General features: G+C 52.2%; 47 protein-coding genes across 47 annotated transcripts; 26 read left to right on the top strand and 21 right to left on the bottom strand.

The window, feature by feature from the left end:
- Positions 1–856: 856 nt before the first annotated feature.
- CC1G_07203 (hypothetical protein) lies at positions 857–2,447 on the top strand (the record flags this gene model as incomplete). The annotated part of the gene is made up of 9 exons (XM_001840421.2): positions 857–970; positions 1,349–1,560; positions 1,619–1,680; positions 1,734–1,842; positions 1,903–1,945; positions 1,998–2,055; positions 2,111–2,167; positions 2,221–2,366; positions 2,418–2,447. The coding sequence occupies 9 exons, from the start codon at positions 857–859 to the stop codon at positions 2,445–2,447; spliced, it is 831 nt and encodes a 276-aa protein (XP_001840473.2).
- Positions 2,448–3,069: 622 nt separating this feature from the next.
- CC1G_07204 (hypothetical protein) lies at positions 3,070–4,421 on the top strand (the record flags this gene model as incomplete). The annotated part of the gene is made up of 8 exons (XM_001840422.2): positions 3,070–3,146; positions 3,212–3,273; positions 3,329–3,430; positions 3,503–3,534; positions 3,588–3,649; positions 3,706–3,761; positions 3,824–3,969; positions 4,020–4,421. 8 exons carry the CDS (start codon positions 3,070–3,072, stop codon positions 4,419–4,421), a joined length of 939 nt encoding a protein of 312 aa, XP_001840474.2.
- Positions 4,422–5,096: 675 nt separating this feature from the next.
- On the top strand, positions 5,097–6,040 carry CC1G_07205 (hypothetical protein; the record flags this gene model as incomplete). The annotated part of the gene is made up of 7 exons (XM_001840423.1): positions 5,097–5,170; positions 5,237–5,298; positions 5,360–5,468; positions 5,528–5,570; positions 5,636–5,753; positions 5,813–5,952; positions 6,011–6,040. The coding sequence occupies 7 exons, from the start codon at positions 5,097–5,099 to the stop codon at positions 6,038–6,040; spliced, it is 576 nt and encodes a 191-aa protein (XP_001840475.1).
- A 385-nt stretch (positions 6,041–6,425) lies between these two features.
- On the top strand, positions 6,426–7,195 carry CC1G_15635 (hypothetical protein; the record flags this gene model as incomplete). The annotated part of the gene is made up of 3 exons (XM_002911047.1): positions 6,426–6,578; positions 6,670–6,769; positions 7,014–7,195. The coding sequence occupies 3 exons, from the start codon at positions 6,426–6,428 to the stop codon at positions 7,193–7,195; spliced, it is 435 nt and encodes a 144-aa protein (XP_002911093.1).
- An 879-nt stretch (positions 7,196–8,074) lies between these two features.
- On the top strand, positions 8,075–9,437 carry CC1G_15634 (hypothetical protein; the record flags this gene model as incomplete). The annotated part of the gene is made up of 6 exons (XM_002911046.1): positions 8,075–8,684; positions 8,742–8,842; positions 8,887–8,897; positions 8,924–9,099; positions 9,148–9,315; positions 9,376–9,437. The coding sequence occupies 6 exons, from the start codon at positions 8,075–8,077 to the stop codon at positions 9,435–9,437; spliced, it is 1,128 nt and encodes a 375-aa protein (XP_002911092.1).
- Positions 9,438–9,739: 302 nt separating this feature from the next.
- CC1G_15633 (hypothetical protein) lies at positions 9,740–11,045 on the top strand (the record flags this gene model as incomplete). The annotated part of the gene is made up of 3 exons (XM_002911045.1): positions 9,740–9,760; positions 9,810–10,209; positions 10,264–11,045. 3 exons carry the CDS (start codon positions 9,740–9,742, stop codon positions 11,043–11,045), a joined length of 1,203 nt encoding a protein of 400 aa, XP_002911091.1.
- Positions 11,046–11,816: 771 nt separating this feature from the next.
- CC1G_07207 (other/FunK1 protein kinase) lies at positions 11,817–14,973 on the bottom strand (the record flags this gene model as incomplete). Its single annotated transcript, XM_001840425.2, has 7 exons — positions 11,817–12,844; positions 12,902–13,083; positions 13,138–13,870; positions 13,929–14,012; positions 14,072–14,143; positions 14,195–14,849; positions 14,897–14,973. The coding sequence occupies 7 exons, from the start codon at positions 14,971–14,973 to the stop codon at positions 11,990–11,992; spliced, it is 2,658 nt and encodes an 885-aa protein (XP_001840477.2). The 3' UTR covers positions 11,817–11,989.
- Positions 14,974–15,895: 922 nt separating this feature from the next.
- On the top strand, positions 15,896–16,616 carry CC1G_07208 (hypothetical protein; the record flags this gene model as incomplete). Its single annotated transcript, XM_001840426.2, has 3 exons — positions 15,896–15,925; positions 16,265–16,349; positions 16,402–16,616. The coding sequence occupies 3 exons, from the start codon at positions 15,896–15,898 to the stop codon at positions 16,614–16,616; spliced, it is 330 nt and encodes a 109-aa protein (XP_001840478.2).
- Positions 16,617–17,308: 692 nt separating this feature from the next.
- On the bottom strand, positions 17,309–18,742 carry CC1G_07209 (hypothetical protein; the record flags this gene model as incomplete). Its single annotated transcript, XM_001840427.2, has 6 exons — positions 17,309–17,419; positions 17,487–17,931; positions 17,979–18,034; positions 18,094–18,179; positions 18,249–18,328; positions 18,723–18,742. 6 exons carry the CDS (start codon positions 18,740–18,742, stop codon positions 17,309–17,311), a joined length of 798 nt encoding a protein of 265 aa, XP_001840479.2.
- A 1,135-nt stretch (positions 18,743–19,877) lies between these two features.
- Positions 19,878–26,688, top strand: CC1G_07210 (hypothetical protein; the record flags this gene model as incomplete). The annotated part of the gene is made up of 6 exons (XM_001840428.2): positions 19,878–19,974; positions 20,029–21,329; positions 21,408–22,608; positions 22,665–23,167; positions 23,220–24,213; positions 24,284–26,688. The coding sequence occupies 6 exons, from the start codon at positions 19,878–19,880 to the stop codon at positions 26,686–26,688; spliced, it is 6,501 nt and encodes a 2,166-aa protein (XP_001840480.2).
- Positions 26,689–28,547: 1,859 nt separating this feature from the next.
- On the top strand, positions 28,548–29,539 carry CC1G_07211 (hypothetical protein; the record flags this gene model as incomplete). Its single annotated transcript, XM_001840429.2, has 3 exons — positions 28,548–28,979; positions 29,041–29,119; positions 29,169–29,539. The coding sequence occupies 3 exons, from the start codon at positions 28,548–28,550 to the stop codon at positions 29,537–29,539; spliced, it is 882 nt and encodes a 293-aa protein (XP_001840481.2).
- Positions 29,540–29,612: 73 nt separating this feature from the next.
- Positions 29,613–31,030, bottom strand: CC1G_15632 (hypothetical protein; the record flags this gene model as incomplete). Its single annotated transcript, XM_002911044.1, has 3 exons — positions 29,613–29,652; positions 29,763–30,697; positions 30,764–31,030. 3 exons carry the CDS (start codon positions 31,028–31,030, stop codon positions 29,613–29,615), a joined length of 1,242 nt encoding a protein of 413 aa, XP_002911090.1.
- A 219-nt stretch (positions 31,031–31,249) lies between these two features.
- Positions 31,250–33,039, bottom strand: CC1G_07212 (hypothetical protein; the record flags this gene model as incomplete). Its single annotated transcript, XM_001840430.2, has 2 exons — positions 31,250–32,713; positions 32,782–33,039. The coding sequence occupies 2 exons, from the start codon at positions 33,037–33,039 to the stop codon at positions 31,316–31,318; spliced, it is 1,656 nt and encodes a 551-aa protein (XP_001840482.1). The 3' UTR covers positions 31,250–31,315.
- A 1,586-nt stretch (positions 33,040–34,625) lies between these two features.
- CC1G_07213 (phosphoinositide-specific phospholipase C) lies at positions 34,626–38,186 on the top strand (the record flags this gene model as incomplete). The annotated part of the gene is made up of 9 exons (XM_001840431.1): positions 34,626–35,229; positions 35,291–35,676; positions 35,730–35,900; positions 35,953–36,232; positions 36,290–36,582; positions 36,641–36,806; positions 36,860–37,330; positions 37,394–38,032; positions 38,086–38,186. 9 exons carry the CDS (start codon positions 34,626–34,628, stop codon positions 38,184–38,186), a joined length of 3,111 nt encoding a protein of 1,036 aa, XP_001840483.1.
- Positions 38,187–38,624: 438 nt separating this feature from the next.
- CC1G_07214 (hypothetical protein) lies at positions 38,625–42,175 on the top strand (the record flags this gene model as incomplete). The annotated part of the gene is made up of 11 exons (XM_001840432.2): positions 38,625–38,683; positions 38,743–38,764; positions 38,824–39,000; positions 39,051–39,338; positions 39,391–39,526; positions 39,588–39,846; positions 39,898–40,384; positions 40,444–40,781; positions 40,835–40,969; positions 41,023–41,870; positions 41,934–42,175. The coding sequence occupies 11 exons, from the start codon at positions 38,625–38,627 to the stop codon at positions 42,062–42,064; spliced, it is 2,880 nt and encodes a 959-aa protein (XP_001840484.1). The 3' UTR covers positions 42,065–42,175.
- Positions 42,176–47,809: 5,634 nt separating this feature from the next.
- CC1G_15631 (hypothetical protein) lies at positions 47,810–49,213 on the bottom strand (the record flags this gene model as incomplete). The annotated part of the gene is made up of 1 exon (XM_002911043.1): positions 47,810–49,213. One exon carries the CDS (start codon positions 49,211–49,213, stop codon positions 47,810–47,812), a length of 1,404 nt encoding a protein of 467 aa, XP_002911089.1.
- A 527-nt stretch (positions 49,214–49,740) lies between these two features.
- CC1G_07216 (hypothetical protein) lies at positions 49,741–50,458 on the bottom strand (the record flags this gene model as incomplete). The annotated part of the gene is made up of 3 exons (XM_001840434.2): positions 49,741–49,797; positions 49,855–50,232; positions 50,282–50,458. The coding sequence occupies 3 exons, from the start codon at positions 50,456–50,458 to the stop codon at positions 49,741–49,743; spliced, it is 612 nt and encodes a 203-aa protein (XP_001840486.2).
- Positions 50,459–51,684: 1,226 nt separating this feature from the next.
- Positions 51,685–52,181, bottom strand: CC1G_07217 (hypothetical protein; the record flags this gene model as incomplete). The annotated part of the gene is made up of 2 exons (XM_001840435.2): positions 51,685–52,111; positions 52,165–52,181. The coding sequence occupies 2 exons, from the start codon at positions 52,179–52,181 to the stop codon at positions 51,685–51,687; spliced, it is 444 nt and encodes a 147-aa protein (XP_001840487.2).
- Positions 52,182–52,571: 390 nt separating this feature from the next.
- Positions 52,572–54,286, bottom strand: CC1G_07218 (hypothetical protein; the record flags this gene model as incomplete). Its single annotated transcript, XM_001840436.1, has 7 exons — positions 52,572–52,980; positions 53,040–53,263; positions 53,321–53,470; positions 53,521–53,628; positions 53,702–53,782; positions 53,835–54,013; positions 54,106–54,286. 7 exons carry the CDS (start codon positions 54,284–54,286, stop codon positions 52,572–52,574), a joined length of 1,332 nt encoding a protein of 443 aa, XP_001840488.1.
- A 433-nt stretch (positions 54,287–54,719) lies between these two features.
- Positions 54,720–59,267, bottom strand: CC1G_07219 (hypothetical protein; the record flags this gene model as incomplete). The annotated part of the gene is made up of 12 exons (XM_001840437.2): positions 54,720–55,205; positions 55,273–55,600; positions 55,709–56,157; positions 56,208–56,572; positions 56,629–56,890; positions 56,946–57,291; positions 57,342–57,660; positions 57,715–58,081; positions 58,178–58,411; positions 58,467–58,612; positions 58,644–59,165; positions 59,228–59,267. The coding sequence occupies 12 exons, from the start codon at positions 59,265–59,267 to the stop codon at positions 54,720–54,722; spliced, it is 3,864 nt and encodes a 1,287-aa protein (XP_001840489.2).
- Positions 59,268–59,678: 411 nt separating this feature from the next.
- Positions 59,679–61,035, bottom strand: CC1G_15630 (hypothetical protein; the record flags this gene model as incomplete). The annotated part of the gene is made up of 6 exons (XM_002911042.1): positions 59,679–59,769; positions 59,858–59,982; positions 60,060–60,094; positions 60,339–60,365; positions 60,465–60,498; positions 60,913–61,035. 6 exons carry the CDS (start codon positions 61,033–61,035, stop codon positions 59,679–59,681), a joined length of 435 nt encoding a protein of 144 aa, XP_002911088.1.
- Positions 61,036–61,396: 361 nt separating this feature from the next.
- On the bottom strand, positions 61,397–65,215 carry CC1G_07220 (hypothetical protein; the record flags this gene model as incomplete). Its single annotated transcript, XM_001840438.2, has 6 exons — positions 61,397–62,739; positions 62,795–63,040; positions 63,094–63,530; positions 63,595–63,650; positions 63,715–63,977; positions 64,030–65,215. The coding sequence occupies 6 exons, from the start codon at positions 65,213–65,215 to the stop codon at positions 61,397–61,399; spliced, it is 3,531 nt and encodes a 1,176-aa protein (XP_001840490.2).
- A 524-nt stretch (positions 65,216–65,739) lies between these two features.
- CC1G_07221 (hypothetical protein) lies at positions 65,740–66,517 on the top strand (the record flags this gene model as incomplete). Its single annotated transcript, XM_001840439.1, has 3 exons — positions 65,740–66,135; positions 66,208–66,330; positions 66,380–66,517. The coding sequence occupies 3 exons, from the start codon at positions 65,740–65,742 to the stop codon at positions 66,515–66,517; spliced, it is 657 nt and encodes a 218-aa protein (XP_001840491.1).
- Positions 66,518–66,658: 141 nt separating this feature from the next.
- CC1G_07222 (hypothetical protein) lies at positions 66,659–67,379 on the bottom strand (the record flags this gene model as incomplete). Its single annotated transcript, XM_001840440.1, has 3 exons — positions 66,659–66,916; positions 66,980–67,093; positions 67,152–67,379. 3 exons carry the CDS (start codon positions 67,377–67,379, stop codon positions 66,659–66,661), a joined length of 600 nt encoding a protein of 199 aa, XP_001840492.1.
- A 483-nt stretch (positions 67,380–67,862) lies between these two features.
- CC1G_07223 (hypothetical protein) lies at positions 67,863–68,619 on the top strand (the record flags this gene model as incomplete). The annotated part of the gene is made up of 3 exons (XM_001840441.1): positions 67,863–67,927; positions 67,985–68,152; positions 68,202–68,619. The coding sequence occupies 3 exons, from the start codon at positions 67,863–67,865 to the stop codon at positions 68,617–68,619; spliced, it is 651 nt and encodes a 216-aa protein (XP_001840493.1).
- Positions 68,620–69,031: 412 nt separating this feature from the next.
- CC1G_07224 (hypothetical protein) lies at positions 69,032–73,426 on the bottom strand (the record flags this gene model as incomplete). The annotated part of the gene is made up of 12 exons (XM_001840442.2): positions 69,032–69,104; positions 69,163–69,467; positions 69,520–69,854; positions 69,934–70,180; positions 70,237–70,325; positions 70,380–70,748; positions 70,799–71,012; positions 71,077–71,274; positions 71,335–71,791; positions 71,842–72,461; positions 72,511–72,740; positions 72,790–73,426. The coding sequence occupies 12 exons, from the start codon at positions 73,424–73,426 to the stop codon at positions 69,032–69,034; spliced, it is 3,774 nt and encodes a 1,257-aa protein (XP_001840494.2).
- A 689-nt stretch (positions 73,427–74,115) lies between these two features.
- CC1G_07225 (hypothetical protein) lies at positions 74,116–80,061 on the top strand (the record flags this gene model as incomplete). Its single annotated transcript, XM_001840443.2, has 11 exons — positions 74,116–74,128; positions 74,169–74,804; positions 74,861–75,849; positions 75,905–76,472; positions 76,531–77,018; positions 77,070–77,690; positions 77,737–77,858; positions 77,914–78,129; positions 78,182–78,484; positions 78,548–78,779; positions 78,832–80,061. The coding sequence occupies 11 exons, from the start codon at positions 74,116–74,118 to the stop codon at positions 80,059–80,061; spliced, it is 5,418 nt and encodes a 1,805-aa protein (XP_001840495.2).
- Positions 80,062–80,893: 832 nt separating this feature from the next.
- CC1G_07226 (hypothetical protein) lies at positions 80,894–82,205 on the top strand (the record flags this gene model as incomplete). The annotated part of the gene is made up of 5 exons (XM_001840444.2): positions 80,894–81,351; positions 81,423–81,504; positions 81,556–81,687; positions 81,743–81,797; positions 81,853–82,205. 5 exons carry the CDS (start codon positions 80,894–80,896, stop codon positions 82,203–82,205), a joined length of 1,080 nt encoding a protein of 359 aa, XP_001840496.2.
- A 606-nt stretch (positions 82,206–82,811) lies between these two features.
- Positions 82,812–84,213, top strand: CC1G_07227 (hypothetical protein; the record flags this gene model as incomplete). Its single annotated transcript, XM_001840445.2, has 5 exons — positions 82,812–83,161; positions 83,264–83,345; positions 83,427–83,558; positions 83,612–83,666; positions 83,723–84,213. The coding sequence occupies 5 exons, from the start codon at positions 82,812–82,814 to the stop codon at positions 84,211–84,213; spliced, it is 1,110 nt and encodes a 369-aa protein (XP_001840497.2).
- A 159-nt stretch (positions 84,214–84,372) lies between these two features.
- CC1G_07228 (nitrite reductase) lies at positions 84,373–89,412 on the bottom strand (the record flags this gene model as incomplete). Its single annotated transcript, XM_001840446.2, has 21 exons — positions 84,373–84,708; positions 84,786–84,839; positions 84,936–85,225; positions 85,291–85,402; positions 85,460–85,603; positions 85,675–85,706; positions 85,771–85,944; positions 86,012–86,159; positions 86,270–86,453; positions 86,531–86,748; positions 86,808–86,921; positions 86,978–87,079; positions 87,158–87,557; positions 87,603–87,696; positions 87,765–88,171; positions 88,260–88,621; positions 88,797–88,846; positions 88,976–89,053; positions 89,108–89,236; positions 89,291–89,332; positions 89,397–89,412. 21 exons carry the CDS (start codon positions 89,410–89,412, stop codon positions 84,373–84,375), a joined length of 3,486 nt encoding a protein of 1,161 aa, XP_001840498.2.
- A 1,543-nt stretch (positions 89,413–90,955) lies between these two features.
- Positions 90,956–92,958, top strand: CC1G_07229 (nitrate transporter; the record flags this gene model as incomplete). Its single annotated transcript, XM_001840447.2, has 8 exons — positions 90,956–91,100; positions 91,153–91,530; positions 91,596–91,605; positions 91,668–91,769; positions 91,823–92,290; positions 92,349–92,527; positions 92,579–92,703; positions 92,794–92,958. The coding sequence occupies 8 exons, from the start codon at positions 90,956–90,958 to the stop codon at positions 92,956–92,958; spliced, it is 1,572 nt and encodes a 523-aa protein (XP_001840499.2).
- Positions 92,959–94,002: 1,044 nt separating this feature from the next.
- Positions 94,003–97,426, top strand: CC1G_07230 (nitrate reductase; the record flags this gene model as incomplete). Its single annotated transcript, XM_001840448.2, has 11 exons — positions 94,003–94,410; positions 94,470–94,673; positions 94,736–95,017; positions 95,085–95,153; positions 95,207–95,407; positions 95,460–95,870; positions 95,922–95,983; positions 96,031–96,260; positions 96,308–96,765; positions 96,816–97,321; positions 97,374–97,426. The coding sequence occupies exons 1-11, from the start codon at positions 94,073–94,075 to the stop codon at positions 97,424–97,426; spliced, it is 2,814 nt and encodes a 937-aa protein (XP_001840500.2). The 5' UTR covers positions 94,003–94,072.
- A 338-nt stretch (positions 97,427–97,764) lies between these two features.
- Positions 97,765–98,438, bottom strand: CC1G_07231 (hypothetical protein; the record flags this gene model as incomplete). The annotated part of the gene is made up of 3 exons (XM_001840449.1): positions 97,765–98,044; positions 98,109–98,345; positions 98,401–98,438. The coding sequence occupies 3 exons, from the start codon at positions 98,436–98,438 to the stop codon at positions 97,765–97,767; spliced, it is 555 nt and encodes a 184-aa protein (XP_001840501.1).
- Positions 98,439–99,228: 790 nt separating this feature from the next.
- CC1G_07232 (hypothetical protein) lies at positions 99,229–100,579 on the top strand (the record flags this gene model as incomplete). Its single annotated transcript, XM_001840450.2, has 6 exons — positions 99,229–99,354; positions 99,414–99,518; positions 99,579–99,818; positions 99,880–100,052; positions 100,103–100,290; positions 100,362–100,579. The coding sequence occupies 6 exons, from the start codon at positions 99,229–99,231 to the stop codon at positions 100,577–100,579; spliced, it is 1,050 nt and encodes a 349-aa protein (XP_001840502.2).
- A 786-nt stretch (positions 100,580–101,365) lies between these two features.
- On the top strand, positions 101,366–105,256 carry CC1G_07233 (hypothetical protein; the record flags this gene model as incomplete). Its single annotated transcript, XM_001840451.2, has 6 exons — positions 101,366–101,845; positions 101,929–101,991; positions 102,044–103,510; positions 103,568–104,123; positions 105,096–105,141; positions 105,199–105,256. The coding sequence occupies 6 exons, from the start codon at positions 101,366–101,368 to the stop codon at positions 105,254–105,256; spliced, it is 2,670 nt and encodes an 889-aa protein (XP_001840503.2).
- Positions 105,257–106,244: 988 nt separating this feature from the next.
- Positions 106,245–107,707, top strand: CC1G_07235 (microtubule-associated protein YTM1; the record flags this gene model as incomplete). The annotated part of the gene is made up of 3 exons (XM_001840453.1): positions 106,245–106,472; positions 106,537–106,643; positions 106,696–107,707. 3 exons carry the CDS (start codon positions 106,245–106,247, stop codon positions 107,705–107,707), a joined length of 1,347 nt encoding a protein of 448 aa, XP_001840505.1.
- Positions 107,708–107,938: 231 nt separating this feature from the next.
- Positions 107,939–108,634, top strand: CC1G_07236 (hypothetical protein; the record flags this gene model as incomplete). Its single annotated transcript, XM_001840454.1, has 3 exons — positions 107,939–107,982; positions 108,041–108,268; positions 108,349–108,634. The coding sequence occupies 3 exons, from the start codon at positions 107,939–107,941 to the stop codon at positions 108,632–108,634; spliced, it is 558 nt and encodes a 185-aa protein (XP_001840506.1).
- A 251-nt stretch (positions 108,635–108,885) lies between these two features.
- CC1G_07237 (hypothetical protein) lies at positions 108,886–109,656 on the bottom strand (the record flags this gene model as incomplete). The annotated part of the gene is made up of 1 exon (XM_001840455.1): positions 108,886–109,656. One exon carries the CDS (start codon positions 109,654–109,656, stop codon positions 108,886–108,888), a length of 771 nt encoding a protein of 256 aa, XP_001840507.1.
- Positions 109,657–111,826: 2,170 nt separating this feature from the next.
- On the top strand, positions 111,827–112,413 carry CC1G_07238 (hypothetical protein; the record flags this gene model as incomplete). The annotated part of the gene is made up of 2 exons (XM_001840456.1): positions 111,827–112,014; positions 112,083–112,413. 2 exons carry the CDS (start codon positions 111,827–111,829, stop codon positions 112,411–112,413), a joined length of 519 nt encoding a protein of 172 aa, XP_001840508.1.
- A 457-nt stretch (positions 112,414–112,870) lies between these two features.
- Positions 112,871–114,850, bottom strand: CC1G_07239 (hypothetical protein; the record flags this gene model as incomplete). The annotated part of the gene is made up of 3 exons (XM_001840457.2): positions 112,871–113,476; positions 113,546–113,959; positions 114,065–114,850. 3 exons carry the CDS (start codon positions 114,848–114,850, stop codon positions 112,871–112,873), a joined length of 1,806 nt encoding a protein of 601 aa, XP_001840509.2.
- A 659-nt stretch (positions 114,851–115,509) lies between these two features.
- On the top strand, positions 115,510–116,001 carry CC1G_07240 (hypothetical protein; the record flags this gene model as incomplete). The annotated part of the gene is made up of 1 exon (XM_001840458.1): positions 115,510–116,001. The coding sequence occupies one exon, from the start codon at positions 115,510–115,512 to the stop codon at positions 115,999–116,001; it is 492 nt and encodes a 163-aa protein (XP_001840510.1).
- A 359-nt stretch (positions 116,002–116,360) lies between these two features.
- Positions 116,361–117,535, bottom strand: CC1G_07241 (hypothetical protein; the record flags this gene model as incomplete). Its single annotated transcript, XM_001840459.2, has 5 exons — positions 116,361–116,513; positions 116,565–116,905; positions 116,969–117,047; positions 117,112–117,395; positions 117,466–117,535. The coding sequence occupies 5 exons, from the start codon at positions 117,533–117,535 to the stop codon at positions 116,361–116,363; spliced, it is 927 nt and encodes a 308-aa protein (XP_001840511.2).
- A 731-nt stretch (positions 117,536–118,266) lies between these two features.
- CC1G_07243 (hypothetical protein) lies at positions 118,267–118,753 on the bottom strand (the record flags this gene model as incomplete). The annotated part of the gene is made up of 2 exons (XM_001840461.1): positions 118,267–118,585; positions 118,641–118,753. The coding sequence occupies 2 exons, from the start codon at positions 118,751–118,753 to the stop codon at positions 118,267–118,269; spliced, it is 432 nt and encodes a 143-aa protein (XP_001840513.1).
- A 275-nt stretch (positions 118,754–119,028) lies between these two features.
- On the bottom strand, positions 119,029–120,069 carry CC1G_07244 (hypothetical protein; the record flags this gene model as incomplete). Its single annotated transcript, XM_001840462.1, has 4 exons — positions 119,029–119,420; positions 119,483–119,561; positions 119,619–119,905; positions 119,973–120,069. The coding sequence occupies 4 exons, from the start codon at positions 120,067–120,069 to the stop codon at positions 119,029–119,031; spliced, it is 855 nt and encodes a 284-aa protein (XP_001840514.1).
- A 990-nt stretch (positions 120,070–121,059) lies between these two features.
- Positions 121,060–122,452, bottom strand: CC1G_07245 (hypothetical protein; the record flags this gene model as incomplete). The annotated part of the gene is made up of 5 exons (XM_001840463.2): positions 121,060–121,305; positions 121,393–121,787; positions 121,858–121,936; positions 121,999–122,300; positions 122,362–122,452. The coding sequence occupies 5 exons, from the start codon at positions 122,450–122,452 to the stop codon at positions 121,060–121,062; spliced, it is 1,113 nt and encodes a 370-aa protein (XP_001840515.2).
- Positions 122,453–125,974: 3,522 nt separating this feature from the next.
- CC1G_07246 (hypothetical protein) lies at positions 125,975–126,324 on the top strand (the record flags this gene model as incomplete). Its single annotated transcript, XM_001840464.1, has 2 exons — positions 125,975–126,029; positions 126,077–126,324. The coding sequence occupies 2 exons, from the start codon at positions 125,975–125,977 to the stop codon at positions 126,322–126,324; spliced, it is 303 nt and encodes a 100-aa protein (XP_001840516.1).
- A 112-nt stretch (positions 126,325–126,436) lies between these two features.
- Positions 126,437–127,240, top strand: CC1G_07247 (hypothetical protein; the record flags this gene model as incomplete). The annotated part of the gene is made up of 3 exons (XM_001840465.1): positions 126,437–126,553; positions 126,604–126,967; positions 127,020–127,240. 3 exons carry the CDS (start codon positions 126,437–126,439, stop codon positions 127,238–127,240), a joined length of 702 nt encoding a protein of 233 aa, XP_001840517.1.
- Positions 127,241–132,578: the final 5,338 nt, after the last annotated feature.

The raw sequence follows: 132,578 nt of genomic DNA, 5'->3' as shown, positions 1-132,578 counted from the left end.
GATGGTCAAGCGACGTTAGAGACGCGAACGCAACAAGACAGCTGGATTCTGAGAGAACAAGTACATACCTCCTCCAGTTTCCGAGATCAGGGTGCGACCAAGTCTTGGAGAAAGAAGCCTCGAAATGTCCGAGAACCCGCGACGAAGAACCAATGAGAGAAGTCGATGTACCGAACCAATGCCTGTCTGCGCTGATCGTCCAATAAGAGTGCTCGAGTTTCATCCGAGATTATAGGTATATCGCAGACGGACAAAGGTTCCATGTCCACAGGCCAACCATTGCGCGACGATGAGAATCGGATTTTAGGTAGCGGTGCCGAGGTTCGACCCAAAGACTCTCGAGGCAGGCCCTGTTGTAAACGCACGAGGGGAGGGAGATTATAGGGCTAAGGCGTGTCAGTCTCTGTCGAGAGTTATCGCAAGCTTTTGGCGGCTACTACTAGTAGTGCATCGTGGCTCAAGGAGAGAAGAAAAACGCAGCCAGTCTCTGTGTGACTGATGCTGTTGCACCGCCACTTCGGTGGAAGTCCGCGACTTGGCGCCTCCAAGTCGTATGTTCTTGTTTGTCTGTACCTTCACATTGAGTGCCTATGCCCTTAGATAATGCGTCACATTCGGAGCCGATGTCTATGAATTCCCAGGCGACCAGGGTAGTCCACGATCGCAAAAGGCGGTTGTGGTACGGAGAAAGCTTGAAGATATCTTAGCTATTGCGTTCGTATGTGCAAACGAATTTTCATCGAAAATGTAGTGACGGGTAAAGCGAAATATTGACTGGAACTCGAGACTCAGTCATAGCCTTCAGATCTTCGCGCTTGATGGGTGTCTGACGCGGCTCTCTATCCAATACAGCTAGATGGACGATGGTGACGGCGTCCAGTCTCTGGGTCATCAGAGGCCAGGCGATTCCCCATACAACGCCAGGCTGAGGACCAACTCCCCCTTATCGTCACAGCTCGACGCGATGAATGTACGGCGACCTCAAGCTATGGTAACGCGGAGTTACTTCATGCAGCATGTTCCAGTCGTTCCTACACACATGACCTACCAATGACCTACTCAATCTGCGACGATTTACGGAACTTCGCACGGAGGCGTGTATCCACCGCCTCAATTGCTTCGATATCCCTGCTCCGAGTTCCCCTTAGTTAATGGGAAGCTCAAAAACACAAATGACGATAATAGGAACGAGGAATTAGAATGGATTTGAGTTGGACTTTGAGCGGAGCAGGAAATCCCGTGGGCTGATATATTCCCTACATTTTTCCGCCACGCCGCACTGTCTACACCGTTCACGAGCAAGTCGGTGTATTCCTCCACTTCTTTTCCCTTCACTACCCTCAGTCAGGTCAGGAGAGACCAACACACCGAATCATCCAGACCGATCAGTTTCGAATATAACAGCAGGAAGGACGAAGAACTTCGACCATCGCTTCTTGGCAACTTCAAACCTCCTCACGAGCTACAGCTCTGTTTGATACCGAGAATGACGTCGTTCCTCAAGCTGTACCTTGCGTTTTCGCTGCTGTTTCTTCATGTTGCGGCCCAAACACTCACTGTGTACGTTGAGCTTCAGTGTCTTGTAGTTCAGAGCAATTAATATTCGATAATGAACCAGAAAGAGCGCGAGGGCAAACGGCTCTGGGTGTCCTCCAGGAACGGCCGTCGTTGACGTCGACAGTAAGTCGCACCTTTATCAGCACCTCTCGAACCTATATTGACTTCGTGGATAGATAAGAACCAGAAGATCAAGGTCCGCGTCCAGAGATTCAAGGCTGAAGCTGGCCCTGGGCTGCGGATCTCGTCCAGTCGACGAAACTGCAGGGTGACTCTAGCTGTTGAGTACGTCGAACTGCATTTGGAGTTGACAGTCGGGCGGGGAAGTTGACCACACACCTTCAGCGTCCCTGAAGGCTACTCCTTTGCTGCTGAGAAAACGGTCGCGGTAGGTAGATCCATCGACATTCGATACCGAAGCTCATTTGGCTCGTTCATAGAAAGCCTCCTATTCAGCTCAGTCTGGCGTCACTTTGACGAGCTCCAGCCTCGCCTACTGTGCGTACTGTACTTATGGGCGTTCACGAAGCGAGCGCTGACCAGATATACTCAGTCCAAGGTGAACTGGAGCAGGGCAAAGGATCTACGACGGTCTCAGGGCCAACTAAGGGTATGTTATTTTAATGACATCCTATTGTGAACCGAACTAATCAGCTACTGAAGGCGAATCTACGCTTACCAACGAGGTCTCGCCTCGCGTTTGGAGTCCGTGTGGAAAGGATGCGATCCTCAATCTAGGAACGGATCTGCGGGTCAATAATGCGGGGAATCGACAACGTTCAGGCTCTATCTCGGTTGACGATGTCTGGGTGCGTTTGGAATCGCTTTGTGAACTCCAGTAGAAACTGACCTCTTTTCAGGAGGGAACGTTCGTCTGGCGCAAGTGCTAGCAAACATAGGAATCTCTTCAGTAGTCTGTTACTTTCCGTAGGGTTGTATGGCTCGATGTTTTCATGATGTGATCTTTAAGGACGGTCCCTGAATAAGCCAAAGAAGCTCGATATCTGGCCTGAGAGAAGGCCTGAGAATGGCCGCACTATTTAGACTTTCCCAACGGCGCTTCGAACCAGGGACAAATGGCATAGACAATGCATTCGCGTTGGAAAGCGTCGTTTTTTATCGCCTTAACAGGAAATCGGTTTCACTCAAAGTTACGCGCTGCGTCACCTGAGGCAGAGGATCGTCGTCCGTCCATGCTTTTGAAGGGATTTAAGCTGGATTTTGAGCGGAACAGAAGCCCTCGTGGCTTTCAAACACCCCGGGAGCCTTATTTCTTTCCCAAGCGCCCTTGTCTATTTCTCCGAGACGCCGCACTTTCTACACGGTTCGCGACTCTGGTGTGGGGAATTTCGAGCTATTTTCCCTCGTTCCTCTCCGTTAGGTGAGGAGGAACCAGCAGAGCGAATCATTCCAGGCCACCAGGGCGCGAATAAATTCGGCAATAAATTGAGAAATAGACTCTGCGCTTCTCTGCCGAACCAAACGCCCAGTCTTCCCGCTCCACAGTCCTCAATGACGTCTACCCTCCTCAAAGTCTACCTCACTCTCTCACTCGTCGCGCTACGCGTCGCAGCCATCCCCCTCAACGTGTAAGTACTATCGATAAGTTACACCGTACTCAATAAGGTCTGACTGGACTCTTTGAACGCGTCAGTACGAGTGTTGGTGTGATTGGAACAGGATGCCCACCTGGTACTTCGTCCGTCGACGTCGATAGTGAGTGCTAAGGACTTGGAGGGCACACAGGCATCGACGCTGACGTTTTCCAAAGGGGTTGACGGGAAGGTCAGAGTCCGCATCCAAGGATACAAGGCTGAAGCCGGCCCTGGCGTTCCTATTTCCTACGGTCGACGAAACTGTCGTATCACTCTCGGTGTCGAGCGAGTGGTCCTCTTCTCCTCAGATATGGAATAGCAAAGCTCATCGAACTCTAGCGTTCCACAAGGATACGCTATCGCCGCTGAGAAGACGCTCGTCGTGAGTTTCTTGCCTATAACTCCCTTGACACCACCTCACTTTATCGACTGCAGAAAGCACGAATCTCTGCCGATGCCGACGTGCGATTGTCCGCCAACAACGCGTACTACTGTGAGTATCAATGCTCTCTTCTTAATCTTCCTTCGAAGAACGATTCTGACGTGTTCGCAGTCCAAGTCAGGTAGAACAAGGACAAGGTGGTACCACGATCGTTGGTCCTACCAGAGGTATGTTCTTCGACTTTCTCTTCCATCAATCACCATATCTAACGCGCTCCGACACTTTTCAGGCGAGGCTATCCTCACCAACATAATCTCTCCTCTTGTATGGAGCCCCTGCGGAGAGCCTACGATTGTCAACCTGTCCAACGACCTCCGCGTGGTCAATACCGATAACAGGGCCGGCACAGGCTCCATCGTTCTTGACGATCTTTACGTGAGTTTCGACCTACCCGCCACCCTTTCTTCGCTAACCTCAGATTATAGGAGGCTACGTTCGTCTGGCGTCAGTGTGGCGAGATCCCACCGCCCGTACCTGAGCAGCCTGAAGAGCCTGAGCCTGAAGATCCCGAGGATCCTACTCCAGAAGAGCCTACTCCGGAGGAGCCTACCCCCGAAGAGCCTACTCCTGAGGATCCCACCCCGGAAGAACCTGAAGAACCCACTCCCGAGCCTGAGAATCCTACTCCCGAGCCTGAAGATCCTACTCCCGAGCCTGAAGATCCTGAGCCCGAGCAACCTGAAGAACCCACCCCTGAACGCCCTGAGGAGCCTGAACAACCAGCTCCCGAGCGACCCGAAGAACCTGAAGAGCCTGCACCCGAGCGCCCAGAAGAACCTGAGCAACCTGTCCCCGAGCGTCCAGACGAGCCTGAGGTGGAGGCGTAACTTCGCGTTCGAACGTAGGCTTGTTAATCCTTCTACGCTGTACCTAATTACACGTTATACCCCTTTTCCCATTTCCCCCACGTCTTTATTCTCGCGTCCTTCCGCTACGAGATTAAGAAATTAAGGCTGACCTTTCACATTGTCACATTAAAGTACTTCGACGTTAATCAAAAGCCTTATTTTGTACGAGGCACACTCCCATGCTTGAGATGCGTATCGAAGTCGGCCGACGGCACCAACGATTCCAAAGTTGCTATGACGAGAGTGTTTCGAATTCTCGGAGTATCATGGTCAACTACACGAAGACCGAGTGAGAATAGACTCGACTTCTTAGCATACAATACCATACAAAATGCGCTTCTTTCTAATCATTCTGTGGAGAATATGGTATGCAGGTACCGATATTAGGGAATGGAGAAGCGCTCAGTCTGGGTAAAATATGTTCGTTACTACACTGGAGCTCTCCAAGAGCAAGGAGCCACCCCCTTCGTTTATCCGACATTTGTACCTAGCCGCGCCTTTGGACCACTTTGTCCATATCCTACTCCTCGATTCACGAGGTGCTTAAAATGTATTATGCAGTCTGGATCGACCGAAAAGCTATAAAATGCCCAGATTTAACGATGTCGTCCAACCAGGATCCCTCCTAAACAACTTCAGTTCACTCCTATCGATATGTCTGCATTCTTCCGACTCTACCTTGCCCTCTCTCTCCTCCTCCTACGCGTCGCTGCGCAGTCCCTCTCTGTGTACGGCGTTCTCCTACCACTTTTGTCGATCTTCTGAGATTTCTCACACCTTATGCACGTCTACAGGTCCAGCGTTGGCGTTATTGGTACTGGCTGCGAGCCAGGCACCGCCGCCGTCGATGTCGACAGTAAGCCCGATTCATCCAGCTTCGAAGGTGGTCTCGTTTATTCACCCTGCTCCAACTACAGATGCTGCCAACAAGATCCGTGTCCGCGTCAACGACTTCTCAGCCAAAGGTGGACCCGGGGTAGCCATCTCGGAGAATCGCCGAAATTGTCAAGTCACCCTCGGAGTCAAGTAGGTTGACCTTCCATTCAAGGTTTGCCTTTTTCGCCAACAACATATCACCACTCTAGGGTACCAGCCGGCTACTCATTCTCCGTCGATAACGCGGTCGTGGTGCGTATTCTACCGCTTTTCATTCTGAGGTCTCTTGAATCCAAATCTGTTTTGCCATCGTGTAGCGAGCGGCGTATTCTGCTTCATCTGGAACCAGACTAGTCAGCTCCAGTACTGCCTACTTCCAAGGTGAACTCCAAGAATGCTCAGGCACGAGCGTGGTCAATGGACCAGTCAGCCGAGGTGGGTTTATTACACTCATGGAAAGTAGCGTACAAGTACTAATTCCTTCCTCCCTGCAGGCGAATCCACACTTGTGAACAACCTCTCCCCAGCAAGGTGGAGTCCTTGTGGATCATCCACCGTCGTCAACATCAACACCGACGTGCGAGTCGATACCACTGGGCAGTCCTCAGGATCGATCTCAGTCAACGGTGTTTGGGTAAGTGCATAGGCTCCTACTGATAGATTATCGTGCTCACCGTAGAATACTCAAACAGGAGAGCAACATTGTGTGGAGGAAATGCTGATCTCGTCCTTGTTAATATCCCTGTATTACAAAATTATTATACCCCGTTTTCACCTCTCATCCTTCCTGAGGAAGTAACCAAAGACCAGGGGAACAATGTTCCAGAGCAGTAAATTCTTTGCTTCAAGTTCTATCGATGAGGGCAGACACGAGCGCAGTGCTTCGAAGAACTTGGTACTGGCCGCAAAGCCGAAATCCCACCAACTCCGAACGTCTGCCGGTGTGATCCGTTCCACGGAACCTGGTTTCGAAGGACAACGTTGACCCTGCCAGCCAACGTACAGGTGCAGCCGTGCGGGGAGGCCTCTACCGGTTTTCAAACGACACACAAACGAGACACCACAGTCTTTCTCTGTCTTTCTGCATTCAACTCCATCATACATACCATGGAACAGGGACGACAAGACAGAGAGACCATGTGTTTCTCTTCGAAGGGCCGCTCAGGGCCAACCCACTTGGGCGTACTTAATCCAATTGGGGAAACAACGAAACAAGCGCGGAATAGATGCCGTGTGAGGTTAGAGCGCATCGTTTTTGAGGTACGTAGGGGTCGACCTGAATTGAACGTTCCGCGCTGATTAATTTATCGATAAACCTTGTAGCCCTTCATGTTCCAATGAGACATCTCAGGCCAGGAAAAGCGAGAACCTGCACCAACCTTCGATTGCGGAGTGTGAGCTCAGACGCTCATACACACACGATGAATTCTTTTGCTCCCGCGTACACGCGGGTGCGTATGTATGTCCAACCCGACTCGCTCTTTGCGCTTCCTACTTGGGCAGAGCGTTCAGATCATCAGATGGTGAGTTCCTCAGAACTCTCTTGAATGATTGATTGAAACCGTCAAGCCCAACTTTCCCAGACGCCCTGCAGCACCATGGATCAGCGGTAGCCGAAGGTTTTCGCACCCGACGTTCGACTTGAGGCCAAAGCTATCGCTCATCTTCATGGACTCGTATCGTCTCCATACACAGCGTGCCTGTCATGGGCCAGTCCACAAACCGAGAAATTCGGAAGGTCGCAGCAACGACTTCTCGTTGAGAGGCCCAGGCCTTCATCAGAAGCTTGGAAGTCCCGGACCCGCTCAGTAGCCAGTCGTGAAGTCAGCCTTCGGGTGTCGGCTCGAATTCAATACACACAAGGATGGGAAGAGTAAGCACGTTTATCGCCTACTGTGTACAAAGTTGACTTATTGAGAATCCCTTCGCCACCTATTCGGGTTGCTGCGCAGGTCCTACCGCCACAGCGATGTGATGGCTGTTGTCGACGTCGAGTCGCTTAGCCTGTCTCCCTCTCGTGGCGGAGGTGATAGGCTCTCTGTGTCTTAAGCGAGCCACGTTTTGGCACATCCAGCCTTGAATGGGACTCTCCCTCGCCGCCTCCGAAGTGCTCCACTTCGATCTGTCTGTTCAGGAACGAACGACGATGGATTCAGGGTTTCACTTGGTTTTCAACAAACGACTTTATCCTATTTCAACGTACCAAGGCAAGGCGAGACTTGAGTACTTTCCAATACAAACGGAAAAGGAAATCGATTCCTCTTCAACTTCGATTGCCACGACCATCGGTTGATTCGGCGAGTGGTACGACGGCCACGGCACCCTCAATGTTCTTCTGGAACGCCTTCCTCACAAAATATGCCGTAATGGTGTTCTCCGTGATCAAACTTGCTGCATGTTCATCACCCTAATCACTGGGGAACGTCAGGGAACGTCGGAGTGTTGGTATGGATGGAGGTAAGCGACTGCAACCAAGGATTTACTGCAGCCAAGTCTCATCTCAGCATCCAGGAACGATTGTGGGCGCTTCCTGATTTGATGCATACCTTACCGACCTTTGGTTCCGTCGGGTTCTCATCTCTTATCACATCCGGTAATCGTGACATTTTTTCCCTTCCTTTAAAAGACCACGAAGTGAGGTCGCAAAGGTTCTCCAGGTCCTTCCTTCCTTTCTCCTTTTCCTCCCATTCTCTATCTATTTTCTAAGTTATCCCTTCCACTCTCTTAACCGAGACCTCCTTTAACCTTTGGCACAAATGGCCCGAATCCGGATTTCGACACTCCTTGTAGCCTTCCTGGCTTTCCCTCTCTCGACTTTCGCCGTCCCCACCGCCCCTCATGTCGCTCGTCAAGACGAAGGTGCCGTCGAATCCGCCCCCGCTGAGCTCCCCTTCCCCTCCGTCGTTCCCGCCGAGATCCTCGCAGTCGAGCCTATCCCAACCTCCGAGCCTCTCCCTGAGCCCACCACCGAAGCTCTCTCGACCGATACTCCCGAAGTTATCCCAGAGCCATCGCTAGAGGAGGCCGCTGCCGAGCTCGAAGCTGCTCAACCCCAGCCTCTTACTGCCGACGCCATCGGAGAGGACGGTGAAATCGAGGCCCACTCGCACAGTGTCGAGTCGCTCGTCGAAGATCCTGTTCTTCTCGCCTCTGTCAGCCGACAGTGTGTCAAAGGTGCCCAATACCGAGGTATCGCGAAGGGATGGAATGTTACGATCGCTGGTATTCCGACGTACTACTCCAAGCCACCCTTCAACTGGTTCAAGCCCTGGGGTACCCCCGACAAGGTTATCCTCTTCTACTCCGACGTCTACAGCGTTTTCTCCCCCAACAACTTCATGTTGATGGACTGGTATGCTTCCAAGGGTACGTTTTTTCCTCGTTTCATCTCGTTTCGCATTTTTGATGTTTCATTCTGTGTAGGTTACCACGTCATTGGTCTCGACTACTTCTTCGGACAACCAGCTCAAAACTTCAACCTCACCGACCCCGTCGAGATCGAAAACTGGGTGACTGCTCAAAAGGTTCGTGCTGACCCCTACGTTCCTCGATGGAACGCAGCTGTCAGGTCCATGTTCCGTACGTCTCCCTCCTTTTCGTTCTAGGGTAAATGCCGAACTCAGACCGACACTTCATCCAGCTCGCAACACCAAGTTTGTCTCTGTCGGATACTGCTTCGGCGCTCCATACTCCATCGAAGCCGCTGCTACCAACAGCGTCTTGGCCGGTGCCCTCGCCCAACCCGCTTTCTTGACCGAGTCTCACTTCTACAACGTCCAGAGTACGTCTCGTCTTAGCACCCGTGAATCCAACTAATGATTCTTCACAGAGCCCTTCATGCTCTCGCTCGCCGAAATCGACATGACTTTCCCCACCGAGGCTCGCAATCGTGCTATGGACATCCTCGCTGCTGAGAAGAAGGTTCACTTTGCCCAAATCTTTGGTGGTACCGAGCACGGATTTGCTACTCGTGCTGATCTCACTGACCCTGGTGCTGGTGCGTCATCTCCATCGAATTTCACTCGAAAAACGATTAACTTACGACTCTTTTCTTTAGCCTGGGCCAAGGAGACTTCCGCCAACTCCATCCTCGACTGGTTCAACCGATTCACCAAGTAAATCTGAGTTTTCTTGGTCGCGAGCTTCAATCCACTCCCACCTCTCATCGACTCTTTCACGTCGACGTCGCACCGATCCTAGACTCAATCTAGATCTGACTATCCTCAATCTTTCCTGTACCAACTACATCCTCTCACTCACTCACTTGGAACGCCGGCTCTTTCGTCTTCTATACACTCTTTGCTATACTCGTTTTGTTGTATAATTCTTTGTACTATGGAATCAGCATTAATAATTCAGTTTCCCAAGTCAATCATCTTCTAACTTCATCACTCGAGCAAAATCGCCAACTCGAAATCGAGATGGTTCGATTGGATCCCAAGGTAAGTTGGGTGTATTACACGTCTGTTTCTCGTCCACCATGTCAAGCAGCTTCACAGGTCAATAACAGCCAAGAACTACGTCCTCTCCGCGTTGGAAGCTTCCCTCGTACACCTAGATACGCCCCTCCCGCTTTCCCTGGTCCAGCCTACAACCCAAGAATTCGTTGAACGATTCCCCTTGACTGGGTACGCTATTGACGTCTTCCATGCATGCGTCAGCCACTGCACTCGAACACCAGGAATCCTGGAATCTACTGTCTCGATCATCCTCTCCAAATTCGAAGAGATAATCGACTCACTGGCTGCGTTTGCGGAATGGGCCTTGAGACCGCCAGCGGATAACCCCGATGAACCGTTACCCAGTCATCCGTTCGAAGTCGACAGGATGGACTCTAGGGAAGGGGAACTCATGAGCTTGTTCGACGATCCGAAAAAGATTGTAAAGAATGGTACGTTATTCTGACATGGTGTGTGACGAGGTGAAACTGATTTCCTGGCTTCAGCTTTGGTCAAGGAGCCCCTACTACTAGTGGTCACCGGCGTCCTCGTGTCAAAGGTCCTACACGCGATGTGCGCGAGGTCCGCCAGCCTCGAGGATGCGGTGTTCGCGTCTCCCAAGGCGATTCGACTCGCGCTTCGGCTGTGGGCAACGCCGGTAGCTAAGTCCGGGGTGGAGACGATGTCTGGGGTGGAATCCTATTGTGACGATGCTGCGCATCTGATGCAGAACCTGCTCAACAAGGAACACGGATCCAGACGCGACGAGCTCTTCAACCAGATTCTTGCGTCGCGCGCTCGGTTGGACGCGTTCGTTAAAGCCTTAGTCGGACGATTCGATCAGCTGGTTAGAAACAGCGCAAAATCGACATCCAATGTGCGCCCTCCGCCTGAGACAGAACTGGTCTGGCACTGTATGCGATACCTGTCCGCATCCATCTGCAGTCACCGCAGTATCTGGAGGGCGCTCGTCAACGCTGGAGTACTAAAAGTGTGGACCAGGGCCATTGTTATGACAATTGGAGATTCAACCTGCCCCAAACTACTCGAACTATGTATCGGCGTCATCTCAGCTGCTGTAGTGGGGGAATCTAATCAATGGGTCGCCCTTCGAGATATATTCAAAGAAGGCTTACTACCAACCATTCTTCGGATTCTTGTCGCCTTCGATGCTGTCCACGACCAAGAAAAGCTGGCTGCAGCGCGGGAGATGCCCAGACAGATCACAAGGTTTGTGTTCAATGCCAAAGTGATCGCTGTCCTTTTCCCGAATCCCGGGTGCCAGTAAATGCTGCCATAGCACCACTTGGGGGTGAAGTCGAGAGTCCCGTTCAGCTAGAGATTGGGTTTATGTTACTGTCGATGGAAAGAATGAAGTCCGTATGCCGAACGATGGTCCCATTTTCACTATTCCAATTTGTGATAACGCCTTTGTAAGTTCGCGACTTGGTGCTGGTGCTCGTCTATTTCTAACTCCCAGTCTGAAAGCATCTACAAACATCGACATGTCCCCGCATGACCGAGCTCGAGTTTAAAACGTGCTCCGGTTTCCGTTGGGTAGTGTACTGCAGCAAAGACTGTCAGAAGGAAGATTGGGCATATAGGCACCGGAACGAGTGTCGCCAGCTGTTTGCCCGCCGTGTCACGTTCTGTCAGAGTCTTGGTTTTGGCCTGGATATTGGTCCTCCAAACGCGAACTCAGCTAATAGCTATAGCCAGGACTATTTCTTCCTTCGACTTCTCTTCTACCAGCTTGAATGTCAGGTGTGAGATAGAATAGCTCAGGCAAGTAGACCAAAGAGATCTTATATGCGACGATACCCTGACGTGATACAGTACGTCAGTCCGGAAGGAAGTCTGATTCGCAGAGTCGCATTCACGATTCGAGATCGACAACAATACCTGATCTTACCATAGTTTAGCCCACTAATTAATGTACGAGGCGATCGAGAGGAGTCCAAGCACGATGGTTCGTCTCGAAGCCATCTGGTCCTTTCTCAACCTCCGTCCAGCGTCCGCTGCGTTTCACACTTCTTGCGACCCCTTCACACATTTCATGATAATCCGAGCTTTCGTATTCATGCAGTATGTACCAAGTATGTACAGGATACACAACGTGAGCATTAAACGACGAATAAATAAACAAAAACTCAAGCGCCAGCCAGGGGACAACATTCACAACGCAATACTCGACTACATATCGGTGTCGGTATGGTATCTATCTGCTTTCGACTAGGATCTCGACTTCGACGACTTCGACCTCGACCCGCTGGATCGTTTGCCCGAGGTTTGACCACTGGATCGCTTGCCCGAGTTTCGACCGCTGGATTGCTTGCCCGGGTTTTGACCGCTAGTCTTCGATCGTTTCCCCCGAGATTGGGACCCGGCATTGGATGATTCAGGTAGATAGGCGTCGTTATCGGTGTGTCGATGCTTTCTCTTGCGCTCCGGCTGAGCGATAGCCCCAATGTCGTCTGTCCGCGGAGTCGCGTTGTCTGCGGAGGGAGCCGTTCTGTCTGACCGGGTAGTCAGGTCAAATGCAGGCACATTTGGACCCGGAAGCTGACTGAAGATGTTGAACATGGTTGCAAAGCCATTGCTGTGGATAGTATCGACAACGACGGAGCCCCTATCCTCTCCACGGTGCAAAGCACGACCATATTTGGAGAGATAGCCAAACAAGCCTCGTCCTACAGCCTCCAGCGCGTGGGCAACGTCCTGGAGTTCGTCTTGAACGTTAGGATGGATATTCCCCACCACCTTCATGAAAAATTGGATCCTGTCGGAGTCGTTATATGCCCTGATGTTGTTGACGAATATGGCACGGCTTAAGGGGTTGGATAGAGGGTGGGGAATGCGGGTAAGTAGCGTCCATATTGCGATCCACCAGATGGACTCCAAGTCGTGAAGGAAGTGGTGGATGACTGATATTCGGGGTGCCAGACCCATCGGGGCCACGGGTGTATTGCGCTGTCCGAGTTTAAAAGTTAATGGGGCGTCCCTGGTGGGCTCGGATGGTTCCGAATCCAAAGGGACGCCAAAAAAGGCGCCGAGCAGGATTTCGCATGGCATGAAGAATGGTGTTCCCTTCAAGTAGGTAACGGTCATGACAAGTCTATCGCGCAAGAGAGAAAAACGACGCACCGTCTTCGGGTCAATTCCGGCAACATAGTCATCAGCAGGAGGGTATCTCCTCGCATACTCCAAATCACCCAGTTTGGCCTGGTACCGAAGCTCCCCATCGGGGGAAGTTTCAAGGAGCCCAAGTACATTGCCAGAACTTATATCCCGATGAACCCAGCGGCCGCCGAACAACAACAAAAGCGCTATCCATATTAAAAGGTTAGCGAAAGTCGATGCAAAATAAAAAGCGCACTTACCATGAATGATTCCATAAAGAACTTGGAAGACTTGGTCCGATCGCTTGAGGTCTCCGACAGGAGTGCACACCTCCTCGACGATGGTACGATATTGCTTCTTTGCGACGAACTGTCGGGGAAGATCGCGCAAATGGGTCTGCCCTGGTGGGCGGGTAGTGCCAGAATGGGCCACAGGTGGCGGGATGTCCTCCTTCTTGAGCAACAGGCCTCTGCGCCGCTGAGCCTTGTCCGGCGCGGGCCTCGTCGTCCCGCCAACACAATCCCACCGAATGGGAAGGAACCATTTCTGGAAGGTCTCGTTCAAAACTTCTTCCTTCAGCTTTGCCGCTTCGACCTGCACGCTCCGGAGACGAGGTTCTGTTTCTACATCGACGGCTGTCCAATACCCCCTGATGTCCTTGAACATTTCCTCCTGAACCTCGCGTTCCGTTGACGCCCCCTCCTCGATCCATACGTCTTTCAAAACGAAGGGCTTCTCCCTGAGCTTCGCAGCGGCCGCGGAATTCGATCTGACCTCAACCACCTTCCAGACTCGAGTCATCCGACCTGTGATGTTGCTGGAGCGGTACTCGGAGAGAGGAGCACCTTGTGTGCGGAAGAAGCGAGTACCGTCCGTGCCGTTCAGCTCGAAAATGTAACCATCGCGCACGCGAGTGACCTTCGGGTCGTAGCCTAGTTCTTCCTCCGTTGCGAAGAGGAACGATAGGAGAACTTTGATGAATTTCCGGGGCTCCTGTAATTCAATATCAGCGTTGTGTTCGTTTGCAGGTAGTGTAAGTCGCAGTCCATACCTTGACAAAACTGAACGGCTTGGAGACAGCCGAATGGGATCGACAATGGAACCACAGCCTGACCTGGTCGTTTTCGATGGTCATCTGCCAAAGGGTCAGCATGAATGCGGTGGAATTTTGTCATAATCAGGAAGCTCGCGTACCCCGTAGCAATGAGTGCGTCGTACATCGTCGTTCATGATTTGAACGTTGGCGGAGACTGCCTGCTTCGCATTCTGTGAAAGATGGCTTGAGATCGGTGCGTTGAAAAACATCTCTATACTCACCTTGATCTTATCGTCGCAGTGTAGCTTGTATTCGCACACGAGAGCAATCCTCGAAGTGTCGAGAGCCCCCGACGTCGCAGCTCCTGACGCCATCGCGCTATCGATAAGGTTGTTCGACCCAGGGTGGCGCCCTTCGATCTTCCTTCGAGGGCAATCCACATAGGCGAAAGAGTTACGTTCTCTCCCGGCCGGTGCTGGTCCCTCTGCAATGGCGGTCGCTATTTCTGCGATATGAGCGAATGCTTTGTCCTCCTGGAGACCTGAAGCGAGGGGCGTTTGAGGAAAATGACCAAAGCGGAGCCCATCAGGAACCTCCTCCAAAATGCTCATCGGTTCCTCAGGCTCAATCGCTGGATTGCCAGGTTGGCGGCTCGAACGGCGAAGGGGTTTTTGGGCGGTACTTCCAGGGACGGGTGTGGCAGTGACAGGTGTGGCAGTGGCAGGAGTAGCAGTGATATTGGGAGATTCATTCGAAAGCAAACTAGTGACCGTGGCGTCTACTTCATTTTCCTGAGGCTCGAAAGGAAGATAGCGATGGCTGAATTCATCGAACGTGACCTCGACAAACTCGCCATCCATTTCCTGTGCAATCTCGTCACGAAGCTCTACTAACTTTTTCTCTTCCCCGTGGGTACGAACAGTTCGAGGGGAGGTCCTGTCGCAAATGTCAGCCTGAGCTCAAAGCCAGATGGAGCCACTTACCCTTGCGCAGATGGTGCAGGCGCTTCTATGTTATATGCGCGCGGGAAGCAAGTTCCCTGGTGTCCTCCGGTGAACATCGGTGGACGCTGGGGTTCGGTGTTTGTCACTATTTGCCAGCGACCTCCGTTGGACCGGTGTGGGAACGCGCTGGCTGTCGCTGAGCGCCTCTCACCTCGAGGGACCAGCGCCCGCCGGCCCCCACTGACCTCCAGCGTACTCCTCGGTGGTCGCTGGAGCCCGCTGACCTCCACCGGAACACGTGGGGTTAAGCTCACTGAACCCCGCCGGAAGGGGACTTTGGCTAAATTACATGTTTTCTCTAGTTCTAGCCACGAACGTTTGTCAATATCTTAATCTTTAAAGCTTTGCAGGATACCAATTAAGTCTACCTCTATATCGTTGATTGGAATAGTGCTGTTCAGAAGATATGGGCTCTTGCATACCCCGTGGGGTAGAAATTCATTTGTTTCTCTCTAATTTCTATTTAACTAACCGCAGACTTTTGATGAAGATCGATACGTTGGAGCTTTGTAATATGGCATTTGAGATCATATTGAAATAACGAGTTGGAACGACACCATCCAGAAGATATGGCTCATGCAACCTACCTTAGTCTCATGGTCCGGGCACCAACATGCCTCCTCCTGTACCACCATTTTCTCGAGTTACAGCCACAAACTTTGCTTGTAACTTGAAGATCAACTAATTATAATGGAGATCCTTAGATACAACCCAGTTATGTGAATTGAAAATCGGCTGTTCAGGAGAAGGGGCGTGCACAACTAATAGGCGCCCGGGGCTGTGCCTACTCAAAGGTGGCATTCGGAACCCATATAACTTGTGCCTTCATTATTGCCATTACAAATAAACTGGTATTTACGCTGCTGGGATGGTCTATTAAAAGGTCGAAGTGAACCACCCGTGGTGATTGGTGGGGGCCACTGGAGTCCACTGGGGGTGGTATCATTAAGCGATGACTCGGGACAAAATCCATCGATCATGGCCCTTCGGCCGCTGTCGTTCACCGGGGTTCGCTGGAAATTGCTAATGCCATCGACGATCACTGGACCCCGATGAACGCGATGCTAGTTCCAACGGGGTTCACTGACTGTCGCTGGAAGTGGTGGTGAGTTTTGGTGGAGTTCGGCAGGGGATGCCGGCCCTGGGTGGGCTTGCCCACGCCGCGCTTATTACAGCTATGTTCTTGTTGGTGGGTGTTTGAGGGCGAGACGCCGTGCCAGACGTCGTAGGTGACCCAGGGACAGTTGTTTGCGAGGGAGACGCCGGAGGCGACTCAGGAGAAGATTCCATGGTTCGTAGTGGTTCACCGTTAACCAACATGCGTCAAAGCGACCGTGGCTTTACAAGGTTGAATTCAAACTCCGTTCAAAATGGCAACTGCATTACCTAAGTCAAACAAAGCAGCCACCGTTGGTATGGACCACCTCGCCTGGTAAGTGGATTTTTGTAGAGAGATATACTGATTGTGTCACGTAAATCTGTAGATAAGGAGAGGAACAGCAAAGGCGTTATATGCGCTCGCGGAACTCCTCTTGGCAGAGTCAATGGCGCGCCTAAATTGGATTCAAGCTCCGACACGCGTATTCGACGGCCGCGTCGGGAATGTCGCGGTCACGTTCTGCCTTGGTTCTGGTCTCCAAACGCGAACCAAGTTATACCCAGGGCTACTCGCTCCTTCAACCTTATTCTACCAGCTTGAATATTAAGTTGAGTGGTATGGGACAGGTAGATAGACAAAGAGAATCTTATTGGCTCCGATTTTACAGCAATCCATTGTCCTAAAGAAGTCCGGTTCACGGAGTCACGACAAAACACCCTGAGATTCGACGCACCCCCTGCACAGACAACAAAGACTATAATGGACATGGTGGCACAGAAACCGATGGTGGTTACGCAAAGGTCCAGGTCCAGGTTCACTACTTGCGGGTATGGGAAACAGCTCCTCCGAGCAAAAATCCTACCACTGCAGACGGGACCATCGACTACTAAGCCTACTAAAGGCGGAGACGATGCATCCTCTTTCAGAAGGGCTGGAGCTGGACCATCTCGAGCAATTGAAACAGGGGGCTCAGGTGGTACCGTCGACAATGGGTAAGGCCTTTGACCGCCCTAAAAGCACGTGTCGCGTTCATCCTGCTACAGATAGCATTAGCGCTTCAATAAAAAAAAGATGCCGTGTTCGTTTAGTCCCCCGCCAGCTGTATTCATTTATTAAGCGCCCAACCACGGCTGAACGTTGAACTTCTCATGACCCGTCCTGGACTCGCCTCGATCATATCGCGGCTGTCGTTGAGAAGATATGCAAATTAGAGTAATGTGCCTACATCGAAGGTGTACACTATGCGCTGAATGAATGTCTAAAGATTAATCATGTAAACTAAACAACCGCACTCACACCCTGCCCTCCAACTTCCTCAGGCGAGACTCATTCTCCTCCTTGACACTATCAAACGCCCGCTCCCACCACTTATCTTTGGGGTCCTCCACCTCCTTCCACCCGCCCTTCAAGAACCGATTGATCGCACGCGGGTCAAACGTCCCATACCCTCCAACCCCCATACCCTCCAACCTTGGCCTTCCCCTTGCCTTTTGCGCTCACGTTCGAAGGCGAGCAAGTAGCCCGAACCGCAGACCAGTGGGGCGGGAGGCTGCCGCGCTTGAAGTCCTTGGAAGAGACGACCGATGTGGAGGATAAAGTCGCGCCTTCCGAGCTCATACCGCACAATGAAAACACCAACGCGGGCGGCACGGTGATTCGTCCGACCTTGAAGCAGCATCGGGAGATGGCGATTGTGTGGACCTGGGCACCATCAGGTTCTTCGATATCCAAGTCGTCGTGCTCGACTCGTTTGGAGGAGGGGGTAGCAGATCCATTTGCGGACTCGGCCTTGGCCTTCAGAAGTTGTGCAGCGAGGCCTTTAGCACCGACAGGGTTGGAAGTGGCGGATGATCCAGAAGCGGGGGTGGAGGTACCAGAAGAGACATCGTCTTCGCAGGAGGGTGTCCGGAGGAGGCTAGGGCGTCAGGGTTTGCGTTTCTGCTCGTGACGGCAGGTCTCGACTTTCGTTTCTTCTTCGACTTGTTAGCGGGCACGACAAATTTCGATACGAGGTAGAACTGATGGAATAGAGTATAGGATCAGATGGAGAGCGAGGCCCGACAGGAATATGACTTACCCATTTGCCGTCCCAAGCCCCGAGGCTCGTTCGCACTTCGTATGAAGCCAAGATGGGAATTTCGCAAATGAAATGATATTGAGTACCTATTGTCGAAAGGCCATTAGCATATCAAAGGACAAAGCCATTGCGGGGCGAGCAGTGGGCAAACGCACCAGCCAAAGGAATCCATCCTCCACCTCTGAAGAAAGGAGTGAACGTCTCTACCGCTAGCTTGAATCGAGCGGAGTTCACTCTGTCTTTCAGCGGCGTCAATTTCAAGTTGGAGGATGTATACCAGTAGAGCAATGTACTTGATTTAATTATTTAGCGAATTCAAGCTCAATTCGCTGGTTATACTGGCTCTTGCGCACTAGCCTGAGAGTTATACCTGACCTTCGCGTCAGTTATCACGTTTCTTCCAGCCACATCCTGCCCAATCGGGCGACCCTCTTCCCTCTTTTGCGCCTCATAGAAGCGTCAGTCCGATACTTCTCATCAAATTCATGACACTTCTCTGCCTAACTTTGTCAGTTGATAGTCGTACCTGACTCATTTTGAAAGCTTCTTTTCATTTTGGGACAGGCGTCGATCGGTTGGACCGTGCGTCGTTGTAAAAATGCATAAAATCTCGAGTTTCGAGTGCGTACTCCTTGTTTCCATTCCCCATCTTTCTATCTCGTCTCACTGTAACACCTGAGCAGCCACTTGTATGGCCTCCGCGAAAGACTGGCGTTCCTGACATCTGTATGGGCGACGTTCTATCTTGTGAGACACAGCCGCGTCTGGCTGACCGGTACAGTGTTTTAAATTTCTTTTTGAGGAATATTACAGGTCCTTGGATTGACACTAAAGGACAACTTTTCACTTCCAATTCGACCTAGCAACCTAGGAAGTCGATAACCTAACAGCCACTTTGGTTACTTTGTGAAGGTGAGCCCGACAATCCTGAACGAGGTCCAAAGTGAACCAGAATCATCCGAGTCTACATGTCGTAACTGCTGTGGAGCAATGAGAAACGCGCATATAGGTATGTCCTTGGAGAAATCGAAGTCGAGAATGCGGGGATCATGGATGTACGCATCGGGGCTCGGGGATGGGCTTGTGGGCGTCAAGGTGGGGTAGTTTTCTCCAAGCGGAAACAGGTTATCTTCCGCTCTATCTTTCATTAAATCCCAACGCAGGTACCGTGTTACAAGCTGCCATAATCGAACGTCAGACACTGCCTTGCGACTCAGGCTTCCAATGCGCCTGCCAGTGCCAAACTCAAACTCAGGGGTCGAAACGTCCAAATTGTTGGTGTTTCTACCCCGCAATCTCCGAACGTGATGGCATCAATCCTGTCTCGGCAGTCCCGCGGCAAAGGCTCATGTCGGTGACATTGCATCGTCGCGCTTGCGCATACCGCTCTGGGTTCTTCCCTTCCTCCACGACCAGATACCCCTTTTCTTGACTCTGAAAGGTGTGCATCCAGCTACTCTGCTCAACAATATTCTGATTCTCTACAACAGGAGAAGAAACCTCACTAATCCATGATCGCGCCAAACTAAACCATAAAGGCTAAATATCGGGTGTAAGCTAAAGGATTAGCTGTCGATTTCTATCAGTGCGTCTTGTCCAACCCTTGACGATTTGCGAATGCTGACTGACGGCGATGGAAGGTCTCAGGGAGAGGAAGTGTTGGAAGGAAGGAAAAGGACGAATTTGACACGTCGGTTAACTTGCGGTGCGGAATCTTTCACGTTGGGTACCACGAGGAGAAGATGGCTTATCCCGCGTTGAACAGGAAAGGCTGGATTGACTAGATGGCAGAATCTATACCCAAACCATCCACATCCTTACTTTCAAAACTCGGCACTTCAAAACCACATCCACTACACAAACCCGTCGTAATTCGATTCGGTGCGTCCAGATCTCACTACAAAGCCCAAAATCCATGCTAAATCCGATTTCTAGTCCCACACGACCAATGGATCCAAACGCACATCGCGCCGTACTGGAAGATCAAGGCTGTGAAGCACCACGCGCTCGCTCGTTGTCTAGGACTGAGCTTTACGCCCCCTGACCCGCCGCTACCGTTCACAGAGCAAGGCACCTCCCAACGACCTCCATCACCCATCACATTCGCTCCTGATCCCAGCCACCGTCCCAGCAGCCCTATTCTGTTTCGCACCCCCGGCTTCGCCATCAGCGACGACGATGACAGCGAGATTGGGGATGACGATGATTTCGATGGGATGGGTATGGGGAAAGGAAAGGGGAGAGATGGGGACGAGATGGCTAGTGTCAACGAGGTAGTCTTGGAGGGTGGACGCGTCGTCCCTTCTTCATCGAAGTCAGGTCATGGAGGACGCCTCAAACCCTACGAACCGTCAACCAATCGTGTGCAGCACAAAGGGAGCACCTCGAGCACGTTGGCCGTACCGCCCGACCACAAATCCGTACCCGACATTGCCCACCTCTCGTTCGCACTCGTTCGCTTCTCCACAACCCAGATCCTGGAAGACGAGTACACAGTATCAGAGTACGATCTCGCAGCCTACGAAATTCTCGAACTACACTACGCCATCTCGCCCGACCACTACACCGCACCCGGGTTCACACCCATCACAGCGACGTTTCCCTTTGCCCTTCTCAAACCCCCTGCCCAACTTCTCAAGGGGAAGAGCAAGAAGAAGAGAAGAGAACTGGAGGCACTCATGGCCCCCCACTCAGCTCGAATCGTGCATCTCCCGCGGTCGATGCCCGAAGCGTATTCGGAGCCATACTGGGAAGGGTGGATACGCATCCTGCGATTTTCCCACCGCGAAGACGACGACTACCTCTATGGCGGGTTCATGTCTCCCCCGCCGCACCACCACCTCCATGCCAGCTCCAGCAAACCAGGATCCGCATACGGATCCTCGAGTAAATCAACGTCGAGTAAACCGTGGTTCGGGCCATCTTATGCGCAGTTTGGCGCGAGTGTGGGAGAAGCGTCTTGGGGACACACGGAGATGTTCAAGTCTGATAGGGACAGGGATTTGGATGCCGAGTTGGCGTTAAATTTTGGGTTTGCGGGGTTGGGGCGGTGGGAGAAGGGGGCGAGTGCTAGTTCGTCTGGAGGCGATGCTGTTGGAGGGTCAGGAAGTGGAAGTGGTTATAGGGGAGGCGACGGCTATGGATATCCATATGGCTATACGAGGAGTGGGTTCGAGTGGGGCGAGAGGTGGTTGATCATTCGAGAAGGCTGGATATTCTTTTTACGTGAACGCGGGGTGCGTCTCTTCTAATTCATCTTTTATTTCCTTCCTCCCAACTACGGTAATCTAACCCTTTCCATCTACATCCTACAGGACTCTGAACCGACACACTCTTTCCCACTCGCCAACCTCCTTACTCTTCGAGACGCAGATCAACTCACTGAATCCCTCGATAACAACAAACGAACAAGGCAGCGAAGGGCACGAGAGGCGCACCACCACCATCACCACCACCATGTCCACCGACACCGGTCTCCTCCACCTCCGACTTCGCGATCAAGCCATCGATCTCCCCCGCCTCCATCCTCGACGTCAAGTCACAGATCAAGGCCATCCGCTGTGTTGACGAAATCGTCGAATGCAGCGGGTGGTGAACAACCACCTTCCTCGCCTACGTCTACCATCCGTGGTCCTTCATCCAGCAATCCCACCCAGGGCCAGTTGAAGCACGGTCAGCCCTCCCGAACGAAGGTGACGAGCGACGCGGATGACGATGCGTACGAGGAGGATGACGAGGGTGAGAGACCCTTGGGTCGATCTGTGTCTGTCAGGGCTAGGGGTGCTCAGCAGTCGCAGGCTCGAGCGCCGGGTTCGACCTCGTCCCATGCACCATCCTCAGCGTCAGGTCACCCATCCCACCCACCGCCTTCCTCGAGTTCGACGTCCGCCGCTGCCTCAGCAGCCGCCCGCGCAAAGAGCCGCGAACGGAGACGACGAGAGCGGGAGTTCGGGGATCCCCGAGCACGCTACGAGGCGAACCCGCGTACGTTCGTACCACGTACGAAAGAAGAGGCGGAGGCAGTCGGTATGCGGATTGTATGTGCCAAGTTCAAGAGCGTCGTGCGGGATAGTTCGCGGTCGCGCGGACCCGGTGGGAGTGGGTGCGGCGGGGATAGTAGACCGAACCCGTTCTCTGGGTACCCGGATGACTGCCCTGAGCGGTCTGCCAATGGGAAGGATAGAGAGGGGAGGACGTACACGTCTACTGCGCCGTCGCTGGGCGACGTTGTTGGGCCCAGTATCACCGCTGGCCTGATCAGTGGTGGCTTTTTGGACCCGGAGTGGGATCGGGCGGAGAGGGAGAGGAAGGATAGGGAGCGGGGGGATCGAGAGCGGGAGCGAGAGAGGAGGGACGGGGAGCGAGATAGGGAACGAGAACGAGAACGCGAAAGACAGAGGGAGTTGAAGGAGAGGGAGAGGCAGTTGTGGGAGGACGTTACCTGGAGTGGTTCGTCCAAGCGTGATAGAGAGAAGGAGAAGAAGACTAAAGGGGGGAGTAGTTCCTTGCACCTAGGTTCGTCTCTCTTTTCTCTTTTCTTTCGTCCTGTATTCCAAGCTTGCGTCGTCTAGGTTCATTCGGCGATGTCAATTTTGGGGCTAAATTGGGGAGTGTCATTAGCGACCGTCGACCTTCTCTACCGGCATTAGGAAGTTCGCATTCCCTCCTCTCAGCGGCGTCGCATCCGCCTACACCTAATCCACTGGTTACACTCGGTCTAGGAACAGGCGGCGCTAGTCTCGGCAACAGCGGCGGCGGCGGCAGCGAGACGACTCTCAGTTTCGGCTCGCTTTTCGGCGGGCACAAAGAGACCAAGGAGGAGAAAGAAGAGCGGAAGAAGAGGGAGAAGGAAGAAAAGAAACTCGAGGATGAACGGAAAAAGAAAGAGAAGGAGGAAAAAGAGGAGAGGAAGAGGAGGGAGAAGGAGGAGAAGAAGAGGGAGAAAGCGGAGGATGAGGTTGGGATGACGAGTTCGAGTTCGTGGATTTTGGGGAGGGGGAGGAAGGGGACTGCGTCGAGTAAGGGGAAGGAGAGGGAGAGGGAGAAGGAGAAGGATGGGGAGGATGCTGTTCCGGTACGTCTTCTGCCGCTTTCGATATCAGAGTGCTAACGATCACTCCTCGCAGCCCACACCTAGCTCATACCAAGTCGACTCTGTGCCAGATATGAGCCCCACCGATAAGAAGGATCTCGCGTCGAACCTCAGGGCGTTGAGGAGCAAGAGGAGTCGTGGTGGTCTCAGCTTAGGCGGAAGCCAGAGTTTTGCTGGGTACAGTCTCGGTGGAGATCGTAGTACCGGAGGAGGACGAGGAGTGGACTCGGACGCGAGCTCCTTGATGTCAACCAACGATGCGTCGTCTCGACGTGCAGCTGCGTCGCCTCCACCCAAGGCGATGAGTGACGACAGCCACGATCACCACCACCCTACCACCCCCGTAACTGCCACTGCGCTTTCGTCTTCGCTGAGGTCGGGGACGTCTCCACTCGCTGCCGACTCGTCGTTTAGGAGTGTAGATACGGAAGTTGCCGCTGCTGAGGAGTTTACCGCGCATGAAGACTTCCGAGGTGGCCCTCGAAGGGCAGACGACCGATCTCTAGCCCCGCACGAGCGCGATGGAGATGACCACGACGACAACCACCCAGTCGACCCCGCAGGCTACGCGAGCGACGGCTCTGAATCACTCGCGCTTTCGTCGCCCGTATTCGCTGCCAAAGATAGTGGGAGTGATGATGATATCTATGATGACGAGGATTGGGAGGTGTTTAGGGGGTATAGACGGAGGAAGGGCCATAAAGCTGGGACTGGGATTGGCGGGACAGGTACAGGTGGTGATGCGTCAAATGCTGCGGCGAATGGTGGTGTGGGTAGCGCTTCGAACGCGAGTGTCAGTGGGGGAGTAGGGACGAAGGAGGTTGACACAGTGAAGGATGGCGTGGCCAAGTCAAGTTTACCTCCGCCTCCTACTACGACATCTACCGCTGCGTCTTCGGCTACTGAGCGACCAACGCATAAAGCGCGTTCAGCTTCGATTGCTACTGCGTCTACTGTGAAGCCGAGGAGGAAGCGTGAGGGTGGACAGAAGGCTCAGTGGATTATTATGGATTTGGGGAGTGATGCTGGTGCGTGAACATTTTTTATTTAATGTTGTTTTGGAGGCGCTGACGGTGGATATCATACTTTCGATTGTAGCCTACAACAGCCTCCTTCGTGTCCTCCACCGATCCTTCGGTGAACCACTCACGTCGTCCTTCCTTCAAGGATTACCAGGCCTGGGGTCTATGATCACCCAATGCACTACCAACGCCTCTAACGGGGGCGCCGTTTCCCCGCCTTACGGACCTCCAAAGCGAAGTAACAGTCTCATGGGTCTCAATCGCCAGCACGCCCTAGCCTCGCAACACCATCTCTCGTCACCTTCAAGCCCATCACGCGGTCGTTCGCACTCGGACGCTGGCGCATTCTTCCCTCCTCAAGGTCTTCAACCTATCGCGGATGATCCATCTGTTTCGCCGTTACGTGAGCACCCTGCGAGTCTCGAGACGCTAGTGCAAGACCACCTCAGCCGCGGGCCTGAAACTATCGTCCGTGCTCTGGGTGCGTTGCCGTACCCCGAGTGGAGGATGGAGGTGGTGCTGCGAGCAAGAAGGGCTGGGATGGGTTTGGTGGGCAGGCCGGTGGAGTTGATGCTGCTCACGATGGGGGAGAGGATGGAGGAAGGATATGAGATTGATGATCCTTGTTTGATTTCGAATTGGCCTTTTGGGTCAGTTGGGGAACATGACTTGGAGGATGACTCGATGGAGGGAGGGGGCGTGGAGGATAGCGGGGATGGTGAAGGGGAGATTGGACGTGTGGAAGGAGAGGGTGGCGTTAGTGAGGCGGAGGGTCAGGAGGGCGAGGTCAAGGTGGAGGCGAGTGATGAAGAGAACAGCGACGACGATGAAGACGAACCACTCATCTTCGACGCGAGTGATGAAGAAGAGGAGGAGGAGAGCGAACTCGAGTGGCAAGCCTGGACCGCCGACCTCCCGCGCCAAATCCGAGTCAAGAAAGAAAAAGAAGAGCTGGCGCGTCTCGAAGCTGAAGCTGCTGCACATGCCCAATCTCAGGCTCCCCTTATCCCCACCGTCGAGATTGTCGGCGAAGGCGCTGTCGACACCCGTGGCATCAACGATGACGAATCCGACTACGAAGCCGCTCCTCTGCCACCAAGTTCAGTCATCGAGGAACGGGAGATGATGGTTCGCAAGAAGAGGTCGTACGAACCCGTCGGTGTTATAACATCGATGACAACAAGTACAGCGCTACCGACATTTGTGGTCCCTGAGACTGGGAATCATGACCACCACGGGCACGAGGAGCATCGGAGGCTGCACCGGGTTCAGCGTAATGGACATCTCCATCCCTCTGCCAGTGTAGCTCCGAGTAGTCACAGCCTGACGTCGCCGTCTTCGATGGAGTCGTTGGCTGTTCCTGCGAATCGTGGTGTGGCGAGGGGACAGTCGAGCCCCTTGGCTGGTGGGGCCCCTCTTTCCAACGCTCAAGGTGTCCATCAGCAACAGCAGAGGGTACCACGACATGGCCGTACACATTCGCTTTCCCAGCCTTCACCCGTCAGTTCTTACGCTCGCCACGGACAAAGTGGCCATGGATCGCTGTACCATTCGGCTTCAATGCAGACTAACCTACGGGTTTCGTCTGATCTGGGGTCGGGACCTGCGTCGCCTGCCCCTGCCAGTCCTGTGGCGGGTAGGCGGCCTAGTATGCCGGCGTTACCGACTGCGGCTCTGACCGGCCCTACCACGACTCTTCAAGCACCTCAGTCGCTGACGATGACTCAAGTTACCACCCCGACGTCCATAACAACCACTTTGTCAACGGAACAAAACTTCGCGTTGACAGGGCCCACGGAGATCAGGGAGCTGAGTGGTCAGGAATTGGCGATGGGGAGGGAAGAACTGCAAGATTGGTCAATCGAGTCGTCTGTTCCTGCCAGTCCAACTTCGCCGTATAGGTCTCCGTTGAATGCGTCGCTTGCTTCTGGGTCTCCACCTTCGTCTTCAGTACTGAGATCGCCTTCGTCATCAGCACTCGGGTCGCCACCTCCAGGTTCACCGCCCTCCTCCGTTCTTCGACACCAAGGCTCGTCAGCAAGCTTTACTTCCAGTTTAGGAAGGTCGGGAAGTATCCTTCGGTCTCGTGTCCCATCTACAACAACCAACGAGAGCACCAACATGGACTCGTATTCGTATTATCGCGGGCGAAGTCCGTCTGGTTCGGATCGACCCAAGCTCACTGTTTCCACCTCGGCATCTTCGTCCAACTCTCATTCCGTCTCTCATTCCAACAACCACTCGAACGGGCACCCACCAAACGTACCAACGCCAAGCTCTAGCAGTGCGAATCCGAGCTCGCCGCGTATCAAGAGTCCGACGAGGTCGTCCAGGTCGCTTTTGCAGCGTGTGACGTCGCCTGGGGATCATTCGAGGGGTGATTTGGGTGATCAAGGGACTAGTGCGGGTGCAAACTCTGCACCTACCTCTCCTAGGAAGAAGAAATCGGGGACGTTTGAGCGATTTGTGCGTGGGTTCTGATGCTGGATGGATTCGAATAGTGGTCTCCGCCCTTGCGAATGTTAGTGGGGTGCTGGCGAAGATGCGATTGCACCGCACGGCGGTCTACGTCCACTGAATTCACGAACGTCGGTGGTGCTGCTTCTTCTTTCTGATCCCTTTCGTATTTGTGTTAATTATCTAGGGCTTCGGGCCTTCGTTGTTTAGTATTTATTTTACCCATTTTGACGGGTTGCTTTTTTCGGTGATTCGTTGAGGGTGAACGGTTTCTCTCCTCTGTCCTTCCTCATTTCTAATGTTTCGATCGTCTTTGTCCCATCTCAATCCATCTTCGTATTTCTTTCACATAACCTGTATTCTCTTTCCTTTGTACGTACGGCTCGGAAGGGTTATAACTTCGGTGTTCAATTTTCGGCGGGTCTCGTCATCCACACACTATATCTCACCCCCATAGGCACATATTTCAATCTTATCGCTCAACTGCATCGTTTTGTCTGTCCTGCCTGTGTGTCTGTAACATAATCGCCAACCTTCCAGTGGAATACACGCTTCATATGGTGTGACCGTCCATGTTCCAGTTATTCTAATCCAACCAAACCCCTTTTTTCAATTAGGCTAAGCGACAATTTTCCAAGGTGCTCATGACGAGATTGGGTGTCTGAAGGCTCGAGAGGCATGAGCACTGAGCTTTAGGCGATAAACTTGAATCCGTCATGACTGCTAGGTAAATGCTGGGGAGCCACTGGGCCTGACTTTTTGTCAACCCGTTAACCCCAACTATCTACGCAGCATGGACGAGTAGTACCGTTGACCGGGCGCTTATTTGCATCAAAAACGATTGGTTCAGGTTCGCCCCGACAAAGTGGGCTGTGACGATCCATCCGCTTCTGTACAGTAGGTGTATTGCCTACCAAACATAACAAGCACCCTGAGACCAAACGCTAATTAGAGGGTATCAAAAGAAGTCACCAGGCGTGTTCGTCCGTGGATAGCGGCACATGGGGTTATCCACTGATGACGTCTCGGCGTGTTCCTTCTGCTCGTTAGTTCCAATGGCGCTGAGCCTTTCAGTGCCTTGGTGGACCATCCCCTATTTGAAAGGAGACGCCGTCAAACATCTCAGTTGAGTGACATTGTCTGAAGGACAGAATGAGAGATTTTCAAAGGGACTTGGACTTGCTGGGGCGCCGGGCGCCCTTACCGTAATGTTTCCCGAATTAGGACGGAGGGCTGATGCTGGCACCAGGCTATCCCCTTGAAACAACCCTGCTGCACCGCCCCGTCGTACCCGAAGCCATGCTTCGGCATGACCTTCCCGACGATTCGCGACTCAAATGGCGGAAGAGCAGGTGCTCGAGATTCCTGCGGGGTCGTACACTAACTCCTTCAATCCCAAAGCAATCTCTGCATATCGAGAATGTACAGACAAGCTGGCACAAGCGTAGCAGAAAGACACTCATTTTCCTTGTGCCAGTCCTGCGTTACATGTCAATGTTATCAACTGAGCAAGAGGTACAAGGACATCCAGAGAGTCTGTACCCTTCGACCTTCCATTCCGCGTCATCTATCTTCGAAAGATTCTCCAAAGCTCGTGGAGACTTGGAAAATCAAGGAGCCTAGTGGCCTATAAATAAAGTAAGGAGAGAACGACTTCCATTGGGCATGTGGACCACTAAGAAGCTGCTAACTGACAGTTTCTATCCACTTCTGCTTTTCGGGACTTTCGCGCGATCAGTGCTCTATCAAACTCGATTAATATCACTGGCACGACATGAAAAAGAAGCTCTACTGAGCAAGTACATAGAGCCGCGGCGAGTCGAGAAGGAGTCCCTTGTACGCCTCTTCACTCTCCCATTATCTATCCCAATCCTCGCCAGGTCATGTCGGAATCCGCTCGGAACATCGATAGGTGGTACACAGCCGTGGGCCTCCAGGCCAACAGCTCTATGGCCATACCGGTTGCAGGTGAAGTGTCTCAGCTCATTATCAGCAAAAGGAAAGTGATTAAGACGAATGGCGAACACCTAGCCCTCGAGGTTTTCATGTGCATCTACGGCCTCAACCTCTTCATGAATATGTCGTCCATTCGAAGGAAAGGCCTGACGCTCTACATGGTCGTCGCCTCGGTGTTGACGGTGATATCCTGCATCAACGCCGTAACGAGTGGAATATTCTCCTTCAGGATTTTCTTGGACACTTCTCAGTCCCTTGATAACGTCAATGAAGCATTGCACAGCCACGATAACTCGGTCGTCGATCATATTGTGTCCTTCACACTCATTGGGCAAAGGTGGATCGGCGATGCACTACTTGTAAGACTGTAGTTCCGTCTCGTATGTTGGGACATGATACTCAACCAAGAGTCCTTTATAGGTTTACAGATGCTTCGTCATCTGGCACGACCATCTCTGGGTTGCCATCGCTCCAGTATTTGTGTTCCTGATCTCCCTTGGTAAGGTCAGGCTGGCACCATACGATGCCTTGTTACTTACTAAAGCTAGGAGTGAGCATCAGAGCGTTTATTCCCATTCACAATTGGGAATACAACAACTACATCGCCATCTCGGTCGACATCTTTATCTCCCTCGCGCTCCACATCGTCGTGACGTTCCTCATCGTGTACCGCCTGATGAGTTTCCGTAGTCGTCTCCTTAAGATCTTCCCGCTTGCTTCGGGAGGAGACTCAGATGGTGTTATTGTCTATACCAGAATTACCACTATGCTAGTCGAGTCGGCTGTCTTCATTACCATCATGGCTGCAGGATACGCCATCACCAACGTCGTCGACACTTGGCCGTCATACCAAGCCTATCTGGTCTTCAAAATCGGTTACAACACCGCTGTGGTCAGTTTTCCCATTCATCTCCATTGACGGGCGCATGTCGCTGATCTCCAGATGCCGGAGGGTGCTTGGTATTGGAGTGCTTCTCCACGTCGGTATGCATTCAATGCTCGAGTTTATCCCGATGGACAATTTCTTCAATCCTGGGGCATTGCGTGCAATGTATTCGAGTGAGGAGATCATTTGATCTGCCGTCACAGGGAGAACAAGAGCCCGAAGGGTGGTCTTCCGCTTGGTGTTAGATGCACCGTACGCGGCGTCCACCAGGATTTGAGCCAATGTCTCCTCCTCGCGCTCATCAGAGAAGTCGATATAATTGGTGTCGATTACAAGTTCCTCCAGAGTCGGTATCTCGAGGAGCGAAAGAACATCTTCGAGATGAGGATCGTGCTCGACGTCGTCTTTGGCCTGCGTCAATGTAAGGCGCTGGAAGTTCGGAGCACGAAGGAGGACCCGCTTCAGATCAGTCACGGAACCCGTTGGCTGGGACATGAATATTGTCATCGAGGTTAGTCTGGATAGAAGCAGCGGGTCGAAAGTGGAGCAGATGGTGATCGACGAAGAGTGGAAATGGCACGTCGATCCATCCCTCAGAGTTAGGTGGAGTGACTCGAGAGATGGGAACATCTCAGGTCCGTACTGGGACCCAGAGGGGCAAACGGAATCGGAGTGAGGAAGGGTGATGTCGAGCGAAAGGTGGCGCAGACGTGGTAACTTTCGGCCCAGAGATTCGAGGAACTCGGGCTGGACAATAGTTCCAGGAATATGAATCTCCAGGCTTTGAAGTCCCGTCAGTTTTAACAACAACGGGAGGATGTCGTCGTGGTGTTCGAACGATGAAGAGCTGTCTTCGAGGGAAAGGCTCTCCAGGAACGGAAAGTCGACGTCAAGAGATGGGAAGAGGGATTGATGGAGGTGAGATCGGGCAAGCGATTCGCCGCGAAACTCGAGGGCAGACACGGAGGGTGAGGAAAGGAGTGGAATCAGATTCGACGCCATGTTATCCACGTCTTCGATCCGGATTCGAACTAACCCAGGAAGCAGCGGCTTTCCGTTCAGTTGCTTCGCTAGCCTTGCGAACACCTGACCCGAGAAGGCGATTTCCTCCTCGATAGTAGGGATAGTAAGTTCTCTAACCCTCTTCGCATATTCAAGGAATGGTGATAGCACGATACTGCCATGAAAATACTGAAAAGTGATGGGAAACCCCGAGGTCAGAGGAGATGGGCGCGATCCAGAAGGTGCGTGACTCACGTACGAGGACTCGTATTCCCTAAGCCCCGGGAGGAGCTTCAGAATGGGAATAAAGGAGTCAATTCTCTCCCAGAGAGCGTCCAAAGCTGGTCCTGTGAAAGATTTGCAGACGAGCGCCGCTTTGAAGAGAGTCGCTCGTCCTTCAGCGGTACTAAGTGTGCAATCGAAGGAAGACATGACCGCAGAAACCAGCTCGTAGTTGGTGAGGACCTGTTGTCTCGCCATATGCGACGGAGGAGAAGCGTTCACAGCGTCTTCGTTGTTCATGGTAGAGGACCTTTAATGAACGAATAACGTTGTGGATGTCGTGGATAAGGAAAGAGCCTCGAGGCAGACGGTGAGAGCAACTCCAATGCCGATCACGCAATCAATTCTGCTCGAAACGGTAATCTGGTGCCGCCCCCTGGCAAAGCATGTCACACCGGTGCGGTGATTCGGGTCGATAAATAGCTGATTCCAAGGGAATTTCAACATAGCGAGGCCACCGAAGGGAGCAAGAAATGTATAAAGGCCTGTCGTTACAAACAGTACTGAGGGGTTGACGGCTTCCAACTAGTAACTAAAGAAGCATCGCGAAGCCTTTTCCTTCTTCCTCAAATGTTCAATGAAAAACCAATTCTCTACATAGTTCGCACATTTGCCTCGCGAATCGGTATACGGCGTCAGACTCTCCAAGTTCGGAAACACCCTATCCAACCATTGGGCCATATAGCTGTTCTCCATCAACGTAAACTCCTTATTCGAGCGCCAATCCCCGATTTCCAAATGACGAACGGTGCTCGTCTTGATGTAGTCCAAAGTCGGCGGTTTGCTCAACACGGAAGTCCACTGAAAGCCCCCTGTGTCCACCGAGATTGAAAAGTGTTCCAGTCCCACAGCGTGGCGCGAAATGTACTCCAGGTCGCTCGGGGAAGCGCAGCATTCTTCGTGGTTTGGCAAAACGAGTTTCCGAATAGTCGCTTTCCCGTCGCGCTTCCACGATTTGTAGGCTGCATCAACCAAAGTTTGGACCATGGTCCCATCGCCGGTCCTAGATACTCCCATACGGTCTGTGTCCACAATAATCTCCTCCAACGAGGGTAGATCCAGGAACCTGATTATTCCGGCGGTTAACAGGTGGATGGCGGAATCTTCTTTGCCCTGTGTGAACTTGATCCGCCGAAGGTTGGGCGCGGAGCAGAGTGTTCGTACGAAATCCTCGAAGGAGACTGATACTCTCGTGACAAGCAGCGTTACAGCCGTGATGCGTTGTATAGGGCCCAGATGACGGATAGAGGGACAAAAGACGAGACCTTTGGTGGTGAAATGACATGTTGATCCATGACGAAGGGTGAAGTGAAAGGTTTCTAGGTCTGGAAGCCACTGGTCTTTGATCGGCAGTGATTGGGGACACCTATTAGATGGGTGTATGAGGGACAAGTCCAAGGAAAGGTTCCGCAACTGAGGGAGCTGTTGGTGCAGGGAAATTAGGAACTCAGAATTGATGGGTGTACCAGGTAGCTGAAGGACAAGTGTACGGAGGCTACTGAGCCCCAGTACTGTCGTAAGCACGTCGTCATGTAATCGCTCGCTCTGGTCGAGGACAAGCCTCGTCACAGAAGGAAGGTCGGTGGTGAAAGATGGGAAAATCGGGAGGTATGGATACGACTCGCAGGGATCGCGAGAATAGGGGTTGGAACGAGATCGCGCCAGCGACTTTCCGCGAAACTCGACTGATTGAATGGAGGGGGAAGGAAGGAGCTCCAACACGTCCGAGGTGAATCCTCCAAGGGAATCTATCCGGATGTGTCTTAACCCGGGGAGGAGAGGCTGCCCTTGCAGTTGTTTGGCTAACCGCGCGAACAGCTGGCCGGAGACCTTGACCGGCTCTTCAACGTCCCGGAGAGTCAGATCTCTAACCCTTCTCGCATATTCAGCGAAGGAAGACGACGCAATATCTCCGTAAAAGTACTAGTAAACGACGCGGACGAACCAAGCTCAGCATCGATCCACGACCCCATCGATAACAGAGAACGTACGTAAGTCGATTCGCTTTCCTTAAGATTTGGGAGTAGCTTCAGGAGGGGAACGCAAGAGTCCAATTTCTCCCAAAGAGCATCCAAAGCTGGCTCCCTGAAGGATTTGCAGACGAGCGCCGCTTTGGAGAGAACCGCTCGTCCCTCGGTGGTATCTTTCAGCGACGATATCACCACCGAAAGCAAGTCATAGTTGGCAAAAACATCTTCTTTCGCAGTAGGGTCTGCTTTTGTCGCTTTAATAGAGCCTCCTAAGTGCATTTGAAGTAGGGTTTGGGGCGGAGAGGTGGAGAGAATATGCAAGTACAGGTTCAGCAGGACGTGCGAAGATGGGATGAAAGCGAGTTGCCGTTAGCGCCGCCATCAGCGCATCACGCCCGTTTGATACAATCACGGCAAAGTTGCCGGGCTCCCGGCCGATCTGCAGGGATCCAGTCATGAACCCCAAATGAACCAGCCCACGAATACCGTGTGCGCAGCATGCACAGAGCTATGTATACATCTGGCGGGAACGCACAGTACGAGGTATGTATTGACGGGCTGTTTCCCCCGCTTGCTTCTTCAAGCTCGTTAGCCGGTGGTTACACTGCCTTGCCACATCTCGTCACCAGCGACTGCAGAAGCGAACAAGTCAGCTGTCTGTCTCGCCTCCACATTCAGAGAGATCTCCCACCTGTGTCCCTTGAAGACCCGTTTGTTTCATTTCAGCAGAACCCTCCCTGCTAATGGGCGCCTATCTGGACGACTTCAATTCAGTGCTTCCTGAAACTTCACCATTCACATTTCATAGTGGGCGATCGATTCAATACTGTAAGGTCATAAGATCATCTTTATGAGTGTCTAAAGCTTACCTTGAAACCCAAATGACCTACCTCGTGATGATAGATGAATACTGGGCTCAAATAGATCGACTTCCATAACCTCTCAGGCTATAGTCATAACGTCTCGGCCCACTGCCCAGTGGACTTCAATGGCTTCTGAGGACGTATAGCATCCTGTTCTTCTTATACTTGGTGGCGGTGGTGCTGTCAGTGCTCTGCCGCATCAGGCAAGTGGGAGATCTTGTGTTCGCGCCGGTGCAAGCGAATATTCCTTTAGTGTACATACGCGTCTACTTCCCGTGATGAAGGTGCCTACCGCCGGTGCTTGGGGCGCGCTCCGTGCCCCAGGCTGACTGATTCAGAGGGTAAGCACCCCAGAGTTGCACTTCTCCATGGCTATCTCCTCCATGGCTACTGGTTCATGGTATTTGAAGGTGATGTCAGTGCTACCTCGTTCCGCGCTTCATTGGTCTTGGCGGCGCTTGTGTATCTTGTGCCCAGGCGCCTAGGAAATCATGATTCACAGAATGGGAAACCAGATGTCGGACCATATGACGGCATTGTTTTCATTTGTCGAAAAGGGGAGCAATCCAAATGGAGTCCTTCCTCGGGACGACTGGACGATGGGTCGTGTGCCAGGCTGGCAGCTCGCACTTTGGGGCTAGGCCAGGGTGCTCGTCGATGTTACCGAGCAGGCAGTCAGAGTGAAGGCGTTCAGTCACTTATTACATTGAATGTTGAGCATTCCCAGCTTTCCTGTGTTCACGGCCACTGTATACACGCTGTCGAAGTTCAGAAACGGGGTAATGACAGCTGAAATAGGGGCCAGCACACCATATACAGCATGTTCTACGACAAAAGCCTCCGCATCCGAGCACAGCTTTACCCTCTTTGGGCAGCTGCGTTTCCAGCGCCGCGCCCTGGGATCACCCTGCCTCCTTTCGAACGCCATGTGCCTATCACGGCAATCGAACCAGTATAAAGAGGTAAAGGAACGGTCTTTATTATCCTGGCGACACTCATCCCATGGCAAATGTAGAAGACCCACTCTCCTCAGGGCGCATCCTGCGCAGGGCACCAAATTTACACGATGGAACCCTCGTGAAAGAACTCGAATCCACGCACCGCCCATCCCACCGCCGCCAGACCAGCATCCGCGCCTCCATCCGTCGACGTTTCGAAGAAGTGCGCGACGGCGTCCTTTCGCGCTCGCGTTCGCTTAACGGCCGTTCGATTCGACCCGCTGGCCAACATGACTCGACCCCCGCCAACGCGGAAGAAACCCCCCGCAAGGTCCATTCGCGATCGCTGTCGGAGCTCAATTGCGCACCACCACAACCGGTCTCGATCGTTTCCGTTTCACCTCGAGCCACCGACGACTTCACCGCCCATCAGCGGACATTGTCGACCGTTTCCGAACGATCCTTCATGACGTCGACGGCAGCACCAGCACCCCCTCGTCCCAACACCCACCCGGACTCGAAAGAGTCGGGTGACATGGTCGTGCCCCACCTCCTACAGCTCGGCACGCCGATGACCAAGGTGTCAGCCAAGAAGCACAAGAAGTTCGTATTCAGGCTGGATCCTGACCTGGGCCAGATTGTTTGGGAATCGAAGAAACACAAAATCAGTGCGTCGTCGTCGTCGTCGTCGTCGTCCTGCCGTTTTCATCGACTAACCCCTGATTCCAGTCCCAATAGAGAACATCAAGGAGATTCGGTCGGGTAGAGATGCTCGGTACTATCGCGAACAGTTTCAATTGGCACAAGAATACGAGGACCGCTGGCTCACCATTGTGTACATCCTAGACGGCAACTACAAGACTATACATTTGATTGTCGCTACCAGAGACGTCTTTCGCATGTGGGACAGCACGCTACGGCAACTTCACGCCATCCGTCAAGAGCTCATGAGCGGACTGGGCAACTTGGAGGTTCGGCAGGCCCTATGGGAAAAGCAGTACTGGAAGGGTGCGGACGAGGAGCAGGACCAGAGGCTTACGTTCGAGGAGGTGGAGAAGTTGTGTAAGAGGCTCAACATCAACTCGAGCCAGGAGGATCTGCGGCGTCTCTTCCAGGTGAGTTTCCTTACGCACACGATCGTTTCGTTTGGCTAATGCGGCGGTACCAGCAAGCGGACGTGCGGGGACGAGGCTTTCTCGAATTCGACGACTTCCGAAAGTTTGTCAAGCTTCTCAAGACTCGACCTGAGATTCGCCGGTTATACAACAAACTCAAGGGTCGGACATTGGACGTGTTCGACTTTTCGACTTTCGAAATCTTCATGCGGGAGAAGCAACAGGTCCGCCCATTTCTTCACCTCCGAGCAAGTCGCGGTACTGACGTCCTCCCAGTCAGAGCTTACCACAGATGAACTCAAGGGGCTGTTTTCCAAGTACACGGGATCACAACCCGCGATGTCCCTCGACTCGTTTACGACATTCCTATTATCGCCCGATAACAGCGCCTTCTTGGACCAGCATCTCAAGATTTATCATGACATGACGCGTCCTCTCCCCGAATACTTCATCTCGTCTTCACACAACACCTACCTCGTTGGTCACCAGCTCGTGGGCGATAGCACCATCGAAGGGTACATCCGCGCCCTTCTCCATAGTTGTCGGAGCGTCGAAGGTAAGCTCCTCTTCATCTCTTCTACTCGGCTATGGTTTACGTTTACCTCTTCTTCAGTTGATATCTACGACGGCGACGTGGAGCCAATGATATTCCATGGAAAGACCCTGACCTCCAAAGTCCCACTCCGCACGGTCTGTGAAGCGATCAAGAAATACGGTTTCGTGGCATCGCCCTACCCAATCATCATCTCCGCCGAAGTGCATTGCAGCGTCCCCATGCAAGACATGATTGCGGAGATCATGATTGAGGTATTTGGGGATAGCCTCATCCGTGAACCCCTGGAAGGCCGAACCAAAATCGACGTGCTGCCCAGCCCCGAGGAGCTGAAAGGGAAGATCCTGATGAAGGTAAGCTTATTGTATTAGCCTCTTTGTTCTATTCCTGGTTAATGACGTCGTGCTTTAGACGAAGAACCTCATGCTCACGTTCAACGATACTAGCGATGGCGATAGCTCCTCGACAGACCCTTCAGCGTCGTCCGCCTCAGCCTCCGAAACGGAGTTCTTTGATCACATCTACAGCGTCCCAGCAGAGAAGAAGGTCGGGGTGCACGATAAGCACGAGTCTAAAGGTGCGCTCTGGTCACCTCCATAGTCTAGTCTCTGTTATTCATTCTGTCTCTAGGACCGCTGGCGAAAGTTGGGAGCAACGTCCTTCAACGGGTGAAGAGCATCGCCAAGCCGTCGACATCCGGCCCTAAACCACTACGAATGCATTCTGCTCCGGAAGTTCCGCTCAACAGCCCCGTTGTCTCCCCTACAGCAAGCAACCAAACTCATCGACGTCACTCAGAATACGATCGACCAAAACCGAAGATGTCCTTCGCGTTGGTGGCCCTCCTCGTGTACACAGTCGGCGTCAAGTGGCGAGGTCTCAACAAGAAGGAAGAATACGCTCCTGAACATATGTTCTCCCTATCCGAGAACACGGCCAACAAACTGTTGAAGATGGGTATGATGGACCTCATCAAGCACACCCGCACGCATCTCGTCAGGATCTACCCCAAAGGGACCCGAGTGACCTCCACCAACTTCCTACCGCACCGCTTCTGGGCGTCGGGCGCACAGTTGGTTGCGATCAACTGGCAAACATTCGGTGAGCACTCTCTCACCAAGCCCGAGTCTCGACGCCCAAACTGACGATGGCAATGTGTTGTAGACCTTGGCTATATGATTAATCACGCCATGTTCCAGCGGAACGGTCGATCAGGATACGTCCTCAAGCCTGCGGCGCTGCGCTCGCCCAACAAGGACGAGCTCACCAAGAAGACGCACCATGTGTTCCAAGTCTCTATCATTTCCGCGCAGCAGCTTCCACGGCCCAAGAACGCGCTGGGCCACGAGATGCCTCGATCGCATCTCAACCCCTACGTCGAAGTCTCGTTGTACGTCCCCGACTGGCCCACGCTCAGCACTCCCGGTTCTACCAATGGAGGAGTGAGCCGCGGAAACTCGACGAGGCTCGCAGCGGCGATCACCTCGCCTCGGAAGAAGAGAAGTGGGACGTTCAGTCCCGTAGCAGCAGCGTTCCCCAACCCTGCCGATGCGATAGCCCCGCTATCGCCCATACCCCCCGTGCCCAGCTCCATCCCCGGCAAGACGATCTCGCGCAAGACGGGCGTCGTGAAGAACAACGGGTTCAACCCGATTTGGGAGGAGAAGCTTCAGCTTCCGTTTGAGTGCGTTGGGGACATGATGGATCTGGTGTTTGTACGGTTTGTTGTAAAGTGCCAGGATGCCAAGGAGGGTGATGAACCGCTGGCGGTTTACTGTGCTTCTTTGGGAAGCTTGGGTCGAGGTGAGTTGATTTGGTAGTCCATTCCTGACTGGCTTGCTGACTGTTGATTCCAGGTTATCGACATCTACCACTGCACGATTCACAACTATCGCAATTCTTATTCTCCACGCTCTTTGTTCGCATTAACGTTCTCGACATCAGTCCCTCTCCTTAATTTCTATCTCATCGCACATACCAACATACCATACCCACCACAAGCCTAATATGATACCACAACAAAACTATCGGACATCGTTTTGTGCTCGCGCTTCGCATGCTTTCCTAGCTATTACATACCGCCTCGTAATTTCAGACAGTCTAGAAACTAGCCCTCATCCACAAATTTGAAAAGTAATTGGTTCGCCTCGCGACAGGCTATACGCAACGAGTTCTTCAGCAATGATTCTTGAGGGTCGAAAATGGAATCCTCGCCCGCTCCCGGGAAGTCTATTTGTTTGATCGCCGTTTGAATAGAATTTGAAAATGCTCCTAACCCAATCAAGATCAAGAATTTGGATCGTGACATTCACGGTTAAAACTACTACAGCGCTATGGGGTCAGGGGCCAGCTTACTTCCTTTCTTTTTCTCTTCAACCTTTGGCTCTAGTCAATCATGGCGGACATAGCCCATCAAGAGGGCAACGCGTTCTACAAGAAAGGGAACTTGGAACAGTGAGACCGGTCCTTGATAACAGTTTCGAAAAGGTCTGACGGATTGCTTCGACCTCCAGAGCTGAAAAGTGTTATGCTTTGGTGCGTTTTCTCCTTTCTCCATATCTTTACTCGTGGATTCTAACCATCTTCGCCTCCAGGCATTCCAACTAGACGGTTCAGATCCTAAATTCGCCTCCAATCTCTCCGCCGTCTACTTCGAACAAGGCCGCTACCTCCAATGTATCGACGCCATCTTCAACTCCTGGCGCGCCCTCCGTGTTAAACACAGCGTCAACGAAGAACCAAACTCTCCTCCCACCACCGACCCGCTCGCCGTAAAGCTCGCCCAACGCTTCGTCAAAGCCAAACTCAACGCTATCGCCAGCGGGTCTCTCTCCACGACAAGCGCTCGAAGAAGAAGGGCAAGTCCGCGGAGAGTAACGTTGGTATCGAGAAGGATATCGATGACTTTTTGGAGCGGGTGATTGGAGATGTGAATGCTGGGAAGTACCCTGAGCTGCAGCAGGTCTGGGAGGCTTGGACGAGGATCAGGGACGAGTGCAGTCGACATTCGCAGGAGGAGTGCAAGACTAATATCGCGGATGCGGAGAAACGGCTGAGGGCCCTCCCCATCTTTAGGTCTGCGCTGTATCCTGTCCTCGAATACTACAGGGTGAGTTCGTCTCCTTGCCTGGAGCATGGACGAGCCTAACATCGTTTCTCAGTTCGGCCATGATCCCACTCGTTCCCTGTTCTACGGCATCGACAACAGAAACCAAGGCGAGTTCAACATCGACGAGAAGACGTTTGTTCGAGAGAAGTGGAAGTCTGTAGCCTTTCTGTTTGGCGGGTCTGGCGATGGTGCGTTCTTCGTTTAGCCTCGATAGAAACCATTTAACCTTCCCCTTCGTTCAAATCATAGCACGACACGCTTTTGGGACCTTGATCCACTTCTTCGACATTTGGAAGAAGCTGTACAAGCTCGGAAAACGGGGCTCTGATCTCCCAAAGATACATCTCACCCTCGTCGACATCCATCCAGCCGCGCTCGCTCGGGTCATGCTCGTCTTCGCTCTGATTTGGAGGAGCATGGACACCTCCGCCGAGGTCCTCATGGAGATCGAGACTACCGCTTTCTACGTCTGGAGCACGATCATCATGCCGGACTACTGCGCCAAACTGTAAGCTCAACTACCATACTCTCCACGAACTGACCACTGAACTTATTGCAGCGTCACCACCATCGCCCAAGAGATTATTGCCGAGCTGGCAGAGAAGGCACCGAAGAAGCTAACGACGATCTGGGCCGTTGACGACCGCACCCGAGCTCGCGTCCTGCCCGTGTTCGAGTACTGGTCCAAACCCCTCCAAAAGAGCATGAAGAAGTTTTACGAGTACAATGGCCCCAGTAACGCGTTCAGCAACCTCATGGCCCCCAAGGGTATCTCCCTCGCACGGAACGACAGGTTCCAGGCGATGATTGCGGAGTTCGAGAGGATGAAGCTGATCAACGCACAACCGGATTCGGAACTGCCTTTGTACAACAACTGTCGGGGAGAAGAGAAGCTGTATGACGATGCGGCTATCCTCCTCCCTCCCAAGAAGATTCTCAGCCGCCATCCGAACCTCATGAAGTACGTCAAGTCAAGAGGGAAGACTGGAAAGGCGGCGCTTCAGGAAGAGGTGGTCCGGGATTGGAGACCTAACGCGACTCTATTCGTGCGTTTTCCTTCTTTCCATTCCTCAGGTATCGTCCCACATTAACGTCCTTCTCACAGGATAACAACACGACCGAACATCGATGTTTCGCAGCTCCAGGTGGCTACCCCGTCATCTCCTCAGCCGATCCTTTCCATACGTTCAACGACTGTCTCAACTTCGTCCTCCCATTCCGTGAGAAGGGCGAGGTATCACTCGACCAGACCGGCTTCCGAATCATCCAACAGCTCTTCGACTCCGTTCGCCAGACCATGGACCTCTTGGAGGGGTCAATAACGTTGGAGTTCTTGTGTTCGGAACTGTATTCGGGCCTCCCGCGCTTGATCGCTGGGGACCTTGGACCCAGGCCAGCGTCTTATCCAAAAAAATACCTGAGGATGTGGTTGAGTAATACTCCGTACGTTCTTCTCCTTCGCTCTATCGTTGAGTTTGACTGAAGGATCTGACCAGCGACTATACGGGTTCCGTTTTGAGCAACCTTGTATACCTGGTGCCTCTACTTGAAGACTCGCAGCAGGCGATGATTCTCTGGAACTGTCTATTGAATCCAGCATCGTTCAGCACTCTCCGGGACATCTGCTTCAAGTACGTATCTCCACTCCATTGACTCGAACGCTGTTCTAACCTTCCCATAATAGTTACACATACCTAACACCTGCCGAGATTCGACGTTACTTCAACTGCGTCGTTCGCGACGAACACCGAAAGTCTCTCGACGAGTTCAGCATGTCTATGCTTCCTCGCACCAAATCTTACTCGAGCACGGTCTCGAAGAAAGACTTGCATCATTACCTCGCCACGATGCTCCTGCGCGCCATCTGCTGCCCCAAAGCCGGAACAACCCCCTTCCGCGTCGACGAACCCACCAACCTCGTGTCGTTCTTCCGCCTCCTCGTCACCCTCTGCCAGACAATTGGCTGCCCATCCCACTGGATCGGCGACTTTTTCCAGAGCATCGTGAATGATACCCTCACCACGAGCGCCGGTATCTTCACCGGAACCCTCCCCGTCACCTTCTCCCAAAGCCCAAAGCCGACTCCTGTTGCAAGGAAGGTGAATCTGGAGCCTTGGCAGGTCGAGGTGGAGACGGTTCTTGTTTCGGCTAAGGGCGCTCTCCCCTTCCCAGTCGTGTACCCCGCTCGATATGCCTCCAGTGCGGACCTCATCAAGACATACACCACGGCAGTCGTCTCCACCGCCGGAAACACCCTCGAAACGAACCACCTCACCAAAACCGCGTCCTTGCTATTCTATAAACCCGGCGATACAGATTCATTCATCAAGACTTTTCCATCCCGTATCCCAGACTTGATCGAGAAGAAAGACCCGGTGTTCAAAGGGTTGCAGGTACAGATCCTCTCGTCTCTGGAGGCGATGGATTTCGAAACTGGGAAGGTGTCGTGGAAGATGAGCCAGGCTTGGTATGAGAGGATGAGGAAGGAGGGATGGAACATGATCGTATTCGTAACCAATCAGTGGAAGACTGGTGAGTCGAACTTTTAATGATCCTGATTTCGAGGTTGGATGATGTAATCTGACTACTTTTCAGTGTCGAAACCTGCCCCAGCTTCGGAATGGAAAGACGCCAGGGACGAGGTGAGGGATGGGAAGCGGCATGCGTCAACCGTGAATCCGTCGAGGAATGCTGAGATTGATGCCATGTTGCTCGATTTGGATTAGTCCGTGGTACGAGGAAGGATGTAACGATAGCCTGAGTGTAGTCTATTCTTTGCCTTCAACGGTGCCTCGAGATCGACGAGATCAATATGGAAAGGCTTAAGCGCCGGTATAAATGAATAAGCGCCCGTCGAACCCCCCGCTTCCAAGCTCACGCCAATGACATCCGATAGGCCAATTGTGGTCCAATAACAAAGCTAATCGAATCTCGATATTCTACTGGCCTTTGCCCGCGACTCATTATTTTTAGAGTTGCCCCAGGAAGATCGTGAGCCCGCCAAACCAGAAGGTCGGGTTCCCCTGGGGTAAGGCTCCAACCAAATACTATCTGATACCCTATATATAGGGTATATACCCTTTCCGCATCCCTATCTCTATGCAGGTGTGCTGAGAAATGTGTGTATTGAGTATTTATCCTGTATACTATTGTGTAAAGGGTTTTCCGTGCCACTGGCCACCCATGTCCGCTCGCAAGGTGGCCTGTTCTAGAACCTTCTCGGAGATTTTGAGCACGGAGACCATATGGTCTGTTCGTCTCGGCAGCGACATTCGGAACTTATTACTGTACCATTTTAAGGCATCCTCGACCCAAATAAGGGTAGGAAAACCGTGTCCAACAGCTAGCTACTATGTGTATTATGGTGTCAACTCGTTCTGGGAAGCCATGTACATGATATACTTACGTTGAAAAGAGGAATGGAAACACTGAGTGATATTCCAGGCCACCGGCAATGAGATCATATTGAAAAGCGGAAGCAAAATCGTGATGTTGCTTGCCATCTGTGGACAAATAGCGGACGGTCTCATACCACTCCGAACTCTCAGAGTAAAATTTTACATTCTATCTTTACAACACGATCCAACTCCCCTCCTCCCTACATTATCTTCTGCCATGGCGCCAGACTTCCCGGCAATCTTTGGACGTCATGTTGGTACCCTGAAGACCCTTCTCAAAACCCTTCCCAAAAATATTCCAGTTTCCAAAAAGAATGGGCCGATCGCCACGGTTTTTGCGAAGAATCCGACGCCTGTCGACCCTTCGGAGCACTGGGAGGTTTTCAACAAGCGAACCGATGCATTATATGGCGAGGATTTGCGCAAAAACGGACGCCTTCCAAACATCGAGCGAGGGGTCTTTGGCTTGGACATGGTAATCAGCTACTTCGATGAGATAGCAACCATACGGCCCGAGGCGTTTCAGTGGACTGCTGCAATGCCCAAGGTTATGCGCCTGGTTGAAGAGCTAAAGGAAATCTGTAAAAGGAATCCAGAGTGAGTATTATACAACCCATCGTGTAATACAACACTAAACAGCTTCATTCTTCGGTGCAGGACATCAGGGGGGACCCAGAAGCGAAAGCGCGCACCTGAAACGGTCCCCGAAGGTTCAGATAGCGATCCAGATGACAAGGACTACATACCACCGAAGGAAAGCAATGAAGACGACTCAGACGACGGACCCCTTGAGATCTTCGATGAAAATGGCGAGGAGATCGTTGAAGATACCGAGCTTCAGAAGGAACTGGTGAGTATTCCCTTAACTTGCGACGCACTGTTTCTTGATACATCTTCCAGAACGATAAACGCGCTGCCAAACGCGCTAAGCTCGACAATTCCGGCTCCAGGCTTTCTCCCAGCAGAAAAAAATCAAGGAAGTCGAAAGGAAAGCAGAAGGTGAGGGAGTTGTGCATTCAGGGCGCACTCAGCATCGTTGACAATGATTCCAGGCGCACAATGGAAGCACTGCCGACCAGCCGATATCCATCGACTCAGGCGAGGAGTCCGATGGCGCTACTGCGCTCAAGCGAGTCCTAGACGAAGAAAATCGACCACGCGCCGCCCGACGAGGTCCTCCCAACAAAAGCATGCAGCACTATCATGATCCAGTCCCCATTGTCGAAGAAGGAAAGATGAAGTGGTTATTCCGTTGCAAGTACTGCCCTTCGTACGTCCTATTCCCACCTCATACGTCTCTACCATATAAACTTCACTCCTTCCAGCGTACGGAAGTTTGCACGCACCTTGAGCGGCAATAATCCAACCTTCGATGATGAACCCGAGATCCCTAACACCTTCGGAAACCTTGCGGCACATCTTCAGCGGTGTAAAGGGCTGGCGAAGCAATCAGAAACATCCCCGGGACAGCCTCTCGCATCTGGCATCAAGTTAAACTATCAACAAAGTGTCGTTCTCATGGCAAAGTTCCTTGAGGATGGGAAGCTGAACCCCGCTATCATCCCTACCCAAAGTGGTTTCAACCGGGTATTTTCAGCTTGGGTTTTCGACGACGACCTGTCTTGGACAACAGGTGAGACCCCGATGATTGCCCTAGTGTTCCGCTACCTTGGTATTCCCTTCAAGCTTCCGACCGACACCACTGTGAAGGATCAGCTGCATCGGATCCACGCAGAGCTTCGCGATAAGGTCGTCAAGGAGCTGGCGGTACGTTTATATCTGTATTATCTTTGCGTAGAGTCTAGAGTGATGCTTACTATTTGTAGGAAACGAAGTCGAAGATTGCATATGCCACAGATACCTGGACCAATCGCCAGATGATCTACACATTTTCAGGGACCATTGCCTCGTTTATCGATGACAACTGGAACCTTGTCGAGCGTGTGATCGACTTCAAACCCCTTGAGAGCCGCGAGCACGAAGGAGTTTATGCAGGCCTCGCTTTTGTGAAGGGAGCGCGCGATGTTGGGAGCTTGAACAAGATAAGTCGGCATTATGGAATATGAAGACCCCAGTGACTTACCAACATCTGTTCTATACTTCTCAGCACTGTCTACGGATGGCGCCGCGGTAAACAGTGTGCTCTTTCGAACCGCATCTCGTTACCTCCTATCGCTTTACAATATTCCGTCGCAGCCCGATAATCATATTACCTGCCTTGCACATATTCTTAACCTCGTCGTTCAAGACATTCTCGCATCCCTAAATGAAGCTGATGCCTGTGAAGAAGACGGTGACCCGGAGACAGATCACTTCATGATCAATAAAGATGCGCCAATCCATTACGACGTGGAAGATAATGACGAGTTGCGGGAGCTCGAAGCAAATCGGACGACTGATATGGAATACTGTGTTGAGATCGATGATGTAGAAAGGGAAATCCTGGAAGAACTAGGCTCGGAGGAGCTGGAAAAGGAAGTTGGAGTGGTACAAACCAATACAGCGCTACAACGGGTAAGGTTTTGTCATCGATCGACCTCGGATTGGCTTATCATGTCTCATTTATTCACAGCTCCGATTTATCGTCAACAAAATCACCTCTTCGCCGCAACGTCGCCAGTTGTTCTGGAAGATATCTGCTGCAAAGTATGGGAATAAGCGAGTTGATGAGAAGAATCCCAATAGCCCTCTTCGTTCAATGTTAATGGTGCTTCGGGACGTGCGCACACGATGGAATTCGACGTACGCAATGATAGTTCGAGCTTTGCTTCTTTCTGAGGTAAATATCTATTGGCTATAAGCTATTCACTTCGTTAACTAGCTCTGGTCGTGATCTAGGCAATTGACTCGTGGACTTTTGAGATGAAAGAGTACCGGGACTTGGGATTGAAGAAGGAGGACTGGGAACGTCTGAAGCTCCTTGCTGAGATCCTTGAGGTATGATTGGACGCATTGAATCATGGATTGGATCTCACATATTCCCTAAGCCATTCACAGATGCAACGAAGAGGCTCTCAGCCTCGAAAACTCCGACCATTCCATTCGTTTTACCTATCTATTGCACCCTCGAAAATCATCTGAACAGCTACCTTGGCCGAATGGACCTGGCTGTTTCCATCCGGCAGGCGCTTAGTGTTGGAAAGGACAAGCTTCTAAAGTACAAGAATCGCGCAGTAGACAACAAGAATTACATTCTTGGTACTGGTGAGCAAGATCTCATCGATAGTTGTTGCATTTTTTGATATTTGGCGTGTATTCTAGTACTTCACCCGACCATGCGCTCCCAGTGGTTCAGGAAGATGGCCTCTACCGACATCGACCAAGAGAAGAAGGTCTGGGACGTCGAATTCATAACCCGGGCCATCGCGGAAAAGTACCAGGAGTCCGAAGAATCAGCAGCTGATCCAGAGCCTGAAGCTCATGTACGACTGGAGAGAGCAAGCTCGTCATCGAGTCTCTTGGATGACATGTGTCTGACGGACATACCTGCTCCCACCATGGTGGTTGACACAGCGAGTGAGCGCTTGGACGAAGAGCTTCGAAGGTACTTCAATTTCGAGGGTGGCCCTGCTCAAAATTTGTTGGATCCTCTTGCATGGTGGAAGGTATGTCCTAATGTCCCTTACCTGAAGCTATGCACGTTGATTGACTGTGCCTTGATTTCGTCAATCACAATTGACAGGTTCATTCGGGCTCCTTCCCTGTCCTATCAAGAATGGCACGAGATATTCTTGCAATCTCAGCCACTAGTGTCTCTGTCGAGCGTCTATTTGCGAAATCGCGTCGCCTATGCACTGAATGGCGAAGCTCTCTCAAGGCGGAGACCATCCGTGAGGCCATGTTGACAAAGGTTTGGATCAGGGATGGGCTATTTGACTTGGTAGCGAGACCTCAGAAGGTGGTGAAGCACGGTAGCAAGGAGCTGCTGTCGTAGTTTATAAATCAATTGTATTACCCTTTTCAAAAACCCTTTTACCCTATATATAGGGTATATACTCTTTACGATACCCTATCCCTATAAATACTCCAAGCGGAGTAAAGGGATAGTATATGGTTGGAGCCTTACCCTGGGGAGAATTCTCCCAGAGATTTCGGCGAGAATTCGGCATGATGGCGATTCCGTCTCCGCCAGTCTCCGCCTCTACGCGTTGCCGCTCATATTGTCCTTTACCGAATACCACACTCCTGTTCAGCCAATCGATGTTATTTTTATCAAGGAGAAATAAAGGAGAAATTTTGTCTACTTTTATCGCTCGTCTAAGGCGCCGTCAACAGTCGCCACTCTCCCAACCTTGAATACCACCATATCAGAAGGAGCTCGTTGTGCCGATTTGCCCCGCGACTTCGGCTGACCAAGAGTCCGCCTCAAGTTTGACACTCGAGATTGATTTGCTTTTTCGTATGCACGCCAAAGCAGAATAACAGTCCCAATTATTCGCAGAGAATTAGTTGCAGCACACCGTCTAGCTCCTGGTGTATAGTTGCGATATTGGCTTCAACTTGAGCAACTTGGAAGACGGATTCTCGCTCGATGAGGGTGCTACGTAGATGTGCAGAGATAATTTACCGAAGTTGGAACTTCCTACAGAAGCGCACGCCGCCCTATGAGTACACGGACAAAATCCAAGACTCACTACTACATACAGCGGATATGCGAGGTAAAAAGTCTGGGTGGCCACCGGGTTAGAACTTTGCGGAAGCAAATCCCCTGCACTTGGCATCGACTCCGGGTGGCTGGGATGGGAGCTGGGATGTCTACTCGCCATCATTTTTCTCCCATGCCGAATTCTCGCCGAAATCTCTGGAGAATTCTCCCCAGGAAACCTCGATGCCCTCCGCCAAACCATCCAGATTCCAGAGAGGACCGACTCGGACGGTGCAGTCTCCCAGTTCCGTTTCGCTTCTTCAAACCTTACGAGTCACGGTGAAAAAAGGAAAGCAGGACCGTTGAAACGAAACTTTCATACAAAAAAGAAAATACCTGATCAAGTACTAGGGTACACAGAAATCTGGGCTACATGGACAGTGAACATTCGATGGTGCTATCAACCAGGCGTAGCTAGTCTAGCGCTACTAGTAAAGTGCGACATTTGGACCCCCGTAAACACGAATGGCCTTCTCTTTCTTCCTCAACCTATCAACAAACTTCCAGCTTCCCTGGTGATTTGAACCTTGGCCCCTAGAATTGACGCGTGGCGCCAGCGTCATCAAATTGGGGCAAACGCGGTCGAGGTACCGTGCGATATTGTCGTGTTCCTCAAACGAAAGCCCGGTTCCAGTCGATCGCGTGTCGCTGATTTCCAAATGTCGAATGGTGCTGGTGGATACGAGGTCGGTCTCCCAGTGGTTTGAAAGAGACCAGGCGCTGGAATGGAGCGGAACGGATAAGTGCTCCAGGCCCACAGCCTTCTGCGAAATATACTTCAAGAGTCGAAGAGTGCACGTTTTATTCATACCGTGAGGAAAGATCAGCTTCCGCAAGGGCGCCGTTCTTGATGAGCTGTAAGCAGCGTCGATGAGTTTGCTGATTTTGCTGTCGGCACTTTCGCCCCAACCAAGACTGAGACTGAGGGAGGGGACGTCCAGTATGACCTCTGCTATACTTGCAATGCTGAGGATCGACTGGACCACGTCAAATGTGAGGTGGATATCAACCCCTGGATCCTGCCGTAGTTCTATTCGTCGCAAGGAAGGTGACTGACTGAATACCTCCTTGAGCCCGACGAGGCTGCTTGGCGTAACGTGGCTGGGAATGTATACGGTCAAGGAGGTCAACCTCGACAGAAATGAGGGAGGAAATCCAAGGCATAACTCTAAGAATGGTGTGGATCCCGGTTTGAAATGACAGCTCGCGCCGTCCCGAACGGTGAGGTGGAGGGACGACATCGCGGGGAAAAGTCCGTCCTGATCGACGGTCGCTCCAGGTCGCGGACAAGAAGATCCAGAATGAAAGCTGATGTTTAAAGAGAGCTCGACAAGATGTCTGAACCTCTTGCCCATCTCCACCAGGAAATCGGGGTTAAGGTACGTTCCTGGTAGATCGAAGTGAAGTCGCTGGATGGTTGTGATTTCGAGAAGCATGCTTGGAATCTTGTGGCCCAAATTAAATGTAGCGGTGTCGTGTACCAACACGATGCTTTTGAGCCCCGGTAGATCCGTTGTCATCGTGGGAAAAACCGATCGGTACAGGTGTGGTCGAGAGAGTGACTCTCGACAAAATTCGATGGCTTTCACAGTGGGCGATGCGAGGAGAGGAAAGAGGCATAAACCTGTCGCGTCGACATCTTCGATGCGAAGACGAACAAGCTGCGGAAGCATCGGACGCCCACCGAGTTGCGTTGCGAGCCTTGTAAAGACTTGGTTGGAGTAGGAAATTTTCTCCTTGTATGGCGGAATGACAATGGTCTTGACGCGTCGCGCGTACTCCAAGAACTTCGAGTTTGTAATGTCTCCTTCGAAATACTTGTTTACGTCCATAAAGTAGGAGAATCAGCCGATGAGTATGCTTCGTTCAGAATAATCTATCGATTGAGAGAGAACTCACGTAGATGTTATCATGACCTTCTACTCGAGGCAAAAGCCGCAAAAGTGGAATATAGGACTCTAGATCCACCCATAATGCATCCAAGGCAGGATCCTTGAAGGATCGAGATGCTAGAGATGCCCTGAACAGGGCAGTTCGACCTTCGAACCTTTGAATGTGGAGAAAATGGCTGCCATGAGATCGTAATTCCCAAGGACAGGGTGGTCGCTCGCCGGCCTTCTTGAGTAAATCATGTCCTCGAACGGACGGAAGTGGATATTCATCCTATCCATATCAAAGTAATAGAGACCTAGAGCTAAGAGGAGTTCGGATCGATATCGATAAAAGTGCGAGCGAACAGCGTTAAATAGACATCGAACGGAGCGGGTGGCGGAGTTTTAAGTCGACAGGCCGGCTTCCAACTTCACGCGTGACATTCAGTCATGCTCACTCATTAATATTGAAATGCTTTTAACCTCCTCTACGTATTTCCGGGGGAGTTTGTGCTACTTTTGAACCTCACAAGGAGTCGATCTCGCTGATAGTGAGTGGTCACTCGCTGTCCGTGGCATATGTGATGAGTCGTTCAACGCACCTCTTCAACCGTGAGAAGGTTCGTGAACCCCCACCAAATGCCGAAACCACCGGCAGCAACGCCTACTGTAGCAATCCCAAGCGCCTTAGCACCCAAAGCCCCGTTCTGGGCGTTCAAATGCGAGAGAGACTCCCGGAACCCAAACGCCTTGACCGAGTCCTCCTGCTCTGTCATTTCTTCCGGCGTTCCTTTTTGCACCTTTACATCTCGAATTGGCGACCCAGAAACATTGGCTCTGCGTGTCAAGAGAGCCTGGTTTGCCGGAGCTCGTCGAGGTGGGCCGGGGTATGTCATGTCCACCCCAGACCTTGCAACGACTTGTCTTCGACGCCGGACAATGAGGAACGGGATGGCGAGTCCAATTCCTAAACTCACCGACTGATGCAACAATGTCAATATCGGTATTCAGCAGGAATGGGAAGCTTACCGCAATCAGCGCATGGTTTGTTGTTGTGGGGTTATCCCTTGAGTCTGTTTCTCCCATTCTTTCGCGAAAGGAGGCCCCCAAACGGCTGGCGAGTTCGAAGTTAAAAAGACCAACCCGCGATTTGCCCGCGATGCGCATGGACGAGTCACGACGCGTCGACGCGTTGCCGAACGGCATTGCGGCATCATCGGTTTGATGGCCAAGGCGGCAGCCCTTATCTGGTCACCAGTGTGTTACACATCCGGGTCGGTAGGATAAACACGGGATAACCAGGTGACCACGGTGCTAGGGTTCATTGCGCATTGAACCAAACCGAACCCAGGCGCTCCTAACCTGGGGTTATGCACCCTTCGCATTAACCCCAGGTTAGCCTCCGGGAGCGCCTGGGTTTGACCTCAAGGACCAGTCGGGTTCATTGGGTTCTTCTGCTCTGGGGACCTCCCCTGGCTCCTCCAGCCACCTTGCCTCATGCTCATCGCATCCCGGTTTCGAATTTTGAATACATAAGGATGGTAGATTAAATCTATCTACTACAAGCCACTATACAAAATGACAACCATCCCTTACCTGATTCAAGAGAGCTCAATGTTAGGTATTGAGCTGCAGCAGGCCTACAACTCGAGTACCTCCCAAGCTATCTGAATAAAAGAAGAAGAGTCAGACGAGAATCCAAGAAGGAGAAGAGCAACACACCATTGACGAATAGCCACCTTTGCTGAACTTCCGTACTCCCTCGTCTTTGCTCAATCGATACTGCGATGAATCAACTGCGATGAATCAATAGAACGTCAGCGCAACTCAAACAAAAAATCGAGAGACATGATGTACCTCGCCACGGATTGACAAAGAAGCGCCCCACACCACCTGTAGAAGCACACATCAGAGATAGGGAATAGAGACCACAGCAGACTGAGAGCTTACATGGTATAAAATGGCCCTTGAACCGCCTTGGACGCAAAGCTCAGCATCTGGACATCGCGTTATAATTAGCGAGAAAGATGACGGATTGACACAACTCACCTGGGCCTCAGTCCGACGCAAGAATCCGATCTAGTAGAGCTCAATTTTGGAACGTGAATGAAGAGAGCCAGACCAGAAACGTCCCGCTGGTGATCCCAGGATCCGTGCAGAAGCCAGTCATGGCGCAGTGGGAGAACCAAATGTGCGTTGCGCAAGCCAGACCCCAGAGGAGGGAGCGCGCACGTCATAACCGATGTTGCAAGCTGAAACACAGAGGGAGAGGGGAAACGCAAATGGTGGTTGACGAGAGAGAACGATGTTGAATTTCTTTGTTGATCCTTCTCACACGTGAGATCACATGATCTCTGACGCGCCCCTATCTCCACAGAACTTCACGCTCATTTAGCAGCAATTCATCGAATATCACTGTATTGGCAAGTATGCTATTGACGTCTATCAACCTTTACATTCCCAATATGCTCATTGAGCTCCTTCCTAACAAGATACCCGGCATCAAGAAGGACTTGTGAAGGAGGTTCGACATTGGCATCCCTGATCAAAAACAACGCGAGCGCCAATAAGATCTTCTTAAGTTTACGAGACTCTTCTTCTGATTTGGTGACGTGTTTGTGGACAGCCTTGAAGAACAACGCAAGCGCTAACAGAATCTTCTTCAGTTTGCGGGACTCTTCTTCGGATTCAGTGACACGTTTGCGGATGGCTCTGATATCTTGATGTATGGCCGACATGTCCTTTTCATATGAGCGGAGTTCCTCTTCTCGACGTTCAAGTCTCGCGGCCCTCCCCTCCAATGTATTCACAAGCCGTTTCAGTCTATTGACCTCCTCCTCCAGAGTCCTTTTTGGCTCTCTGAACAGTCTGAAGTCAGGATCTATGCAAGTCAAAATGCACAATGAACATACATTTGCCAGTCCTCCATTTGAAACAGGCTTTTTTTCCGTTTCTCGGTCATTTCAAAGACTTTGTGCGTTTAGCAAGCTGAGAGGTCGTGGTGGTCGGGGAAGAAGGAAAGGGCCTTCAACTCTGAGCATCGGCATCACACACCCGGGGCAAAGTCTGCATGATTCTATATCAGCTGGCCTCAGGCTCGGCAATCTCTTGAATCGTCGACAGGGGTTCAAGATAAAGAATGAATTCAATTTGTATGGTAGCAACAAAACGGAGGCGAGAGATTTAAATACAATTATGATATAGACAATAGAGTAAGAAGTAACAAGCATAGATTTATGAAAGAATTAGCGTCACTAGAAGTTAGAATTACGAGAGAATCTGCTTTGAATTAGTTAAGAAGGTAGTGTATGATCATTCTTTACTGTCCCTCCCAGGCGCGATGGGCGGCTCGGGATGGAGCGTGATGATATGGGGTAGGATTGCTGTGGTGCCCAGGCGTATAGAGAGGCGAAGAAGAAGTAAAATACCGGAGAGATCCGCCTACAGAGGGAGTCTGCGGCTGGGGATGAGCAAGCTGTGAGTTGTTATGAGCAGATGGAGCGGTCATGGATGGAGTAGATCGATGAGCTGGAGTTGACTGAACGGTAGCGAGCGTCGTTTGGGTGGATGAGTGAGCCAAAGATGATTGAGTAGGCGGTTGAGTCGCCTGGGAAGCTGGGCTACCGAGAGATGTGAATGATAATTCGGGGTCCAAATCTACGCCCTCCTCTTCACCCTCACAATCGTCTTCATCAGGCCATCGTGTAAGATCACTTTCAATAGTTTCCCTGATGAAACTTCAACAAAAATTAGCACAGGAGTGAGCGCAAAGTACACGAGCACTCACGCTTTCCATCCAACCGACGATATATCCTTGCCGAGAGTCTTTGTCTTCTCAAGGAGATAGCTGTCAAATCGTCCCCAGAAGTCTTGACCTCGAGGAATCCGGCCTCCTCGTGCTGTTCGCTTTCGTTTGGCAGGAGGGGATGGGTTGTCCTCGGACTCGTTGGCTGCAGCCTCTTCATCCTCTTCGACCTGGAGGAGCTCCTTGTTCTCCCATGCAAAACGGCGCTTTAGAAATACGAAAATGAGTTGAATTTGAACCATTATGCGACTGTAAGCACTCACCAGGATTGCGGTCTTCATAATATATCCCTTGCTGTTCAACCTTTCGAGATCCATAGGCTTCCTGATGTATTTATTGACAAGTGCAGTCACAGTGTGAACCAGAGCAACTGGGCGACCTCCTTTGGGCCCTAGACCAATGCTGTCACGAATCTGGATCCAAAAGTCAGCTCTGCCACAGCATAAACTAACGAAGGGCTCACGTCTTGACGATATCCATTACGGACGCTAGAGGCAGCCTTACGGACGTAGGACGAGGTCTTGTCGACTCGCGCTGGAGTTGTGAACGCATTCTCCATCCGGAGAGTCCTCTGATTTGCTTTAAGACGCTTCTATATCCGTGCATTAGCTGCAGTGAAACAAGTGTTGTGAACGTTGACATACCATCCCGTCTGTAGCCAAAGCGGTGTAGCACAAACGGTTGGGCTGCATGACGAGGAGTTGGAGCTCCCTTCTGCTCGTCGACTGCCCAGCAAGGTTAGAAAGGATACCTTGTTGTGCAAGAGAAAACCCGTACCTTTTGTACATCTGAAAGCACGTATTGATTCTCCAGGCGGAGTGCAAGATCGTTCATGATGCTTTGCTCTCCGTTGGTGGGGGCCGTTGGCACGTTTGAGAACATGGCGGAGATGCGAGCTTCAAGTCGGTTGCCGTTCCACATGTCGATGACCCTTTCATAAATTCGGAGGGCCAGAGCTTGAGTGGTGCAGGGTGGTGGAGATAGCTTCATCGAGAACTGAATCCAAAATGATTAGACATTTGTCAATAACAAGCCAGAATCAAAGAACTTGCCTGGTAAAGTCGGTGTAGTTCTGCGATCTGCTCTGGTCTCAACCCATATTGAGCACCAAGGTGGTCAATAACATTTGCGACGTCAAACGGGCGGTCGGGGTTGAGCTGAGTGCCAAAAGAGAGAGGGTCGGAGAAGGAGAAAGAGGACGCGCTGGAGGTCCAGTTAGGAGAGGACATGTTGGATAGAAAACACGGTGGGCGAGGTGGTGGTGGAAGAATTTACAAGAGTGCGATCAATCTTTATACCCCCTCGGAACCCCCTTTATTTTACTGTGTTTGTATCCACTCTGTTGATTCTGCTTCAACAGAATCATGAAGTGTGTCGCGTCGCGACGCGAATTGAGTCCTTGAATTGTCCTTTCCCAAGTCCATGCTGGCCAAGAGGAGAGGAGAGCAAGAATTTCAAATATCGTTGGTCACGATGCGGAGCTTTTGGATGCGGTCATTACACCCCAATAAGGAAACCGGACTCCTTTTCGTGTTCGATGCCCCGACTTGGCGATATCGTGATTCACAAATTATCGACAAAGCCATATGTTCATTCCGGGTGCAGCAAGGACTTGTACTCAAGAGTATGGAAGTAGATACAAGTTCTAAACATAATTCTAGGTCAATAGAGTTCAGCAGCACGCGACTCAGAACGGCCACTCTCCATCACAAACTGGAAACCCACACTCGCCACCGACTGCAAACCCAGCGGTGACGGTTGAACAGTACCTGCCACAGACCTACCCCCGTGGCCTATTGATCCCACTGTCCTACCAGTTGAAGGACTTGGAGCTGAAGGGGCTGGATGTCCTCGAGAGGTTGATGTCACTGGCGCTCTGGCTTTCCGTCGGTCCACCTCTCGTCGTGCAGAGGCGAAGACTGTAGCTTCAAAATCCAGAGGCGGGTTAGGAACACGGGCGGCGGAAGTCAAAGATGCATTTCGCATCTGTGCAAGGTTCAAAATAAGACCTTCAGCGTAGTTGCGATGTTCTACGACTGGAGTTGTTAGTGCTGTGTTCTGGCGTTCTTGACGGACGATCCGGAAACCAGTGGTATCACAATGATGCGTAAAGCAATCGTGTTGTACGTTCACAGTGCATTTGATTTGCTAAGATAGAGTTTCAACATCAGTAACATCAGTGGAGAGTATTTGTAGTTACCAAAAGACAACTTACGTCGAATTTGAGCAATGAGTAGGAACTAGACATCCGAAGGGAAGGCATGTGGTACTTGTCGGAGGTTCCAGCTGAGGTGATGTTCTGCACGAGAACAAAATCCGGCCCACCTCGTCTGGAGGATAAAGACCCTTGTACCTGGACGATCTCTCGGACGGCTCCAACAGCCCAAAGCGCTCCATTGCCTTCTTCATTCGTGGGTGTGAACAGAACGTGTTGGCCGAGTTTGCATACATCGCCGGTTCCGAGCACGACTGAGCTGAAGGTCCTGACTTTCCGGTCATCTGACCCCAGACGGAAATGCTGGCCAGCCAGCGTTCTGGTAAAGCTGCGAATAGGCGACTTATCAGCTACCAGAGAGCCTAGTAAAAGAGATCAGTAAAGGGAGTATGAGATGAAAGGTGGTATTTCTATACCTGGGGCCGGATTGTCATACCGCGAGCTGATTGGCAATCCCAGATACGAAGCAATCGTCGCTCCAGTATCTGTACTAGTCGAGACCAGTTGACGGACATCATCACCTGCAACCGTCCAGTTTGCGCTCGCAGACAGCTCGTCTAGTGATAGAGGGTAGACAGGGGGACCAGAACTCGGGGACAGTTGGAAGATGCGCCCACCACTGAGGAGGTGGCGTACACGATTTCCCTGCGCGAATGCCCGGGCAATGTCGCGAGATGGGGCCTGCCGGTTACTGTGGACACTTTTGGCTCGTATCACAGCGTTGAACGATTCGAATGTCTCGGTAGCAAATAGGATGGCAGGGCCAAATCGTCGAATGTGATCAGGGAGATGCCGCAGAATATGGAACTTAGGTTTGTTGAACCACTGACTTGTCCACTGCGCTGTTCGAAGGAGGAACTGCTCGATATCGTATTCCAACTCTTCCTGTATCAATTTTGAATACAGCTTGCCATCGCGATTGAAAATACACTCACTAAGTAGATGTCAATGTCGTTGATTTCACGCTGCCAAACCTTAGGCACCAGCTTCGATAGAGCGACCCAAGCTTCAAAGCATTCGTGATCGACAAGGTCATAGATCACGAAGGGTGCAACCTGTGCAATAGCTCGAAAATCGCCGCCGGTAAGAGAACCTGCATACTGGACCAAAGTCCTGCCTCGAAGTGGTGAAAAACCCAGGGCTGATACGTCGAGGCTCGAAAGGCGATGCATTAAAAGCTGCTTCTTGTCGTCCTTTTTGTCGAGTTGGTTGTGGATGAGGTCCCGCCAAAAGTACTTGACAATTCCAAGGAGAATGACGTGCAGGATCTCGACAGGGGTGTCACGATGTGGGTCAAGGCCTTGATTAACAAAATCAGTACATGATAATTATACGACAACTGTACGATACACATACCTTTGATTCTCCAAACTGGACTTGTTATCTCATTCGGCAGGCACCGAAACGCTTCTTCCAACGCCTCCCTACGTCCGCCAGTCCCTCGAATTCGTTTGTATGCGTTATGGACCTTATCAAGGAAGAAATCTTGAAGGGTATCCTTAATCCCAGTTGCAGTCTTCTCCTTCTTGATGCGATTGAGGTTTCCGAGATCTTTTGCCCACGTAAAGTATGATCGTAGCTTGTCTTCAGTTTCGTTCCGGTTCCGTAACCTGTCACCCTGTTGTCCTAGATTAGTTTTGCGCTTAAGTACGTGGCCGTTGTTGCCTGCTCACCGAAATAAAACGCTTGATGCGTGCAACCATCGAGGCCATTGTTTCAGTAATATTGGCCTCTTGCGTAGGAGGCATGGAAGGAGATGCGGGAGGCGTGGTGGAGTGTGGTGCTGGGGAAGAGGGTCTTGATGACGTGCGAGCGTTCACATTATCTGCCTGGTCCGGCGGGGGATCGGCCCCATGCACCCAGCAAACTCGACAGAAATACTTGCCAGCGAGTCCAATGTGGCAAGCGAGTTCACTCTGCATGGGATTATCGCCCAATAGAGCAAGCACAGACGGAAAGACGAGAACAAGCTCTTGCAGCTTGCAGTCCCATGCCCACACACCACACTCTCTACAGTCTCTGGACTTTTGCTTAGACCGCGTTGCTTAGGAGAGAATAGAACAACGTACTCGAGCTGCGAGACTACACCATCTAGCATTTCTAGTGGCGGGGCAAGATTCGATGTACAGAGAAAGTGGACATTATATTCCTTGGTCACATGGTCGAGAGGGAGGCCGGCGAGAGTGAATAGAAAGCTATTATGTTCATTCCATCGTTTCGAGACGTTACCAGATGTGTCATCGCAGTAAAGCCACATCGGAAGTGCCATAACTCGGTGTCCGAGCGCCAATGCACGCCACTTATTGCCAACAGTGGGGTCTGTGTACTCCCACTTGACGGTTTCGGGCATTCTGACTTGACCGGGAGTTTCGATGAAACGGAAAATATCTAGGTTGGGAATGGTCAGAACACAATCTTCCCCGTGATGAGGCGCCTACTTACGATGGATTTGTGTAGGGCTAGGAATCCCGAGGTGTTCATACTCCTCCTTCAGCTGCGGAAAATTCTTCCACAAGAGGTTCTCCATAACCTCAATGACCTCATCCTCCCGCACCCTCCACGAACTTTGTCCCTCAACCTCGGTATGGATTTCCATCTTCCAAGCTTCAGCAAAGAGCCTGCCTTTCCTACGGAACCATCGGAAAGGGACACAACATGATCCATCGACAATCATTGCAGGCTCGTGGATGTAATAGTCGGTCCCGCCTCGTCGAATCATTGGTGTTGAGTCTTCAGGAGATAGCTCATGAAGCCACCGAGCGCCATGGGCAGCCTCAGACACTCGCTTCGCGCAATCTTCGGGGTAAAACTGGAGATTGGGGCGTACGAGTGGATTTGCCATTTCCTACATCTTGCGATTAGAATCTCTGACCACGATTAGGCTACAAGACTCCTTTCCACGCACCTGAGCAAGGATCTTCGAGAGCTTGTTAACATAGTATCGGTTTCCCATAACGCCGTCGTATGGGACTGACTCAACTCCGCATAGTTCTTGAAGGGAGTCGTTTATACGCTTCATGGTCTTCACCGAAGGGACGTCGTGTATTCCGTTAACTCTCAACAACCATAAGAATAGCTCGAGTTGACGCTGGGAGAAAACCGAGCGGGGAAGGTGCATGAGAAGGTCGAGAGTACACGTCTAGATGCCACCGAAATTCAGAATTCAGAATGAAGAGAACGATTAAACGATGTACCATTTTGTCTTGCCACGGGAACCACGCTCGTGCTGTCTGTGGATCACTCTGGTACCCTCGTGGTCGTTTCCGCGGTCCTTCCTCCTCGAGTTCGTCGTCTTCATCAAAACCATAAAGCTCGTCATCTGTTGGGAGGTCATTACTCACTACAAATGTAGTGCCTAGAAGTCTACACACCAGACGTCTCACTGTCCTCTTCTGAATCACTCCTCTCGGCCCATTCCACATCACTCAAGTCCATATCCAGGATCTCCATGATAGCCTTTGTCGTGTTTGTGACGACTTCTTGCAGTGGAGGGGAGTCCAAAGATAGAGAGTCTTCAAACACTCCATAGTCTATGCCAGTTGCAGGTGAGGTCTCCCAATGGTTGTCGTGTTGAAGGCGGATGCCACGCAGAGAGGGGTGATTTTCGGGGTATAACGGAAGAGGTGGATTGCTGGGAACGTTTCCGTGCAATGCGCTCACAATGGAGCGTACTACATCATCCACGACGAGCTCGTCGCCGTTAGAGGGAAAAGGCGGACGCGAGAAATCCGTTTCCCCTTCGGTCTGCTCGATCTCGGAGAATAGGATGGCTTGCTGGTGTCTTTGCGAGCGCTGGTGTGCTAGGCAGTGGCGAAGGTAATGGGCATTGTAATTGACGCATACTCTACAGGTGTATACGGGAGAACCGTCAGAGGATTGGGTGACAGTCCAATCTGAGGTGGGATCGCGGAGACTCGTCAGCGCTGAAGCTTCGCATGACGTCACAAATGCTCACGGTTGGGATTCAACGCTTCATCTGAAGCTGGAGCCGACATGATCAAAGTTGAGGCCTTGGGGGTGAATTGGTGGAATTGGTATCGAGAAGTATTGAGGTCAAAAGAAGAAAATATCTACAGGGGTTGCAACGATCGTTGACCCCGGCGCATAACTTTGCCGAATGACCGCGGTTCAACCCCGTCATAAACAGGGGTTCAACCGAGGTTTGAACCCAGGCGATCTGGGCTCAGGATGTGTTGGGGCCTTCCTTATGTCTGGGTGTGTACTCAGTGCTTCAGAGGGCTATACTATGGTGTATGGATCTTCATATTGAGAAGGAGTGTATGGCTCAGTATCAGTAGACACATAGTACAATGCTCGGGGTGTTCTATCGCGAGATATCTGAACAGCCTATTACCACCCTATACCGTGTCTCCAAAAATAATTAGGACCCAATAAATAAATAGCCCCTACATGGAACGTAATGCCCGTCGCCATTTCTTCGTTGCAAGATCCTGGATCTCATCGACTGGCCTATCCTTCTCGAAGAGCGTAGCCACCCTTTTAATCGATATCGCTGATAATTGGAATGAGTGCTAGTGTTCACTCGCTATCTTCGACCCCCAAAGAGGGATCAACCGCGACGCACCTCATGAGCAAGTGCGGGAGTTTGGCACCCCCACCACATGCCCAGACCGGATACAACAACGCCTGCTGCGACGCCATACTTCCGATTGACCTCGTAGACACCGAGGGGGAAGCCAGCCACAACTCCTATCATGAAACCCAAGGGACAGCATCAATGTGGGTAATGGGTGGTAGATGGCGCATTAAATTACCATAGAGCGCACACGACCCTCAAGGGTAAGGGGTTCCGCCATTCTTTCTAATAGTGCGTAGAGAAGGTAAGAAAAGGCCAACTTAAACGAGTCTGGCGCGTCACGACGCGCGGCCGAACGGCATCGCCGCCATGCACAGCCACGCAGTCCAAACTTGGCCAAATCCCGTTGATGGGTTGTTTCCTTTTGCGGTGTGGGCGCCAACCACCGAGTGGTCGTCGATGCACGGCGCTTGAACAATAAGTACACCAAGTTGAGTAGGAATAGAGTGACCAATTTCAGTACACATACCCAGCCAGACTGACAATCCCATCGGGCCTGTTAGGGCTTTCAGAAAATGCGGATAGCATGCTGGAGCCTGCCGATATGCTCCTGGGCCGAAGACCACTGCCTGGTACTGGGAGTGAAATGACTCACCGGCCTGTAACATTGGATATGCGATTTGTGGTGACTTAGTTCAGTCACCCAAGTGAGAGGTAAGTATACAGTAAGTATACAGTAAGTAAGTAGCCATATCTCAAATTCACAACACCGACGCCGTCAAACTTGAAAGTCCCGGTGATTCATTAAAACGCCGGAACTCAAGGCTGTTGACTCACTGCGTGATCTGCATCTTTATCTTCTTCCGCAACGTTCAACTTCCTCTCCAAGCAAACTCACTACTTGACTAACCAACCCCAAACCGAAATCAACACATCGCGTTCGCCATGCTTACTTTCAGAGCTCCAATAACCGTCTTGACGAAACTCCAATTAAACAGCCAGCTCAGGACTGACGGTTCCCACGAGAAGAAGGCCCCTTAGCCTAATTATGTTGGCATGGCCCAACATGCCTAACCGGGAGGCTTGGCACCGGCGAAACACACCAAAATCCCGATTAGGAACCGGCAGCAGGTGCCACCGCAGACAGGGTGGAGGGTCGGGAGGTGGGTAGACGGTCGGTAACCTCTCGACACCAGTCGGACGGTCGGTTGAGCGGCCGGTTGCATGGTGCACCAGGAGGTACTATTATTAGACTGGTCCTGTCATAAGTCATGTCATCCCCCTTGTACAAACTACCATGTGACAGCGCCAGTTATATCTTCTAGACAAGAGAGCTTCCTTAAATGGACCGCTATGTCGTGGCAAACCGCGTATGTTTTTTTCAGCCTAAGTCAAGAAAACGGGTATATTGCGAACGGTCATGACAGCGACAAGGTAGAGTAAGGTACAGAGTGTGTATATGTGATGTATGCGAGAGCAAAGACGGTCAGAGACGACGAAAACTTAAGAAACACGACAGGGTTATAAGACGCAAGAATCAACGAGGCGGAGAAGATGAGGACACAAGATAAGATAAAGAGAACGGGATCAAGATGACGGGCCGGCCCCCGAGCCCCCAGCGCCTGGGCCAAACCCGCCGCCGAAGTGTTGGTTTTGCTGGTGGAACATGTTGAGCAACAACAAATTGGGGTCAAGTCCCATGTTGGATGCTGCCTGAATGAGTGAAGGCTGCTCGACACCAGGGGTCAGGTATCCGGTAGGCAAGCCTCCACCTTGAGAACTCTGTTGTTGGAGCAGCAGGTGCTGGAGAAAGCCGAGCGCCACGGGGTTGATGGAGGCGTTCGACGCAGCCGACGGTGTCACCACGTTGTCGGTGGATGCTGGAGTAGGGAGGGGCGCCGATGCCTGGGGAGCGATGGGAGCCGGCGGGATAGGTCCCGGTGCGACGCCAGGCGTTGCGTGAGTATTGGGAGCAGGCCAATGCCAGGCGGGGTTGCTCGACGCGGCCGACGGTGTCACCACGTTGTCGGTGGATGCTGGAGTAGGGAGGGGCGCCGATGCCTGGGGAGCGATGGGAGCCGGCGGGATAGGTCCCGGTGCGACGCCAGGCGTTGCGTGAGTATTGGGGGCAGGCCAATGCCAGGCGGGGTTGCCCTGGTGAGGAAGAAAGCCCACAGGAGCGGCAGGCGTTGAGGCGAAAGATTGCATCGACAACGAATTTTGGAGAGGTGGCGGCAAAGGTGTGGGGGCAAGGGTAGGGGTCATACGAACCTTCTTGGCGTCGCTTCCCTCGAACCCGACGCTACCGGAGCGCTTATGGTTGCCGAAAGGAGACATTGCGGCGGGGACGGAGGCTGGTGCGGCGACTGTGGAATGGGCGATCTGAGTGACAGGTGGAGCCGACACCGGTTCAGGCGTGGGGGTTTGAGGCGGCGCCAGTGTGGGAGCAGGTGTGGGGACGACAGTAGGGACATGCGTCGGTGCTAAACTCCCCGACGCAGGAGCTGGTTGAAGTGCCGGTGTATTGGCACGTTGTTGGATGCGAGCGTGCTCGTTTGGCAGTACAGTGGACTCCGAAATTTGAGTAGGCGCTGGGAGGGGAGCTGTCGGCGCTGTGGTTGTTGAAGGTGGAGCTGGCGTCGTGTGGACAGGGGTCGGCACTGGCGCTGAAGAGGGTGTTGGGTTCGGCGCGGCGGGTGACTCGTCATCGGAGTCCTCAATCTCGACGATAGTACTCTCCCGCACGATGGCATGAAGGCCGTCCCAATCCACGGACAAGTCCGCAAATTGGCGGCGACCCCTCGCCAGAGGCCAGGTGAAGGGGTCCATTTCAGTGACGCGGAGTTTGGAAGCTTCGACCGCGACTTTTTCAGCTGGGGTTAACAGAGGGGCGGCGGTGATAATCACAGGCTGCCGATTTGCTTTCATTTCTGTCAAGGACGCCATCAGAACCAAACTCACAAGCCAAGTAAAAACAAAACGTACCGACGGGATCCCCGCGCTCGAGGATCAAATTCCCCCCAGGCATCTGGACGCGCTCCATGAAAATGTTTCTCTGGGCAGCCGGGACACCCTTCAAGCCCTGCCCGTTCTTTCCACCCTTCTCCTCCTCCCCCGGCAAACCCAGAAACCCAGGCGCGGGGTAGTTCCTCAAGCACCACCCAGCCTCGCCCAGTTTTGAAGGAAGTTGCTTCCACATAACGTTCGCAGAAGGAGGGCAGCCGAGGTAATCTAGAAAGCAGGGTCAGTCGGACATATGAGCTGCAGAACGAAAGGACACTTACTCTGTACAGCAGTGAAGACGTCCCTCATAAAGTCGTAGGAACCGGCGGTGTTTCGCGGGTTCTTGATCACAATGGTATTGGGCATGACGTCGAACTTGACTTGGCGAACTAACGGGGTGGGCTGGTGGGCGGTGACACCTTTTGTGGCGGGATTGACCGACGAGCGGACAGGCTTGGCAGCTGCGGAAGAAGGATGCGAACCGACGGACGAGGACTGGGGCGTGCTGGTCGGCGGCTTCAGATCCGACTTGAGCGACGAGTGGACTGTTTTGGCGGCTGCCGATGAAGCAGCCGACCCCACAGACGAGGACTGCCGGGCACTGATGGACGTCTTTGCCGATAGAGAACTCCCCTCTGCCTTGGCGAGGGCGATAATGTTCTCTCTCACGTTCGTGCGAACGACACCCTTGAGGGACCCTGTGGACTTGTTATTGTTACTGAACCCAATGAAAGACGTAAGCCACCACAAGTCAAAGCGAGACAACAGGACAATTCACTTACCAGACGTAGAGGCGCATCAGACCTGTAAGCTCGTCCTTCGAACAACACCAACATGTCTTTGAAGAAACTGGGGACAGGGGTAAGTGGGGTTTGTCGGGGCTAGAATAATAGCACTCTTACCCCTTCCAGAGTCGGAGTAACCGCGATGTGAACGATGCCTTGGTCTTGATGGATCGAGGTGCCCACGGTGATGAACATAGACTCCAAGTTATGCTTCTCGCCTTCCGCGACGGTCTTATCCGCGATGGCAGTGAAATTCTCGAAATACTTCTCGCGGGCCTGAAGGGTCTGATTGGGCCCGTCAATAGCCGACAGGGTCTCCCAGATCCCGAGTTTCCGCTCGAGAGTTCCAGCCTTCTTCGACTTGCGATAGTTTTCGTTAGCTACGGCTGTAGTCAGTTTTATGGTGTCAGAATACGAACCAACTTCACTCACCAACATCCGGGGAGACCGTCACAGGTTTCTCCCTGTTCTCCCCCTGGAACTTGATAAGCGAGCGGAACTGGTTGTAGGGGTTGGGTTTGCGAGGGGTTGCGAGATATTCCGAGTGATAGCGGGAGATAAGGTTTTCGACTGTGTTCCCGGTTTCCAGCGCGCATTGTTCAAAGCAGTCCTTGAAGACGTTGAAATCGGCAACGAGACGCTTGTCCTGCCCTTCCACCACAGGGATGGTGATGGACCCGTCCTTTATCCACTTCTGAAAGGCCAATCCCATCTCCTTAGGCGTGTGGCCATGTTTAACGCCAATCTCGGCAAACGCGGCCAGTGATGACTCGAACAACTCGAGTACCCGTGCGCGACTCTCCTCGGTAGGTCGGCCCTTGCGCGGCGCGGAGGTGGACTTTGACGAATCACCGCGAGTTGACGACTGGGGGGCTTGAGGTGCTGGCGTCGACAAGGAGCCTGATGACGCAGTCGAAGAGAGCCGAGAGGAGGGTGTTGGCGTGCCTGGAGAACCTTCGGCAACCGAGGAGTGGGCAGTTTGGCTCAAGGTGGTGCTTGGAGAGGGAGACGGTTGGAAGAGAGGTTGGAGGAGAGGTTGGAGGAGCGGGTCCAACCGCGTAAGGGGTTCGACGATGGCACCCAACGGTACCACCGGCTTTACCAATGGATGAGGGGGTGGGAGCTTCCCTGCAAGAGGTGGAAAAGACTTGGGGGCGAGGGGAACAGCTGGAGCTGGTGGGGTGGGGACGTCGACCTGCATAGCATCGTCCTCGTTGTCGATTGGGTTGATGAAGGGATTGACGTTAAACGGGTCGTTGTCGTCAGGTGGCGCACCCGTTGGACCAGGCGTCGCGCCAGGTAATGCCGACGGGGTTGAGGGCGGGGAAATGGTAACAGCCTGGTTGAGCGCTTCAACCAGGCCCTCTGGGTCGCCTCCTAAGTACATGTCGATCATTTGGGCACTGGACGTGTGCTGGGGCATTACGGAGGCCGCCGGGGTCAATGGCTGCGTCGAAACGTCGGGACTCGCGATGTCTGCGGAGGTTGAGACTGTCGCCACAGGCGCTGGTTTTTTGGGTTTAGCACGCCGCTTCGTAGGTAGTTCCAGAGCCGTAGGCTCCAGAACAACACCCATTTCGCGCATGGCGGAACGGGTTGGACGCCTGTCGGGCGTCATGGAGGGAGGTGCGTTTTGGGTCATCTGGTATACCACCAGTCAGTTGGCACAAGTTCACAGAGCACCTTCAATGAAACAACATACCAAATTCCTTCTTTCAAGAGCGAAGTTTGAGAATTGGGAGATTCACAGGTAGGCTGGGAGAGATAAAGACTGAACGCGCAACGAGTCGAGGGTCCCAGTGTCTCCAGAATTCCAGATGTGTGCAATGAGGCGTATGACATCTCAGCCTGGGTCTTCGGGAAATCGAGGTTAGAATTCTCGGTGAGATGACGCCTGACTGCCCGATAACTGGAGGACACTACTCACCTGGCTCGGGGAAGGTATTCATAACCGGCCTATTCTGGAAAGGTGTCTCGTTTCCCCTTCATATAACCCGCCCAACCCTTGATACTTGAAGCCATCTGTTGTCTCCATCTTCCTCAGCGATGACCTCGAGGAACGACGTGACCATTCGACTTTTTCATGGTCTAGAGGACCTCTGGAACATACTACTTCCTCCACACATACACCCAGGGCGTCCGATGTCGAAGACAGATTGGTTGCTGGCGAAGAAGACGGCGAGAGAAGAGCGGGGCATGATAGGCACCGGTGATGACAACGACGACAGATATTTGGCTATTCGTGGGTACGGCGTTGGAAAAGCGGAGGAGATCGAGGAGAATCGAGATGTTGAGCGAGCTGTTGTCGTGGCCGGCGACCTATTCAAGCCTTACGATTACCATTACGACGTTCTCGAAGTCCTGAAATTTCTCATGCCAACCCTTGCGTGCCTCCTCGAACACCGCGATGCTGCCGACGGAATTGTGAATCTGTCACCAAAAAAGGTTATATTTTGGGCACGAACAGAAAGGATTCTTGACCTGTACCTGACAGAGCAACTGGTTGGACCAAAGACTTCCTACGAGGATCGAATGGTGGTGAGTCGCTTGTCGACAGCTTGCGCGGTTGGGATTTACGTGTTCACGGGCCTCCCGATTTTGTCTTCGCAGTACTACAAGACATTCCTGGAGGAGGGCGCGCGAAACATGATCATCGGAAGAGCTATTCTGAAGTCGCACAGAAAGAGGTCGATGGAGGAGGACACAGAGTACATCGTCCATTACCGACATAAGGTTTGTGTGGCGCCGAATCTTGCCACGTAAGGTTACTGACTCCATATAGAAGTTCATAGATCATTACCTTGTTGATGCAGAGTGGCGGCTGGCTAAGCGCCGGGAAGAGGTACGCCTTCGCCTCAAATTGGCATTCCTACGCGGCTTCTCTCGGGAGCAGCAGCGAGTTGCCATCATGCTCCCGTAGAACGTGCCAGTGTGTAGAAAAGATTGGGAAAACTCGTTATTGACAGGTGTTTAAATGATGTATGGACAAGAAGATATCATTATTACAAGAGGGTGTTACAAAATTAGGTATATGGGGCCACAGCTACTTTGATAAGCTTATCTACTCGAGGACAATGGGAGCGCCACGTCGGTCACCAAGTCCATCGTACGGCTCGTCACCAAGAACAAAGGGGTCGTCCTTGGAACCGGACCCGGTGACCACGGTGGGTGCAGAAGTTCCGGCGGTCTTGGCGCGTTTGATGTGATGCCCGTCTTCACCATCACTGTCCTCGGAGTCGGACTCGACCTCGATAGAGACCCGCTTGAGGGAGGTGGCCGACACCCTATCCGGGTCGTCGAGTTGACCGAGAACATCGGCCTGAGGTTGACGAGTAAGCCCAAGAAACAAGAATAACAACGCAGAGGATAGAGTAACACTTACCGCAACAGTGCCGAACTCATCCGACGGCCTCATTTTGATAATCTCTTGCCACGCGATGGGGAGATTGATCTTTTGTGTGGTCATGCGCAACCAATTCATTTTGTTTTTGATCGTCTGCGTAAATGTGTGAGTTAAAATAAAGGGGAAGCAAGTACGAAGGCAGGGACTTTACAATTTCGAGAAGATCGTTCGCTGTCTCCCACTCCTCCGTCGAGGCAAACCGTTCACGAGCATGTCCCCAACGCGCGCGATAATGTTGATAGAGCTTGAAGAGGAACCAGGGACCTTCTCCCGCATGAGCGGCCACTCGGTAGAAGGGGGCGTGGAGACGAAGAAAGTCGAACTGCTGTCGACCAACTGTGCGTCCGGGGAGGTCAGGGTAAATGCTGGGATGGGCCATGGAGGTAGTTGGTGTCTTGCGAGGGAAGAGGTCGAGAGTTGAGTCCAAGGACGCCCCTTTTAAGTGGAAAGCAATCGCCCCAACAGGACGTTGTCATCCCGCGACCTGAACTTTATCGAGATTTACCTTCGGTGAGCTGCCTTGCCTGTCCAAAACCTCGCTTGACGTGGAGACGTACGAATGCTGTCAGGCGCACGAAGTCGCCTTCCCCTTCTAGAACACTCATGTCTCTGTTAGGAAGGAGGGACCTCTGGAACGCAGAAAAACATTTGGTCGATTTCTCCTCCTCTGTCCAGGGAGGACGCCAAGTGACTTGCGGATTTTAAGACAGATTTAAATTCTCTTTCGAACGGTACCACTCGCGCGTTGTAACTCCTCCATCTTCCGAGGTCCGACGAAGGACTGGGTTCCGGGCCATTCCCTTTAAGTCGTTAACACTGTAAGCTACGAGGGTTCCCTTCTTTCCCTCCATCCTCCCCGCCCATGTCCAAGACCAAAGCTCAGCTGAAGGAACAGAAGCGAGAGAAGAATAGGAGGAGCTATCACAAGTGTGTCTTCGTTGTTCTAACTTCTTTCCCTGCAGGATGGGGCTCACTCGGGTCTAGGAATAAAGATTCCATTAATGCTCGAAGAAGAGAGAGATACAAGGTACAACATAGGGAGCTACAAAACCAGGGAAAGCTCTCTAAACCGAAGAAATCAGAAAGCTCCCCTGCCGCAAAAGCTACGCCCGTCGTAAACCGTCCCCCGGAAACGCCAGTGTCTAAAGAAATGTGAGTGTCGGTCTCGTAAAGATAGCGACCCCTAATTGATGTGACTTAGGCGCCTGTCCAAACTTCGCGTACACCATGCATGTGAGAAGGTTCGGGAACTTGGGAAACGGGTCACGTACCTCTGCGGCCGCTCACCATTGGAGTTTTTGGAGACTGTCTGCACCAATTTCATTAGCAATCGCACCGTGGATGCCAGCGCTGCTCGAAAGACCATAGCTATCCACTACGAGAAGTTTGCCGCGATTCGGGACCAAATCGCAGCGCACCAGGCGACTGTGCTGGAGCTGGAGGGCATCTCAGACTCGTGGAGGGCCATTGAATCGCTGATGGAGCCGGTGCGCAAGATATGTAACTCGTTGGACGAAATTGAGTGCGAGGCGGGCATCGACGCTGATCTTCTGATTGACGACTTCAATACAGGCGAGCTCGGTTTTCAAAAGGATGTTATTGAATTGCCCAAATATTAATTTAGTCCTTGCTTAACTGTAATGCTATTGAATGCGAAGGTTACATAGGTTTGCGAGGTATCAAAAGCATGTGGTGATAAACGAACGCGCGGAACGCCGGCAAGTGCACCTGTGCGAGTTGCGTTGTGTGGAACGCCCCTCAAGATCGCAGCAATCTGCGCAAGAACCCATAACCCCCCACTGATAGAATCCTCCTGCAGCTCTCGAGTACTGGCTGGGTTAATTTCCCAGTGCTCCCCTGCCCCAAGACCGATGCGATGTTGATGAATCTCTGCTGCGTGCACGAGATGATTGACGAAGGTAAGTATTTCCTAAGGGAACATTCGTCAGTCGTTGCCGGGGAGTGGAAGGGGGGTATCTACCGGTATCTCTCTTGTCCAGGGCGCCTTAGCAGCTAGGCTATCGAACAAGATTATTCGTCGATGGCTGGGGTAAATGGCACACACAACCCAATGATCTTGTCGATGGATCGGGAGTATCCATACCTGTTTGCACCAGTATTTGGTGTGATTTGTCTGGTCCCACGTATACAGTAGCGAGCACTGACTTCGAACTGCAAGGATGTCAAATGATGAAAAAACGGCGCAGTTACTGCTGTAGCCGGCGCTTGGCGTGTTGGGCTCGGCGAAAATGTGTTGCAGAAGTGCCCCGCCAGTGTTCACGGTGTCATCGTCCAATACGGCAGAGGGTGACGCCATGAGGTCAAGGGTTGCACGGCTCACCTCAATGAGCCCTTTCCGAACACCGATGCGAGCGCCGGTTTGTCGAATACAGTGCTCTGTGTCTGGGATTGAGGCTGGTAGAGAGCCGAGCAGGTCGAAGACGTCGTCGTCGCGAAGGATACCGGGCTGCGGAACATGGTTAGGTCTAGATAAGGCGGATTGATATGTGTCCTCTCACAGGACTGGCCCATAAGTACGTGAACTTGGGCTTGGAAACCTTGCGCGGTGGCTCATATCCTCCATAGATCTCTTCGTCATCAAGGATAGGTGTGGTATCGAGCGCAGGTTCGTGATCTGGAGGCGGCAACGGGTCGTGCTGAGTGGCTGGCTCGAATGCTGAAACTGTGGGCGTGATCCATCGAAGAGGGGCCGGATGGTCAACAGGTGCGACGACTTTGGAGGCCGCAATCTGCGCGTCAAACCGCACGGTGCTAGCGAAGGTGTTGGCCCAGCTCGCCTTGAGGGAGTACAGGTGGTCCCGGTAGATGACGAGCTCGAGTGCAACACTTTGCCCTGCGGGATTTTTTTTAATTAAAAACCAAACGAAGTTAGCTTGCGTGACTGTAAAAGGAATTCGTGAAGGTGGACGTACCTGCTGGTTGCGTTAGGGCAAACTCGATATCTGCCAGCTGACGTCCGTACCACCGACAAAGATTGTCGGCTTCTATACCCAGGCGGTGGACCTCTTCTTGGCATCGGTCTAGTTTGAGCATCGCACGGATACCCTTGCGCACTTCGGCACTTGAGAACCATTTGGGGACCGGGAGGGGACTGTGAGTTGTCCAGACATCCTCCATGATATCGGAATGATCGCGCAGCTCGTCGAGATCGGTCGGAAGCTCTCGAGGCATGGGTATGTTGTATTTCCGTGTTTGTTTAGTTTCTTCAGGTTCACAAGCTGGGTGTTGAACCGGCGAATTGCAGATTGGAGGGCCGGCTGGCGTTTCGCAATGGCCTTACGTGTCAGCTGATGTAAATTGGTGCCTAGGTCCTTGTCAAACGGGGTGAACTGGTTGAACAACGACATTAGCTACTTACCGAGTGGGTTGGCCCGTCCTTGGGATGGCTGTTGAAGTTTTTCCCGTTCGAAAAATTGTGCTATTGCGCGACGGCGTATATTGATTTTGAGATCACGAAGGAGAAGCAACGCCTTGACAAACTCGTAGTCGAGCCCCTGAAGGTCTGGGTGTGCGTCACCCACGTTGATGGCCATGTAAGTGGCCTCAATGCGATCCTTGAGGGCGGCGTGGGCAGCGTTCAAAGCGGTGAGCAGCCCTTGTTTGTGTTCTTCGGGGAACTCGTCGTCGAGCCCATTGACGACTTCTTCGATGCGTCCTTCGATGCGGTCGAGGTCGGACTGTAACACCAAAATCACGTCCATATCTTTCTTGAGTTTGGACGGTCGCACTGGATGGAGGTTGAAAAATGACGACGGCAGGTGGGAGGCTGGCACTCACGCGTTCGTATCGACTTCCCTGCTTTCTGTTGGTCCGCCCATAGGTCGCGGAGTTCTGCAACGGGGACACCACAAGCTCGAAGCTCTGTGGTGGCCTCGACTCGGAATTTTTCTACCACCTTGACCCTGGCTTTGATCCACGCTCCAAGTCCATCGCGTGCCTGAGCCCCAATAGCGGCCGTGTGGCGGTCAATTAGCTGTAGACGTTTCTCCCGCTGTGTTCGAAGTGTGTGATCTCAGGTGATCTCTTCAAGGGCAAATGCAATACAAAACACATACCCCTGACACCCGCATTAGGGGTATTACCCGCCGATGCTTAGCCCAGAACCGTTCAACTCCTTCTCCGTCCGTGAGCCCCGTGAACTTGCGCAGTCGAGGGTTGTAGTAAAGCTGGCACAACCATTGATGGGCGTACGAATGCATGGCGCTGGTGATAAGGGATAGTCGGCTCGTGAGAGCCTCAGGTAGGATATCGTACTGAATATTCACGAACTTGAGTTGGAGCACCATGAGGGTAAGGGAGTGGAAAGGACTTACAGTCTCGAGGCTCCGGTCAAGGACACAGGCTACATCGTAAAAAACATCCACGGTGGCATCCTTGGGCAAGAGCGAGTACAGTTTCTTGACTAGGGCGACGCCGTACTTTTGCTGCTCACCAGGGGTGTCGATGTTGGCCAGGAAAAGCGGGACATCGTGTCGGCATACGAGGGCCATCGTACCGGTGTCATCGTACATTTGGGTACTGGTCTTGACATTCGTCCCTTTCCCGGCGATATGCCCGTCTTCGCATTCATCGACGGCTTCGTCTGGCACTTTCGGGTCACGAGCTTTGGGCTGGTTGTCGCGGACGAGATCGATGTGGTTGCCGACCTTGTCAACATAGGCCTTGGGGAGGTAATATTCTGGTGGAAAATGTTGCCGCTGGTGGTCCGTATCCCGGCGGATGTGACGGTGGCTGAAGTTGCCGTCGACGCAGACCTGTATGTTACTTGCGCTAGATTGGTGTGTCAAACACGGGGGCATCGTTCACAAGATCGGACGTACCCTCCATTGGCCTTGTTCCCAAAGGTTTTGGACGAGAAGCATGCGGGGCACCTTTGCTGGAGTACCCAGTCACATTCGACCCTGGCGTCCCGTAACATCCTCTCCTGAGCATCCTCGAAATCTTCTTTAAGCTCCACTCTGACTCTTCGTTTGCGCGGAGCTGTCGTTTCGCTCGCGGGCTGGTTGGTAGAAGGGTTTGGGGTTGGCTTTGCGGCATTCTTGGGCGGTCTTCCTCGTTTCTTCTTGGTAGTCTCAACGGCGGCAGTTTGCGCCTTCGGGGCGTTTTTTCGTGGCCTTCCCCGTGGTTTCTTTGGTGGATTCGTCGTTGCTGGAGGACTCTCCATTTGCGGTGCGGATGGTGTCGCCGATGGTGGAGGGCCCGGGTCTGTGGGTTGGGAATTCGAGGACAGTTCTTCTGGGGGGGGTTGTAGGACCGTGGTGAGCACTTGGGGCACTATCGGAATTCCCTCGAGCGACGCAGGCTGCAGGGAGGGGAAAAGCATCCGGTCCGCGCTTTGGAGGGCTTCATCGACTGCTTTGGCAATCATTACGAGTAGGTTGTCGTACCATTGGATGGCTTGTGTCAAGGACCGTCGCCATGCATCGTTGTGGTCTTGTCCCTGTCTTCACGATGGGTTTATGCTGGTGGACGTGGATATGACTACTTACGTTGCTGTTCCGATGATGGAATCCTCTGCGCTTGTAGTACTTTCGACACGCCTCAGAAAATGCAGTCACGGCGTCACAGGACTCTTCGAACAGGGAGTGGTAGAAGTCAAGCAGTGGTATGGCAACGGCTAAGCGAGGTACAGCTGGCGATGACGGGAAGAAACCGTTCCGGACAAGTACTTTACACAGTGAGTCGCATTTACACGACAAGGCTGTGATATTCCAAAAACCTAATGGAGATTGAACGTGTGAACGTCTCGGGAGGGTACATGCACTTACCATCTAACTTCAACACCTGAACCTCGTTAGACGAATATACACACTGGCCTGGTGGGTGTTGACATTGAAAGCCGATGCTTGTCGCGAGAGGTGGTACTGGCTTTCCGTATTGTTGCGCTTTGAAATGAAGGTAAGGGTCTTGAAGAGTTGGAAGAGTGGTGGCCCAGTTGGAATGAAGACGCGCAGTCGCAGTCGCGGCTTCGGTTACCTCGCCTCGCATTGTTGGTGCGTCATCGTTGGCGGGGAAAGTCGAGGCGCCGTCGTCGGCGTAGGATTCGTCGGCGTCGTAGGGTGGCATCAGTGCTTCCGAGTCCAAGAGTTCGGTCTCCGTGGCGGCCTCTCCCACGCAATCGTCGCCTCCAAAAAACGGTGATATGTCTTCCGGGCAATGGTGACATTCCATGGCAAAATCTCCTGGGCTTGAGGGGCGTTCCGCTACAACGTTGACTTCTTCATTCATTCCGTCCTCCTGCTCATCGAGAAAGTCGAGTGCATCCAGCAAAGCTTGCTTCACCCCACCGCTCCCAAAGGGTTCCGCAGCCGTTTTTTCCTTGCGCCTATTCCTCTTCTTTACTGGACTGGTGTACGCGATGCCGACTCCTCCTTGATATGGAACCTGTTGCCGAGACGTGTACATTGGTTCTGGCGCCTTGGGGTGTATACAAAAGTAACTTGGATTTACTTGGATTATGTAACTTGCCCTCACAAAAGTAAGGCCAAGTTACTTGGGTATCCAAGTACGATTTTCGTCACCCAAAATGAGTGGAGCCAAGTACGATTGGTATAGGTACGTACTTGGATACGATTCGGGAGTGCATATCCCGTCGCGGATGGACCTGATTGAGTGGGCGAGGGCGAGTATGGCTGTGCGTGAGGTCATACAGTCTCGGATCAGACCAAAAAGGAACGTGGCTTAGCACTCGCCGCTGTCAGGATTCATTGTGGGTCTCGTTCAACCACAACGCCATCGAATCTTTTCGTACCTCGTTGTTTCCGGGCGATTTTCAAGTCTTTCTGCTGTTTCACCCAGTATCCGGATAGGAATCACGAACAGAGCGCGTAGGAGGCTGTTTTGAATCGGGGCTTGGCGCCTTGGCGGGCTGCAGCGAGACTGGGACCTCGTCCCTGTATCCTCTGGAAATTGCTGATACTGGAGGGTACTTTGGGGCGATCGACTTCTGATAGCTAGGTAAGAGGTTATCTACATCTATGGAGCAGAACCGTGCTAACTAGTCGTGATAGAGCATTGTATGTAGATAGAATCGGATGAATATTAACCATGATGCCAATTTGCTTCCGCTGGACGTTGGAAAAGCAGTTTTTTCGATGGGCAACCTGGGTGCGCCTCTCTTTTCCGTGTGCGTTCATTCCTGTGCAAGTTTCGCCTTCGATGAGAAGGTTAAAGCGTGCTTTGCACGCCTTTTTGTCAAACGGCGAGCCTCCGCAAGGCACTGACCATTCAGCACCCAAAACCGACCCGCCATCATCCAACATCGAAAATACGACAGTGCAGCGCGTCTTTCCATCGCAAACTGCAGTACCAGCACCACCACCCATCCAATCGTCAATCGTTTCGCCGATCTCAGTCGCATTTCCTCAGCAGCATCCCATTCCGTTTGCGATCCATCCTCCCAGTTTTTCTCTGCCATACTACGGGCCCCCACACCCATTCATTGCGCAACCCGCCATTCCACCTATGGCAATTCTGCCGAACACGATGCATTCGGTCCCAGGTGGAGGATACACCGTAACAACGAGCCAGAATCCCATGATATACCCCACCACTGGTGCATTACATCCGCAGCAGATGGTCCCTTCGCTTAACGCGAATCTTCCTGCTGTTCAGGCGAACATGGACTCGCCTGAAGCCCAACAGCCTGCTACAGCTGTTCCAAATCCTCCCCGGTCGCTTGAACAGCCTTCAGCGCCATCTGGGCCCGCCGAAACTACCCAAAACCAACCCGCTGTTGTTAATCCAACGGCCGATGATCAGTTCAACGCCTCGACCGATTCAGGTATGATCCATTGGTTATTCTGAATGATTTCAGCTGTACTGAGCATGGCTGAATAGATGGTCTTGATTGGCCAAATGGCGACGTGCAGAGGATGTATCCTGACGGGGAACAGCCACCTGGGTGGTCGGGTTCGAAGTGGGTATGGCGGAATCGAGGAGACCGAAAGCATCGCGGGGTTACGGCATCTATGAGCGAGTGCCTGGGCTATCTCGTCTGCTCTAATGCGCGTTGTTCCATTCCCGTGCGACCAGCAACACAGATTGGAAGCCAGGACCGACAGTTCGAAAAGGGTTGTGACTACTGTAAAGCCAACCTCAACCAGATTAAATGCAGCGCCAAAACCTATCGATACAAGACTGTACGAGGCGACACTGTCTTCCATCACTGGGACCATGTTGGCCAACACAACCATCCCCGCCCACCAGCCGGTTCAATACTGACGCCTCGCGAAAAGCAAGCAGTCGATGCCCAGGTCCTCCGGCGACCAGACGCCAAACCACTCCAACTTCGAGCGGGAGACCTTGGTCCAGGTTCACAGCCATTGGGATCGATTCATCCACGGCTCGAAAACGCGCGGGCAGCCCAGTATCACCAAAAGCAGAGCAAGGAAAGGCTAGGACTTACCTCATCCGGTTCTCGTGGAGACACCTCGCTCATCAAGTCACTGTATGGTCTAAACGAGGAGCTCGGGGAGGTGTTTCTCATCGACTCAAGCCTTCACAACCAAGCTTATTTGGTCTTCAAAACGAAATGGATGGACGAGGTGCTTCAAGACTCAGTTGACGAGTGGGGGAGTTTGGATCCCATCATGGAGGAACGACACGGGTTTGTGACGGATGGGAACCATTCCTACTTCAAGGAGGGTATCTTGTTGACGAGCAGTGCTTTCAACTCTCTTCTGCGCGAATGGGTTCCTGTTGTTTACACCTGGATTCTTGGAGAAGATATTGAACATCATCGCCCTCATTTTCGACACCTATTCAAGCCAATAATAGGGAAGGTGAAACGAGATGGGATACCGTTCAGGTCAAAATATCTCCTGAATGTACGTGATACTGTCTCTGGATATATTCCCATAGTAACAATAATATTATGTCCAGGTTTTCGATTTCTCTGCCGCCCAACGGAGCGCACATGCGGAGGAGTATGCCAGAGCAGTTATCACCACGATTCCTGGGTTCGAAGGTGAACGGATCGCCCCAAACGCGATTGAAGCGCAACTATCAGCCCTTCGAGATGAAGCGCAAGGTGTAGAGGTCGGATGTCAGTTTCACTTCCTCACCCAAGCACAGAGGGTCAAAGGAACGGCATCCTACGTATTGCCGGAACGAAAGGACGACTTTGAGTCCATTATCCGCAAAATGATTTCGCCGAACACCACCGAGAGCCAGTTCAACGATCTGACTATGCGATTCTCGACCGAGTTCCCTGGCGCCCGGGGGTGGCTCAATTGGTGGCTCCAGCCCAATATCATCGGAATGGCCTTTCCAGCAAAGAGCCATATCGATCCAGCTGTCGCTTCAACAGTTCCCAAAACTTCGAGCGTTGGGGAGGGGCTTCACTCCCATCTCAATTCTGCAATGGGTACAAACAACGAGCTGTTGGAAGGTATCCGGAAGCTACACCTGTATGTTGGCATGATAGAGCGAAAGTATGCTTCGGTGAAAGGTAAACTCTACATATGTCTTTTTATTGGCCAAAGTAGCTCACATTAACGTTGTTTAAGCTGGATACAACACCCCTGCAGGGCCCCGAGAGAATCGCCCACCCAAACGAGCTGTTTTCTTCGAGAACGACGGTCGTGCTCCTGATACTCTCGAGGCCTTAGAGGCCTTGAACTCTACAAGCGATCTCTCTAACAAGGCCCTCTTCCTTCACGCGTACAAGTGGCAGGAACCGAACTCGTGCTTCTTTGACAATGGTCTGGAGGTGTGGTTCCGTGCGTGGTGCGCTTGGAAGGAGGATGATAGAGCTCAACTCCGCACCCTTCTCCCAACTGGAAGCTACCTTGCGTCACTCGTCAGTCACTATGATCGCCGGCTTCGTCTCATTGCTACCACCCCAAAGGTTACGAAGAAGGTTCAATCAACGATGAAGACAATGTTTGAGACTACTCAAGCTATTCTACGATGCAAAATCTTCGACAAATGGATGCCTGAACTTGATAAAACAGGCCACCACCCAGCGGCTATCTGGCTTGACGCAGCAGTCAAGGTGATTTTTCACTCGTTCACCAGTTTTAGCCGATGCTAAGCTATCATCCAGGATGGAGAGACATGCCGCGAAGCTCACAGCTACTTTGGAGTCGACTATCGCATTCAGTTCGCTTGCAAATCCGGCCACAACCTGGAGTACTACGCTTTCATGGATTCTCCAAACGCTGTCACAGACCTTCGAATTGATTATATCGACACTTTGTACGAGGAACACGGGGAGCTTGTGGGTCTAGGGGACTATTTCTCGAAGCTGGTTCTCTTCGACAGCGGGAATCAGCTCATCACCAAACTTGAATCTCGCTCTCTGTGCTCCTTGGGTGGATGTACTCATGAGTCGGCCCCAAAAACGGTCACCGCATATTGGCCACGCACTCTGACACTCCGTTCTGACTACACCAATGGGACGACTCCATCGCACGTGAAGTTTACCAATAACTTTGTTGTCGATTCGGACACAAACTCATCATCGGTTGAGTACCGGATCATCGGACGCGTTCTCAAGGCGAAGAACAAGGAGCATTTCATCTCGCAGTTCAACCTCAAATCCGCTTGTTACAGCTACAACGACGTCAATGGAACACTAAAGAAAGCAAAAACTATGACCCTTCTCGACTCTCGCAGCCCCAACGAGGCTTACTATGTCTATTGCCTCGCTTCATCGAACTCCAAGGTATGTTTGATCCATACTGCTGACTTCTATACTGACTATGATTTAGACCATTCACTCCGTTGATAGAATGAAAGAACTATACAAGAAATTCGACCTTAGAAACCCGACGGGGCGTAAAGATAACCCCTTGGAAGTTGAATCGGACACGGATTCCAACTTGGGTGAAAGGTAAGTTGTCTCTCAATATCTCAATCTTTCAACGCTGAGGTCGTTCTATACATAGCCGTTCCACGAAGCGATCCGAAGCACTCCCGAAAAAGCCCCAAACTCGACCTCCAATGGACAATCTGGATTCGGACGACGACCTGGATGGAGATTTCGACATCAGGTCTTTGTTCGACTTCGATGAACCAGTTCCCCACAGTGATCCTTCTGGCTCTGAATTTACGCCAGATGGCGAGCCCGGGAACCAAGATACAGGCCAAGTTACGACGATTAAGTGAGTCTTCTGGTTGCATCTACTCGAACTATGGATTAACTGCTCCATGTAGAACTCGGTCATCCGCAGAAACAAGCAAATCCGCAAGCAAGCGTCTCTTTAACGCTTCCACAGCCATCCAAAAATCGGGTGGAACGACTACCAACACTCCAAAAGCTGTGTTCCCATCGTGCTCGACGTGTACTGTGACTGGACCAGCTGCAAAAAATATGGTTCAATGCATTATCTGCACGTTGAAGTACCACTATGCCTGTGTCAAGGAAAGTCTTCCACCAGACTTCGACGTCTTTCCACACTTGAAGGAGGAATGGTGCTGCCCCAGGTGCATCAACGAGGGACTTTGGGATAATGTCATGTAGGTATCTCTACATTATTGCCACGAGAAGCGGTTACTGAATTATTTGTTTCTATTTCAAAGGACAGGCACGTTCATTCTGGTCAACATGAACCAACTATCTACCCTGCACGGGGAACGGATGGCGCTGCGATATCCTGCGAAGATCATATCAAGGGAGGGGAGTATGGTGACTCTGCGATGGCATGAGTTCAATTGCTGGGGCCCGAAGGCTCGAGTAATGGAGCCCACATTCACCCTCACAATTCACGAGTGTCTCAAGATACGAAACCTGCAATACTCCAAAGAAGACAAGGTGAGCGTATCTATTAGCCTTTAACTCGACAAGAGCTGACGCGAGGCTGCAGGCTTCCTTTGGAGCCATTGAATGGCCACTCGAGCTCGTTTCCGACTTCATGACGGGTGAACAGCTGGCCTCCATTGACAAACACAACCTCGTCGCTGCGATTCAAGATGCTCTCCCATCAGCAGTTCACTTTGTCAAAGGTACACGCCTGCACCCTATTCGGAAGCTCATAGAAAAGCATCTGAACAGAAGGTCGAGTTCATTGGGATGGAAAGAACGAAAGGAATACCTCATTTCGTTCTCCAGTTATTTCTCCGTTCCCATTTTCCCTGGACACCGATTGCTTTTGGTCGAGGAGATGAAGGACATACAGTTTGGGGAGGGAGACGAAGGCGAGATACAGATGGTGGCTGTTACGGTCCTCCTCGAGCTCGTCATTATCAGGCAATACCTCAAGATGTCTCCAGAACAGGATGGGGCAATCTACGAGCTTAGCCGAATCTTGACGCAGGAGGAATACGACTTCACCACCGAGCAAGATGTCGCCTTACGAGGCCGCCTCTTCCGAAACCTGACCGACCATGAAAAGGCGTTCAACTGTGTGGATTCTTCGATGGTCCCTTTGAATGCCGTTGCCCGGGACTCGAAGGAATCTACAAGTAGTGCCCTCTTCACCGGATTGCACCTCACTCGCCGCCTCCCTTCTAGTCCATCTCAAAACATCGCAATTGGTGACCCTGCTGATCTCATACAGATCTTCACTGAAGACGGAAACCCATACATCTTTGGGACCTGTGTTCCGGAGGACCACTTCTCTATGATGCTCACCCAAGGCACCGGGGTCACTCCTACTATAACCACAGTTCCAGGTAGCCCTGCTGAAGCCGTTATGGACGTTTCGCCCAAACTAGCCGCCACTTCCCTTCCAGAAACTACTCCGCCTATCAATGAATTCCGGATCATCGAATGCGCCAACCAGCCTCTGAAGTACACCCCCTCCCCTCCACCATTGGCTCTCACCACCACCACCACGGGCGATGTAGAGGCTTCCGAAGACATCAAGACGACTCCAACTATCGACCTCGCCAACAAGAAGCCTAGATTTGCCCCAAGGCCCGTCAACAAGCACGCATTATTGAAGCAGACAACACTCACCAATGTGGGCTTCCGTCGCCGCTCTGAAAGGCAGGCTGCTATTGCGGCTAGCGCAGAGCCTTCTACTGGCGAAAAGAGGCCCAGTAGTGGCACTAAAGATAGTATTAAGCGCCATAGTAAGCGCGCTCGAAAATAATTAGAACTTACACCCCTCAGTAATATCATATTGTACAGTGATCTATTATCTACTGCTGCCTGCTTGTAGTGTAACGTCCTAGTATATTGTATATATGATTCTTATAAGTCCCTCTACCCGTGGACAGTGAAGTATAAAGCCAATGGACTCAGCGCGAAGCTCGGCGCTTATATTACTTTAGGGCCGGTCAATTTTACTCGGCCCCGAAAGAGTGAATATTCACAAAAGACTTTCCGTGTTTATTCTTCACAGAGTACTATAGTTATATCTACATGTCACGTTCCTCCTCAAATAAATAATCCCCGGTGTCCAAGTACGATCCAAGTACGACCCAAGTACGATCCAAGTACGACCCAAGTACGATCCAAGTACGATCCAAGTAACCCAAGTACGCCAAGCCAAGTAATCCAAGCGTGGGAACCAAGTTACTTGGGTTCGCCTCAGAGATTTGGGTGGGCCAAGTTACCCAAGTTAGGGACCCAAGTTACTTTATTGTCAATCGCGCCTTGGGCATAGTGGTGGTGGGAAGATAAAAGGAAATCAAACATATCGAACTTCGGGCGCTCATTCGTTGACATGCGAACTTGATGACTAAAATGACATGGGGGTGACCGGGCGCTCAAGGGTGACGTGACCGGGCGCTCGAGGTCTGGGAGGTCAGTCACGGGACTGGGTATCCGGTGCTACGTCCAAAACGGGGACCGAGCGGTTGAAGGGAAGGCCAGCCGGTCGGTGAAATTGGTCGATTATACGGTGTGCCAAATAATTGGCCTAAGGAGCCGTGGGAACCGTCCATCACCGGTGCCTGAGGTGTAAACAGCACCGACTGGGAATGCTTCGTCAGGCTACCTCACTCTGGCACAACCTTCGATCGTCAAAGACTGGGAAATCGACGGTATCGACGCGAGATACAACCACTCAAGACGGCTCTAGCAAGTCCACTCGGAACTCGAATGACACCAAGCTCTCAAAGACGAACGCCGACCTAGCCACGCCAAATACTAGAAAGGACGGGGACGAACACGAACACTTCCGGCGCTCGATCGACGCAGTCGTCCAACTCGAATACAACGAACCAGCGGACCTCCTACCACTTCAGGAGACCGAACACGCAAGAAGTGGAGGCCACTGGACGCGGTTCGTATGTGTAAGCGACACGCACGACCACACCTTCCCTGTTCCCAATGGCGACGTGCTTCTCCACAGCGGCGACCTAACTTCACTGGGGAGATGCGACGAGCTGGAGAAGACGATGGAATGGCTGTATGGGTTACCGCATCCTGTCAAAATGTACGTTGTTGTTCATTCACTTTGGCATTTGGCATGCGATTAGCAGAGTGTGATAATGGGCCCGGGTGTAGTATCGTCGCTGGGAACCACGATCTCGTCCTCCACGCTCAGTGGTATGATATGTACTGGACGACTCGACATCGTCGAAGAGAGGTGGGAATCCATTCGCCACATCTACGAGTAAACCCTGCTGACGCCTTTCAGAGCACCGACAAAGCGCTTAAGCTCCTGACTGGAAAGCGAGCAAAGAAGGCTGGGATAATCTATCTGGAGGACAGGAGCCGCACGTTCTCCCTTGGGCCCGGCCGTCGAAATTGGACCGTCTACGGCTCTCCAGTACGCGATATCTCGCATTTACTTCCAAATGCGCTCGCCTAACACGCCGACGCAGTGGTCTCCGACCCCGCATAGCAGAGCGTTCAGCTACAGTTCTGAAGGAGCAGAAGGTGCTTTCCCATTCCTAAATATCGAATAGCCGGCCAATTAATACGACGAGCCCAGAATTCATCTCCTCAATCCCGAACACCGACATCCTTCTCACCCACGGTCCACCAGCAGGCGTATTCGACTACACAGCTGGTGGGGACTTGGCCGGCTGCCCCGTCCTCACCTCACACCTCTCCTCAGGCCGCCTCCGCCCACGCCTCCACGTCTTCGGTCACATCCACGAGGCCCACGGCGCCTGCATCCACTCTTGGGAGAACGTCGATGGCCCCTCTAAACCGCCGACATACCAAAACGTCAACCATTCGGGTGAGAAGGAGGGGAACGGAGGCAAGCGATGCGGAGGAGGAGAAGGAGGAGATGAGGAAGAAGAATATGCAGGAGGGGTTACAGAGGACTGTGTTCGTTAATGCTTCGAATGAGCCGCCAAGTGAGAAGGACAGGAGAGTCTTCAAGATCCCTCATGGAGGACCTGGGTTCCGCCCTCTCGTTGTCGATTTAAGAGACTAGGATGCCGGTTTGGATGTACACCCGTGTAAGAGTCAATGATAGAGATACAATACTCTGCCCATCTTGAATTGAAGAACGACATGTCGCCCAAGGTACAGGCTGTAGTCGACTTCAAGGAAACCAAAGCCAACCCACAATGTCGTCATAAAGGACCGGCTATCAATTGAATCACCGGTGCGAAATAGATTGATGGGACATTCGTCAAACATTCCTTTCGCAACTCAATCTCTTTATCTACCGCGTCTGCAAACCACCGCCGCTGCAAACTACGCGTTCAATCACAGAGAGAGGATAGAAACACTAACTCGCGTTCGCCATGTTCGCTTTCGAAGGCCCAAGCACCTTCTTGACGCACACTCCAACGGCAGCCTCGAATGTTTCGCCGCAAGGTTTCCTCACTCTGGCACAGCCTTCGATCTCCAACGGTGACCGCAGGGTCCACGCAAGCCTCAACACCGCCCACGACGACGACACGTCCAACTATCCGCATCATATCCAGTAGACCCATGTCAACCTCAAGCACCGACACCAACCCTGCGCCCAATAAGAGACCAATGACTTGCTTTGACACAGACGACGACGACTACCACATCCGGCGCTCAACAGACGCAGTCGTCCAGCTCGAATACGACGATCCAGCTGACCTCCCGCCTTTATCCGAGACCGACCACGCAAAGTCAGCTGGCGGCAGCCAATGGACGCGATTCGTGTGTATCAGCGATACGCACGACCACACCTTCCCCGTTCCCGACGGCGATGTCCTGCTTCACACCGGGGACCTCACAGGCCTGGGACGATGCGAGCAGTTGGAGAAGATGGTGGAGTGGTTGTGTGGGTTGCCGCATCCTGTCAAAATGTGCGTCACGGTTGGTTGTGCTGTTCTTGTTGTTGTGGTTCATCGTCTCGTTTTCGGTGGTGTTGTGGTACGGTGTAGCTGACTGTAGTTGTTAATCCCCAGCGTGATTGCAGGGAACCATGACCTCGTCCTCCACGCCGACTGGTACGATAAGAACTGGACGAGCTGGCATCAGCGGAAAGAAGTAAGGCCTCCAAGTCATTCAATATCATTTACCGTCCACCGGTAGATTCAGGCTGATCCTGCCTCGGATGACGCCCTGCAGGATACCAAGAAAGCTCGTTTACTCCTCACCGGTCCCCGCGCAAAGAAAGCTGGGATCGTCTACCTAGCCAACACCAGCCACACTTTCTCTCTGGGCCCTGGCCGTCGTGAATGGACTGTGTACGGTTCTCCTGTACGTTCTCTCTCCCCTTAAACCACTATGTGCACTTCTAATCCCATACATAGTGGTCCCCGTTTTTCTTCGAATGGGCGTTCAACTACAAACCCGAAGAGGCAGAAGGTGGGACTCCCAATCGTCCATATCGACCACACTGATACTGACGCCCTGCTGCTCAGAACTCATCTCCTCGTTCCCCAACACCGACATCCTCCTCACCCACGGGCCCCCATCCGGCATATTCGACTACACAAAAGGCGGAGACTTCGCCGGGTGCCCCGTCCTCGCCTCGCACCTCTCCTCCGGGCGGCTCCGCCCGCGCCTCCACGCATTCGGGCACATCCACGAAGCCCACGGCGCGGACATCCACTCCTGGGACCCTCCCAACAACTCCCCCTCCACGCCCCCAAAGCTCCAAAACGATTTCTTCAGGGAGGAGAACGTCGAGGACGATATGTTTGACGACTCGGGTGAGGCGGAGGTAAGGGAGGTGCTGGAGGCTATTGAGGCGGAGAAGGAGGAGATGAGGAGGAGGATGGGTGTGGAGGGGATGCAGAGGACTGTGTTTGTGAATGCTGCGAATGAGCCCAATAGGAGGGGTAGGAGGAACGTTAAGATACCGCATGGAGGGCCGGGGTTTCGTCCTGTCGTTGTGGATTTGAAGGACTGAGGTGGGTGGTGGATGTTACTTTGCCGGCGTACCATCGTTGATCCTCTATCGTTCCGGCTGCACTGAACGATTCCTTCCACTTACATGGCTATCTCAATCGACGACAAACAAGCATGATGTATATTTCTTTTACGACACATCGACGTAATACAAAACGATTTACCACTCCAATTTACTATCCCCACACGCACTCGAATCACATCCTCCGCCCCCATTAACACCCAAACCTGAAAGAATCTCCCCTCGCGGCCCCAAAATCTCAATCTGGGTCGCCGCATTCAAACCCAGCGCCTCAGACTCAGCCTGTCGTACAAGCCATTTCTCCGTCGCAATCAACGAGTCGAGGTCATCCGCGGGTGGTAGGAGAACCTGGATGGCACCCGTCCCGTCTGGGTCTTCGCGCGCTTCGAACGCCATGATTTGGTACTCGCCGTCGTTGAGGCATTCGCCGTCTGTTAAAGCAAAGTTGCGCTTGTGGAGGGGGCAGGAGACGTACTGTTCCAAGTTGTTCGTGAAGGGTGGTTAGTATTAGTATTGGGGTGAGTGGTTCTGGGCGGATGGAGGAGACGTACGAGTGAGCCTTCGGCTGTATCTCCGATGATACCATGTTCGAGGACGAACGCTCTCTTGTGCGGACACCTAATCGCTCAACCATTAGCCAAAACGGAAAACAGAAAACCTCACTCTCATCCGGCCAAAACAACTTACATCTGCTGTGTAGCATAATACCCTCTTCTTGGAACATGATAAATCGCCAACTGGCTCTCTCCATACTTGACAGCCGCACTCGACGTTCCTTCATCATTGACCAGTAGATCGGCCTTCTGCGCTAGAGTGACCCACTTCCACTCTTCTTTGGGCGTAGCGAGTTGCCCGGTGGATAGTTTGACGGGAGGGTAGGATTTGGCCCAGTCTGCTGGACGTGGTTGGCCGCGTTCTGTGATCATCTCGCTTTGAGGGCGGGTTTCGTGGGTGTTGACGAATTGTTTGAAGGCTTTGCGCTTGGCGGGGTCTTTAGAAAGGGAAGGTTAGATCGGCTGAAGAGGAAAGGGCGTGAGTGGGATGAACGCGATGCACCTTTGACAACTGCAGCCCATTCGTCCTCGTACGTGTTGACGAGGTTGTCCATCAATGCATCGAGATCTTTGCAAATACCGAGTTCGTCATCGAGGATGACTCGTTGGAGTTTCTGAACGCAGTGAAGACATTAGACGAAGTTATGTCACACACTTGAACCTATGCTAACCTGAATACCGCCTTCCATGTTCTCGATCCACCTCGCTGTACGTTGGAGTTTGTCGGCTGTCATGATGTAGTATGCGAGGAATCGATCGATGATACGGACGACCTTGGAAGGAGGTACGTCTTTGGCGAAGAGTTCGGCGTGTCTCTGAAAGGCGGGGGGTCAGCATCGATCAACTCTAACTCTAGCAATTCGCTGAAAGTAGGGATGACACTCACCGGATTCGCACCACCATTTCCGCCGACGAAGACTACGGAAGGTTGGGCGTTAAACAGGACTTTCGGAATCACGGAATAAGAAGACGAAATACTCACTGTTCCAGCCTTTGTCAGTCGCAATGAGTCCAAAGTCCTTGCCCTGCGCCTCCGCACACTCCCGGACGCATCCCGACACACCGCCCTTGAACTTGTGCGGGCTCCTCACACCTCTGTACCGATTCTCGAGCTGAACCGCGAGACCGACGGAATCACCGACGCCGTATCGGCACCCTAAGAATAGCGATCAATGCAAAGTTAAACAATTGAATAGTATGTAAATGTTAGTAAGGTTGCTCACACGTAGTCCCAACACATGACTTGACCGTTCGCAAGCTCTTGCCGTAGGCATGTCCACTTTCGAAGCCAGCGGCACCCAGGGCCTCCCAGATATCCGGAAGATCTTCCTTCTTCGCTCCAAAGAGGTCGATGCGCTGACCACCCGTGATCTAAGTATAACGAAATGAACAAAAAAGCCGGGGTGAAGGGTGGATGTGCATGTATATTATTAGCAACTCTGAGAGGCGGCCGAGAGATGAAATTTTCAACCGTGACGAACCTTGGTGTAGAGATTATACTTCTTCGCGATCTGGCCAATGGCAATAAGCCCGTCTGGTGTGACCTCTCCGGCGGTCATACGCGGAACGACGCTGAAAGTTCCGTTTCGCTGCATGTTCGCGAGGAATCTGTCATTCGTGTCCTGGTTCTGGTGATGAGAAGGCTTCATGATGTGCTCATTGTACCTAAAAATAAGTATCGAATTGAGTGAGAATTGCCAAAAGGATCACGGGGATCGGCGTAATAACAACAGCGAACTTACAAACTAGACAGGATGCTGCCGACGGCTGGTTTGCACAGTTCGCAGCCCACGGAGGCCTTGTTGACTCCAACGGCGTCCATCACCTCGGAGAAGCTGCGAAGCTGCTTCACCTTGATGACGCTGAAAAGGTCCGTCCGGCTCATGGCGAAATGAGGGCAGAGGTTGTTATTAAGAACGCGCCCTGCTTTCTTCATTTCCGAGTTGAAGATGCTCGTAACCTAAGTATAGCATTCAGCTAGGTATTCTTAGACTCTGCCGGGGAAATGAATTGACTCACTAAGGGCATACAGCCTCCGCACCCAGTCCCAACCTTAGTCTTGCATTTGAGGTCGGGGATGGTTAAGCACGTTCCTTCCTGAACCGCTTTGACGATGTCCCCTTTGAGGACGTTCTAAAAATATCATCAGTATTCCGTGTGGCCAGAACAGGCGGGGGAAGGTCTCGTACATGGCAGCTGCAGACCTGAGCGTCATCGTCGAGGTCACCCCCATCGTCCTCCCCCTTCTTGTCGCTAATAATAAACTGCGACGGAAGAACTTCGAGTTGTTTCTAGTATACGCGATGGTCGCAGTGCAGTGTCAGTCATGCACAAGTACAGTCGATCTCCCATGTTTAGAACACACTGACCTTCTTCTTCACGATAGCCACGAGCTTGACAAAGTCGCTGACGTCGCCTACCATCATTCCACCCAGAAGGTACTTGCCATCTTCGGTAAAGATGTACTTCTTGTACGTCGCGGTGAACGGGTCCTTGTACACGAGGCAGTTGATCGGCTCGTCCTGTCCGCGCTTTCGTCTCTTCGAGGGTGAGGGCTTGGGTGTGGGGAGTGGACCAGCTGAATTCCCATTCTGCTTGGGTTCCTCTTCAAATTCAATCTCAACTTTGGCCACCTTCCCGTTCGCGTGGCCGTTGGTGACCGACTTCGCAAGCTGTGTGACATCCTGCGTCCGGCCCTTTGGAAGACGTTTATCCGCAAAGAAGTCACCAAATGACGCAACATCGATTCCCATTAACCTAAAATTAAACCTATATGAAGCCGTGATCGGTACCAGAGCTAATAATAGAACTTACTTGAGCTTTGTACTCAGGTCTGGCGCGTTCATCAAACGAGGCGCATGTGCGTCCGTTTGGGTAAAGTTGAACGAAAGGATATCGGCCATCTCGACTATAAACGGCGATTAAAGGTCAGCGAATGGAATATCCGAAGAGCGGGAATGGGGGGTCGGTACGCACTTCCAGGACCGATCAGGCCGTAGGTATTCTCCCTCCAACTGGCACATTCCCCAATGGCATAAACGTCCTCCGCCGAAGTCCTCAAGTCGTCCCCCACGATGATACCGAAGCGGGGGTGGCACTGGATCCCGCTGGCTCTAGCCACGTCGTCGCGAGATCGGATGCCAATGGCGTAGATGACGAGGTCTGCTTCGTACACGGAACCGTCCGGAAACTCGAACCCACAGAAGACATCGTCCCCAGAGCCATCGTCAGCTGGACGGGTAAGCTGACGAGATGGGGAACACCGGGTGAGCACCTGCACGCCCATCGCCTCGATCTTGTGGAGCACCATCTCCCCGGCCTCTGAGTCTAGTTGACGGGACAGCGGGTAGGCGCTCCGATTGATGATGCTGACATGAGAGATCCTGCAAAAAATAGCGTCAGTCATCCGAAAGAAAGTAAGATAGAAAGATAGAAAAAAAGAAGCGCCCAAGAAAGATTTCTCGAACTTACGAAGGCATGTCGTAGACAGCCTTTGCCGCCTCCAAGCCGAGCAACCCACCACCAACAACGACAGCACGCTTGACCTCAGGTTTCTCCGCGTACGAGATGATTCCGTCCAAGTCTGCGATATTTCGGTACACGAAAACGCCCTTGGTCTTCTCCGCTGTGTCGGCGGAGATGTAGGGTGGTAGATCTGCGCGTGAACCGGTCGCGATGACACATTTGTCATACTTGAACGAGCGGTTTTTGCTGGTGTGAACGAGATGGTCTTCGGGTGAGATGGAGAGGACTTGTTCCTCCAAGTGGTAACTGAACCGATCGGGCTGTTGCTCCGCGTACCACGAGGGAGGGTTCAGGTAGAGATTCTCAACCTGTTGACATTATGAGAAAGAGGATGAGTAAGACGAGAAGGCAGGCTTGCATTCCGATGTTCGAAATATTCGGTCAAACTGTTCAAACATGGGTCAGAATTAGACAAAGTCCAGTCCAAAAATATGCTCACCCAACGCGGTTATACGCGAAGTGTCGCTCTTCCCCACAAGTCACGATGAAATATTTATTTTTGTCGTCCAGGTTGAGCAGTTTTTCAATGAATGCTGACATTAAGGTATTAAACCTCCTATTTCCCGCTGGAAATCCAAAAAGAGCGAACCTATTCCGACCATTCCAAGTCCAACTATAGCGCGCGTCAGCACTATTTCTGGACAGTCATGCGGGGGACCCACCGACGAAGATAGTCTCCTTCCCCGGAGGAGCGTCGTCAACGATGGTCTTCAAACTATCAGTCAACCCATGGTCGTGCCCTGTCGAAAGAGGTCAGTCTACAGCCTTCCCTTCGTCTTTCACAAGTGACGAACCGTTGAGACCATTCGCCACAGGTCCATGGCCGTTGACGCCGTTCATCGAGGATTCATGGCCATTGGCGCCGTCCGCCAAGTGTTCGTGGCCATTGACACCATTGGTGAAAGGTCCATGGCCGTTCATGCCTGTCCCCTCACAGAGGTAAGCGTGGACCCATCCACAGGTTAGAGCGTACATACCGTTCGCATTTACAGTCGTCTCCACGCAATTGTTGGATTGTTCTGCAGCATCAACTATAAGCTCCAACCCCAGCACACCCGTGGTACACAAAGGTCATGAACTCACCCGAGGTGGCTGACATTCTGAAGGATCTTCAAGTGTACGAGTGAAGTGTTAGAGAGAGAGAGAGAGGTCTAGCGCGCTGTTTAAAGAACGTCAAGAAGCCTTCCTTGCGGGGGGTCTAGTTCACGTCCAAAAGAAAACGAACGTTCAACCCTACCCTTCCCCAACGAGTCCTGATTTTTCTTTCCCAAGTACTGGATAGATCGCCATAGCGCCGCTCTTCGGTGACGTCCTGGGGTCTCTTTAGGCTCAACCCAATCGCATCGAATGGATTTGGCGTGCCATATGCATACCCATTTAGCTTGGGCACAGATACATCTTCGAAAGATAAGACCCTTCGAGTTGCATCTGGTATCTGGTATCTGGTTATCTGGTATCTGGTATCTGGTATCGTATCTGCCTTACATACATACCTGATCTGTCAGGCAAGTGGAGTGGGGAAGATCAACAGAGTTTTCTTTGAAAGCTGCGAAAGGAAAAGGGGGTTGAAGGAAGATTCAGAAGGCGGCTGGCGTTTAATCGGAAAATGCCGTAAACGGCATCTCGGCCCTAATCTTCCCGTCGTGTGAACCGGCGAGGTCGCACGAAAAAATCCGAAGTTCCATGATCATGACTGGCTGGCAGCCACCACGGACCGTGGCGGGCGCACAAAGTGACACACCCTGCCCCATGTTCATGGTCTACCTGGTCTGGGTAGCGAGGGCTGGCCATTAAACTCTCGGAGTACTAGTTTCTTGGGCGCAACTGTCCAACCGCGCAAGGCGACGCTGCCCAACGACACCCTGGTGGCAAAACCTGATTTCTCCGCAGAATCCGTCCACGATATCCGACTCGGTGGCTTTGCCAGGCATTCTTATCCTCTAGTCCGTGCTCTCTCTTTCCGTGGTATCTCTGCATTTCGGGCTTACTTATGAACCGACGACACCCTCAACCTCAACCAAACCAAATTCCATTGGCCAAGCAATACCATCTTCCCCGGATTTTCTGGTCGTACTACTATCAGGATAAGCACTGCCCTACTATCTCATAGAAGTCAGAGATAACAAGCAATGCCGGCACGTTTCGCTTTACGAAACGACGCTTCTCTCCCTCCGTCACGGCACATATCGTTGGCTCCCGAATTGGATCCCGACACCCTCGACGGTTCTATTTTCTCTTATCTTTCGTGTTTGAGATAAGCTCGCCCGGAATCTGGTCAATGGCGGTTACTATAGTATAGGACTAGGCAGGACGACTCCACTCGCACGGCTATTCAACGGAGTAAAAGTATCTATCTCCACCGCCCAGCAGCCCAAGTTCAGACTCGAGTTATTTCAACTACTAGTGCTATCACAGGGTTCAACCTCGAAGCAATTCACATATCAGTCCTAGGGTTATGGCTTGCTCTTCGGATTGGTTTTTCTTGGTTTGGCAGTTGGGGCACACGATCCTCGTTCCCGCTTGGTACTTGACAAAAATGGAAACTGGCTCAACGGGAAGGTCTGGTTTAAAACCAAGGATTCAGACTCGGGACAAGAAAAGCGCTATCTGCAGAGCTGACTCTCCACCGGAAAACTCTGATCATGTCGTTCTCTAATAGCCCACCACCCTTTGAATGGTCGCACCTGTGGCGACCGGCCATCGTCAACCCCGTCAACCTCAAGAGCTACACGATTCCTTTCTTCAATCTACGCGACCCATACGCTCAATCCTTCCATCTTAGCTGGCGTGAGTGTTCCTTCCCCCCTTCCCTACAACCCGTCCTGATCAATTTTTTCAGTCGGCTTCTTCGTCGCATTCCTATCATGGTTTGCATTCCCTCCACTAATCCCAGAAGCGATCAAAAACGACCTCAAGCTCTCCCATGCCGAAGTCGCCAACTCCAACATCGTCGCCCTCCTAGCCACTCTCGGCGTTCGATTCGCCGTCGGCCCTCTAGTCGATCGATACGGTCCCCGCAAAGTCATGGCATGGCTTTTGATCTTGGGCGCCATTCCATCCGGATTGGCGGGTACAGCGCACAACGCTACCACGCTCTATGTTATCCGCTTCTTCATCGGTATTCTGGGTGGAACATTCGTACCCTGTCAAGCGTGGACGTCGGCGTTCTTTGACAAGAACTGCGTTGGAACGGCTAACGCACTGGTTGGAGGATGGGGTAAGAATTCTTTCTCCTCTCGTTAGAGGTGATGTTCCGTTCCACTGATGTTGCTGCTTTTTCAGGTAATATGGGGTAGGTTAATGTTAGGTTTTCATTAATCGTTAAAGGTTGCTGAAGGTTTTTCCATAACTTAGTGGTGGTGCTACATTTGCGATCATGACTTCGCTCTATACGGCACTCCGCCAGGCGGGCCTTACCGAACACGTTGCCTGGCGAGTTTCCTTCGCCTCAGTTCCGTAAGTCCTCGATTCACTGAAACCAGTTTCCTTCCTAATTGCGAATGCTTCAGTGCACCCGTTCTGCTCACTGTCGCTGCGATGACTTTGGTCTTCGGTCAAGACCATCCCGCAGGCAAGTGGTCTGAACGCCACAACATTCCCGCCATCAATATGGCGGACGGGGAGGGCACTCAGTTCTCCGACGAGAAACACCCGACGAAAGAAAAGGATCTTGAGAAGAAGGGCTCCCAGATCGAGGTCAACGTTCATGAAGTCCAGGACGACGAACCATCACCAAAGGCCAGGGCTCCCGTCATCCAGTCCACGGTCGACGTAGCAGTCAACCAGAACCTGACATTCGCGAGTGCAATGAAGATTCTCACCAACCCTCTAACATGGCTCCCCGCCCTCGCATACCTGACAACGTTTGGCTTCGAGCTCGCTCTAGACGCCAAAATGGCCGATGTGCTCTGGGAGATCTTCAACGAACGGATCGACGGCTTTGATCAAGAGACAGCGGGTTTCTACACCTCCGTGTTGTGCGTACCTATTTCTTTCCATCCTCCGGCTTTGATGACCGACTCAAACCGACACCAGCGGATTCCTGAATCTCGTTACCCGTCCCCTTGGCGGTTACATCGGGGACGTCGTATACCGGAAGTTCGGGACGAAGGGGAAGAAATGGTGGACTTTGATTTGCGGTGTAATTATGGGTGTATCCACCATCGCCGGAGGTTTCTACCTCGCTGACTACAAAGAGCCTGAAATCCCTGACCGTAAGTGTCTTCTATCTAAGAGCTAATAATCTTATCTATCGTGCTGACGAGTCGATATACATATTTTCCCGACAGTCGCTGTGATCATGGGAGTCTTCTCCGTGGCCGCCATATTCTCTGAACTCGGCAACGGCGCCAATTTCGCGCTCGTCCCACATTGCAATGCTTACAATAACGTACGTCCTTCGAAATTATTTTGAAATTCGGTGTCTTTCCGTCGGTCATAATGCTAATTCCTTGCTCTTTCATTGACTGTTGTTCTCCAGGGCGTGATGTCGGGTATTGTAGGCTCCTTCGGAAACCTTGGGGGTATCATCTTTGCACTCGTCTTCAGGTTCCAGCCTGAACAAGGAAAAGCGTGGTGGATCATGGGTATAATCTGTCTCGTTCTGAACCTTGTCTTGATTCCTGTTCCAGTGCCAGAATTCTAGATCTTGAATGCACTTGTTACTTGGTTCGGCGACACGACTTCATAGATAGTTACCTAATACACAACGACGACTTTCCTTCCCATGCCAAATATTTCTTATCGCGCACGCTCCCACTATCTGGCCCAGTCCTAGCAACGACGCTGGGCGCTTAGATAAAGTCTGCACACAATGGAAGCAGAGCTATACTTGCACCCCTACGTAGTACTCTGTATGTAAATACCTTATCATCCCAAGGACTGTTATCCATCTACCACTCACCGCTCTATTATGCTAAGCTCGTGAAAGGCGAGATACGGGGTGACACTCCAGACGCCGGTCAACGACCTCCTCCAAAAGGAAACAATATTGCTTCTTGTTTATCGCGCCAATCACGGAGGTGAGAAAAAACCTACCCACTTCCCAATCGGGTGTGTGTCTGTGCGTGTGATGTGGGCCTACAGACTCGCCCTACACACAACGTTCTTATCTCTTGAGTCAAAGATAGATATGTACAGGGAATGGAATAAAGCTCGACGTTTTCGCGGAGAAACGCCACTATCCCACCAAACCCACGGTATTAATAGAAAGAGACGGGAACGGCTCGGACGAGCACATATGATAAGTAGCGAGGTTACGGTATGTCCTATGTTTAGGGATGATCAGTGCATACACGCGCTCTCCGGTCAGTGCAAGTTCTCGACAATAATAGCACTTATCTTGGTCCCGGCGCCATTCTCTTCGTTATCTAGGGTCCTTTAATCCTTTCGCGATATCAGCGGAATCTGCAGATTCAAGTTTCAAATGGAGTTTGCTTACACCTGGTAGCAATTCAAGTTGTCGCTTCTTGTTTCTGGAACAGTGGAGGTGGCGAGGTTGGACTGTGACGAAGTAGATTGCGGAAATGACTGTAATCAGCGCCCTAGGACGGCACGTTCGTTTCCGTTCTTTTTCTTGAGTCTCTTTGCCGAGGCAGAGGTTGATCCGGTTTGGAATGACAATCAGTCACACTATGCTCGCTATGTAATACTCCAGTTATCGTTTCTTTCTTACGCACCCCGTCCAGCCCCAGGTTCCATTGCTTAACCTCCCACAAAACGATCCCCAAAGTCTCTAGTCACCCCAAGGTCCATTAATTATGTTCACCCCACTGGCTGACCTTGCCTCGAGAATGCGTCTCAATACTCACACCGGCAAGAGCTCCTCTTCGTCCGATGATCTCAGCAATGGGAGCAACCGATCTGGAGAGAGCTCTCCCTTCACGTCGTCTGGTATTACCTCTCCTGCAACAGAGTTGTCGAATTCATTCGACCTCGGTAAAGCGACTGACGCTCACCTCCCCGAGCCATTCTTTCCTGCGACCATCGTGGACACTAAAGATGCCAAGTCCCTCAAGGCTCGTCCCCTTCCAGACACCCTGCCCTACCCATCCCTTCCACAGGAAGAGGTCTGCAGAGTTATCGATCAGCAGGACAAGTAAATCGATTTCCCCTTCCTTTCGTTGAATACACACATTGACGATACTTCGACTTCAGAGGAACTCCCGACGAATGGGTGCCTCGAGACAGCAGAATGGTCAGACTTACCGGAAAGCACCCCTTCAACGCCGAAGCTCGCCTGAAGGACCTATACTCCTACGGGTTCTTCACACCCAGCAACCTCTTCTTCGTCCGAAACCACGGCGCGGTCCCCATGGTCGACGAACCCACCGCTCGCGAGTGGAAGGTCGAGATTAGCGGGTAAGCGCTCGTCGCATCAGACAACCCTGACCATGACCCCGAACTGACACAGTTCGACACAGCCTCTGCCAAAACCCCGTCACATTCAGCCTCAACGACCTCCGAAGCATGTTCGAAGTCGTCACAATACCCATCACGCTCGTCTGCGCAGGTAACAGGCGCAAAGAGCAAAACGTCGTCCAGAAGTCCCTTGGATTCTCCTGGGGTGCAGCGGGACTCTCCACAGCACTCTTCACGGGCGTGCGTCTCTCCGACGTGCTCGAGTTCGTGCAACCCCAAAAGGGAGCGAAACATGTCATTTTCGAAGGTGGAGATAATTTGCCTAACGGACCGTACGGAACGAGGTGGGTTGAATTGAGATTTTGGCGTTTTGGATTTAAGCGTGGTGCGAACTAATTGATGTGTTTGTAGTCAGTTGCTTAGTTGGGCAAGGGATCGACGAAAGGGTATGATGCTGGCGTGGGCGATGAATGGGCTTCCGTGAGTACTTCCAGTCGTTCACGAGGTCCGGCGCTAATGGATATCAAACCCAGCCTTGAGCCTGATCATGGCTTCCCCATCCGCCTCGTCGTCCCAGGTCAGATCGGTGGTCGCTCGGTCAAGTGGCTCCGCAAGATTGAGCTCTCGCGCCAAGAATCCCAGCATCATCTCCATTTCCACGACAACAAGGTCCTCCCTATGCCATTAGGTCCAGATAGAGCACGAGCAGAGAAGGACTGGTGGTACGATCCCAGGTAACGCGATCTTCCCGGAAGTTGGCCGACAGTGTGGCTGATATTGGGATAGGTACATAATCCGTGACCTAAATGTCAACAGCGCGATAGCTTGCCCTGACCATGACGAAGTCCTTCAAGTCGCCAGTACGGATCAGTACACTTTGAGAGGGTACGCATATGCCGGTGGAGGGAGGCGTGTGACCCGAGTCGAGATCTCCTTCGACGAAGGAACGACCTGGGAGCTCGCCCAGATTCACTACCTCGAAGACCTCTTCCGCGATGTCCCCTACGACGATAGCATATACGGAACCTTGGACCTCACCGAAAGCGACCAATCCTTCTGCTGGTGCTTCTGGTCGTTCGAGGTGGGAGTGGAAGTGTTGAAGAGTGCATCATCCATAACAGTTCGAGCGATGGACGAGAGTCTTGCGTTGCAGCCGCGGGACATGTATTGGAATGCTACTGGGATGATGAACAATTGGTGAGTAAACGAAGTCGATAAGCTGGAAAACGACGTATCTCACATTCCCAGGTGGTTCCGCGTGTGTATCCATCACCTCGAAGATGGGTCCTTGAAGTTCGAGCATCCAACCAGTGAGAGTCGTTCATGTGTCAGGAAGGTTGTCACTGACGTCGAGTAGTGGCAGGAACACAACCTGGAGGGTGGATGCAACGATTAAAGGATGCCGGGCAAGATCCTTCAAAGCCCGAGATCAATCCAAAGAGATCTGCGTCCTCAGTCGCTGAGAACCCAGCTGAACCAGTTGAAGAAGTGAAGATGACCAAGCCAGGTGTCACCCGCAAGATTACATTGGAAGAGCTCGCTGCCCACGCCAACGATGAGACACCTTGGTTCGTCGTCCGAGGAGAGGTGGGTCTTCATGTAAACGCTTGAGTCCCAGGTCCTGACATTTTCAGGTATATGACGCAACTGAGTATCTCAACGAGCACCCAGGTGGTCCCCAGTCCATAACCCTCGTAGCTGGAGATGACGCTACCGAGGACTTCATCGCCATCCACAGTGCTGATGCGAAAAGGAAGCTGGAGGAGTACCATATCGGAACGCTGGTCGGATCACTGGTCGAAGAGTCGAAGCTTGAAGCTTCCGACCCTACTATCTTCTTGCACCCCAAGCAATGGAAGGCTGTTCGGTTGGTCAGTACCACCACCGTGTCCAGGGACTCCAAGATCTTCCGGTTCGCGCTAGATTCCCCTGACCAGACACTCGGTCTACCAACTGGGCAGCATGTGTACGTGAGGTTGAAGCGGAAAGTGGAGAGGGACGGGAAGAAGGTAGCCGATGGGGAGTTGGTCCAAAGGGCTTACACGCCCTTATCGAGGGACGTCGATAAGGGGTTCATCGACATGCTGGTCAAGTAAGTCTGAATTCAGTATGTTGGTTTAGGTAGTCTCACCGATAGAATAGGATCTACTATCCATGCAACGAATACCCTCTCGGAGGAAGGATGACGCTCGGCTTCGCCGAGCTCGAGGAGGGCGATGTCGTCGACCTCAAAGGCCCCATCGGGCACTTCACTTGGCTTGGATCTGCAAGAGCGTCCATCCACGGCAAGGAGCATTCTGTCGGTCAGGTCGGTATGGTCTGCGCTGGCAGTGGTATCACCCCTATTCTGCAAGTTCTCAGGGGTATCTTCGAGGACTCTCGCGACACAACGACCAAGGTTTGGGTTCTGGACGTGAACCGGCATTTCGAGGACATACTCTGCAAGGCAGAGCTGGACGACCTCCTGGAGAAATACCCAGATCGTCTTCAGCTGCGCTACTCGTTGACAGGTCGACCTCTTCCTGATGGCTGGAGCCAGTCAACGGGGCGGATTACAAGGGAGATGCTAGTGAAATACCTCCCAGAACCATCGGAAGGCGGTATTGTCTGCATTTGTGGACCGCCATCCATGGAACAGAGTGTCAAAGGTAAGCCCTTATCATCGGAATCCATGCAATGGCGAACTAACTGTTCACATAGATACGTTGCGAGAGATGGGGTGGTGCTCCACGAACCAGATCATCATTTTCTGATTAATTTTAGTCGTTAGCTCCCTGCAGTTTGTGTTTCGTTCTATGACTTACAATTTGATTTGACCAAAACGAATCTAAAGTAAACGTTCAACGCAACAGTAGTGACCGTTTGGAACAAGAGCACCCTGATCGGCACGGCAACCGAAGCCTTCTATTTGAGGCGGAGCTTCAATGCTATCACCCTGGGGCCAGCCAGCGAGAGCCAGAGAGCGGTTGCAGGCACGTATCGATCTGCGGGTGATGAATCTTTTGGAGCTCACGAAAATTCAGGAAGAGAAGAGATAGTTCATCAAGAGGCGCCAATTCAGGAGTTCCTAACGATATGAATTAAAAAGCAATTAAGTATCACTCGAGTTCTTGACGAGGGAACGATAAGTAAGACATCTATCATCTGGGAGTGCCCTATCTTCGAACGAGTATCGCTGCCACTTCAAATTCTTCCGAATGAAGTCAGCCTCTTCCGGAGTAAACTTGACAATATCGAAAATGAGCGACATAATGGCCTCCCGGTTGTCTACGAATTCCTGGATCCTCTCGGTGGGACATTCAGACGTGACGAAAAAGACGATGAACTCGGAGAACGAGCGCGTCATCACTTTCGGGAAGACGAACGGTTTTCTGTGACATGGAAGAGGTTTGGTAAATGAGAGTTTGTCGAGCCAAATGCCATCCGGTCACTCACGGTTCACCACGCCTTTCCCACTCGGCACCGATGGGAGTGGAAAACATGATAGGGTCGTGCCAGTCGAGCCTGTCCTTGAGAAGGTTAATGAAATACCGCGTCGAGATGTAGAAACCGGCCATGTATAGCGGGCTACGGATCTTCCTGTGGACGCCCGGTATCGAAAGGGTTTGGTAGGAAATGGAGGCAGACCATGGACTTCCGAACTCGAATGTGGGCGGGAATGCGTCGTCGAACCTAATGATACAGTGAGCTGGGCTAGAGAGTCAATAGAAGACCGTGTAAAACTCACTCTTTAGTGTATTTTAGAATAAGTTCCGAGGTCGCCATGGTCGCTCCATCCAAGAGCTTGGAGGTCGAGCAATTTGAAATCCAAATTGAAACGCGGCGCGATAACCGATCATGTGAGAAATGCATGATCTCTAGTCACCTGACACGAGTTGCTTGGCTACAGCCTCGACTCCAACCGGTTACCAGCTGTCGCAGTGTCACGTCCACCTTGCCTCCACTCTGAGAAACTATTCACCAGTTGAGCTATGGCCGCTTCGAACTCTGTATACCTTGTAACCCGCTCAACGCCTTGATACCCCTACGAAGCCAATTCACAACCCTGGCGGTTAAACCTCGCGTTCCACCGTCTTCGAAGTGGCCACCAACTGTCTTCCACGAATTGAAACGATTAAGTCAATCGCTTCTGAACTTCTAAACTCAGCTTCGCATCGCTGGGCTGACGAAAAAGCTAAATAACGTGGAAGGCTCTCTGACATTCTACCCCGCAGAGATGATCTCAGCTTTCCTACTGTTCGTGGGCCTTAGCGCCCCTGTCCTTGCACAACTTCGTTTACCGTGCTCTGAGCTGGTGACTGAACGATTCGATCCGTATGTTTCACGGCACATACCTACTTGACATCGCTTTCGTCTTACTGCATTTATAGCCTTGTAACGCCTGGAGAAGTCTCGCCTCATCTTCACCAGATTGTCGGAGGGGTAAGTCGACGACAGTTTACGAGGTCGTTTCCCAATATTTTTCTCACTCGCTATACCCACAGAATGCGTATGATCCAGTCTCTCGCACAATGAGCGACCAAGAGTACTCATCCGTTGTAGATTCGACATCGATATGAACCCTGACCATGGGGATATAGCGGAGCTAGCGACCTGTACCACCTGTCGCTTCGTCGAGGACAAGTCCAACTATTGGACTGCTGTTCTCTACTTCAAGCACCCAAATGGAACATTCCTTCGAGTGCGTGAAGGTCCTTCCTCGACGATGCGAACGATCGACGCCTACCGTCTTTCTAACAGGTCCCTCAAATGGCAAATCACAACACAGGACCTGGCCTCCAATCCGGAGGAATGACGGTGTACTATTTCCAACCTCGGGGCACAGAGTTCACTGTCTTCCCAAAGGTACAATTTCCATACTGTTATTCTTTTCAATGGTCATTCTAACGGCTTCTTGCGAGATAGGGCTTCCGCATGCGAGTTGGAGACCCCAACCGCCGACGTAACGACCTTCCACCGGGGAGCCTCGAAGCGATTGCTACAACCTTCCGATGCTTCCAAGGCGCTGAAGTGGGGGACAACGTCCCTGGATACCCAGACGACACATTCGAGTTTCCCAACCGCACTTGCTCGGGAGGTATTCGTTCGAACATCTACTTCCCGTCGTGCTGGGATGGAGTTAATTTGGATAGTCCCGATCATGAGGTGCGCCGTTTCTCCACTGGTACACTTGAATTTCCTACGACAGAGCTATTCCACCCGCTAGAGCCACATGGCGCACCCAATCGGCGGTTTCTTTGCACCCGATTGTCCCAGCACACACCCTGTCCGGACCCCCATCCTCTTTTTGGAAATTGTATGGGATACACGCCCATTCAACGATGCGTCTCTCTGGCCCAAAGACGGCACCCAGCCTTTCGTCTTTAGCATGGGAGACCCGTAAGCCACGAATTTCAAACTCGTCATTCGATTTTACTGATCTACGGTAGGCACGGATACGGCCAACACGCCGATTACATCTTCGGATGGGAAGGCGACTCCCTCCAGCGCGCCATGGACGTCTGCCTAGGTGGCGAAGGCATCCCAACCAACTGCCCCGCTCTCACAGTCCAAGACATGAACCGAATGAACACCTGCCGCCTTCCCGCCAAAGTACCTGAAATCACTGAAGGCCAATGTCAGTTTACATACTCCTTTCTTCCTTTTCTCCTTGGAGTACCTAGGTGTCCTAACGGACGGGCTCTACAGATCTCGATAAGCTTCCAGGGTGCAACCCCCTTCAATATGGACCTGAACCAGCGACTATGGTGCCAAACTGCGACGCGGTTTCGACGACCGTTGAGGTACCGGTTCCGACTGCCTCTCCTGCCGCGATCGTACCGCCTTGGCCGGTCTGCCATCCCAGTGGGGAAGAAGGAAGGCCCGCCGGAGCGCCTCTCTGTGATTCCATTCCCGAAGGAGAGTAAGACGGTTGTGGTACAGCTGGAGTCTCCATCCTGTGTAGAGATGCAATCGAACCAAACCCGTGGAGGACACTCCTCAGGACAGTGGGAAACGGCTGATAGATTGAGTACTCATCGTGCGGCGATTTGCCAACCTGGCGACTTGATCAAAAATCGTGTCCAACCTATGAATGATTTACTTATCATCTCACGTCCACCCCTTCTCGTGATGGTTTACCAGCGCCCCTTCTCTCATCCAGTCAAATCTCAGTGCCATCGGAATAAGGCCATTACCTACTAGTATCTTGGCTTGCGCGTGGAAGTGAACTGACAACAATCTTGGAATCGAGAAGAAAAAGAAGACAGGCTTTCTTTGACCCCTGTAGCTCCTGGCATGAATTGGTGATCGGTATCGGCATTAGGTAGCGATTTCAGCCCGTCTATTACAGAAGAACTTCTCACATAGTGAAACGCTTTCGTTTATTTGTGTATCGAGGCTTCATCATAGGAGAAATAAGTACAGTGTGGGGAACGCCCAGAAGTCCAACGCCACAGTGATTGTCATCTATGTCCTTAGTAGATGCTGGTAGTGATTGAATTCTGTTACTGCACAGCCTGGAGTGGGAACCAAAACCCCAGATATAGGTGTCTCTGAAAAGAGTGTCTCTCTTAAGGATTCGTCGTTTCTGTTGCCTCCATCCACCCCTTTCAGAAGTTGGAATGTTTTCTCAATCGCCAACGGTCACATCGACGCCTTTCAACAGGCCCAATACCGCCTTAGTCCTCGCGGAAGCCCGCCATCAGCGTGCCATGAGCCTTCTCACCAACACCTACAGGCCACCGCCCGCTGTGAACCCCATCGACGAAGCGTTATCCCTCTTCCACTCGGTCCTGCCATTCGCCTTCCAGCTGCGCCGGTACAAAGATGACCCATCTTCACTGTTCAGCCTTGTCGCCGCACTCCACCACTTGCGGTTTCGTGGTACCAGGGAACTAGATCATCTTGTACAATCCATTTCACTCCATCGACAGGCACTGGAACTGCGTCCTGCGCCCCATCCGTCTCGGATCTACTCTCTGCGCAATCTTGCTGGTGTTCTGGACGCGCTTTTTGACGAAACAAGAGACGATAGCCGTCTCGAAGAAGCTGTTGAGGTTGGACGGGAGGCGGTATCCTCGTTGCCTCCTCCCGAGATCTATGACGTAGAAGAAGTGGTGTTTGGAACGCCTCTCTTTGCCTGGGTCAGCTCCCTGAGCCAATTAGCCCGAGCACTGGAGCGCCTATTCCATGTACGAGGGTCCCTTTCGCATTTGGAGGAGGCAATCGCGGTGCAACGCCGAAATCTCGAGCCGTTCACTAATCCGGATGCCAGGTTATACCAGAGTCCCACCCGGCCTTCTATTCTTTCCAGTCTTTCACGATGTCTCAGCGCGAGGTATCGCCTACTGGGAGATAGCGCAGATTTAGAGGAGTGAATTAACTTTCAGCGCCAAGCTCTCGAGAGCACATCACCCGAGAACGCTGAAGGCTACCAATTCGCGCTCCACGCACTGGCATCGACTCTGCAACAGTCGTACCACGACCCTTCGAATTCCCTCTCCAACCTCGATGAATCCATTTCACTGCATCAACGCGCCCTTATCATTCCCAATAGGGAAGGTACCTGGTCCACATTGAACAACCTCGGCTATGCCTTGTGGCTCCGCTACGAAAAGACACGTTCGAAGAAAGATCTGGAGGATAGTATAGCATTCTCTCGAGAGGCTCTACTTACTCCGACTCAAGGAGAACCCGTCATCAAGTGGCTTACACTCAACAACCTCGCGCGAGCCCTTATCTCCCGTCTGGAAGTCGAGTACGACGAGGGAGCACATGAAGAAGCAACGCAGCTAGTGCAGAAGGCGCTCGCTTTGAAGCCTTCTCCGCACACCGAGCGCTTCTATCCTCTCCGTACCATGGCCTACGCATACCAGGCAAGGTATAATCATCTCCGGGACCCGAACGATCTCGCCCGGGCGTTGGATGCCTTTCAGCAGGCGTGTACGTACCCAACTGGAGTTACACTCGAACGGTTCCGTACAACACTTGCCTGGGCAGCCTTTGCCCTCGAGAAAAACCGCGATCAGCATCATTGGGCCCTCACAGCATACCGACACGCCGTCTCCCTTCTTCCCCGCCTCATCCCCTTCTCCAAAAACATGGCGTCAAGAAGGAACATCCTGCTCCATAGCAGAGGGCTGGGGGCAACCGCAGCAAGGGTGGCCATCGAGCTGGGCGAGCTCGAAGAGGCTGTCACACTGTTATGCGCAGTGCAGTCAATGTTCTGGACGCTCTCGCTCAACCTCAGAACGCCAATCGACGATCTGGCCGCTGTTAATCCGGAGTTGGCGGAGCGGCTGCAGTGGCTGTCTCGTTCTCTCGAGCAAGGCGTTCTTCGAGGGCCCAATCCAAATAATGCGACAAACACCCAAGGAGAATATGAACAATTCACGATCGCAGAAGAGTTCGACGCGGTGATGAGGGAGGTCAGGAAGATGGAAGGGTTCGAAGAGTTTATGAAGCCCCTAGAGTTCAGTCGTCTCCGACAGGCAGCGTGCAACGGCCCAGTGGTTATCCTCATCGCACACGAACGTGGATGTGATGCTCTGGCACTTCGAGCGTCAACTGGACTCATCCACATCCCGCTTTCCAAGATCTCGTATAGGAAAGTGGTCATGTTGGGTGATGCCATTCAATCCATCGTCGGAGGCGGGAGCGTTTGTTCGAGGCACTATGGGATGGAAGAGGAAGAGAAGCTCGAGGGGCTTTACAGAGACGTTCGGAAAATCCTTCCGGGGAGCTCACGCATTACTGGATTGAGAGGCTCACAAGATCAGAGGTTTGAGACCGTCCTTGGAGTTCTTTGGACGTCCATCGCTCATCCCATTCTTGAGGCACTGGACCTGAAGAACAAGGTATCAATTTCTCTCTATCAAGGCCTGGTATTCAGAGCTGAATTCCATTCGTTTCAGACGGAGAACCCCCCACGAATGTGGTGGCTTCCTACAGGCCCATTCATTCGACTTCCCATCCACGCTGCCGGACTGTATTCTGGGAGCCAACCCACCTGTCTCTCCGACTTTGCCACGCCCTCCTATTGCACCAACCTCTCTGACCTTTTGCGTCCGAGGTCAGAACCCGTCGGCGAGAGCTCCGCACCTAGAGTACTTGCCGTCATGCAGGAAGAGGTACCAGATCATCCCCACCTGAAATTGCCTAAAATCCCAGCTGAACTCGAGTCACTTCAAAACTCGATTTGGGAAGCCCGGATGGAGTCTTGTTCATCGACATCAAGTCCCTCTGAGGCAAATTTATCGCGCCTGGACCTCATCGCCCAAGTCGGCACGTCCGAATCACCCACCTCACCTGCCGCTGTGTTAGAAGAGCTCCACCAGGGGGTCGATATCGCGCATTTCGGATGCCACGGAGTCCAGAACCTCGAGAATCCACTGGAGAGTCACCTGATGCTTAGTGGAGGAAAGCTCACCATGACCGATCTCTTCCAGGTCCGAGCTGATGGATCCAATGGTGCGAGAGAGCGCTTGGCGTATTTGAGCGCTTGCGACACAGCGCGAGGAGACGTGGAGCAGCCGGATCAGCGATGCATCTCGTTGGCACGATGATGTTTGCGGGATTCTCGAGTGTTGTGGGGACCATGTGGTATGTAGCGATTTCTTTATACATTCTATATGGTGGTTTTTCACCCGGTTTGATCCCTCTTTCGGTGCGGAAAATAGGCGGATGGCAGATGAAGATGCGCCTCTCATGGCGGAAACATTTTATCGCCATATGTTTGGAAAAGAGGGTAGGTACGGGTATAGTGAAGGAGAGGCGTTGGAAATGGGAGGAGGTGGATTTCGAAATTTTGATGTGCGAGACTCCGCGGAGGCTCTTCAAATGGCCGTGAAGGAGCTTCGGAAGCGTGGGCGTAGCTATAAGCGCTGGGTTCCTTTTGTTCATTTTGGTCTGTAGGGATGGATCTGAGCGTCTAAAAGGGGAGTGCCAGTGCAGTTTACCACATGGGACTGGAAAGGAATTGCATATCATTGGACTGTAGTACCTGTGCAAGCGAAGTTTCATCTGATGGAAATCTGGATAGTATATACTCGTGCAGTATCTAGCATTCTCTTTGCGGGAAGTAGAACCTCGTGGATTGCTCTATCCCCTTTGCTGGACGCAACGGTACAGGCAATTCTGAGCCTAGGCACCCTGTTCACCTTTTAAGCGCCCGTCGCACCTTAATCCAGGTCCTTGGCGCGCGGGATGACAAGGTCTACACCAGCCTTGCTGGTCGAGTCAGGGTCCACAACCGTCATCGTCTCTATCCCTCCCTCTGTCGCCGCTCGCGTACATCGCGGCCTGGAAAACACACGTTGACTCGCCGCTGGTTCGAGGGGGAGATCGAACGTTGATGTGCTTCCTAGGGTTGCTGAATGCAAGAGTCATGATGAGCAAACATGTTGTGAATGGACCTGGTTGACCTACTCCCTTTTAGACCAGGTTGGAGCTTACCAGGTGGCCCCGTCGTTCCTTTCTCCAAGAAACGGTATGTTAGCTTAGTTTGCATATCGTTTTCCTTCCTGATGCACATATTGATTTATAGCATCGCGGAATCTGAGCCCGAGAACCCCCAGACGCAGGGAAAGCGTCGCCGTGTTTAATCGGGATAGCGCTGTTCGCCCCTTAACCGACTTTGTTTGTCTTCTTCTCTCCTTGTACCACGTTTCACCGTTTAATCGCGATGATTAAACGCTCTCTTGCTTCCTTTTAAACAAACCTTATCTATTCTCCCTCCCTTCCTTTCTCGGTGATACCCGTTTAAACACATCTTTTTCGATTTTGGCTATCCCTTCATGCCGTTTAAACGCGCCCTCTTCAGCCGTTTTGACCTCCTCTTGCCTTCCTTTAAACGATCATTAATTGGTCGTTTAAAAGCATACCCTATTCATTGTTTGACCCATTTTGACTCTTTGCCTTCATTTAAACGTTCATTAATTGTTCGTTTAAAAGCATACCCTATTCATCGTGCCTATCCTTTAGAGTACTTGTGTTTAAATGTCTTCAATTAAACCATCTGTCATTTAAACGAAAAATCGTATAGAACTGGGCGAGGATTAAACAAAGCCCGTCGTACTTTTGATATGCAGAAATTCCTCACGCACCGGGATAAGATCCTGGACCACTTTTGCAATATGATGCGCTTATCCTCGCAGGAGGCGGCGTTTGTTCGAAGGAATGTCAAGTGGCAGCGGTTTACGCCTGAATATCGGGAGCTTCCACCTGAAGTAATTCTCTGCGATGAATCTTTCGACGATTGGACATGAGTCTACACCAAGATTCAGCGGGATAACTCTAGCGCGATAGTGGGGCATCTCTGTATATATTATCTCTGCCCTTGCCCATGACTTGCTCTATCGCTTGGATGCACCGGTGCGGGTGGATACAAGGCTTGAGGCGAACGCGAGCTCAGAAGCGCCCGCCAAGTCCCCGCCAGTTGTGCTTACCTAATGCGATCAAACCCATCATCAGCGCGTTCAGTTTCCAAATTCCAAAAATTCCTTGTCTTCCTCCTCCTCGAATACCCAATCCTTGGGCGCTTCCCTGGCATTTTACTGATCAACTGTGTTCAAAACCACGAAATACAGGACAATGGACGCTTCAACGTCCAACCAGGCGGTCGTCTTCTCGACCCAGACGCCCTATCCACTGCCGTCTCAAAAGTATATGATCCCAACGACATGGAGACGGTACCACCTTTCACAGCTCGTGAACAAGGCTTTGGGTCTCGCCAAACCTGTTCCATTTGACTTTCTGGTCAAGGGAGAAATCCTGCGCACGACGATAGCAGAATGGTGTGCAGAAAACGGCGTTGGAGAGGTGCGTATTCGTTTTCGTATGAAACCGAATGTGTTTTTATTGATTTTGTTCAAATGGATTCTAGGAAGAAACGCTCGAAATCGAGTATATCGAATCTGTGTTACCACCACAGAGGCTATCAGAGTTCCCGCATGAGAGCTGGGTTTCTGCTGTTTCGTGTTCACTCCCAACGTTAGTCTGTTCCTCGTTGCTGGGCGCAGGAGAAAGTTTGACGGTTTTGTAGACATTTCTTGACCACAGCTTATGACGGCCACCTTCGCGCTTTCGACCTTTCGAAAAACGTTACGCTTGACGCAGCTCTGCATTCAGCCCCAATCACGTCCTTCTCAGTTATCTCCTCCACAGTCGACACCTACAAACTCGCGACATCCTCTCTAGACCTCACCGCTCAAATCAGCGAAATCACACTCGGAGAGCCGCAGTCTTCGAGCAGCAACAAGGTTCTCGCCAGCTTGCACCTCCACACGGCACCAGTCTCCTCTATCGCTGCCAACCCATCCGGAACCCAACTCTTGACGTCCTCCTGGGACAGCCTCATCGGCGTCTGGGACACAACCATCCCACCCAAACACGAAGTACCCGAACCCACCATCACCGCCGCCGACCAACGTACCAAAAAACGACGCAAAGTCGACCCTTCGTCCGGTGACTCTTCCTCGCCCACCGCCATCCGTAAAGCACCTCTCACAGTCCTCAAATCGCACATCGGGCGTGTCTCCAAGGTCGCCTGGCTCTCCCCCACCCAAGGCGTGAGCTGCGGCTTCGACTCGACGCTACGCACATGGGACGTCGAGCGCGGATTGTGCACGCGCACGATCTCGGCTTCTGAAAAGCCGTTCTTGGATCTGGCTGTGAATGTGGAGAACCAGACGGCGTTGACGGTGTCGACGGACAGGACGATGACGTTGTACGATCTGAGGACCGAGGAGGCGTTGTCGGCTGCTGCGGGGTCGTTCCTTCATCCCGCGACGCCGTCGTGTGTGGCTACTACGCCAGAGTCGAGTTACCAGGTTGTGACGGGTGCGTATGATGGGGTGGTTAGGGTGTGGGATACGAGGAGCACGAAGGCGGCGATTTCGTCGTTCAAGGCGTGGGATGGGACGAAGAAGGTTTTGGCGGTGGATTGGAAGCGCGGTGTTATTGGTATTGGAGGCGAGGGTGGGTTGGATGTTTGGAAGGTTGGTTTGGAGAATGAGACCCAGGGCTTGTCGAAGGAAAGTCAAAGGTCGGCTTAGGTTATTTGTCGATTTATCCTTTAAAATTAGATCGCTTTTGTGCGGTTCATCCAAACGGTTGTTTGGTGCACGTTCTATTGACCGGCTGTCTACTGAACTCATTAAACATTTCGAAGGCTACGGAGATCTTTGAAGGCCCTGAGCGTGCCGACATGTGCTGTCGCCGCCTCGTGGGGAGCATTCACTGACCTAAACAGGGACTGGCCAGACATCATCTAACGACTAACCACCATGGCATTGGCCACACTACGGTTCATCGAGAAATACCCTGAACTGTAAGCATCCACCCTACTCAACCTACATACCTCCTCCCCTCACTCAACTCACCTATAGGTACAACGAAGCATTCCCACTGAGCATCGACCTGGGACCGCCAGACGTCCCGCCTCAACTTCCGGTCAAGCCACCGTCGATTCCAGCAGGCGTCCAGAAACCATTCTACGGCGCGGGGTTCTTTATTAACAATTGGTATCTGCGCGGCCACTTGCAGAAGATCGGGTGTCATGAAGCTATCGTGCTCCCATCCCATGTCGGGAGGGATTGGCGGAGACGCCAGTGCCCGTGAGTAAAGTAAAAAGACTTCCATCCAAAAATCAGTTTCGCTAAGTAATTGCACCTGTATATTATTATCCGTCTCTCAGAGAACCGTTCATCGTCCCCTCCATACTTCCCTGCGTCCCTCGTGACGCGTTCATTTATTTCGTCGATGAAGACTCACCTCCACGGGAGGTCCAGAAGTTCCTCGCGCACCGGGATAGGATCCTAGACATCTTTTCCGATATTATGCAGTTCACACCGCAGGAGGCGGCGTTTGTTAGGAAGAATGTCAGGTGGTACCGACACTCGTATAGGGATGAGACGCTTCCGCCTGACATTTGTCTTGATCAGGCTTCGTTCGAGGGTGGGGATTTCATGTTGGTAGGGTAAGGGTAGGACCGGCGGTTGGGCATTGTGATATATCCCTTTTGCGTTGAATGTATGGTATGTAACTCACTGTTGGACGCACTGGTGCAGACAGAGGCAAGCACGAGCTCTGACTTCGGCCACTTCAGGGATGTGGCGTGGCAGCAAGCATCGTTGGTAAGGGAATTGATTGGAATACGCCATTAGGCGCAATGCATATGTACAACAAGGAGGCGCCATAAAGTCTGTCAGAGCGCTAAGGAACAGGATGCTCACTACGCTACTGTCATCTGCAACGGGGCGGTGGGATCCTCCCTCAGGAGCTTTCGGATGGCGACGAAATAACGATTCGAAACCTGACTTCCAATTCGCATAGGAGGCGTCCACCCAACACAGAGCTCTTTGCGGACCTGGCCGCAGCGGACACGACTAGGGTCAACAACGGGAGCCTGGGCAGCTTGAATGATCTCCCAGTCCTTTATGCTGAATTGCGACGGCTGTTGACCTTGACAGGCATCGCGACGCTTCAGAGCCAATACCACGTCTTCTTCTGAGTAAAACCTCATAGCTCCCATTTCCTTCATAAATTCTGGCAGTGCCTCGGCTGCCCTTTCTCCACTTTCCTTCCTCATGGTCCACTTCTCGTACCGTTCCTTTCGCATTTCGCTGTCATGTTGACGCCTTTTCTCCTGCTCTTCCCTGGCCTGCTTGGTGAAGTATCCCTTGTATGGCTCCATCGCCCTTTTCATAGGGGCAACTTCGGATGGTCCGAACAGCTCTGTTGGGTACTTCGCCGCCATGGCGTTCATTTCCCTATCTTTCATGTACTCCTCATCCTGTGCATCTCTATCCTTGCAATCAAGGGACGACACAAATTCTTCGTATCCGTCCATGCAGAACCTGGCAGAACATGTCTCTCGGCGAGCTATATGGCATATCCACCACTCCCCCGCTCCCGCAACCAAAATCACCCATTTTTGGTCCGCAATGATATTTGGCGGAAGAGAAAAGGCATTCGCTTTGGTGGATGACTTGCTCTCTGGCATGTGAGAGCTTGGTGAAGAGGTCGCATATGTACTTGAAGATATTCCCAGCACTTCGGGTAACCGGCCTCTTGAGCTCGACGAGGAGAGGGGCGCATAGATCAGGTATGTTGCCCCTACCAAGCAGTGAAGGTACGTAAGCCGATAGCAGCTCCTTATCAGTCGGTGGCTGTCCGCTATGCCAGTTGATCGTTGGGAGAAGGACACAGTAATCGACTACAACACCTCGAGCTTCGTCGTCTGCGACCGTGACGAAGGAGGTATCTGGGTCACTCTCGTTCAAATGTTCTTTCGTGGTCCTGTAGATGTAGATCTGTGGCGATGGGGAAAAAGCAGTAGACAGGGGTCATGATCGGAACACCGGAAATATGGAGACGTCAAGGTGGTTGCGAGGCTGGAGTGGATGGAAGGACTTAGGGTGAGTCCTTTAAGTTTGAAATTTTGAAACCTGAAGTATCCAACGGGTCCTTCAAAGTACGCTCGACCTCGAACGGATGTCTTTCTCCAACGGGGATGATCGGGCGTCTCATAATACAGATCTCATTGTGGGACTGAAAGCAAGGGGGTTTTAGTGGGTGTCGGGAGGGCGAAACGCCTGCCAGGGAGGAATAGGTGAGAAAACTCACCGCGAATTCCTCAGTGTCGGATATACCTGGCCTGGCGCGCTCTCTCGCAGCCCACACTACCCACATATTGCTGTGGGTGTGCGATAGCGCATTTCCTCCCTGTGGACCTCCGTATTTCAACGCGAGTAAAACCCGCACCTTCAGCTGGCCCAAGCTGTGCGTAGCTGAAAGCCAATAGCTCCACCAAAAAAAAAAAGACCCTGACATGCCGACCCAAGCCGAGCGGTGGGTGCATGTAGATGTCGCGGTCACGTGGGGAGCGTTGACTAGCTTAAATAAGTCCAGAATCTCAGAGCTCACGACTAACCCGTGTAACAACCATGGCGCTAGTAGGAGCCACTGTACGATTCATCAAAAAGTATCCCCAACTGCGAGTATCCTCCTCCTCAATCCCTCCTCAGTTCATTAACACTTAACTCATCCTCTAGGTACGACCAAGCATTCCCGCTGAGTGTCGAGTTGGGACCGCCAGATGTCCCACCTCAGCTTCCGGTCAAGCCATCGTCGATTCCAGCGGTTGTCGCCAGGCCATTCTACGGCGTCGGGTTCTTCATAAACAATTGGTATCTGCGCGGTCATTTGAATAATATCGGATGTAATGACGCTAGCATGCTCCCATCCCATCTCGGGAATGAATGGAAAAGGCGCCAGTCCCCGTGAGTAACGAAACACTTCCTTCGATCAAAAGAGCGGTTTAGCTTATACTTATGTATACATATCCGTCGCCCAGGGAACCATTTATCCTTCCTTCCATAATCTCTTGCATCCCTCGTGACGCGTTCATATACTTCGTCGCTGACTTCTCGCCACCGCAGAAGGTGCAGAGATTTCTCACGCACCGAGTTGAGATTTTGAAGCTCTTCTGCGATATGATGAAGTTTAGCCAACAGGAGCAAGCATTTGTTCTAAACAATGTCAAGTGGTACCGACACTCACACAAAGATGAGACGCTTCCACCTGAAATATGTATGAATCGAGCTTCATTCGATACGAACTCGATGCCAGCGGTGAAGGAGTAGCGATATTGTAGCAGGGCTTTGCGATTATTATTCTACCTCGAACTTCAATGAAGCTCCATGAATTGCTCGAACCTTTGTGTCCACACGGGAGGATTTTGCTCGAGATGGCGGGCAAGGTGTTCCCTACGTCACCCGGGTTCTAACCAGTGTGACTCGTCATGTCAATCAATCGGTTCCAAAATTTACCCAAAACGTACGGTGTACAACGTTGGCATAACGCTGCAGGCCCCAGTCGGTAAACAAGGTGCTTGACACGTGATGTGAAGTTCATTGGCATAGATATACTAATAGCTGGCACTGCGATCCGACTATCGCCAGCGTTCAAGTCTTCCACTACATAAACCTCTTATTCTCTGGCCCACGATGTCACGGTACCAAAGAATTAGAATGGCTCTTTATACGAAGCATTACTCAAAGTGCGTACCCCCCACCGCGTCCAGGATCTATCTCAGTTTGAAGACGGGTTGAATCAACAGATGCAGGGAGGCCTTTCCTCCAAGCATAGACTTTTCCAGCCAGACCAACGTAATGAGCCTCCCTGTCAAGCCTCTCTCGACCGTCGACCCCCACTGGATTATCCCTGTCCCGCTCTATTTCGCGGGTTTCCCGGTCTCTGCGCACTGGGCATATAGTCTGGCTGGTCGGTTATCCGACAGCATGGGTTTTAATGACATCGAGATTGAGGTAGTCAGTAGGTGGCACGATATGGGCGAACCGTGAGTAGGAACTTCTGCCTTTCCACAAGTGCATGTCCTCTGATCGCACTACTTACTGGTATGCCCAGTGAACCGTTCATGGCCCCAAGGTTCTGCCGTTCGGTGACAGGAGACTACATCATCTACTTTTTGTCTATCACCGGTACAGAACCCGAAATGCACCGCAGCGAGCTGGAATATTTTTATAAGCACAGGGACGGTATACTCGCTCGGGCTATGGACCTCTTGAGACTGACCGAGGACGAGAAGGAGCTGGTTAAAACCAAGTTGTTTAAGTGGCATCGGCATATGAAGACTAAGAAGAGGGAGCCAGCGTTGGGGGAGGGTGAATGCTTGATGTGGACCCCTCCCATTAGGAGCAGCGAGGGTCCAGTGGGCACATCCGCGCTCGCTGATTAATTAAGGCCTTCAACCGGTGTACCTTTCCGCGCGACCGTGTTAAATGTAGCGTAAACCTGTGGTGTTACATTATATATAGCGGGGATGAAACAGTGGTTTAATGACGTTTCTCTCTACGTTAACATATCTCGTGGATTCCTCCATGTATTCCTCATTGCTGGACGTGCCAGATAGATCAACGCTACGCCTTGAGGCAAACACGAGCTCTGAACGCGAAGCGCCCGCCAAGCATGGGGCGTGCTTATATAACTCGATCGAAACCCTCTGATTGTTTGGCTACGATTTGGCAACGGCCTCGACTACATCCAGGGTACGTACAGGGTACCGCCTTCCTTCTGGCCATTGGGCTGAAATTTGACCACCACCACCGTGGCTCCCTGTTCTCGCAATTATGACTCTATCGTTCTAGTATATCCCGACCAGGGGCAGCGACCTTGCATCTACAATACACACAAGCTCAAGCTGATACGTGTACATCTTCGCTTTGGGTGCCACCTCTCCTCCTCCACAACGACCTAGATCGTTTCACCTGTGGTTTTCCATCCTGAACATCACCTCCGTCGCTCCCTTCTGTCGTCGATTGCTGCCCTCGTCTGACCCAGCTCTTTGATCGCTTTGCTCCATCGTCTCTCTGAATCGTTGCCGTCTTCCCAATCCCAATCCCTCTCCCACTGCCCGATCCACACATCAGAAACCCTTTCAACTTGAGGTCTGGATCTCGAGAATCCTTTTCCCCGTCGCCGACGACAAGGTTCTTCAAACTCATCGATGAACCCCTTCGCGCTGGTCTTTCTCCCTTGCTGGGCGACTGGGACATACTCCTAAACCGTTTGGGAGAAGATAATCTTCGGAAGAGCGTTCGAGCACCCGACGGAGACGAGGTTTGGGCACCCGGATGCACAGGGTTCCTCCGCGAGACGCGGATGTACCCTTCGGGCGTTTCGATCTCTTCATCTTCGTCGTCGTGCGATCGTTCATTCGCGGGGGTGTCGAAGATCTCCCCGTTCATGGCTCTTGTCGAGTGTGGGAGGAGGGAGGGGTATTGGTCTTGAAGCGTGCTTATCTGCGAATGGAACGTGTCAGTATGTCTGTGGGCACAAGGTTCGATGGATGGACCTAAATGGACACTCACGATGTCGCGATAAGTCTGCCACTCTTCTCGCTGTTTGGTCCACCACTCTCTTGCGTGCTCTGTGACGAGGAGGTTCGATCTGGAAGGGTAAAGGAGCGATTCCACGTTTCTCCTTTCGTTGTTCTTCTCTCCCTGGGCATCCTCGCTTTCCCGACCCTCCTCCTCGTTGTCCTGTCTATTCTTCTCTCCCTCCACGGTAACTTCCGACTGAAGGTCCCCCAATACCCATCCCCACCACCCCACACTCTCCTCCACCATCCTCGTAAACTCTTGGAAGAGACCAAGGTTGGCGACGAGGTCCAGACTGATCTCCTTGAGTGGTTTTCGGAGGGTGGGGGGTTGGCCGGGTCCGGGTGGGACGAGGACGTAGACTGGATTCGAAGTGGTGGATGTTTCTTTCGTTTGGGCGGCAATCTGCAAACAACGACGAGGAGGAATGGTGGGTTAGTCCAGAGGGATGTGGTGCAGTGAGTGGTGAACGAAGAGAAGGGGGAGCGAATGATAGGACGATAAACGCACCTTATACACGCTCTGACGGACATCCCTAAACACCTTCTCGGTTTGTTGGGCAAGCTTCAGGCTTATGGATGCGTATTTTAGGAGGAGGACCTGCTTCTCCTGCTCGTTCGACGTCGACTTGGGCGCTTCGTTCACACCGTCCAGCCCCTCTTCGTTCAAGTTCACCCTGTCCGACGCTTCGTTGGCCAAATCGTTGCTAGCCGATGGCTCTGAGGCTTTAAGCCCGTCCAGCGCCTCGTTACACATCTCGTACGCCGCACAGCACGATTTCATGTGCACATCCAGAGCATCGATAAGCTTCGCGACGCGTGAACGGAGCTTGGAGACGACGGCGCGTATCGAGGGTGTCGATGGCGTCTTGGTTCCAATACCCGGAGGTGGGGTATGAGGCGATCCGGATGTGGTGTGAGGAGCTTGAGTTAAAGACGGGGTATGACTTCCACTCTGCTTGAGTGATAGCGATCCGGAGCCAGAGCCGCTCCGAGTGCGATTCTGAATATTCAGCCCCGAGATGCTAGGGCTGGGCGTAATCGACGGCGATGAGAATGGCGAACCGAAGGGAGAGGCGGAGGATTCGGACCCGCCGAATCTGCTGGTGGACCTGCTGCAGTGGAGGTCGACGGTGGAGCAGTGGCCGTGGTCGGCGAGGGGCTGGATACCGCAAAAGGGCGCGAGGCGGTCCATTACTTTCTTCGTTACTCTGGCGAGCTGGAGGGGGTTGATAGGAGGGGAGGCGATCGCCCCGGTCGAGGATGGTGAGGTTGGAACTGTGGATTGGGAGGCCATGGTGCAGGGTTATTGCTGACTGAGTTGTCCTAGAGGAGCTACTATCGCGCAGTGGGGAGGTGGTACTCGTATAGTGTACGTAGGGGTTGTGAGTCTAGATTGAAGTCGAAAGAGCGTTGAAGACCCATGGTTATATCCAGAAAAGATGAAACGTATGGAACTCGTGTAGGGTACTGTATCTAGACGAAGCTTTTATTGTCCGCTCGGGGAGAACAGAGTTCCTTCACAAAACACGAGGCGACGTAGCGGACTAGAAGAGCCGCCTTCGAGTTTCAGTCGCCGCCTCGAGGCCCGAATGTCACCCAAGCCTCTCAATTATGGTAAAGATGGTGTTGAAGCACAGCCTTGTACTATAGAGAACAAAGTTACGCTCAATACAATAGCTTGAAGTTTGATTGCCGTGCTCTATCAAGAGTCTAACCTTGAGCTCGAGATTAGGTGAAAGCACAGATTCACAGAACACAAGGTAACCACGTTGTTTTCATGTTGAGTGTTCCGTGACTCATGCCTATGTCGTGCATTGTAGTTACTACCATTTAAGTACTGCTGAGCTCGATCCTTGAGGCTAGGAATTCGGAAGGGCGGGCCCGTGGGAAGTCTCCTACTGCGCTAATTACGCTATACTAGGGCGGAACTCCCGTCGAAGCGAGACATACTATATGTCGTCCCAAAGCTGCTATGGCTACGTCAACGACCTTTTGGCTCAAGTGGAAGATCCAGCTCAAAATCTATTGTACCCCCCATTCCCAGCTAGTATACCGACGGCTGGACCCGGTGTACATGTGCCCGTCGCTCTGCCCGCGTCTACAGCCATACCGACGCACGACCTCATCACCCCAGTTCGACATCAACCACCACCCTCCACGTGGTGGTTTGAAGAATACATCAACGACCTCGATTACTCCCCCACCTGCGATACCGACAAAATAGCCGAATTTGACGCATACGCCAAGTGGTTGGTGATCGTCACCGGGACCTGGGAGTGGGATCCAAGGGTAGGTATGTATTGGGATGCAGAGTTTAACGCGATGTGGCCGCCGATCAGTGTAGAGGAGTGGATTAACAGGATGGAATCACGGCCGATGCCCCCAAAGAAACCTAGGAAATCTCGGGCAGGACGTCGAAAGGGGGGAACCTCCTCGGGGAAATAGACTGTTGGTCGGATTGGCGGCGGGAAGGCCAGACTTGGCCCAGGACATATGTCCAGCTGGCAGTGTCTGGTAGTTGCAAACATTTGGCATGTTGAGGATTCCGAACGTTGGGCGTTTAGTTTACGATCCCAGAACTCCATCCGACCCTTTGTCAAACTCGACGTCGTTCACCCAACAGTGAGCATCCGCACCATCCCTATATATCGCTTCCCTCTCCCTAGCTCCTATTATGGTGCGGGGAGAGGAGATTTTCACCCACACATGCATACAATATCTTGCTGCGTCTCACTGCCGACTTGTTCACTTGTACGAGATGGAGAATAAAATAGGAAAATGACGACGTGATACTCCGTATCTATTCATTCTGTGCTTTGACTTGACTCCAAGTCCCCTGTTTTATCCGATCGCGCAAACTGGATCTGCTTCGACAGAGCGGTTGACTCTTCTCCTGGGTGCTTAGCCCACGATCGACCAGTGGCGACGCGAAAGATGATGAGCTGAGGAACGAGAGTCTGATTATGCTTCCATCAGGACTATTCACGTAGATTGAAGTCGATACTCACGATACAGGCGTTGTATCCAATCAGGAAAATACTGTTTGCTTGGTATGCTGGCCAACCGGCTAGTAGGTTGGTGATCGCATATCCGGCTGCAAATATGGTGATAGCAGCGGCCGATTCGATGAACATTGCGACGATACTGGTGTACGGCTTATCATCTGCGTTTGGCAGAACCTTCATCAAGTGATTTCGGGCGCTCAAAAGCCTATAGGCGATTAGAGCCGTAATGGTGATGTGGAGGATGAGGTAGATGAAGGCGTCTACTGTCTCGAGGATGAGTCGGATCTCGCTTTCTTCGAATCCCCAGGTATCATAGTCAGGTACGAGACAACGTATTCCAACTCCTGTGAGTCAAAGAGTGAGACCATGCACCTTGGCTAACACTTGAAGTGGGGGTGTACACTTACCCATGGATAAGATATAAATCAGAACGGGAATAACTGCCAACCCTAAACGATCCCTCCATATAATGAAGCACCGGTACACCTGCCCACAACCAAGCGATTCGATGAGGAGGGTTCCTTTTGGATAGACCTGATCTACTACGTACCAATAGGGCGTCGCCAATCCATGCCTGGAGATACAATGTAACACTCGACGTCTTCATCAATACACCATTGTACCTGCTCTCGAAAACGTCCTGAAAATTATCCAAAGACGGGAGAGTCTCCAGCGCAGCGCGGTGACTCTCTATTCCACTGGTGATGGAGGAGATGCAGGAACATGCCAATATCATGAAGCTGATTACCAGGTACCGTCGCCTCCCTGATCTCTCTTCTTCGGTGAGCTCGCTGAAGATAGTTACGCTGTAGGTCCACATGAAAAGTGCGATTGCTATCGGAAGGTTCGTATGGTCAACATCCGATGAGAAACCATAAGTAGGGAATAAGGCTATGGCACGTACCTGTGCATGCAATGTCGATGGACGTCATGGCCTGGATTAAATTGGCCGTCCAGATGTTGACAGAGGACATTGGAAGGATGATGTACGAGGGTATTCTGAAGGTCACTGGTGTCGAAGTCCTCAGGTCCCACAGTATATTTGTACTCTTTGAAGTATCTCAATTAGGCTCATTGGATTAGTACAGGAACCTGCTGGCAGCCGTCAGTCGCGAATTATCCGTGGCAGATGGTATCAGTGGATTCTCTTAGAAGTCTGACCTGGTCAGCTTGGGCCAGTTCAAGTGATATGAATCATATTTCTCATTCTCCCTCTCCCACAGTCGAATTAGCCTCACAGAATAGATACTTATTGTGCCTCCCTCTCGCTTCAATTGCAATCGATGCGAACCATCTCCTTGCTAGTCTACGAGGTGTGTCCCACTCCCACGAGCCGATGGGACCTGTTGAGAGGTGTCGAAGCATCGGTGCCTTCGGTAGCTTATGACCAAGTGTAATTGGACGAGCAAGAAGAGATTATGCCTCGCATCAGAAAGGTACTCTACTTATACTAGTCCAATATTGTCCCTTGACGAGTATGGAGTAATCCAGGGCACCCTATTTCCGGGAGCTTCGAGGGGAACCGCTCTCCGGTCGTGTTGAGGGCGAAGTCATTTGGGTCAAACACAGTCGTCTAAAGGCGAAGCTAAAGAGAAACTGATGAGATGAGAAGAAAGTAGAGAATCACCTAGATCCTAGTTCCAGAAGAGAGCAGGGTCGATTTAGGAACATACAGATTCGGGGTTTGGTCGAAATGGGGCCTATCCTAATCAGACTCCAGTTGGTCATGCTCAAGGCTGGGAGACTGAGGGAGGGATCTCGTCGTCAAGCAGGCGTCTGGAGGTAGCCTGCGGACACCGTATTCTTCTCCTGTGGGCAAATGCCGATGCCACCTGAATAAGCGCGTCTTGATGAACACCCTCTCTTCTTGGGGGAATTCCATGAGCTCCAAATAGCGATCGAGGATAGCGTCCCGGTTGTCCAAAAAGTACTGGATATCTGTTTCATCTGATCCAGATGTGACGAACCAGATCGCATAATCGCCCGTCGGCCAGCCCCAAAGGTTGGGGAAAAGAAATGGTTTTCTGTAAACGTCGATGTCAGTGGAGCCTCCAGACAACCCGACAGTGATGCACTCACGGTTCCCCTTTGTCTCGCCACCTGAATTTCGCTTCGTCGGTAATCCCTCCGAAGTTGCGGAGTTCACCATACTCGCGTTCGCATCGTTCCCGGATGTATCGTTCAGAGACCATGTAAATACATGCTCAAGAACTACGTACTGTCACTTTTCTCCTCGTGCCTCTCTCCTAAGTAGCCGAAACCAGTGTGTTCCGAGCCGATGTGTCTGACTCTGGACAGTCCCCAGAGTCCCTCGTCTTGACAAACTGGATCTCTCGCGATAGAACTGTGCTTCTTCTACCCGACAATGTACACGGGTGCTTAACCCACGATCGCCCACTTGCCACTCGAAACATGATGAGCTGCGGAGTGAGAGACTGCGGAAGAAGGAATAGGTGGAAAATCAGCCTCAAGACCACGTCGGGGGAGCGTGGGGAAATGGACTGCTGGAGATACTCACAACGACGGCATAGTACCCGATATCCACGATACTCCCAGCTTTCTCACTGGCACCCCAAGTCCCAGAGAGCCTTGCAAGACCTATGATGGAGCGCGGGATAGCGAATACAACAATCGCAGCCGCCGACTCTACCAGCATCGCGATCACATGTGTGTACAACTTGTCGTCTCTTCCGCCAAGTATCTCCACCAGGTTACGCCGAGCGCGTAACAGGCGTATGGTGATCAGTGTGGTGACGGAAATATGTAGTGCGGTGTACACGAAGGCGTCGATCGAGATGAGGATGGTATCCCGGGTTGGTTCCCACTTGGCAATGGGCAGGGACGCTGCGATGCTGAGTCCTGTCGACGACTTTACTTTCAGAGAGCTGGGAGGATCAAAGATTGACGTGATAAAGACATACCGAAAGACACCAAGAAAGTGAACATGGGTATAACCGCCAGCGGGGCTCTACCGTGCCAAATCATATAACATCGGAAAACCTAGAAAGCGCAGCAATAAGATCAAGATTTACGATGGACGGAAATGGAAAGACCAACAAGCAAGATATCCCCAATCCACCTTTGCATAACAAAAGGGAGTGTTCGTAGGAGCGCCATTCCTGTGGACAACTGTTTCTCAATCACTTGGCTGATACCACCCATAGGAGGGGGGGAGATGTCCAACAGGATGAAGTACGCGGATATCAGCTGTGCGATCGCGGTGGTCCACGCCAATCCCGTGAGGACAAAGCTCGCGACGACGTATCGCCCGCGCCCCGTCCTCTCTTGCTTTGGAATTTCAAGGTGAAGCGCAAGGCCGTAGAAGCACATGAAAAGCTCGACAGCTACAAAAGGGTACCTTGTTTGAGTTCTGGTGATAGCATCGATATCTCGGTGGACGAAGAGACATACCTGCGACTGCGAGAGAGGCCAACGCGGGAATATACACCACAACCAAGGCGTCCCATCCTCCCATGAACTCCAGTTGCTCAGGCGGATAGTCTGACATTTCTGAGGGCGTCTTCCTACTAGTAATCACTGCACATTGAACGCCCTCCCATCGATCACCCCGTCGACTTAAACCCTATCTTAAGTACCCCCAGCTTCCAGGAAGAGAAGGGCGGGAAACGGGGGGTCTTGGATCACAGGTGGAAGATGACGTCGCCAGGTCGGGTATGGGCAGGTACCGAGGCATGGGGCTGCCTTCGAGAATTGATACGAGTAACTTTGTCGCCTTCCATCCACCCTATCAACCTGCTTTGGACCAGGCGCTTCGTGGAGTCCGCGGCAGTATATTCTCAATGCTGTGCGGGCCTTCGATTAAGCGCCAGCCCAGTATCCAGTGCGCTCGATACTTAATACTTGTTTGGTAAAACCAGGCTTATTTAAATCGGAATGATGCACCCATCGTGAAAGGTCTCTATGTGCGAACGCCGCAAGGGAAATCACTTCGTTGCATCACGCAGGTCACTAGAATAACATAATACCACACACCTTAGCACAGGTTGGCTAAATAAAGTTTGAGATCCCTTCTGAGTCCTGACGTTAATCTAGTACATGGCGTACAGCCAAGCGAGAAGAATCAGCACAGGGTAATAGGACCCCATGAGGATCCTTTCTCAGGTGACAATGATAGGCACGCCTTGAAGGCCGATGGAATGAGGCCCTGTTCAAAGTTGCCATCATCGATCGAGTTAGCGACAAAGTATAAGTATCTTCCGAGTCGTCGCCTTCCATCCACCTTATCGACCTGCTTTTGAACAGATATGCTCGTGGAGTCCATGGCAGTATCATACTATACGCTGTGCGGGCGCCTTCGAGAGAATGATCCTCCTTTCTGACGTTAACTCTTTACATAGCGCACAGCCAAGGGAGAGAGAGAGGATTCAGCATAGCTTCAAGTCTAGTAGTACACACCGCTCATTAACCACTTCCTTCAGCCCCTAAAGCTAAAAGCCTGAACGTTAAACTTCTTACCCCTCCTACCAAGGCAATGCCTTCAGACGTCACGATTCCCCCGATCGGTTACAGATCTCCCATCCGACTCCCCCCTCTCTATAGGTGCTGGCCCTTCCCTCGAATCGAACCTGTCCACCTCGTCACTTGCCTTCCTCCGAGCATTGAAGTTGAAGGTGACCTCCGAACCGGTTGTAGTCGCAGATAATACCGTCACCAGCGTATCCTCCAGCCGTGCCCAAGACCGGCCCGTCATAACCCTGAAAACGATCATCTGAGGCGAGAGGAACTGGAGAATTTAAATACAAAGTACTTCAGATCCTCCTCCAAGCCTGGGAGTAGAGAAAGTATCGATGCCGAGAGAACTTGAACTCACCATGAACCCACGATACAGCGCCGTCGCAGCTTCCTGCGAAGCCGCAAGGACAACCAGCGTCCCAAGGTGCGCATTCCTCGCCGTCGGGTGTGGCTCCACAAGAATCAGTATATAAATCACCGCCAAAATCACCCCAAACAACGCTGCAGGCACAGCAGCTTCGATAAGCAAATTCGAGGCCGCGCTGTAGATCGATGTTCTAATGCTAAACCCCCCAGGAGAGAACTCCGCTCTAATTCGCCTCTCAAGCCTTACAAGTCGGAAGCTGACGAAGGAGGTGACAAGGACGTTGACTCCGACGGTCGTGAAAAGCCACGCGGCGCGATAGGCGTTGATGAGGTTTGGCGAGTTCGATTGAGGGCGGAGGGTGGATTGGGTTGTTAGGATCCCGAATACTAAAAATTGGAGGATCAAGTGTATGGATGAAGTTAAAGACATGATCGACAGTCGTGTGCTCGTACCTACCGATGGATGCGAGGTACGTGAGAGCAGGGAATACGCAGAGCCACCTCCTGTCATAATAGACAACATAACATCGATACAACTGATGACCACGGTAAGCCCCCTCAAAACGATAATAAGTATCCATCAAGGAAATCAACCAACCAAAAGCGCGTCCCCGACGACAACCCCAACAAGCAAGCAAACGCCTCTCAGAACCGCCTGCCATCGCTCAAGTCCAGGATGTCGCAGACCCCCAGGCCACAGGTCGCCAAACTCAACAACACCCAACTTCTGCGCCGTAGCCAAAGCATCGTAGATTTGGTACGCCTCGAGGGCCGCAATCAGGGTAACGAGGGTGGCTAGAATGAACGAGATGAGGATGTACGGTCTTCGTCGCTTGCGTACGTCTCTGGGTGACTCGATGTGAATCGAGAGGACGTAGAGAGACATGAATATGTGGATTCCTAGCCATGGTGCCCAATTATAAGGTTTCAGTCTGGGGATGTTGTTGGGACCATCACATACCGGCGGTGGGGAGCGTTACTGCGACGTTCGTGAACACGCTCTTGGACCAAGCAGCCCCCAAAACCTCACGTTCGATGTCAGTCAAAGGCATGCTGGAGAGGAAGGTCAGAGAGGGTGCGCTGACAGATTGCGTCAGGTTATATACTGGGGGTAACCGGTAACCATCTGCAACGAAATTATAGCACGGTCCCCTAGGCGTATGTATTTCTGGCCGCGTGCCAAGCGAGCACCAGGCGCCAATAAAACCGCATTTTGACCATGTCAGAGTGGGTACTTGCCACACGAGGCGCTAAAGAGCCACATTGCTACATAGCTTTTACCCGATAGTCACGGAGAGACCACAGGAAATTAATATCGTTATCAACGGTACAGAGTGACCACCTGGGAAAAGCTGTCGCCGTTATCTACAGGGTAGATGCAGTTGTGTACCAGGTCATGCTGTTGTGTACCACGTCTGTGCTAGCTGCCCTGGTGTGCACCAACAGGCTACGGCCATAGGGTACAGGTTGTAGGGCCGCCCTGTCATGTCCCGGTGACGCATGCCAGGCGGACTGTATCTATCGGTGTTCGGGGGGATCAATGAAAGCAGGACACGTGCCCCTCGGGGAGCCTTCTCAATGCTCAGCGCGGAAGGGTAACCATGCCTATCGGCACGGACCTGACCGTGCAATGTGCGCGCCACGGTCGCGCCTAGGCACCCTCAGTCGGTTATGCTTTTGTAGCATACCCTTTTGAAAAGCAATCTAACTACCTCGATTGTATCGGCTGACTAGAAGATTAATAGCCAACGGGGCCCTACCTAAGCTCCTAAACTAAAGTCGCCACCTGTGGCAAAGCTAACGGTCCCTGGCTATCCGATTAGGGACCATACATCTACCGGCAGCATGTACGCCATGACTTGAACCCCTAAGGAGCTTCCGCGTAGTTTTCCTGCCAGTATAGCCTGTTAAAGGGGAGGAAGCCTGTCGTAATTTGTGACCAGTCGTGCCGAGGCAAAAAGTCTATAAAGAGGCTTTTATAGATGTGAAACATGACAAGGAGGTGAGAAACAAGAAATCGGCTGAGTAGTATATGTTTGGCAGAGCCCCGGAGAGCTGGCCAGTGTATATCATATCAACCATAGGTCAGCAACCTCCACACAAATCTTCTACTTACAAATAACACAGATGCCGTTCAAACCCACTGTGTATACCACCAATTTGGAACCGATGCGAGCTGTCACGTAAATATAGCCTCATTGGAACCAGGTATAAATTACGCAAGGCGAAATGCCATACATTGAGGCTCACCAAAATATGTCGGGGTTTGGCCAGCTGCCCCTTCGTTATCGCTATCGCCTTGCTAGCTAGACGGGGGAGTGGCTACCAACACATTCGCCATTCACAACACCGCAACCGTAGATAACGGATGTTCGTATGCAGATACACACGAAGGGAGCTCTAGGTGATGGGGTTGCTCGCTTTGTGCTTACGGATTGGATTGTTGGAATAAATGGGATTTCAAAAGTTTAAATCTCCCCTTGGAGACAGTTTATATAGTTACCTTTTCACCCAAAAGAAGATGTGGACGAGGCAGGCTTTCAGCAAGGTGGCCCTTTGGTATCGACGTCGCCTCTATGAATAGACACGGGAGAGGTTACCACCGTAGACGCGGGTGAACAACAGCCCCACCGTAAATAACGCGATGGTCGTGCGCCGATACACACCAGGGGACTCGGAGCTCTGGGTGATCGCAGCCACGGGAGAGGTTACCACCGTAGTCGCGGGTCCACAACAGCCCCACCGTAAATAACGCGATGTTCGTGCAATAAATGGGATTTCAAAAGTTTAAATCTCCCCTTGGAGACAGTTTATATAGTTACCTTTTCACCAAAAAGAAGATGTGGACGAGGCAGGCTTTCAGCAAGGTGGCCCTTTGGTATCGACGTCGCCTCTATGAATAGACACGGGAGAGGTTACCACCGTAGACGCGGGTGAACAACAGCCCCACCGTAAATAACGCGATGTTCGTGCGCCGATACACACCAGGGGACTCGGAGCTCTGGGTGATCGCAGCCACGGGAGAGGTTACCACCGTAGTCGCGGGTCCACAACAGCCCCACCGTAAATAACGCGATGTTCGTGCGCCGATACACACCAGGGGACTCGGAGCTCTGGGTGATCGCAGCCACGGGAGAGGTTACCACCGTAGTCGCGGGTCCACAACAGCCCCACCGTAAATAACGGATGTTCGTACGCCGATACACACCAGGGGACTCGGAGCTCTGGCTGATCGCAGCTTGATCGGTGTCACAGACGTTTCCAAGTTGCTTGCTTTGTGGGTGCGTATTTGATTCCTTTGAGATGGAATGGATGTGATTGAAATAGTTTAGATCTCCCGTTGGACAGACTTTAGATAGTTACCTTTTCACGGCTTAGGCCAAAAAGCAAAGGGAAAAAAAAAAAAAAGAACTGTAGAGTTAGCCTGGTGCGTGTGTATGCCCACACGCACCAGGCCTACTCTTCAGTTTGGGCAGGAGAGGGTTCGAACCTCAGAGTGCTTACTATAAAGCATGCACTGTCACCACTAGACTACTACCACTGATAAAACACGTTAAAACTATGTCCTTTGTCTAGAACTTTAATTATCACAAGGCAAAAGCCAAGAAATGCACATTGTCGATACCGCCAGCTTGGCGGCACCCATAAACCACTTGGCAGGGAGTGAGTCACTGAACGTGCGCTTCGCTGATGGTATAGCTCTTGGCAATACACCGCCATGCAACCCACAGCCTTGGTAGGAATCAGCAACTGGTGTGATGAAAGAGCATCCTGATGGCCTAACTTGATTTGTAGGTCATGTTCACCAACGCCCGTTCCTAATCCTCAGAGGGAAAGGTAGTCAATAGTCACGGTGGAGCAATTTGTAGGTCTTGTTCACTGACGCCCGTTCGTAATCCTCAGAGTAGCCTGTAGTCACAGTGCAGCGATGCATCTGTAATAATTCAAGAAAAACCAACGACCTAGCTTCTTGGGCCTTAGTTTCGTCGATACACCCCGCCAAGAAGTGAGGAGGGTCTACACCGAGTCCTCGTTTAACCTGTTCAGGAATCACTGGCAACCCTCCCCATGGATAACGCGTAGCCCCACCTCCGACATAGTTCAGCAAGAGGTCCCGGCAAGGTTACCCCGAGGTATCGCATACATACCTTACGATTGACAATTGGTGACTCTGCGCGGAACTTCCCTTCTGTGACGCCATGCATGGCTTGGTCTTCCCTCTCCAAACGATAACCATCCAATACTGACGCAGACAAGTATCAACCAAGCGCTTTACGTAGGTCACCTTAGCAGTGGCCACTCAGTCAATGCCCATGCCAAGATGACATCAAGCACCCATGCCAAGGATGACGTCGTTTATACTTGAAATTTCTCAAGGCGTCGACGATCGCAAGGTTTGACCGTGCACGCACAGCCGACAGACGGTCACCATCGAGGAAGACTTTGATCACGAAGACTTCGCGCCAAGACAAGCGCCCATGGAAGCGTGGGAAAGAAACCAGGTACTGTGCTCATTGTCCCTTCATGGCGTCATCTTTATCGACTTTACCTCCTACACCGGTTCCCCAAACGCTATGACAGACGTATATGTACAGGAAAAGGCCGAATTTGTCAAGGATATGCAGGATGGTGAGTGCTGCCTGGTTGTATAACCTCCTCGCTCATTCCTTCTACAGTCTTTGAACGTCTCTACAATCTAGCGACCACGACCAATCTCCACATAGCAGACATCACACCAAGGCTCGAATGGCTCAACGAGTACACAGACCAACTGCCGTCGGATGCTCAAGATGACCACAGCGAAAACATATCAGACTCGCTTGCCGCCCTTGCTGCCATTCAAAAATACGTTCGCAGGATGCTCAAGGAAATTAGGGACGGGCGTCTGAGGACAAGGGAATATATCGCAGAGGACGTCGAATGAGCGCCATCTTTATTTGGTCCGCTTACATAGTCAATCGTTCACCTCATCATACTTAATTCTCGGGGTCACTACTAGTATGCTTCCCAAATCATAACCTTTCTTCTTTCATCAAATGGCGAAGTGGGATGGAGGATACGAAGAAGGTCGAGCTCGCGTTTTCACGGCGGTTAACTCTGCGTGTCATGACCGAGATAGATTCGAGGATTGGTTCTTTGACAACATCGGCGGTGTAAGTTGTAGGGCTCCTTGAACTCCTTGCCTCGCTGAATGTTTCCCTAGCCCTGCAATCATGAAGAGTGCATTAAGTTTCCAGGTGGTTGCATGTTAACGGCGGAGGGTCTTGGTTGCGCTCCCTGTATCAAGAAGGGAAGACCGTGCCCCTGGAAAGACGCCTACATTATCACCGTCATTCTTGGGGAGTTGGAGGTGCCCTACGGGAAAGCATTCCAGTTTTTCACCAAACTCCTCAAAGACCCCATCTTCCGCGATATCCTTCGCGGGGAATACTCTAGGAACCCGGATCCAAGCGGTGTTCTGAACCCCGTCCAGATTCAAGGCCGGCTCCATGAAGTTGAGTTGGAACTGAAGGAGGCCCGCGAGGAAATCGAGCGCCGTGATGCGAAGCTCAAGAGGCTCATTGAGGGTAAGTCAATTCATTTCCGCCTTGTAATGGTTCGACTAAACTTGTAAATCAGACCTTAAAGAAACCAAAGAGAGGCTGGCTGACTGCAAACGAGAGCTTTCAATCTATACGCAGCGCCAGGTTGAGCTCGCTCCCGCAGGTTCCAACAACCCCGCCGCCGAACGCTCTTCTCGACCATTTTACATCGGCAGCAAGCGGTCTCTGGCAGCCTATCGGCAATCAGGCTGTCGCGAAGAGCGAACACTAAACCAAACTAGAAACCAGATAAGGTGAACGGTTAACGAGATAAAGAGGAGTGAGAGCGATGAGAGACGTTGAGCACTGGGTTGGAGCAATGAATAGAGTGATGAATTGACAAAGAGGTCAAGCTGAGGAACATGCAGAGCGAACTACCTAAGTTATATACTGTAACTACAACCTACATATCCCGCAATGAGTCAGGATGACGAGCGATGAGGCAATACAACAAGAACAATAAGAAAAGGCCACAAGGCTGCGCGAAGGCTGCGCCAAAACAAGGGTGAAACAATAAAGAAGTAATGACGAGTCATAACGAGTCATAAGGCTGTGCAAGAAATGAAAGAACAATAGAGAACAGGGTAGAGGGCAAGACGAGGCAGTGTTCCCATGAGAGAAAGTGTCCATGACGAGAATAAAGGGGAAAAGACAGGGGCAACGATAAGATAAAAGATGAACGAAGCGATAAGATAAGATGGGAAAAATAGGGGTCGTACCAGCAGTTCACGACATTACCCCCCTTCTAAGACTCATCGTCCTCGATGATCCTAGGCAAGCGACGCCCCTCCTCCCAATCCAGGTCCGTATGCCAGAACGGTTGAGTTGTCGGCTGTTTCTGCCAGGGAATAGATGCAAAGGCGGTGGCAGAGATACGACGTGGTGCGTTCGGATGTCGACGGTGGTATTCGGCGATGAGCTCCTGCGCGTTCTTCAGGTTCTCCTCCGGTTCCCAGGAGTCGTGTCCAGCGCCATATCCCTTCCAACTGACCAGGTACATGAGCTTCTGGCCCCTCCCCCTCTTGACGAACTTGCTATCCAGGATGCTGTCGACTTCGTACTCAAGCTCCCCCTCCAGTTCAACAGGTTCAGGCGGGGGTGGCAAGGTGCCGTTGACATCATTACCCTTCCAGGGAGAGAGCTTGTCGACGTGGAAGACAGGGTGGATGCGAGAGAGGTCCTTGGGGAGATCGAGCTTGTAGTCGAGGTCGCCGACGCGTTTGAGAACCTTGTAAGGGCCGAGTCGAAGATCGCCAAGTTTGCGAGTGGGTACCTTGAGCTGAATGTCCTTTGCGTCGAGCCAGACATAGTCGCCTTCCTTGAACTGGTGGGCAGATCGCTTGCCGGCCTCATAGATGTCCTTCTGATGAGCCTTTTCGAGTCGAAGAGCAGCTTCGGCGTCCTTCCGGACATCCTGCAAGTGCTGGAGGCGGTCATCGACGGGTCGGAGTCCGGTTCTCTTGCCAATCGGGATGTTGAAGTGAGGGATGTAGCCATAAAGGACTTCGAATGGTGAGCGGTTGTGGGCGGAGTGGATACGGGAGTTGATAACAAATTCGGCCATTGGAAGGTGTTCGTCCCAATCGTCCTGACGGCGGTTGACGTAAAGACGTAGGTACTTCTCAACTTCTTGGTTGGCTCGTTCGGTCTGCCCATTGGCTTGAGGGTGATAGGCCGTGGTAAGGTTGGACTGGATGCCGAGTCGACGGAGAAGGGTGCGCATGACCTTGGATGCAAACTGGGGACCGCGATCGCTGATGAACTGTAGGGGAAGGCCATGAAGGCGGAAGATTTTCTCGGTAGTAGATGTCTGCGACCCCTTCGGTGGTGATGTCGGACGAGCAGGGGAGGGCGTGGAGAACCTTGCTGTAGTGGTCGGTGAAGACAATGATGGCGTCGTGTCCGTGTGCTTCGGGAAGCTGAGTGATGAGGTCGACGCCAACAGATTCCCAAGGGCCTTGGGGTACGTCCAGGGGTTGGGTGGAGGCCTTGGGGTGCTGCATGTACTTCTTCCGTGCGCAGGTGTCGCAACCGTCCACGTACTTCTTGACAAATGCTCGGATACCGGGCCACCAATACTGTCGTTCAACTCGTTCAAGTGTTCCATGGACGCCGGGGTGACCAGAGGTGGGATCGTCGTGGCACTGCTTGAGGACGTCGCGGCGAAGTTCGTCGTCCGGGGGAACATAGACACGTCCCTTGTAGTACACCAGACCGTTTTCCTCTTCCCATTCGGCAAGACCGTTAACCAGACGGCGGGGACCGGAAGTGCGGAGTTGGGCAAGCCCTTCCAAGACGTGCGTCTCGCGAGTGCTGGCGTCGCGGATACGCTGCTCCAGGGGGTTGACGAGCATATGAGCGGCGGCGAGCTTGGCGAAGTACTCTGGTTTGAGAACAACTTGCTGCCTATTGTCTTCTGCGTCCGTGACCTGATGGGTGTCTAGGCGAGAGAGGGCGTCGGCTTGGGTGTTGCCCTTGCCAGGGCGGTGGGTGAGCAAGAACTTGAAGCGAGAGAGATAGAGGGCCCATCGTGCTTGTCGGCGACTAAGGTCTTGAGCGGAGCGCCAGTACTGGAGATTGGAGTGGTCGGTGACGATCTCGAACGGGTCGGGGAGTCCTTCTAAGAAGTGTCGCCAGTCCTTGAGGGCTTCGATGATGGCCAACATTTCGCGGTCGTAGATCTCATAGTTGCGTTCTGCCGGCTGCATGGAAGCGGAGCGGAATGCGACGGGGTGCCAGAGTCCATCATCGTGCTTCTGAAGGAGGGCCCCTCCTGTGGCAAAGCCTGAGGCATCAACTTCAATGCGAGTGGGCCGGCTCGGGTCCCAGAGGGTGAGGATAGGAGCGGAGGTGAACGTGTTCCGGAGGGTATCGAAGGCCTGTTGCTGGGGTTCGTTCCATTGCCAAGGGGTGTCCTTCTTGGTGAGGTCGTTGAGCGGGCGAGCAATAGTGGCGAAATCCTTGATGAAGCGGCGATAGAAGTTGGCAAAACCGAGGAAGCCTCGTAGGGCACGGAGGTTGCGGGGAACGGGCCAGTTGCGGACTGCTTCAACCTTGGTGGGGTCCATGCGCACTTCGCCTTCTCGGATAATCCAATCCCAAATACTCAATCTCCTCTCGTTCGAACTCGCACTTTTCAGGCCGGAGGTACAAGTCGTGCTTCTTGAGGCGTTGAAGGACTTTGTGAACGATCTGGCGGTGCTCTTCCAGAGTGGCGGTGAAGATAAGAATGTCGTCAAGATACACTGCGACCTTGCCGGCAGCGATAAGATCGAGAGAAGATGGAGTTCATGAGCGCTTGGAAGGTGGCGGGGGAGTTGGTGAGACCGAAGAACATGACCAGGGGTTCGAACAGGCCTTGGTTAGTCGCAAACGCTGCCTTCCACTCGTCTCCTTCCTTGATGCGGATGTTGTTGTAGCCCCAACGAACATCAAACTTGGTGAAGTACTTGGCACCACGGAGACGGTTGATGATATCGGAGACAAGGGGAAGTGGGTAGCGGTTTTTGACAGTGATCTCATTGAGCCGACGATAATCCTGGACAAAGCGAAGTTTACCATCCTTCTTCTTGACGAAGAAGACCGGAGACGAAAGAGGGGACTTAGAGGGACGGATGTAGCCTTTCTTCAAGTTCTCGTCGAGGAAACGGTTGAGTTCCTCCTGTTCATTCTGGGACATGGGATAGACCTTGGTACGCATGGTAGCCGGAGCTCCGGGGATGAGATCGATAGCGTGATCCCAAGGCTTGTGCTCAGGGAGGCGGTGAGACTCGGATTCGGAGAAGACGGAGGCATGTTGGCGATACTGCGGAGGAACCATCTCTTCGAACGTTTTCTGGGGTTTGGTCTTCTGCGCCTCTTCGGCAATCTTCTGGGAGTAAGTGAACCCGGCTGCACACCAGAGTTCGTCGCCAGTGGCTTCAATCAATCCCGCTCGGACCCATTTCCTACGGGTGACGCGGTTGGCACGAATGCGGAGCAATGGCGGTTCCTCTTCGGGTTCCGGAGCAGGATCTGGAGTCGGATCTGGAGCGGGATCGGGAAAAACAGGTGTGGGGATCAAGGGCAGCAGTTACGTCAGAGCTGCTGATCTGCTCCAGAATGGCGTTACCGGAAAGGGGCTCCTCGGGTAAGGGATCTGAGCGTCTTCGTCTGGGATTTCCTCGATAGTGACACTGGCGACCTTGGGGGCAGGGATGTGGAGTGTGCCTTTCCGCCAATCGATCTGGGGGTTGATCTTGCGAAGCCAAGGGAGTCCCAAAATGACGTCCTCACCTCCAAGATCGGAGATGAGAAAGTCCGTCCACTCGGTGTGTTCGTCCACCGTGAGTTCGAGTCGAGAGAAGTGGGTGATATGGCCAGCCTGGTTTGGGGTACCGTCGATGTTAAGGAGTTGGATAGGGTGCCGGAGGGGGTAGGTGGTGATGCGGTGTTTGGCCACAAAGAGGTTTGTCCAGGAACTTGCCAGTGGCGCCACAATCAATCATTGCCGCAGGATTTGCCGTTCGGTTCCTGCCTCTGAGTCTGATCCGGATGCGAAAGTAAGGGATGAACCAGGGTGTATTTCGCGAACTGAGCTAATAGTACATGAACGAATGGAATCATACTCGGAGACGGCATACGGCGGAGAGAGGGGTGCAAGCGTTGCGGCTTTAGCAAGCACCCTCTTCAAAAATCCTGTTGGAGCTGCTCGAGCTTGGCCAGGATTTCGAGTTGACGTTGCTGGGCGGCATTGATGGCGTTAATATCGACAGAAGGGGACGGGGTGGCAGCGACAGTGGCAGTAGCGGTGGGAGCGGACGAGCCTTCGTTGAAAAGGGAGAACGGAGCTTCCTGAGTGGCAGCAATGCGGCGGCGTGGGGCAAGACCTCGACCTGGCGTGATACCCATATATTTGTCCTGGCAGACGTTGGACGAGTGACCCATGCGTTGGCAGTAGTTGCATCGGAGACTGCCGTGGTTTCCGTCCTTCTTGACATGGGCGGTCGAACCACAACCAAAGCACCGTCCGCGCATGGCTTGGAGGAAGTCATCGCGAGACTTGCCGTTGGGTCCTACACGGGTTGCATCGATGTCCATGGCAAAGGGATCACGAGCTGGGGCAGAGCGAGCCGTCGTAGAGGTGGGGAAGGGAGTACTACCGCCGGAGAAGGTGAAGTCATTCTCGTTTACGATGTCACAGTAATCCTGGAGAGTGGCCGGCTTCTTGTCAGCAGGCTTGGTGACGGCAATAAGGTCCAACATGATGCGATCGCGGTTGTTGAGCTTGCGGCGGAAGCGGGCCATGCCATCCTTCTGAGATAAGCCGGTGCGGGGGAAGATCTCCATGAACTCGGCGGCAAACTGTGATGCGGACTTCCTTCCTTGGGTGAGAGTTTCGAGCTGAGCCTCTGCAGCCTTCTCCTGGTCGGCAGGTTGGAAGCGCTTCTTGAAGGCGACAACAAACTCGGACCATTTGCCTCCAAAGGGCCACGGTTTCTTGGCCTTGTCTTCATCTGTGGCAGCTGCCTCGTGTTTCGGCGATCTGGTCGAGATACTGGAGTGCCCAAGAGCCAGCGCTGCCTTGAAGATACGAGAGGGCGGACGAGATCTTCTT

The sequence above is a fragment of the Coprinopsis cinerea genome, assembly GCF_000182895.1.
Source record: "Coprinopsis cinerea okayama7#130 chromosome 6 map unlocalized cont3.6, whole genome shotgun sequence".
Classification (NCBI taxonomy): domain Eukaryota; kingdom Fungi; phylum Basidiomycota; class Agaricomycetes; order Agaricales; family Psathyrellaceae; genus Coprinopsis; species Coprinopsis cinerea.
The sequence above is the reverse complement of the archived record's forward strand: the minus strand, read 5'-3'. Positions and strand labels throughout refer to the sequence as shown.